We start from the raw sequence: 110,542 nt of genomic DNA on the forward strand, positions 1-110,542 counted from the left end.
CAGGTATTCTGATGCAGCACTCAATCACTCTCCTTCTTGGAGGTATGGGAGCCTGACGAGCCGGCTGAGACGTGGAAGCCTGACGAGCCGGCTGAGGCATAGGAAGCCTGCCGAGCCAGCTGGGGCATCCCCAGTTGCTTCGGCAGCGGCACTTGTACCCAACATCACCAGTAAAAATGTAAAATACCTGTTGCTTCCCCTTGGTGAGGCATTATTCTATAACGTGTATGCTGGGAGTTGGGAAGCAAGTACAGAGAAAGCAAATTAAATAAATAGAACAAAACATGAAAAGCATAGACATGAAACAGAGTCAATAACACCTGAAGAAAGAACCAAGGGGAGTGACAGATATAGGGAAGGAAATCAGGAAGGTGATGGAGTCCAGGTGAGTCTCATAAAGTGCATGTGTGCGTAACGATCGTAATAGGTGTGCGTAATGATGAGTAAACTTGCGACAACGAGCGCCAGAGAGGAGGAGCGGGAGTAGACATGACATGAGCTAAGAGCAAACCAAATGGGATGGTGTATCGCTACAGAATAATGTGGTAGCCATGCTGGTGCCTTGAATTCTAAATAAATCACAGACAATGTCACCAGCAAAGCACCCCCACACCTCCTTCTCCATTCTTCACGGTGGGAACCACACACAGAACATCCGTTCACTTACTCTGCGTCTCACAAAGACACAGCAGTTGGACTCATCAGACCAAAGGACAGATTTTCACCAGTCTAATGTCCATTGCTTGTGTTTCTTGACCCAAGCAAGTCTCTTCTTATTATTGGTGTCCTCTAGTAGTGGTTTCTTTGCAGCAATTCAACCATGAAGGCCTGATTCATGCAGTCTCCTCTGAACAGTTGATGTTGAGATGTGTCTTACTTGAACTCTGTGAAGCATTTATTTGGGCTGCAATTTCTGAGGCTGGTAATTCTAATGAACTTATCCTCTGCAGCAGAGGTAACTCTGGGTCTTCCTTTCCTGTGACGGTCCTCATGAGAGCCAGGTAACTCTAATGAATTTATCCTCTGCAGCAGAGGTAACTCTGGGTCTTCCTTTCCTGTGGTGGTCCTCATGAGAGCCCGTTTCATCATAGAGCTTGATGGTTTTTGCAACTGCACTTCAAGAAACTTTCAAAGTTCTTGTCTTAAAGTAATGATGGACTGTTGTTTCTCTTTGCTTATTTGAGCTGTTCTTGCCATAATATGGACTTGGTCTTTTATCAAATAGGGATATCTTCTGTATACCACTCCTACCTTGTCACAACACAACTGATTGGCTCAAACGCATTAAGAAGGAAAGAAATTCCACAAATGAACTATTGACAAGGCACACCTGTTAATTGAAATGCATTCTAGGTGACTACCTCATGAAGCTTTTTATTTTTTATTTATTTAACCTTTATTTAACTAGGTAAGCCAGTTAAGAACCATTTCTTATTTTACAATGATGGCCTATCCCGGCCAAACCCTCCCCTAACCCTATGGGACTCCTGATCACGGCCGGTTGTGATACAGCCTGGGATCGAAAAAGGGTCTGCAGTGGCGCCTCTAGCACTGAGATGCAGTGACTTAGACCGCTGTGCCACTTGGGAGAGAGAATGCCAAGTGTGCAAAGCTGTCATCAAGGAAAAGGGTGGCCTCTTTGAAGAATCTCAAATCTAGTTTGATTTGTTTAACACTTTTTTGGTTACTACATGATTCCACATGTGTTATTTCATAGTTTTGATGTCTTCAGTATTATTTTACAATGTAGAAAACAGTAAAAATAAAGAAAAACACTTGAATAAGTAGGTGTGTCCAAACTTTTAACTGGTACTGTATATAACATTAAAATAAAGTATGACATATACAGGTAATCCACTCAGAAAATATAGGCAATTTAGAATGGACAGAAACTTCATCAGTGATGGTGGGGGTTTTGCCAAATGGAATCTCATGGGAGCTTGAGCCTTGAACAACACTAAATGATTGGAGTAAACTGACTATAAATATAATTCTATAGGTTTTCGAGTGTCTATGTAAAATATTTACAGATATTATTAGATGAGGACAGCCAGAGCAACATATAGCAGGGAGTTCCAATATGATCTGAAAACTACAGACAGATATATAGACAGCTGAAAATAGGGATCTCAAGTTTTCAAGTAGGATCTCAGGGATCCTACTTAAAAACGTCACAAGGGAAGCAATTTCCAGATTTGCTCATCACTAAACAGTCAACTGAAATGAAAACTGTGTAGAACATCACTAAAAACTTCATAAGAACAACCCAAATGTTAAAAATGGTGGAGTTGCCTTTTAACATAAAGCCAGCCAAAACCCCCAAAGAGCAAGATGCAGATGCAGAAGCAAAGTGGCTAAGAAAAACTCCCCAGAAGGCAGGAACCTGGGAAGAAACTTATAGAGGAACCAGGCTCCAAGAGATGGCCAGTCCTCTTCTGGATGTACTGGATGGAGATTTAAAGAGTACATGCGGACAAGACATTCAAACGTTCATAGATTACCAGCATGGTCTAGCAATAACCACTATGGCTATAGAGGGTGCAACAGTTCAACACCCCAGTAGAACTGGATCAGCAGCACAAACGAATGGACTGGGGATTGGGACAGCCAGGAATCGTCAGGCCAGGTAGCCCTGAAACATGGTCCTAGGGCTCGGGTGCCCTGGGAGGGGAGGCGAGAAAGAGGGCAATTAGAGAGAGCATGCCTAAGATCACACAGTACACCAGACAAGATACTGCCCACTGGACACAGACGTCAATTCATCGTTCTTAAATGGAATAAGTTTGGAACCACTAAGACTCTCCCTAGAGTTGGCCCCCCGACCAAACTGAGCAATCGGGGGAGAAGGGCCTTGGTCAGGGAGGTGTCAAAGAACCCGATAGTCACTCTGAAAGATCTACAGAGTTACTCTGTGGAGATGGGAGAATCTGAAGGGCAACCATCTCTGCAGCACTCCACAAATCAGACCTTTATGGTAGAGCGGCCAGACGGAAGCGACTTCTCAGTAAAAGGTAAATGACAGCCCGCTTGGAGTTTGCCGAAAGGCTCCTAAAAGACTGTCAGACAATGAGAAAAAAGATTCTCTGGTCTGAAGAAACCAAGATTGAACTCTTTGATCCTTGATGAAAACGTGCTGCAGAGTGCTCAGGACCTCAGACTGGGGCGAATGTTCACCTTCCAACAGGACAACCACCCTAAGCACACAGCCAAGACAATGCAGGAGTAGTTTTGGGGCAAGTCTCTAAATGTCCTTGAGTGGCCGAGCCAGAGCCCGGACTTGAAACCGATCAAACATCTCTGGAGAGACCTGAAAATAGCTGTGCAGCTACGCTCCCCTCCAACATAACAGAGCTTGAGAGGATCTGCAGAGAAGAATGGGAGAAACTCCCCAAATACAGGTTGTGCCAAGCTTGTAGTATCATACCCAAGAAGAGTTGAGGCTGTAATCAATGCCAAAGGCGCTTCAACAAAGTACTGAGTAAAGGGTTTGAATACTTATGTAAATGTGATATTTTCCGTTTTTTTTGTTGTTGCATAAAATAAAATATGAACTGTTTTTCCTTTGTCATTATGGGGTATTGTGTGTAGATTAATCAGCAAAAAAACAAACAAATTCAAACCATTTTAGAATAACGCTGTAACGTAACAAAATGTGGAAAAAGCCAAGGTGTCTGAATACTGTAAATAATGCACAGTAAATATTGCTCCAAGCATTGATCAAAGCTCAGAACGCTTATATTCTTGATCTGACTGAGTTCTAATGGCACATGCCTCTTTGCAAATGAGTGGATTAATGAATAGTAGTCTGTTGGTCATGTTTGCCTAAATCCCCTGGATTTGCCATTTTAGCAGCACATTCACCGCTCTCTCAAACATCTAACTCTGTCATCTCGCGGCACAGGAATATATGTTTCCTGTTAAGTAATGTAAAGATCTCACATTAGCTGGTATAACTGATTCAATTAAATGAATCATAGAGGTCTTATAATTCATGCCTCTTTATATTCAGATTTGTCTTTACATTTGAGTTGCCCTGGTTGTGTCAGTTTACAGTATCTTTAAACAAACGAATGACATGTTGCACTAACTTACCACCTTGCAGATGTACCAAGGAGGAGGACAGATGCCAACAGCAGTCCAGTGGAGCACTTAGAACACAAGCAGCCAGGGGCAAATGGTAGGTAAGAGGATGATTTAGGTGACCCAGACACATAACCAAAATAAGTTAAGCTACCCTAATATCCCGTTGACCGTTTTGGATTGCAGAAGACACACACAAGACAAGACACAATCCGAGAAACGTCCCTGGAGCTTCTTGCGCCACTTGAGGATGAAACTAAAATCTCTCTTTCTCTCGATATCTCATTCTCTCTCACACTCTGTCTTTCTTGCTTTCTTTCCTAAATCTGGGATCTCTGAGCTGCAAGTGCAAATACTTAAAGATTTAGGCGCAAGCATGCATGCCCTAGCCCACGATGGTCTGGTCAGGCCCAATTTAGGCCCAATGAATGACCCCGGAATCCCCCTACTCGACAGATGTGAGTCCGTGACTGGTGATCACACACACCCGTGGAACACCTTATCTGGCCCAGACCCACTTGTCCAGAGACGGCAGGGCAATACTGAGCCAAGACATAATGAGGGGAACTAAGAATGCCTCTCAATAGTCTGGAATGGCTTCCTCTCCTGGTCTTGTGCATTTTTTAAAAGCAGGCAAGTCAGTTAAGAACAAATTCTTATTTTCAATGACAGCCTAGGAACAGTGGGTTAACTGACTTGTTCAGGGGCAGAACGACATATTTTTACCTTGTCAGCTTGGGGATTTGATCTAACAACCTTTCAGTTACTGGCCCAACACTCTAACTAGGTGACCTGCCGCCCCAGGTAGCATTGTTTCAGCGTGCGTGTGTCTGTGTGTGATGCAACAGTATAGGGTGGTTACAGTGGCCTTGTGGGGTTGCCAGTGGGTCTGGTGTTGAACTGAATGGTGTTTGCTGTCTCCAGAAGCTCCGTGTGTCAGATCAACAGCACAGAGGTTATTCACCCGAGAGTACATACAAACGCAGACATGCACAATCACACACACAATACTCATGTCTTTACACGTGCCCATACCCATATCAAATCAAATCAAATTGTACCTTATTTGTCACATGCGCCAAATACAATATAACAGGTGTCCCGAGAAATCTAAATTCCCCAGCTGGCTGGTTCACCTTACAGTGAAATGCTTACTTACAAGCCCTTAAACAACAACGAAGTTTTAAGAAAAATAAGTGTTAATAAGTAAAAAAAATAGATAAGTAAAAAATAACAAATAACAAATAATTAAAGAGCAGCAGTAAAATAATGGTAGCGAGGCCATATACTGGGGGTATCGGTACAGAGTCAATGTGCGGGGGCACCGGTTTGTCGAGAGGTAATTGAGGTAATACGTATGTGTAGGTAGAGTTAAAGTGACAATGCATAGATAATAAACAGAGGGTCGCAGCATCGTAAAAGTGTGGGGGAGGATGGACAATGCAAATAGTCTGAGAAGCCATTTGATTAGTGTGTTCAGGATTCTTATCGCTTGGGGTAGAAGCTGTTAAGAAGCCTTTTGGACCTAGACTTGGCGATCCGGTACCGCTTGCTGTGCGGCAGCAGAGGGAACAGACTAAGACTGGGGTGGCTGGAGTCTTTGACAATATTTAGGGCCTTCCTCTGACACCGCCTGGTACAGAGGTCCTGGATGGCATGAAGCTTGGCCCCAGTGATGTACTGGGCCCTACGCAGTACCCTCTGTAGTGCCTTGCGGTCGGAGGCCGAGCAGTTGCCATTCCAGGTCATGATGCAACCTGTCAGGATGCTCTCAATGATGCTCTCGACTTTTTGAGGATCTAAGAACCCATGCCAAATCTTTTCAGTCTCCTGAGGGGGAATAGGCTTTGTCGTGCCCTTCATGGCTGTCTTGGTGTGTTTGGACCATGATAGTTTGCAACCTGTGATGTGGACATCAAGGTACTTGAAGCTCTCAACCTGCTCCAATACAGCCCTGTTGATGAGAATGGGGGCGTGCTTGGTCCTCCTTTTCCTGTAGTCCAACATCATCTCCTTTGTCTTAATCATGTTGAGGGAGAGGTTGTTATCCTGGCACCACATGGCCAGGTCTCTGACCTCCTCCCTATAGGCTGTCTCATCGTTGTCGGTGATCAGGCCTACCACTGTTCTGTCGTCGGAAACCTTAATGATGGTGTTGAAGTCGTGCCTGGCCATGCAGTCATGAGTGAACAGGGAGTACAGGAGGGGACTGAGCATGCACCTCTGAGGGGCCCCCGTGTTGAGGATCAGTGTGGCAGATGTGTTGCTACCTACCCTTACCACCTGGGGGTGGCCCGTCTGGAAGTCCAGGATCCAGTTGCAGAGGGAGGTGTTAGCTAAGCTTAGTGATGAGCTTTGAGGGCACTATGGTGTTGAACGCTGAGCTGTCGTCAATGAATAGCATTCTCACGTATGTGTTCCTTTTGTCCAGGTGGGAAAAGGCAGTGTGGAGTGCAAAAGAGATTGTATCATCTGTGGATCTGTTGGGATAGTATGCAAATTGGAGTGGGTCTAGGGTTTCTGGGATAATGGTGTGATTTGAGCCAAGACCAGCCTTTCAAAAACACTTTATGGCTACAGACGTGAGTGCTATGTGTCGGTGTCAATTAGGCAGGTTACCTTAGTGTTCTTGGGCACAGCGACAATGGTGGTCTGCTTGAAACATGTTGGTATTACAGACTCAGGGACATGTTGAAAATGTTAGTGAAGACACTTGCTAGTTGGTCAGTGCATTCTTGGAGTACACGTCCTGGTAATCCATCTGGCCATGTGGCCTGGTGACTGTGGACCTGTTTGAAGGTCTTACTCACATCGGCTACAGAGCGCGTGATCACACACATCGTCTGGAACAGCTGATGCTCTCATGCATGCGTCAGTGTTGCTTGCCTCGAAGCCAGCATAGAAGTGATTTAGCTTGTCTGGTAGGCTCGTGTCACTGGGCAGCTCGTGGCTGGCTTCCCTTTGTAGTCTGTAAAAGTTTGCAAGCCCTGCCACATCTGACGAGTGTCGGAGCCGGTGTAGTACGAGTCAATCTTAGTCCTCTATTGACGCTTTGCCTGTTTGATGATTCGTCTGACGGCATAGCAGGATTTCTTATAAGTGTCTGGGTTAGAGTCCCGCTCCTTTAAAGAGGTAGCTCTACCCTTTAGCTCAGTGCGGACGTTGCCTGTAATCCATGGCTTCTGGTTGGGGTATGTACATACTGTGGAGATGATGTCAGCAATGCACTTATTGATGAAGCCAGTGACGGATGTGGTGTACTCCTCAATGCCATTGGAAGAATCCCGGAACATAATCCAGTCTGTGCTAGCAAAACAGTCCTGTAGCTTAGCATTTGTGTCATCTGACCAATTCTTTACTGACCGAGTCACTGGTGCTTCCTGCTTTAGTTTTTGTTTGTAAGCCAGAATCAGGAGGATAGAATTATAGCCAGATTTGCCAAATGGAGGGCGAGGGAGAGCTTTGTATGCATCTCTGTGTGTGGAGTAAAGGTGGTCTAGAGTTTCCCTCTGGTTGCACATTTAACATGCTGGTAGAAATTAGGTAAAATGGATTTAAGTTTCCCTGCATTGAAGTCCCCGGCCACTAGGAGCGCCGCCTCTGGATGAGAATTGTCCTGTTTTCTTATGGCCTTATAAAGCTCATTGAGTGCGATCTTAGTGACAGCATCGGTTTGTGGAGGTAAATAGACAGCTACAAAAAATATAGATGAAAACTCTCTTTATAAATAGTTTGGTCTACAGCTTATCATGAGATACTCTACCTCAGGCGAGCAAAACCTTGAGACTTCCTTAATATTAGATTTCGTGCACCAGGTGTTGTTTAAAAATATACACAGACCACCACCCCTTGTCTCACCGGAGGCGCCTTTTCTATTTTGCCAAAGCAGCTTATACCCCACCAGCTGTTTGTTATTCATGTCGTTGTTTAGCCACGACTCTTTGAAACACACAATATTATTGTTTTTAATGTCTCGTTGGTAGGATATTCTTGATCGTAGCTCATCTATTTTGTTATCCAATGATTGTACGTTGGCTTGTAGGACTGATGGTAGATGCAGATTACCCACTCGCCGTCGGATCCTTACAAGGCACCCCGACGTACGCCCCCGATATCTCTGTCTCTTTGTCATGCAAATCACGGGGATTTGGCCCTTGTCAGGTGTCTGAAGTAAATCCTTCCAGTACGAAATGAGTAATATTTGTCCTGATATCTAGAAGCTCCTTTAGGTCATCAGAGACTGTGGCAGAAACATTATGTACAAACATTACACTGTTGATTTTATGTGCATTTAAAGGGAAAATGATTAGACCAAATTATTAGACCAAAGGTGAATACACAACACCTGACACAAGACTGAATCCAAACATTACACTGTTGATTTTACAGTGCCTTGCAAAAGTATTCACTCCCCTTTTCCTATTTTGTTGCATTCCAACCTGTAATTTAAATGGATTGTTATTTGTATTTTATGTAATGGACATACACAAAATAGTCCAAATTGGTGAAGGGAAATGAAAAAAATAACTTGTTTCAAAAAATTCAAAAAATAAAATACAAAAATGGAAAACTGGTGTGTGCATATGTATTCACCCCTTTGTTATGAAGCCCTTAAATAAGATCAGGTGCATGCAACCAAGGTCAGGGTTGGTTATAAAAATAACCAGAGACTTTGAACATCCCACAGGGCACCAGAATATGGCACCACAACAAACCTGCCAAAGATAACTTGTTTTATTTTTGACAATTTTAATTGAAAACAACCACAATAAGGTACTTACGTTTTACCCAGAAATGATTTGATGTTGTGATAAAAACGGCTGCATTGGACCTGTAACCCTTTACACTCGTACCTGTATATGTGTTAAAAATGGTGCCATAATTTGGAACGTAGTGGCGGTTCAGTAACACCTGCTATTTCTAACTCTGAATGCTCGGCTATGAATAGCCAAGCATTCAGAGTTAGATATAGCAGGTGTTACGAATTGATTGTTTTCAATTAAAATTGTCAAAAATAAAACAAGTTATCTTTTTATTTAAAAAAAAACATTTTTAGTGGGTAGATCAGCTTTAATTTTGCAGATAGACTGTAGCTTCCATCAATGTAATTGTCTATATAATTTCCAATCCCCATATATTTTTGAGGTAAATATATATATATAATATATACTGTACTGATGGCGCAAAAGCCAGGGAGACATAGTGGAGTGGTAACTAGCGTGCAAGCAGTTTCTCCCGACGCCACTTGTGTACCCTGCAGCATCCACCAGGAGGCTCTTTCTGCCAAGGGAATGCCTGACAGCTTGAAAGACATTTTGGACACTACAGTGAAAATGGTTAACTTTGTTATAGCAAGATCACTGAACTCTTGTGTATTTTCTGCACTATGCAATGATATGGGCAGCGACCATGTAATGCTTTTACAACATGCAGAAGTGTGCTGGTTATCAAGGGGAAAAGTACTGACACACTTTTTATTTATTGAGAGACGAGCTTAAAGTTTTTACTGACCATCATTTTCACTTGTTTGACCGCTTGATGATGACGAGTTTCTCACACGACTGGCCAATGTTTTCTCTCGTCGAATGATCTGAATTTAAGATTACAGCGACTCTTTGCAACTATATTCAATGTGCGGGACAAAATTGAGGCTATCATTAAGAAGTTGGAGCTGTTCTCTGTCTGCATTAACAAGGACACACAGGTCTTTCCATCATTGTATGATTTTTTTTGTGTGCAAATGAACTCAAGCTTACATACAATGTCAAATGTGATATAGCAAAACACTTGAGTGAGTTGGGTGCGCAATTACACAGGTACTTTCCCGAAATGGATGACACAAACAATTGGATTCGTTATCCATTTCATGCCCTGCCTCCAGTCCACTTACCAATATCTGAACTCATCGAAATTGCAACAAGCGGTTCTGTGAAAATGTAATTTAATCAAATCCAGATTTCTGGATCGGGCTGCGCTCAGAGTATCCTGCCTTGGCAAATCGTGCTGTTAAGACACTGATGCCCTTTCCAACCACAGTACCTATGTGAGAGTGGATTCTCGACCCTCACTACCATGAAAACTAAATACAGGCACAGACCGTGTGTCGAACATGATTTAAGACTGGGACTCTCTCCAATACAACCCAACATTGCAGTTATGTGCATCATTTCCAGCAGACCTTCTCATTAACCTGTGGTGAATTATTCACCATTTTCAATTAAGAAAAAGTTTTACATGTCAGATGGCTAAATTATGTGCAAAATTATTGATTATTATTATATTATTATTTGTGCCCTGGTCTTATAAGAGCTCTTTGTCACTTCCCACGAGCCAAGTTGTGACAAAGACTCACACTCATTCTTATGTTTAATAAATGTAGCATATAATGTGTGTGACAGGCTTACAATGATGGCAAAAAAAAAAACATTTGAGAGTGTGCTGACCCTGGTGCTAGAGGGGGTACGCAGCTGGAGGTTGAATGTTTGAAGGGGTACGGGACTATAAAAAGTTTGGGAACCACTGCTATATACATTTTACAGACACAATTTATTTTACAATAGTTCTATTTTGTTTGCTTTAAGTCCTGGCCTCCACCTCTAACCTCCACCAACTAGTTCTGATGTCCATCCAGTTTGATTTCATTTTGCCATATATTTTTAACTGTGCTATTTCACAAAAGTTCTGAACCTATATTAATAGCTTCTTAGCTAAGAGCAATTTCTCAAGCAAGAATTGTGCTAGGATTTCTTGGGAGTGGTCTAAGTAAGGAGGGGGAAAATTACAACCAGCTGTTATTAGCAGAGAGGTTTGGAACTCTTTCTTATTGGTGTATTAACTCATGGCACCAGGAGGCCAAAGCTCTTTCAAACAGCTCTTACGCTAAAAGGGCATTATAATCATTTTCAAAATATTATTCCAACCTCACAGTGTGGAAATAAACACAGGATAATCTAGTTTTTGACTGCACTCGGCATTTAACATAATCAGGCAAGTAACATGGTAGCAATCCAGTACAACAGTGTTAGAGGTCTGGAGAGAGGATGATGAGGATGATCAGTGGCACTGCTCTGACTAACCTGGGATGGGTCCCATCGGAAGTGTGTGTGTGTTCTTGCAGATTATGATAAAATTAGAATTATTATGTGTGTGTGTGTGAGTGACTAACCAATGTTGCAATACCAAGACTGACTCCTGTCTACCTTTCACTCTAAAAGATGTGCTCCGGAAACTTGGCAACTAAATATTTTTGAATCCTCCCACTTTGGACTAGATATGTCAATGTGTAGTTCATATATGCATAGTCTATGGAAAGAAATACCTCAATTAGCCATTAAATCCCTAGTTTGAAAGCAACTTTTCTGGAAGCTGTGTTGTGCCATTTCCCCCCCACATGGGCCAGCCCCCTAGCAATTTGAGGTCAACCAATGAACTTCGGCCCCTCGCCATATGAGTGACAGCTAGCAAGATGTACATGATGCACACACAACAGAGCGAGAGAAAGAGCAATGAAGTGGTGCACATATGTAATTTAGGCAATTTTTGGGGACCACTCTTGGCTCGTGAGTGTTGCTTTCAGAACTACTGGCTAAAAAGTATACAAAAGTACCAGAGAATTCCAATCTCTATAGAGCAGTGTCAAAACCCTTTAGAGCACCAGAAAACTGCTATGTGCAATTTTCTAGTAGTATGTGAATTACGTGCTGTAAAATAAAATCATTACTTTTCCATGTCACAGTGTATTCAGACCCTTTGACTTTCTCCACATTACAGCCTTATTCTAAAATTGATTTTTTTATGTTGTTTTCCTTCATCAATCTACACACAATAATGACAAAGCAAAAACAGGTTAAGATTTTACATAAGTATTCAGACCCTTTACTAAGTACTTTGTTGAAGCACCTTTGGCAGCGATTACAGCCTCGAGTCTTTTTGGGTATGACGCTACAAGCTTGGCACATCTGTATTTGGGGAGTTTCTCCCATTCTTCTCTGCAGATCCTCTCAAGCTCTGTCAGGTTGGATGGGGAGCATCACTGCACAGCTATTTTCAGGTCTCGCCATATATTTTAGATCGGGTTCAAGTCCATGCTCTGGCTGGGCCACTCAAGGACATTCAGAGACTTGTCCCGGAGCCACTCCTGCGTTGCCTTGGCTGTGTGCTTAAGGTCGTTGTCCTGTTGAAAGGTGACCATTTGCCATAGTCGGAGGTCCTGAGCGCTCTGGAGCAGGTTTTCATCAAGGATCTCTCTGTACTTTGCTCTGTTCATCTTTGCCTCGATCCTGACTAGTCTCCCAGTCTCTGATGCTGAAAAACATCCACAAAGCATGATAATTCCGCCAGGTGGCGCAGTGGTCTATGGCACTGCAGTGCTTGCTGTGCCACCAGAGATTCTGGGTTCAAGCCCAGCCTCTGTCGTAGCCAGCTGCTCCATTTTTCCATTTAAGAATGATTGAGGCCTTCAATTGCTGCAGATATTTTTTGGTACCCTTCCCCAGATCTGTGCCTCGACACAATCCTGTCTCAGCGCTCTACGGCCAATTCCTTCAACCTCATGGCTTGGTTTTTGCTCTGACATGCACTGTCAACTGTGGGACCTTATTATGACAGGTGTGTGCCTTTCCAAATCATGTCCAATCAATTTAATTTACCACAGATGGACTAAAATCAAGTTGTAGAAACATCTCAAGGATGATCAATGGAAACAGGATGCACATGAGCTCAATGTTAAGTCTCACAGCAAAGGGTCTGATCAAGTTGACATTACTGTGTATTGAGTGTAAATTGATGAGGGGGAAAAAAATTGTTAATTCATTTTCGAACAAGGCTGTGAAGTAACAGAATGTGAAAAGGGTCTGAATACTTTCCAAATGCACTGTAAATTGTGACTTTCCAAAAGATAATGGAGTCAGCCTGCAGGTTTTAAAAAACATTTATTGTTATTTTTTTTCACGTTAATAGTTTATAGAGGCATGTACTTCATTCACAAAATAGGAACAGGAAAAATTAAAATGAGACAAGAAAAATAGATAGGCTGACACCTTTTTTTTTTTTTTTACATTATCAATATATATATATATATATATTACACACAGTACACTTTGTAAAACATGACATTGAAAAAAATTATAGGTCAAAGCTTGCAATAAGCAGAGTACAAATACATCTGCACTGTACATGCAGAAGACACATGGGTGTGGGTTAGTCAAATCAACCCCCCTAAAATATGACAAGAATGATCCGAATCTTCTTCCGTTTTGACAGGAGTCACTATTGTGGATTCAGGTATAATGGTGGGAACAGTTGATGGAGTCTTGTAGGGTCAAACTAAATGGATCTAGTTGTATAAATAATATGGCTGTTTTAACACCACAACCTCCCATCTATCCCCATAAACACATTTCCAGCTGAGCTCCATGCTGATGAGCATTAGCCGCATGTTATTTACACAGAATTTGATCAAAATCTAATGTAAAGGCCACGTATGTTTAATGAAGTGTATCCTCCCAGAATTAAAACAGAGCACTCCAATTAATGTCAAACAACGAGTTCTTAGTCTCTGGGTCAAGTAGTTCAGAGTGTAGCTGTAAGTAAATCTATTAGGTAGAAAAAATAGTGGCCATATGAAAAGAAACAGCATTTTAATTATGGGTTCTCGAACACAAAGTGTAGAACACAGGGATAACTATTCAGAGTTCCAGCAGAGTGAATTTATAAACCTTGTCCGGTAGCAACCTTACCTCAGTATAACCAAGGTCACCATTCTGAGTGAAATAATCCTGTCTCGGGTTCATTGGCTTATGAGGGAGGAGCTAAACAAACAATGACCATCGCCGGGGTCAGGTGTTCAAATTAGAATGAAAGAACAACTAGAGGTTCAAAAGGCCACACACTCAAAGGCCTCATTCCAAATTGGATCCCTTGCCACTCAACCAAGAGCACTTGTCGAGATGCAAAGGACTGGATAGGTATAAGCAATATGGTGGTAGCTTTTCACCATATTGCTTATACCTATCCAATCGTTCCAGAATTACACAAGAACCTAGAGGTAGGGGTTCCATAACTGTATGAAATATCATCATTATCCCTCCTTATTACATTCAGAACTTAAACAACAATACGCAATGACACACACCTCTATGCCTACAACTAACTTACCCCACACCTCTGGTCTGTAAACTTGTACATTGCTATGGCCAGGAGTAATCTACGGGAAATGTCCTATATCACTACCTTTATAACGGTTGTCTTCATTTTTGACTTCAACTGAGGATAAATTGTAAAGTTTTGAAACGCTTTTCCATTTATCTAAAACCAGTTGAGGAAAATATGCCTGCCCCCCCCCCCCGCAGATTATGTCCACCCGTCACTGACACCTTCCAATCACAGCTGTTTTGACACATGGACACACTACACCACCACCTCACAGTTCACGCAAACTGAGCCCCGAACACTTTCACATCACAGGGAATCTTACTGCATATAATACATACTGGTCCACTTTAGACCTAAACTGTGAGGCACCTCGTTTTGGAGGAACAACAAGTACTGTACAACAGAAGGTCGCTAGACAGCTGAGAGGTGTCACCACCTGCTGGCCAGCATCAGTACCGCAGGGTGGCCAAGCCTCAACAGGTAGGCACTGGGCACATATGGGTAAACCTTAAAAACATTAAGTCACAACGATAAGCAGTTTAATTTGGTTTCCATGACACAGGCCAATGACGTGAGAGCAGAGATGTATCAAGCATAGAACTAGAATGACTAGAATACTAAAATGGACATTCCCATTCAATGGTCTATGATTCTAATTCTATGGCATCTGGTGTTGTAAACACTCCCAGTTCAGAGGTCAGAGCAGCTGATTGGTCAGCCCTTTATTTGGCAATGAATGGTGACCTCGGGCTGATCTCAAATCACAGCCTATTCCCCATATAACAAACAAGTTTAACCACAAACCCTACATAGCTCTGGTCAAAAATACACTATATGGAGAAATAGGGTGTAATTTCAGACACAGCCTTCGTAAAAAGTGATGTTCAAGGTTGTAGTCTCTGATGCGTTAAAAATAATCATTGATCAACGTGTAATAACTTGACCATGAGCTAGAACTGGTTGAGGAGCTTGAGGCTATACTGTATTCTCTCACATAAGACTTCCTTCAGCAGCTTGGGAATGAATGTAAACCAAACTATCAATCCATCCATCAACTAACATCAGAAGCTGATCCTTCTAGGCTGTTAGTTACAGCGAGCACCTGCCTGCACGCACACACACACACTCTCTCTCTGTCCTAACAAATCTGCCTACATACACACTCATGCACACTCCCTCTCTTCACAAATATGACTACACACACACCCACTCAAGGACACACCTTTCTTAATCTGTTTTTGGACATGAAGAATGCAGAACATGATGGATAATAAAACGTCATCTTGAGAGTGCAAATGCGCCATGTTGTGTGATGACATGATCAAAACCCGGTTGGAGACCCCCCATTTCACTTTAAAATTGGTTTAGTCCAGCATCCCCTCCAATGGGTCTTCTTTGTATAGTCCAGGTTGTCTTTTAGGCACCCTTTGTAACGTCTATCGATAGTACAAACCAAACACCCCTAAATTATTTGTGAACAAAATTAGGTTTCTTGGTGATATCTTCCAGCTTCATAACATCCATTTTATAAACGTTGGGTGAAAAATCTGTACAAAATTATTATGTCCCAGTACCTCCCAGCTCAGATTTAGTCTTCTCCCAGTCCAGGTCCTTCCTCAGCCCTGGTCCATTTAATAACCAGTCTGTCAGCTTTTGGCACAGGCATTCTCCACTCTGAAGTGTGAAGACTGATTACTATTCCTGCCATCATCAAGTGGTGCTGAGATCCATTAACAGTCCTGGGTGGACAATCGGGTCACAGTCAACTAAAATAAAAATATGCTTACAGTAGGCTGTGCGTTGTTCTTCTGTGCAACTGCATAAATAGTTGTGTGTGTAACTTTCTGATGATTAAAAGACAAGGCTATATCTATGGTGATGCGTGAAAGGAGTCTGTTTCCATGGTTATGCTGAGTGTGACATTTTCGGAACTACAGGGACGCGTTGGGAGACTGTTTCCATGGTGGCAAAAAAAAGAAAAAATGGTGGTATACTTAAGGCATCATATTAGATGGCTGGTTTCTTCTCCTGAGAAGAGACAGAGATACATTTAGTTGATTAAATCTAGCCTCATAGTAGACAGATGTAGTCAGGGGTAGAACTCGTGTTGGCTCACCTTGTTATGACTCCCTCTCCATGATGATTGTGATGGTCTCACTCCCAGCTGTAACACAGAGGTCAGATGTCTTTATGACCAAAACTATCCATTAGCTACCATCAATACCATTCAGAGCAGAACCTACAGATCAATTGTGAGCAGATACCTACTGTCATTCTCCAGGTGTTCTGTGACGTTGTTGGCATGCTGCTCGTTGCCAAGGAGATGGTTCTGAGACTCGCTGAGAGGACTGGCCGGGACGTCTTCAATACTGGGAAGAAAATAATCTATTTAAAAACATCTGATTGATAACTCATTACTGAACATGTTTAGATCATATTTGATGATATGTCAAATAGAAGTTCTCAGGTTTCAGCTTAATCTTAAATCTGACAGCCGTTTGTTGGTATTGATTGACCTATTGATCATATTTTATTACCTTTTATTGGCCTCTGGCTGCAAGCTGACTGTGGGCTGTTCTGGGTCAATGTTGACAAGCCGTGATGGGAACGTCAGTCCATCACCCTGACTGTATCACATCACATGACTCAGTATCACACCACACCGTATCACACCACACCGTATCACACCACACAATCACACCACACCATATCACACCACACCATATCACACCACACCATATCACACCACACAATATCACACAACACAATACCACGCCACACAATACCACGCCACACAATACCACGCCACACAATATCACACCACACCGTATCACACCACACCGTATCACACCACATCACACCACACCGTATCACACCACACCGTATCACACCACACCGTATCACACCACACCGTATCACACCACACCGTATCACACCACACAATACCACGTCACACCGTATCACGTCACACCGTATCACGCCACACCGTATCACGCCACACCGTATCACGCCACACCGTATCACGCCACACCGTATCACGCCACACCGTATCACGCCACACCGTGAGAGAGGAGAAAGAAGATAAGAGAAACTCTGGGTTAGAGACTGGAACTCTGGGTTAGAAACATCCCTCACACTAACCTGGTGAAGATGGGTAGCAGCCAGAACTTCCTCTCGTCTCCAAACACCTGGGCGATGTTCTTCCCAAAGCCCAGAGAGAAACCGTTCTTATCAGAACCTGTTCTGAACACTGGAGCCCTGAATGCCTCTGAGGGAGAGAGGGAGGGGGGGTGTAGAGAGAGGTAGAGGGGGATAGATGGGGAGTGAGAGAAAGAGAGAGGGGGTAGAGGGTGAGGGAGTGAGTGTCTGAGGAGCGAATGAGTGTGTGTGTGTGTGTGGTGTTGAGGGACTGTGCATGAGTTATTTATATTTTAACCTCTAAGCAAGTAAAGTTAAGAACAAATGACAAATGATGATTTACGACGGCCTACCCCAGCCAAACAGGGACGACGCAAGACCAATTGTGTGCCGCCCTATGGGACTTCCAATCACGTGATACAGCCTGGAATCGAACCAGGGTCTGTAGTGACGCCTCTAGCATTGAGATGCAGTGCCTTAGACCGCTGCGCCACTTGGGAGCCCTTAACAAAAAGAGTGCGTGTGGGACTGTGTGTGGTACCTATGGTGGACCGGTTCTTCCCTACGAGCCACAGGTGGTAGCTGAAGAGGGAGAGAATGCTGATGCAGAACATGGCCGCCACAAAAAAGAGAAACAAGACATGGAATTTGGCGTGAGTGTCTGGCAGCTCATTCTGGGGAGGAGAGGAGGAGAAGAGAAAAAGAGAGAGAGGGAGAGTCAATGTCAAAAACCACATGGAAGGAGGGGTGGGGGTGAGAGGGAGAGAGGCGGGGCGCCTTGATAACCATGTCAACACAACAAAACACAGCAAACACACAACGCCATCACACAACATCCACAGGTGCACTTCATGCCCTGCAACAGCTACACTAAGGCTCTGGAGGCTGGGTTACCTTGGGGCAGTTCTCTGCCGATTTCCTCCGGCAAAGCTTTAGTACAAACAGAGACAAGACTGTTAGACACCAGGAGAGGTCAGACGGAGGGAGAGAAAGGTAGAGATTGAGGGGGAGGTGGTGAAGTGTTGGAAAATGGTTCAGGGATCATATAGGAGTCACCTGGAGTGAAATTAAACAAGGTGGAAGAAAGAGAGAAGGTGTATTAAAAGAGGACGGAGGAGCAGGCAGAGTCAGGGCTGGTGAGATGGCATGGACAGGAGGACATGGTAGAAATTAACAGAGAGAGAGGAGTGGGGTAGACAGAACAATAATAATGTATGTGAGGAAAAGAGGGGGGTCAGAGGGAAAGCAAAATGTGAAAAGCTGGGAGGGAGGCCAAGAACTAAGAGAACAAGGAGCTGAGGGGGGGGGGAACAAAAGAAAGAAAGAGAAAGAGGGAGCTGCATAACAGTGAAGCAGTACAGCTGTGAGGCCACAGTGTTAAGCAGCAGGATGTGGGACAATCCAAGTGGTTACAACAAACACAAATAGTAGCATTTAACACACACACACACACACTGTAGCATTTCATACACTATCTTATATGTGGGGAAAAGCACGCACACACACCCACATCTGCAGCATTGAATGTATGGGTGGGTGGGGAATAACAAGACTAAAGCAGTGGATGCCAGAACAGATGCAGGCTGCAGTGAATGTGAGACCATTACTCACTGTCCAGAACTTGATGAAATACTGCAGTACGGTGGCTGCAATGAACAAACAGTACACCAGAGAGTAGCACAGGAACAGAATAAAGAATTTGTAATTGGAGAATCCCACACAGTTGTTCACCCTGAGCGAGAGAGAGAGAGGAGAGACAAAAAGTAAGTTGAGTTATGATCATGCTTCCTCTGAACATTAGAATACTTTGATCTACTGTGGACGTGAGGAAACAGACAACATACCAGGGGCAGTGATGGTCCATCTTCAGCACACACCTAATACATGGAAGAAGAGAAAGAAGAATTAAAAAACCCATTCGGAATCAGGCCATTCAACAGGAAAAGCAAGACTGGAAGAGAGAGGAGACAGGAAATAGCAGACTCACATGTCGCAGGCAGAACAGTGGTGGCAGCGGTCTGGTTTAATCACCTGACACCGGTCACAGTAGCGGATCGCTGTACACAACACATTAATCCAACTGATAAGCTACACACTCAACGGGCCAGGGCTGGATCAATCAACTGGGAGAGAGACAGACAGACACACACACAAACATAGATAGACAAGACAGATAGAGACAGACCTCCAGCCCCGGTGCGTGTGTAGAGGGGCAGGTTAGCGGCAGCCCTCCACAGGATTTCCTGCTGCGACTCTGGTCTCTCCTCCTTCACATACTGCTCCTTCTCTGCCTTAGGCAAGCAGAACTAACAGAAGAGAAAGATGTCAGAGAGAGAGAGAGGGGAGAGAAACAAAACAGACACAGGAAAAAAACTTCAATTATGGTTAGTCCCTTAGCAACATTGTCCATCCACCTGTGTTATTGGAATAAATCTACTCATAGACATCTATCCAGTGAAGCTGTGAGCTACAGCCTTGTGGATGTTTCAGGGCAGGTATCTAAAAAGGCAGAGTACCTCTTTGGAGGGGTTGGCTGGTCTGGTGAAGATGGTCTTCCAGTAGGACCACACAAACATGACGAAGGACAGATGGAAGAACACCATGTAGATGACTGTAAGAGACACAGACAGAGTCAGAGACACATTCTCACCTGGCTTCAACATAGCAGATATTCATATTTTCACTATCTGCACATGCATAGGTCAAGTGTAAGTGTGCAATTTAGTAGTGTCTACAGTGTGTATGTGTGTTTACGTGTGTCCAAATTGAGCCCAGTCCAGCCAGAGTAAATAAAAACTAACTTCAGCCATGGCCCTTGAGCAACAATCCCAATGAGCGGGCAAATGGGCCCATGTCAGTAAAAGCCAATCAACCAGTAGAAATCAATCCCATCCAATAGCCACTACTTACTCTTTTCTGCTATGCTGGGGATGGTGACTGCAGGGGGGAAGGAGATAAAATAATGTTACGTTTGCATCTGGTGTATGTTGTGGGTGTCAGACATACTGTATGCAGCTAGCAACAACAAGACACATTCCTGTGGACATTCAACATTATTTTTCTGGCATTCCTGGCAGCTTTCACCTGTCCAGTTCTTGGACATCAATGCAGAGGAAAGCCACGCCCACTTGAAACAAATAATAAGCATTCTTTATCTTTGCTTCTTCGTCTTTTACTTTAGGTACATTGTTGCAGGTAGAAAATAATGTGAACAGTTCTCTACATCTGGCAAGATGTCGACAGAATAACAGATAACTGAGGTTGGTAGGCTATCGTTGTACCAATGTATGATAGCTTTTAATGAAGTGCTAAAATTGAACAGTTTAATTCGCTAGCTAGCTAACGGGTAGCTACAGAAACAGATTATTTGGCTAGCTATAGCACTACATTGGCAGGACTAGCTAACTAGCCAAGCCTTTGTTATCTAGCAGCAGCCGCTCCATTCACTTCCTGTGGCCAGCTAACGTTAGCTAGCACAAATATCAACCATAACACAACGACACTCGCAGTGAAAAGCATTTTTTTATACTTACAAATGCAGAGCTCTACGACGTACGCATAGTAAGACCAACATACGACTAGGGCGATAAAAATCACAGGTATCCAAGCTAAGCCCCGTTGACAGCATCTCAATACGTGGGTGGGCGCCATCTTTACTCTTCCACCAAACCGAAGGGAGTGTTTGCGTGACGTCACGTATCAAACTCCCATTTGCAATTCCCTTCGTCTCCCGGTAGAGTGCGCAAGTGTCCCACACTTGCAACTGCAGTCCAAACAGAAAAACTGGCCTGGACAGCCAACTAGTTGTTTTCCCGCCACTAAAGTGGGGCTGTAGTGGAGCAGGTTGAGAGCTTCAAGTTCCTTGGTGTCCACATCAAAAACAAGCTATCGTGGTCCAAACACACTAAGACAGTCATGAAGAGGGCACGTCAAAGCCTATTCCCCCTCAGGAGACTGAAAAGATTTGGCATGGGTCCCCAGACCCTCAAAAAGTTATACAGCTGCACCATCGAGAGCATCCTGACTAGTTGCATCACTGCCTGGTATGGCAACTGCTCGGCCTCCGACCTCAAGGCACTACAGAGGGTAGTGCGTATGGCCCAGTTCCTCACTGGGGCTAAGTTTCCTGCCATCCAGGACCTCTATACCAGGCAGTGTCAGAGGAAGGTCCTAAAAATTGTCAAGGACTCAAGCCACCACAGCCATAGACTGTTCTCTCTGCTACAGCACGGCAAGTGATACCGGAGTGCCAAGTCTAGGTCCAAAAGGCTTCTTAACAGCTTCTACCCCAAGCGATAAGAATCCTGAACACACTAATCAAATTGCTACCCAGACTTTTTGTATTGTTCACCCTCCCCCTCACACTCTCTTACGATGCTGCTACTCTCTGTTAACTATTTATGCAGAGTCACTTTAACTCTATCTACATGTACATATTACCTCAATTACCTTGACTAACCGGTGCCCCCACACATTTACTCTGTACCGGTACTCCTGTATATAGCCTCGCTATTGTTATTTTACTGCTGCTCTTTAATTATTTGTTACTTTTAGTTTTTACTCAACACTTATTTTTTCTAAAAACTGCATTGTTGGTTAAGGGCTTGTAAGTAAGCATTTCACTGTAAGGTCTACTACACCTGTTGTATTCAGCACATGTGACAAATAACAATTGATTTGATTTCAAAGGGCGACAAATGTTTATTTTATTGTAGGCTATATCATTCGATTAAATAGCTTCTTATGGTAGTTGTATCGATATCTCAGTGACTACAGAAGTGTGTGTGTGCCTGTATGTGTGTTTTACAGGCAAGAACATTACTGAACCTGCCATGAGTACCACCTTTTCTTTTCAGATTCACTCACTGTAATACACTTTGGATTACAGTTAAATTATATGACAATATCCCTTTTATTGCAAAAAGTAAACACTTTCTCCATGTAGCCTACCTACAGTTGAAGTTGGACGTTTACATACACCTTAGCCAAATGGGACTGAACCTCTCCCTCTACAACTGGATCCTGGACTTCCTAATGGGCCAGTCCCAGGTGGTAAGGGTAGGCAACAACACCTCTGGCTCGCTGAACCTCAACACACGGGCCCCTCAGGGGTGTGTGCTTAGCCCCCTCCTGTACTCCCTGTTCATCCACGACTGCATGGCCATGCACAACTCCAACACCATCATCAAGTTTGCTGACAACACAACGATGGTAGGCCTGTTTACAGACGGCAATGAGACAGCCTATATGGAAGTGGTCAGAGACTTAGCAATGGGGTGCCAGTACAACAACCTCACCGTCAAATCAGTAAGACCAAGGAGCTGATCGTGAGCTATAGGAGAAAGAGGGGAGAGCACGCCCCCATCCACATCGACAGGGCTGTAGTGGAGCGGGTCGAGAGCTTCAAGTTCCTTGGAATCCACATCACTTAGGTGTCATGACTGGCCTATGAGGATCAGGTTACAGTGGATCCGCTCTACAGAGATATCTCTCCTGCAGAGGGGAGAGAGTTGAAGGTGGCGTTTTTATGGTGCCTAGTTTGGGTGTCTGGAATGTCTTTGTCTGGAATGTCTTTGAAGAGTTTACAACCCTGAAGTAAAACATCAAATAAATGGACTCTGGGACAATATATTTCATATCTGAATGGGTGGGAATAATGATGGATGGAATATGAAAATTAATGCTTATTTTACAATGTTATTAAAAGTTAAATGAAGACTTTATAACGAAAACATTGTAACTTGATGAGTTTTCATAATGTGTATATGAGGTTTAGAAAATATTCAGATTAAAGAGAATGTTTTTGTGACGGTTTTTGTGGTGCTCAGTGGTCGTCGTCACCGGCCTACTCGCAGCCACCGATCCCTTTTTCTTTTCGGTTAGTTTTGTCTCATTAGTTACACCTGTTCCTATTTTGTGTGTGCTTTATTTGCTTTTCTATTTAGCGTGTGGAACCCGCCCCTTTATTGTGCGGGATTATTTCGATCTTCACGTTTGTGTCGTTGGTGCTTTGGACCGTGTTACCCGTTGTTTTGGGTTGGTCAGTAGGTTGCGCTGTGCGTGTTTGGGCATTTACTTTTGGTGCCACATTAAAGTGCATCTTTCCCCTGGACCTCTTTGCGCCTGATTCCTATCTACACACCTAGTCAGCCGTAACACGTCTACCATGAAGGGGGGCTGAATGAGAGGGGAATGAGTCAGAGGTCTGCCAGCAGTCACGCACTGGTCACGCGCATTTCACATGAGAGGTAGCTCCCGTTCCTGTGCTTTTCTGAAGACAAAGGAATTCTCTGGTTGGAATATTATTGAAGATTTACGTTAACAATCAATGCTACGGTTGAGTAGCTGTCTTAAGTACTGTATCTAAGACGGTGAATTCAAGCAGGACCACACGGTTATTCTCTTCAAGTCATCATTTGTGTACACTGCCCTCATTCCACTGGCATCATCTACACGGCTGATTAGCAGTCCGGAGAAGACCACTCTTACAGAACGAGTGCAAGGAAACAGACAACTAAAGAGAAAGGACATTGTGACATCTTGTGGACAATCAGAGACTTACACCTGAGGACGAAAGAGCAGGCCATCCGAAGATATCCAGCAGAGACCTTCTACACCTATAAATACATGCATTACACTTCTTACCCATAAAAGCGGCAGTTCGGGGCAAGGTACTAGGGCTAAACTAAGCATAGTTTACAAATGTATACAAGTGTTGCTTTTCTCTCTTGCTTTCTCTCTCTTTATTTAAATCTCCTTGTGTAACACGTCATATTGTGTTGGTCCGCTAAGGACCTGTTGTCATTGTATTAAGTTCTAATCAATAACCTAGACTGTGTATCTTATGTTATCATTTAGCTTGTGAGTAAATAAATAATCAACTCAATTTGTGTGGTACGGAATGATTAGTGAGACCCGGGTTTGTGCAGATTTAAAGGATTATGCGATGTTCAGAATGACACTGATATGAGGAAATGATTGACTGCTATGGTATCGAGATTCTGATATATTTTTGAGTTCATTTGGGAAACGGTAACTCATTAAACAAACTTTTCCTGTGGTGCCTAAAGTTACTAATGAGTTAGTTGTTACGTGATTAATTTAGTCATGTAATAATTAAACAGTTCATTATTTGATAAATAGCATGTCATAACAATGGTAGTCATGTCACGACAAAGCACTTAACATGGTCCACACACACCCGCACAGTCGTGAAAAAGGCACGGCAGCACCTCTTCCCCCTCAGGAGGCAGAAAAGATTTGGCATGGGCCCTCGGATCCTCAAAGTTCGAAAGCTGCATTTTCAAGAGCATCTTGACTGTCTGCACCACCACTTGGTATGGCAAATTCACCGCCCTTGACAGCCAGTACATTACTGGGGCCGAGCTCCCTGCCATCCAGGACCTCTTTATCAGGCGGTTTCATAGGAAGGCCTGAAATTGCCAAAGAATCCCGGCACCCAAACCATAGACTGTTCACTCTTCTACCATTTAACAAACGGTACCGGAGCATCGGCTCTCGGACCAACAGACTCCGAGACAGTTTCTACCCCCAAGCCATAAGACTGCTAAATAGCCAGACAGTCTGGGTACCATTCATTGACTAATTAACTATCTACCCTGACCCTGCGCGCGCACACACACTATACCAACACCCCCACATTAGTAGTTATTGTAGGGTTGCTTATGTCAAACAATCTTTTGCACCTCGTTGATTTATGAGGGGGGGCGGACTTTATTTATTCTATTTATTTGTTATTTTACCAGGAAAATTGACTGAGAACACATTCTCATTTGCAGCAATGACCTGGGGAATAGTTACAGGGAGAGTGGGATGAATGAGCCAATTGTAAACTGGGGATTATTTGGTGATCGTGATGGTTTGAGGGACAGATTGGGAATTTAGCCAGGACACCGGGGTTAACACTCCTACGATAAGTGCCATGGGATCTTTAATGACCTCAAAGTCAAGACATCCGTTTAACGTCCCATCTGAAAGACAGCACCCTACACAGGGCAGTGTCCCCTGGGGTATTGGAATATTTTTTTTAGACCAGAGGAAAGAGTGCCTCCCACTGGCCCTCCAACACCACTTCCAGCAGCATCTGGTCTCCCATGCAGGGACTGACCAGGACCAACCCTGCTGAGTTTCAGAAGCAAGCCTGCAGTGGTATGCAGGGTGGTATGCTGCTGGCATAAATTCAAACGAGGACGTGAAAACCACACCCATGTGACTTCACACCAGGGTGTAAATATCACACCCACCGTTCTGAGTGAAAATTGTCAAAGACTCCAGCCACCCCAGTCATGGACTGTTCTCCCTTCTACTACACGGCAAGCGGTACCGGAGCGCCACGTCTAGGTCCAAGAGGCTTCTGAACAGCTTCTACCCCCAAGCCATAAGACTCCTGAACCTCTAGTCAAATGGCTGCCCAGACTATTCGCATTGCCCCCCCCCCTCTCTCCACACCATTCTCTGTTGTCATCTATGCATAGGCACTTTAATTAACTCTACCTACATGTACATACTACCTCAACTAACCTGTGCCCCCGCACATTGACTCTTACCGGCACCCCCCTGTATACATTGTTATTTTTACTGCTGTTCTTTAATTACTTGTTATCTCTTATTCTTATCCATATTTTTTAAAACTGCACTGTTGGTTTGGGGCTTGTAAGTAAGCATTTCACTGCAAGGTCTACCTACACCTGTTGTATTCGGCCCATGTGACTAATACAATTTTATTTTATTTGAGTGGCCGGGTCTTCACACTATGCTTTGATACAGTATGCATGTACTTACCAGTTCAAACCATGGCTGTCCAAGACTCACAGTTGGAGACACCTAAGGCTTGTTGCTCCTGGGTCTATACGGGAGCAGCGATAGGACAAGACTGTAACTACCAATTGGATATCATGAAAAAGGGATAAAAAATGCTGAATATGAATACTATATGGCACTGTTGGAACGTAGTGAACTAAATATATTTCAACTCGTAAGTGAACTACATTTTGCAGTAGCTTGGTGATAGTTGAACTAAATTCAAACGTGTAGTGTTTTCAGTAGTTCATGACTTGTTTGCCATGTAGCTTACTACTGGAGCTACAAACAACTTTTTTTGGCTAAATTTAAATATGGGTGAAGTAGGCAAGAATTCATTTTCTTTTTCAGGCATCCGACCTGCCAAATTCTCACTTGAAACATCGCTTTGTGTTAAATAGGATAAATTAAGAATTCTGTTAACCTCTGACTACAGTGATCTGTTCTTGCAATTAGTATTGTATGACATTTGGGATTATATTATAATTTTCCACAAAAAAAGTTGAGTCAACACTTTTTTTACAAGTAGCTTTAGTTAAGTAAACTGTTTATTCACCTTTAGCATAGATTCACTTAAAGGCAAATTGGTTATTTATTGGTCCTTGGTTTACTTACACCTGTTGTATCAACTATACGTAACAAATAGGTCTAAACTTTGATTAGAGTGTGGGAATGTGTGTCTGCTCTCTAGCGTTGACACAGCTGTCACCTGATGATGGTCCCATTGAAGAACCTCACCATCCATAGCGGCGGGCGCATGTGACCCGAACTCCCACACCTCTATAAGATCTTTAACCACCGCCGCCCAGGGTTCTGCTTTGAGAATAACGGCTCGTCAGAAATGGGATTCGATGTCACCATCCTAGCGGGAGATGAGAAACGCCATCACATGGCAATAAGGCAGAACCCCAGAGTATACAGGATCAGACAGGAGGTAGAGATAGCCATTCTGGAGTGGCCAGATGAAAAGAGAAACTGGGCTCTGGACGGAACTATACAAGTTCAGAGAAATGTGTCTACCATCAGAGCTCCCCAAGCTCCATCTTCTGTAAGTCTCTCTGCTACATCCTGAAGCCCAACAGGAGGCTCACCTACATGGGCCAGACTCATCACCACCCAGTTCCCCTCAGAAGAAGGACAGAACGTAACTAAAACCACCAGATACCAGATGACATACTAAAGGAGAAGTTTGGAAATGTGCTGTAATCTCCACTTATCCCAAAAGAAGAAGCTATCACACCACCTCCATTATGTAAAAACTTTTTAATGTACAATTTTATGACAATCAACAGGACACAAACAGGAGGCAAATTGTCAGTTTGATTTCATAAATACACTAAGATGCACAATGGTCACTGCATTAATTCAAGTCTTTTACATTTCAGACGACCGAGTGCGTCCAAGGTATTTACACATGTACATTTCTCAGGTTGCACTGAACCAAAGCAAGGCATGAACACCACAGAGAAGGAGATGGAGGACACGACTACTCTGGGATAGGGTTAGGGGGCGGGACAGAGCTGGCTCCCCTCGCCTTGCGTTCATAGTTGACAAGCCGCTGGCCAACCAGGTACCTGCAGGAAAGGCAGAGAGGGAACAGGGGAGAAAAGAGTCATGTCAATCACAATACTAGAGCACTTACAAAGTTGGTGTGTCAGCAGCTGATCAAGACCTTGAATAGTTCAATCGGGTGTGGTAGTGCTTGGCCGAAACAAAACCCCACATACGCTGAAGCTCCCCAGGACCAGGGTTGTACTAACACTGAATGAACAGGCCAGATATGGAGATAAGGGTGGGTGGTTACTTGTCGTTCTTGATGTGTTCGTAAAGGCGTTTGAACTGTCGTATCTGGAAGGAGAGGATGCCGATGATGGACACCACCATCAGGAGGAACGGGTAGATCCTCCTCTGTATCAGAATCTGCATCTCTGGAGTCACACCTGATACACCAGGAGGGGTCCAGTGTTATTAGCACGCACGAACGCACGCACGCACACGCACACACACGCAAACACGACTGACCTACGGTAGGTACGACCCCGGCTGCTATGACGTAGGGGACACACAGGGACAGCAGCAGCACTGAGATGACAGGGGCAGCCAGCTTACGGATAATGAAATGGAGGTCGATGTTCCTGATGCCGTTAGCATACACCTGACAGGAGGAGAGGTGGCAACGTTACCCCTCACTGGTCACTTTACACAGTATCAAAAGGTTAAAGGCTATATTGATCATGTAGAGGGAGTGGACATGTCTCATTGGTTTCCACAGGTTCAATTACAGTCACAATGTAAGCTGGGTAAACAGTGTGAGATTGAGAATTCTAATTCTATTTGGTTAAGGCAGTGTTGTCTTTTTTAGGAACTCAGTCTGGCTTTCAGATTACTCTTAAATTGTAAATGGTAGAATGTCATTTTTAAATTGGGTTGTGCATCAGTTTTCCTCATCAGTCAACCTTAGAGCTATTTACAACTTGTCAGAAATGCCCAGATCAACGAGATCATGTCAGCTAATGGTTTTTAGCCCATAGATTTTGTTCTAATGTTTGAGTCACTCAAATATCATATGAATAGACATTAGACATGTCAAAATGTATATAACTGGAAGAAAATTAGCTTTAAAAACAGCAAAATGTTCTCTGCACCCCATGACAAACTGTTTAGAATTGCAGAAAATAAGCTTTTTCTCTCTGCCAACAAGAGCGGTGTGAACAGTTGAGTCATGAACAGTGCTTGTGCCCATAGAAATAGATGTGGCACGGGATGTTCCCCAATGCTGGAAGGAACGCCAGGGTTAAGGAATAATGATGTGGTGTAAGGTAACACACCTGTTCTATGACAGACTTCAGCCACCACTGGGGACCCATGAGGGTGATGGCAGCGATGATTTTGGCATGGAGCACCCCCAGAGCCCAGTCCTACACACACACACACAAGGTACAATGAGTTTTACGGTTTAAAATACAATGATCACTACTATTACATTCTAGCTCTCTAACACACTCAGTACCTGCCAGGGGTAGAAGAGAGGTGTCTGGTCCAGAGGAACGCGTAGCGGAGCAACGATGACCAGCTCAAACAGCAGGCCCAGAAGTAGAGGAATAACACCTGCCACCAGCAATGCTACTACCAGGGTCTTCAGAATCTACACAAACCCACACACAAAATTAAAGGCACGAGATGATCGGATGTTGAAATATTACATAAAGTATCTTAGCATGGACATCTCGGCCTTGGACACACAGCCACATAAAGGTATCCATCCAGCCACCTTCATAACGAGCACAGCCTACCATATCTTTGTCCACATACAGTTTCAGCAGAGAGTAGGTCTTACCATGAGAGTCCACTCCTGGACTTTGACCATGATGATGGTGCGTCCCTGGGGCATCCAGGCCAACAGAACGGTGGCACCGCGGATGGACAGCCAGCACACGTACAGACCACACGCTGCTGTATACAGCTCATGGATCTTAGAGCTACCCGTCCAGAACGACATCAGCCAACGGCCCGCAAAAACTACAGTACACAGATAGGCTTCAGATACTTATGAAATAGATATACAGTGCATTTGGAAATTATTCAGACCCCTTGACTTTTCACATTTTGTTACATTACAGCCCTATTCTAAAATGGTATAAATGTTTTTTTTCCCCCTCATCAATCTACACACAATACTCAGTACTTTGTTGAAGTACCTTTGGCAGTGATTACAGCCTCGAGTCTTCTTGGGTATGATGCTACAAGCTTGGTACACCTGTATTTGAGGAGTTTCTCCCATTCTTCTCTGCAGATCCTCTCAAGCTGTCAGGTTGGATGGGGAATGTCGCTGCACAGCTATTTTCAGGTCTCTCCAGAGATGTTCCATCGGGTTCAAGTCCGGGCTCTGGCTGAGCCAATCAAGGACATTCAGAGACTTGTCCCAAAGCCACTCCTGCGTTGTCTTGGCTGTGTGCTTAGGGTCGTTGTCCTGTTGGAAAGTGAACCTTCGCCCCAGTGAGGTCCTGAGCACTCTGGAGCAGGTTTTCATCAAGGATCTCTCTGTACTTTGCTCCGTTCATCTTTGTCTTGATCTAGTCTTCCAGTCTCCGCCGCTGAAAAACACCTCCACAGCACGAAGCTGCCACCACCATGCTTCACCGTAGGGATGGTGCCAGGTTTCCTCCAGAGGTGACATTTCAAGAACAGCTTTTTTCCATCTACATAACATTGCAAAAATCAGAAACTTTCTTTCCAAAAATGATGCAGAAAAATTAATCCATGCTTTTGTCACTTCTAGGTTAGACTACTGCAATGCTCTACTTTCCGGCTACCCGGATAAAGCACTAAATAAACTTCAGTTAGTGCTAAATACGGCTGCTAGAATCCTGACTAGAACCAAAAAAATTGATCATATTACTCCAGTGCTAGCCTCCCTACACTGGCTTCCTGTCAAAGCAAGGGCTGATTTCAAGGTTTTACTGCTAACCTACAAAGCATTACATGGGCTTGCTCCTACCCATCTCTCTGATTTGGTCCTGCCGTACATACCTACACGTACGCTACGGTCACAAGACGCAGGCCTCCTAATTGTCCCTAGAATTTCTAAGCAAACAGCTGGAGGCAGGGCTTTCTCCTACAGAGCTCCATTTTTATGGAACGGTCTGCCTACCCATGTCAGAGACGCAAACTCGGTCTCAACCTTTAAGTCTTTACTGAAGACTCATCTATTCAGTGGGTCATATGATTGAGTGTAGTCTGGCCCAGGAGTGGGAAGGTGAACGGAAAGGCCCTTGAGCAACGAACCGCCCTTGCTGTCTCTGCCTGGCCGGTTCCCGTCTTTCCACTGGGATTCTCTGCCTCTAACCCTATTACAGGGGCTGAGTCACTGGCTTACTGGGGCTCTCTCATACCGTCCCTGGAAGGGGCGCGTCACCGGAGTGGGTTGATTCACTGATGTGGTCATGCTGTCTGGGTTGGCGCCCCCCCCCCCCTTGGGTTGTGCCGTGGCGGAGATCTTTGTGGGCTATACTCAGCCTTGTCTCAGGATGGTAAGTTGGTGGTTGAAGATATCCCTCTAGTGGTGTGGGGTCTGTGCTTTGGCAAAGTGGGTGGGGTTATATCCTTCCTGTTTGGCCCTGTCCGGGGGTGTCATTGGATGGGGCCACAGTGTCTCCTAACCCCTCCTGTCTCAGCCTCCAGTATTTATGCTGCAGTAGTTTATGTGTCGGGGGGCTAGGGTCAGTTTGTTATATCTGGAGTACTTCTCCTGTCCTATTCGGTGTCCTGTGTGAATTTAAGTGTGCTCTCTCTAATTCTCTCTTTCGGAGGACCTGAGTCCTAGGACCATGCCCCAGGACTACCTGACATGATGACTCCTTGCCTTCCCCAGTCCACCTGGCCGTGCTGCTGCTCTAGTTTCAACTGTTCTGCCTTATTATTATTCAACCATGCTGGTCATTTATGAACATTTGAACAGCTTGGCCATGTTCTGTTATAATCTCCACCCGGCACAGCCAGAAGAGGACTGGCCACCCCACATAGCCTGGTTCCTCTCTAGGTTTCTTCCTAGGTTTTGGCTTTTCGAGGGAGTTTTTCCTAGCCACCGTGCTTCTACACCTGCATTGCTTGCTGTTTGGGGTTTTAGGCTGGGTTTCTGTACAGCACTTTGAGATATCAGCTGATGTACGAAGTGCTATATAAATACATTTGATTTGATTTGATTTTGGCTTTCAGGCCAAACAGTTCAGTCTTGGTTTCATCAGACCAGAGAAACTTGTTTCTCATGGTCTGAGAATCTTTAGGTGGTTTTTGGCAAACTCCAAGCGGGCTGTCATGTGCCTTTTACTGAGGAGTGGCTTCTGTCTGGCCACTCTCCCATAAATGCCTGATTGGTGCAGTGCTGCAGAGATTGTTGTCCTCCTGGAAAGTTCTCCCATCTCCACAGAGGAACTCTAGAGCTCTGTCAGAGTGACCATTGGGTTCTTGGTCACCTCCCTGACCAAGACCCTTCTCCCTCGATTGCTCAGATTGGCCGGGCAGCCAGCTCTACGAAGTCTTGGTGTTCTTGGGGATCTTCAATGCTGCAGAAATGTTTTGGTACCCTTCCCCAGATCTGTGCCTCGACACAATCCTGTCTTGGAGCTCTACGGACAATTCCTTCGACCTTATAGCTTGGTTTTTGCTCTGACATGCACTGTCAACTGTGGGACCTTATATAGACAGGTGTGTGCTTTTCCAAATCATGTCCAATCAATTTAAATTTACCACAGGTGGACTACAATCAAGTTGTAGAAACATCTCAAGGATGATCCATGGAAACAGGATGCACCTAAGCTCAAAGGGTCTGAATACTTATGTAAATAAGGTATCTGTTTTTCATTTGTAATACAATTGCTAACATTTCTAAAAAACTGTTTTTGCTTTCACATTATGGGGGTAGTGTGTGTGGATTGATGGGGAAGAAAATGTATTTAATACATTTTAGAATAAGGCTGTAATGTAACAATATGTTCTCGACATTTAGGGTAGAAAAAGGGCATACAATACATTTCCTTGCTCGAGATGAATCAATTATACTAATTTTATTTAAATTAAGAAACATGTCAAGTGTGGCAGCTAGCCTAGTGGTTAGGAGCATTGGGCCAGTAACCGAATGGTTGCTGGTTTGAATCCCCGAGCTGACTAGGTGAATAATATGTCTATGTGCCCCTGTGCAAGGCACTTATCCCTAATTGCTCCTGTACGTCGCTTTGGATAAGAGCTTCTGCTAAAAATGCTAAAAATGAATCAATAAATAATGAAGTGTATCCATGACCCACCTGGTAGCGTCAGACACACCAGGCTGGCCACCAGCAGAGTGACACACATAAAGCCTATCAGCAAGACGATCTACAGACAGGAGGAAAGAGACTGATTATAGAGGGGGACTTTTCCTGAAGTGGTAGGGCTGGAAGCCTCTAGGTCCACCTGCTGTAATGTGTAGTGTAACTCACCCTAAAGGGGAAGCGTAGAGGGCGTTGGTAGGGTTGGAAGCCTATAGGTCCACCCTGCTGTAATATGGCCTGATGGGCTGCATGAAGCCCTTCCCCCACAACATGGGCGGGGTTGTTGTTATGGTGACCGGGAGCAGGGTTGTTGTTGTTGTTGACAGGCTGGTTGGCCTCATTGTCTTCCTGTTCACCCAGCAGGTAAGAGTGGAGGTCTCTTGAAGGGGGGGTGGGGGAGGAGGACAAGAGAGGGAAATGAGGAGAGGGGGGAGGTAGATAGTTAATAAATATATACTATACTGTTTGGGAGTGTGTGAATATGCAGTGCAGGGATCATCAACTAGATTCAGCCGCTGGCCGATTCTTTCTTGAGCGGATGGTCAGGGTGCCAGAACATGTAGACTGCAAATTGACCACAAGACGCCCAAACAGACAAAATATTTTACTAAAATTTCCTAAAATAAAATTTCAAACCTAACATTTAAATACGGTCACGGTGCCTTCGGAAAGTATTCAGACCCATTGACTTTTCCCACATTTTGTTACAGCCATATTCTAAAATGTATTATTATATGTCCGCATCAATCTACACACGATACCCCATAATGACAAAGCAAAAACGGGTTTAGGCATTTTTGCTAATTAGTCAAATAAAAAAAGGGAAATATCACATTAACATAAGTATTCAGACCCTTTACACAGTACTTTATTGAAGCACCTTTGGCAGCAATTTGTTTTCATACATACAAACCATCGGCAGGCCAACAAGTTCAATCTTGATTTTATCAGACCAGAGAATCTTGTTTCTCATGTTCTGAGAATCTTTAGGTGCCTTTTGGCAAACTCCAAGCATGCTGTGATGTGCCTTTTACTGAGGTGTGGCTTCAGTCTGGCCACTCTACCATAAAGGTCTGATTGGTGGAGAGATGGTTGTCCTTGAAGGTTCTCCCATCTCCACAGAGGAACCCTAGAGATCTGTCAGAGTGACCATCGGGCAGTGGTGGAAAAAGTACACAATTGTCATACTTGAGTAAAAGTAAAGATACCTTAATAGAAAGTAACCCAGTAAAATACTACTAAAGTAAAATTAAGTAAAATTCTAAAAGTATTTGGTTTTAAATATACTTAGGTATCAAAAGTAAAAGTATGAATAATTTCTTAAATTCCTTATATTAAGCAAACCAGTAGGCACAATCTTTTATTTACAGATAGCCAGAGGCACACTCCAACACTCAGACATAATTTACAAACAAAGCACGTGTTTAGTGTGTCAGATCAGAGGCAGTAGGGATGACCAGGAATGTTCTCTTGATAAGTGTGTGAATTGGACCATGTTCTGTCCTGCTGAGCATTAAAAATGTAACGAGTACTTTTGGGTATCAGGGAAAATGTAACAACAAAAAAGTACATAATTTTCACTAGGAATGTAGAAGAGTAAAAGTTGTCCAAAATATTAATATTAAAGTAAAGTACAGATATACCAAAAAACTACTTAAGTAGTACTTTATTTGTTACTGAAGTACTTTACACCACTTGCCATCGGGTTCTTGGTCACCTCCCTAGACCAAGGCCCTTCTCCCCAGATTGCTCAGTTTGGCCGAAGCGGTCAGCTCTAGGAAGAGTCTTGGTGGTTCCCAACTTCTTCCACTTAAGAATGATGGAAGCCACTGTGTTCTTGGGGACCTTCAATGCTGCAGAAATGTTTTGGTACACTTCCCCAGATCTGTGCCTCGACACAATCCTGTCTCGGAGCTCTACGGACAATTCCTTCTACCTCATTTGCTCTGACATGCACTGTCAACTGTGTGACATCACATAGACAGGCGTGTGCCTTTCCAAATCATGTCCAATCAATTAAACTTACCACAGGTGGACTACAATCAAGTTCTAGAAACATCTCTCAAGGATGATCAATGGAAACAGGATGCACCTGAGCTCAATTGAGTCTCATAGCAAAGAGTCTGAATACTTAAGTGAATAATATATTTTTTATTTTGGAAAATCTGTTTTCGCTTTGTCATTATGAGGTATTGTGTTTAGATTGTTTAGGATTAAAAACAGGTCATCCAGAATAAGGCTGTAACGTAACAAAACGTGGAAAAAGTCAAGGGGTCTGAATACTTTCCGAAGGCACTGTATATCTCTCTATTACGTGTGGGAATACTTTGGAATCAATGTCCTGGTATTTTACAGTCTTCAATGTCCAACAATATATTTTTGCAATTATATAAAATCACTGCCAGTTGGGATACCCTGAAGTAGTGTCTAAGTGTGTATAGAAGTATGTATAGAATTACAGTAGGTACCCTGAAGTAGTGTCTAAGTGTGTATAGAAGTATGTATAGACTTACAGTAGGTATCCAGCACTAACAGTCCAAGTCCTGACCAGACCTTTGAGCCACTGCCGTGTGTGACCCTGCTCTAGGAGAGCTGGCAGAACCACCTGCAGCAGCAACAGCTCGAGAGAGAGTTCACTGACTGGGGCATCACTGGAGAGAGAGAGAGAGAGAGAGGACAGAGGAGGGGGGAGAGAAAGGAGAGAAGGATAGAGGAAGGAAACGGGAGGGTGTTAGGAAACACTCACATCCAAATACAACACTTATACACACTGCAGCTCTCCAGGACCAGGGGTGGCAACCACTACTGGCCACAGTTGAGCCATGTAGGTGTACCTGTAGAGGAGGACGTTGTAGGGGAGGAAGGCGTGTACCTGTAGAGGAGGACGTTGTAGGGGAGGAAGGAGTGTACCTGTAGAGGAGGAAGGCGTGTACCTGTAGAGGAGGATGTTGTAGGGGAGGAAGGCGTGTACCTGTAGAGGAGGAAGGCGTGTACCTGTAGAGGAGGAAGGCATGTACCTGTAGAGGAGGACGTTGTAGGGGAGGAAGGCGTGTACCTGTAGGGGAGGAAGGCATGTACCTGTAGAGGAGGACGTTGTAGGGGAGGAAGGAGTGTACCTGTAGAGGAGGAAGGCATGTACCTGTAGAAGAGGAAGGCGTGTACCTGTAGAGGAGGACGTTGTAGGGGAGGAAGGCGTGTACCTGTAGAGGAGGAAGGCGTGTACCTGTAGAGGAGGACGTTGTAGGGGAGGAAGGAGTGTACCTGTAGGGGAGGAAGGCATGTACCTGTAGAGGAGGACGTTGTAGGGGAGGAAGGAGTGTACCTGTAGAGGAGGAAGGCATGTACCTGTAGAGGAGGACGTTGTAGGGGAGGAAGGCGTGTACCTGTAGAGGAGGACGTTGTAGGGGAGGAAGGAGTGTACCTGTAGAGGAGGAAGGCATGTACCTGTAGAGGAGGACGTTGTAGGGGAGGAAGGCGTGTACCTGTAGAGGAGGACGTTGTAGGGGAGGAAGGCGTGTACCTGTAGAGGAGGACGTTGTAGGGGAGGAAGGCGTGTACCTGTAGGGAGGACGTTGTAGGGGAGGAAGGCGTGTACCTGTAGAGGAGGAAGGCGTGTACCTGTAGAGGAGGACGTTGTAGAGGAGGAAGGCGTGTACCTGTAGGGGAGGACGTTGTAGGGGAGGAAGGAGTGTACCTGTAGGGGAGGACGTTGTACCTGGAAGGAGGACGTTGTAGGGGAGGAAGGCATGTACCTGTAGGGGAGGAGGAAGGCGTGTAGGGGAGGAAGGAGTGTACCTGTAGGGGAGGAAGGCGTGTACCTGTAGAGGAGGACGTTGTAGAGGAGGAAGGCGTGTACCTGTAGAGGAGGACGTTGTAGGGGAGGAAGGCGTGTACCTGTAGAGGAGGACGTTGTAGGGGAGGAAGGAGTGTACCTGTAGGGGAGGAAGGCATGTACCTGTAGAGGAGGAAGGCGTGTACCTGTAGAGGAGGACGTTGTAGGGGAGGAAGGAGTGTACCTGTAGGGGAGGAAGGAGTGCACCTGTAGAGGAGGAAGGCGTGTACCTGTAGAGAAGGAAGGCGTGTACCTGTAGAGGAGGAAGGCGTGTACCTGTAGAGGAGGACGTTGTAGGGGAGGAAGGCGTGTACCTGTAGGGGAGGAAGGAAGGCGTGCACCTGTAGGGGAGGAAGGCGTGTACCTGTAGAGGAGGACGTTGTAGGGGAGGAAGGAGTGTACCTGTAGAGGAGGAAGGCATGTACCTGTAGAGGAGGACGTTGTAGGGGAGGAAGGCGTGTACCTGTAGGGGAGGAAGGCATGTACCTGTAGAGGAGGACGTTGTAGGGGAGGAAGGCGTGTACCTGTAGAGGAGGAAGGAGTGTACCTGTAGGGGAGGAAGGCGTGTACCTGTAGAGGAGGACGTTGTAGGGGAGGAAGGCGTGTACCTGTAGGGAGGAGGCGTTGTAGGGGAGAAGGAGGTACCTGTAGGGGAGGAAGGAGTGTACCTGTAGGGGAGGAAGGCATGTACCTGTAGAGGAGGACGTTGTAGGGGAGGAAGGCGTGTACCTGTAGGGGAGGAAGGAGTGTACCTGTAGGGGAGGAACGTGTACCTGTAGGGGAGGAGGAGTGTACGTTGTAGGGGAGGAAGGAGTGTACCTGTAGGGGAGGAAGGCGTACCTGTAGAGGAGGAAGGAGTGTACCTGTAGGGGAGGAAGGAGTGTACCTGTAGAGGAGGAAGGACGTACCTGTAGGGGAGGAAGGAGTGTACCTGTAGGGGAGGAAGGAGTGTACCTGTAGGGGAGGAAGGAGTGTACCTGTAGAGGAGGACGTTGTAGGGGAGGAAGGCGTGTACCTGTAGAGGAGGACGTTGTAGGGGAGGAAGGAGTGTACCTGTAGGGGAGGAAGGCGTGTACCTGTAGAGGAGGACGTTGTAGGGGAGGAAGGAGTGTACCTGTAGAGGAGGACGTTGTAGAGGAGGAAGGCGTGTACCTGTAGGGGAGGAAGGTGTGTACCTGTAGGGGAGGAAGGTGTGTACCTGTAGAGGAGGAAGGAGTGTACCTGTAGAGAAGGAAGGCGTGTACCTGTAGAGGAGGAAGGAGTGTACCTGTAGAGGAGGACGTTGTAGGGGAGGAAGGCGTGTACCTGTAGAGGAGGACGTTGTAGGGGAGGAAGGCGTGTACCTGTAGAGGAGGACGTTGTAGGGGAGGAAGGCGTGTACCTGTAGGGGAGGAAGGTGTGTACCTGTAGAGGAGGACGTTGTAGGGGAGGAAGGAGTGTACCTGTAGAGGAGGACGTTGTAGAGGAGGAAGGCGTGTACCTGTAGGGGAGGAAGGTGTGTACCTGTAGGGGAGGAAGGTGTGTACCTGTAGAGGAGGACGTTGTAGGGGAGGAAGGCGTGTACCTGTAGAGGAGGACGTTGTAGGGGAGGAAGGCGTGTACCTGTAGAGGAGGACGTTGTAGGGGAGGAAGGAGTGTACCTGTAGAGGAGGACGTTGTAGGGGAGGAAGGCGTGTACCTGTAGAGGAGGACGTTGTAGGGGAGGAAGGCGTGTACCTGTAGGGGAGGAAGGCGTGTACCTGTAGAGGAGGACGTTGTAGGGGAGGAAGGAGTGTACCTGTAGAGGAGGAAGGCGTGTACCTGTAGAGGAGGAAGGAGTGTACCTGTAGAGAAGGAAGGCGTGTACCTGTAGAGGAGGAAGGAGTGTACCTGTAGAGGAGGACGTTGTAGGGGAGGAAGGCGTGTACCTGTAGAGGAGGACGTTGTAGGGGAGGAAGGCGTGTACCTGTAGGGGAGGAAGGAGTGTACCTGTAGAGGAGGAAGGCGTGTACCTGTAGAGGAGGAAGGCGTGTACCTGTAGAGGAGGAAGGCGTGTACCTGTAGAGGAGGACGTTGTAGGGGAGGAAGGCGTGTACCTGTAGAGGAGGAAGGCGTGTACCTGTAGAGGAGGACGTTGTAGGGGAGGAAGGCATGTACCTGTAGAGGAGGACGTTGTAGGGGAGGAAGGCAGGGAGGAAGACCTTTATCATCCTGATGGGCAGCCACAGCATCAGGAGGACGATAGAACCAAACACCACCTAGGGGGACAAGAGGAGAGATTAAACACACCTTTAATGATCGGCACATAATCAGAGCTGGCATGGAACTACTCGTTAGGAACAATGTAGGTCTGAAATGTAGTGTTCACCAAGTGCTGATCTCTATGTATTGTACCACAGACAGGATGAACCTGCGGATGTGTCTGTAGATGTACGTACCACAGGCAGGATGAACTTGCGGATGTGTCTGTAGATGTACGTACCACAGGCAGGATGAACCTGCGGATGTGTCTGTAGATGTACGTACCACAGACAGGATGAACCTGCGGATGTGTCTGTAGATGTACGTACCACAGACAGGACGAACCTGCGGATGTGTCTGTAGATGTACGTACCACAGACAGGACGAACCTGCGGATGTGTCTGTAGATGTACGTACCACAGACAGGATGAACCTGCGGATGTGTCTGTAGATGTACGTACCACAGACAGGACGAACCTGCGGATGTGTCTGTAGATGTACGTACCAGACAGGATGAACCTGCGGATGTGTCTGTAGATGTACGTACCACAGACAGGATGAACCTGCGGATGTGTCTGTAGATGTACGTACCACAGACAGGACGAACCTGCGGATGTGTCTGTAGATGTACGTACCACAGACAGGACGAACCTGCGGATGTGTCTGTAGATGTACGTACCACAGACAGGACGAACCTGCGGATGTGTCTGTAGATGTACGTACCACAGACAGGACGAACCTGCGGATGTGTCTGTAGATGTACGTACCACAGACAGGACGAACCTGCGGATGTGTCTGTAGATGTACGTACCACAGACAGGACGAACCTGCGGATGTGTCTGTAGATGTACGTACCACAGACAGGACGAACCTGCGGATGTGTCTGTAGATGTACGTACCACAGACAGGACGAACCTGCGGATGTGTCTGTAGATGTACGTACCACAGACAGGACGAACCTGCGGATGTGTCTGTAGATGTACGTACCACAGACAGGATGAACCTGCGGATGTGTCTGTAGATGTACGTACCACAGACAGGATGAACCTGCGGATGTGTCTGTAGATGTACGTACCACAGACAGGATGAACCTGCGGATGTGTCTGTAGATGTACGTACCACAGACAGGATGAACCTGCGGATGTGTCTGTAGATGTACGTACCACAGGCAGGATGAACCTGCGGATGTGTCTGTAGATGTACGTACCACAGACAGGATGAACCTGCGGATGTGTCTGTAGATGGGCAGGTGGATCATCTCCTGGACTGGGTTGAAGTCTGGATCGTTCAGGTTTCTCAGAAACCACAGGACCCCAGGCCTCAGCACCTGACCCAACACAGCAACTCATCAACACACTAACAATGCAGTCAATGAGAAGGTCTCCAATGTCACCCTATATAGTGCACTACTTTATTTTTATAATAGTACATGTTTTAAGGGGTTTTATGTATTTTATTAAGATAGGATAGTGACGAGGAGACAGGAAAGTTAGGAGAGTTTGCGAGTCAGAAGTGCAAGATTCGGATTCTAACCAAAGCCCAAATCTGTGTGTCTGTAGATGTACGGTCCACAGAAGGATAACACTGCGGATGGGCCCTGGTCAAAAGTACCACACTATAAAAGGGAAAAAGGTGTCATTTGGGTCTCAGCAGACAGGATGAGCCCTGTCGGATGTGTCTCTCAGTAGGAGGATGAAGGATGAACGAAGCGGATGTGTCTGTAGACCATTCCCACCAGCCAGTGGAGGAACATGGTGGTGCCTGGAGCAGATTTAAAACTCAGCTCTCTGTCCTTTAGCGACGCATCAAACATCTCCTGCAGAACAGATGGAAGAGAAACGTGTTTTTATTTAAGAAAGCAGGGAGGAGAGATAGAGAGCAATGTTTGATGATAAAAAGGGAAAGAGGTGGGCAGAGTGGATCAGGGGAGGACTGGGTTGAAGTCTGGAGAGACAGGTAGAGTTTCTCAGAAGACAGGGGGAGAGAGAGGTAGAGAGAGACAGGGGGGAGCAACTAGATCAGAGACAGGGGGGAGAGAGTCAATGAGAAGGTAGAGAGAGACAGATAGTGAGAGACAGAGAGAGGTAGAGAGAGACAGGGGCACTACTTTATTTTTATAATAGATGAGAAGGTTTTATGTATTTTATTAAGATAGGTAGAGAGAGACAGGAAAGTTAGGAGAGGCAGAGAGAGAGACAGTGCAAGATTCGGATTCTAACCAAAGCCCAAATCTGTTAGCACTAGGCTGTACGGTCCACAGAACTAACACTATGGGCCCTGGTCAAAAGTACCACACTATAAAAGGGAAAAAGGTGTCATTTGGGTCTCAGCATAAGTGTGAGCCCTGTCCCCTACCTCTCTCAGTAGGAGGATGAAGGATGCGAAGTAGAAGACGTAGACCATTCCCACCAGCCAGTGGAGGAACATGGTGGTGCCTGGAGCAGATTTAAGACAGCTCTCTGTCCTTTAGCGACGCATCAAACATCTCCAGCAGAACAGATGGAAGAGAAAGTGTTTTTATTTAAGAAAGCAGGGGGAGAGAGGAGGAGAGACAGGGGGAGGTAGAGAGAGACAGGGGGAGAGACAGGGGGGGAGGTAGAGAGAGACAGGGGGGAGAGAGGTAGAGGAGACAGGGGGGAGAGAGGTAGAGAGAGACAGGGGGGGAGAGAGGTAGAGAGAGACAGGGGGGGGGAGGTAGAGAGAGACAGGGGGGAGAGAGAGGAGAGAGAGACAGGGGGGAGAGAGAGGTAGAGAGAGACAGGGGGGGAGAGAGAGGTAGAGAGAGACAGGGGGGAGAGAGGTAGAGAGAGAGAGACAGAGGGGAGAGAGGGGGGAGAGGTAGAGAGAGACAGGGGGAGAGAGGTAGAGAGAGACAGGGGGGGGAGAGAGAGAGTAGAGAGAGACAGGGGGGGGAGAGAGAGAGACAGAGAGAGTAGAGAGAGGGGGGGAGAGAGAGGTAGAGAGAGACAGGGGGAGAGAGAGAGAGACAGAGAGAGACAGGGGGGGAGAGAGAGAGGTAGAGAGAGACAGGGGAGGAGAGAGGTAGAGAGAGACAGGGGAGAGAGAGGTAGAGAGAGACAGGGGAGAGAGAGGTAGAGAGAGACAGGGGAGAGAGAGGTAGAGAGAGACAGGGGGGGGGGAGAGAGAGGTAGAGAGAGACAGGGGGGAGAGAGGTAGAGAGAGACAGGGGGGGGGGGAGAGAGAGGTAGAGAGAGACAGGGGGGAGAGAGGTAGAGAGACAGGGGGAGAGAGAGGCAGGAGAGAGAGAGGTAGAGAGAGACAGGGGGGAGAGAGGTAGAGAGACAGGGAGAGAGGAGAGAGAGGTAGAGAGAGACAGGGGGGAGAGAGGTAGAGAGAGACAGAGGCAGGGGGAGAGAGGTAGAGAGAGACAGGGGGAGAGAGAGGTAGAGAGAGACAGGGGGGGAGAGAGGTAGAGAGAGAGGGGGGAGACAGGCAGAGAGGGAGAGAGAGGGAGAGAGAGACAGGGGGGAGAGAGAGGTAGAGAGAGACAGGGGGAGAGAGGTAGAGAGAGACAGGGGGAGGAGGTAGAGAGAGACAGAGAGGTAGAGAGAGACAGGGGGGGAGAGAGAGGTAGAGAGAGAGACAGGGGGGGGAGAGAGAGGTAGAGAGAGACAGGGGGGAGAGAGAGAGGTAGAGAGAGACAGGGGGGAGAGAGAGGTAGAGAGAGACAGGGGGGGGGGTAGAGAGAGACAGGGGGAGAGAGGTAGAGAGAGACAGGGGGGGGGGAGAGAGGTAGAGAGAGACAGGGGGGGGAGGGGAGAGGAGGTAGGCAGAGAGAGACAGGGGAGAGAGAGGTAGAGAGAGACAGGGGGAGAGAGAGGTAGAGAGAGACAGGGGGGAGAGAGGAGAGAGAGGGGGAGAGAGAGGTAGAGAGAGACAGGGGGGGAGAGAGAGGTAGAGAGAGACAGGGGGAGAGAGAGGTAGAGAGAGACAGGGGGAGAGAGAGGTAGAGAGAGACAGGGGGGAGAGAGAGGTAGAGAGAGACAGGGGGGGAGAGAGAGGCAGAGAGAGACAGGGGGGAGAGAGAGGCAGAGAGAGACAGGGGGGAGAGAGAGGCAGAGAGAGACAGAGAGAGACAGGGGGGGAGAGAGAGGTAGAGAGAGACAGGGGGGAGAGGGGGAGACAGAGAGAGGTAGAGAGAGACAGGGGGAGAGAGAGGGCAGAGAGAGACAGGGGGGGGAGAGAGGCAGAGAGAGAGAGGGGGGGGAGAGAGGCAGAGAGAGACAGGGGGGAGAGAGCAGAGAGAGACAGGGGGGAGAGAGGAGAGAGAGACAGGGGGGGGAGAGAGGTAGAGAGAGACAGGGGGGAGAGAGGTAGAGAGAGACAGGGGGGGAGAGAGGTAGAGAGAGACAGGGGGAGAGAGGTAGAGAGAGACAGGGGGAGAGAGGTAGAGAGAGAGGGGGGACAGGGAGAGAGACAGGGGGGAGAGAGAGAGAGAGAGACAGGGGGGAGAGAGGTAGAGAGAGACAGGGGGGGAGGAGACAGGGGGAGACAGGTAGAGAGAGACAGGGGGAGAGAGGTAGAGAGAGAGAGAGAGGTAGAGAGAGACAGGGAGAGAGAGGGGGGGTAGAGAGAGACAGGGGGAGAGAGAGGTAGAGAGAGACAGGGGGGGAGAGGTAGAGAGAGACAGGGGGAGAGAGGTAGAGAGAGACAGGGGGAGAGAGAGGACAGAGAGAGACAGGGGGGAGAGAGGTAGAGAGAGACAGGGGGAGAGAGAGGTAGAGAGAGACAGGGGGAGAGAGAGGCAGAGAGAGACAGGGGGAGAGAGGGGGAGGCAGAGAGAGACAGGGGGAGAGAGAGGCAGAGAGAGACAGGGGGGAGAGAGAGAGGCAGAGAGAGAGAGACAGGGGGAGAGAGGAGAGAGGCAGAGAGAGAGGCAGAGAGAGACAGGGGGGAGAGAGGTAGAGAGAGACAGGGGGGGGGGAGAGAGAGGCAGAGAGAGAGAGAGACAGGGGGGAGAGAGGCAGAGAGAGACAGGGGGGAGAGAGGCAGAGAGAGACAGGGGGAGAGAGGCAGAGAGAGACAGGGGGGAGAGAGGCAGAGAGAGACAGGGGGAGAGAGGCAGAGAGAGACAGGGGGGAGAGAGGCAGAGAGAGACAGGGGGGAGAGAGAGGTAGAGAGAGACAGGGGGGGAGAGAGGTAGAGAGAGACAGGGGGGGAGAGAGGTAGAGAGAGACAGGGGGGAGAGAGGTAGAGAGAGACAGGGGAGAGAGAGGTAGAGAGAGACAGGGGAGAGAGAGGTAGAGAGAGACAGGGGGAGAGAGAGGCAGAGAGAGACAGGGGGGAGAGAGGTAGAGAGAGACAGGGAGGAGAGGTAGAGAGAGACAGGTAGGGGAGGAGAGGTAGAGAGAGACAGGGGAGGAGAGGTAGAGAGAGACAGGGGAGGAGAGGTAGAGAGAGACAGGGGAGGAGAGGTAGAGAGAGACAGAGGGGGAGAGAGAGGTAGAGAGAGACAGGGGGGGAGAGAGGTAGAGAGAGACAGGGGGGGAGAGAGGTAGAGAGAGACAGGGGGGGGGAGGAGAGGTAGAGAGAGACAGGGGGAGAGAGAGGTAGAGAGAGACAGGGGGAGAGAGGTAGAGAGAGACAGGGGGAGAGAGGTAGAGAGAGACAGGGGGGGAGAGGTAGAGAGAGACAGGGGAGGAGAGGTAGAGAGAGACAGGGGAGGAGAGGTAGAGAGAGACAGGGGGGGAGAGAGAGGTAGAGAGAGACAGGGGGGGAGAGAGAGGTAGAGAGAGCAAGAAGAGAGACGGATTAGGAAGAAAGATGAGGTATGTCTGTACTAAAGAGCAGATGTCGAGCCACCAGCCACAGATGAGGGGGAAAACGCCTATCTCCACGACGACCAGCAAAGAGACCTGGAACACACACACACACCATGTTAAACACACACATGACAACAGGGACTATGCAGGAAAACACAGACAATTCATAGATCATTCATTGATGTCAAAGGAAGATTTACATTCAAAGAAGTTGCGCAACAACCTTCATTTAGTTTTCCTCTTAACAAAATATTAAGGACACCTTCCTAATATTGCCTTGCACCCCTTTTTGCCCTCAAAAACAGCCTCAATTTGTTGGGGCATGAACTCTACAATGTGTTGAAAGCATTCCACAGGGATGCTGGCCCAGTTGACTCCAATGTTGTGACACAGTTGTGTCAAGTTGGCTGGTGGACCGTTCTTTGGGGCGGCAGCGTAGCCTAGTGGTTAGAGCGTTGGACTAGTTAGTTTTATTTTATTTTTATTTTACCTTTATTTAACCAGGCAAGTCAGTTAAGAACAAATTCTTATTTTCAATGACGGCCTAGGAACAGTGGGTTAACTGCCTGTTCAGGGGTTGAACGACAGATTTGTACCTTGTCAGCTCGGGGGTTTGAACTTGCAACCTTCCGGTTACTAGTCCAACGCTCTAACCACTAGGCTACCTTGCAACCGTTAGGTTGCAAGATCGAATCTCGAGCTGACAAGGTACAAATGTGTAGTTCTGCCCCTGAACAAGGTAGTTAACCCACTGTTCCTAGGCCGTCATTGAAAATAAGAATCTGTTCTTAACTGACTTGCCTAGTTAAATAAAGGTAAAAGGTTCTTGATAAACATGGGAAAGTGTTGAGTGGGGAATAAAACAGCAGTGTTGCTGTTCTTGACAATAGGTGGTGCGCCTGGCACCTACTACCATACCCCTTTCAAAAGGCACTTCAATCTTTTCACGCTCTGAATGGTAAACATACACAATCAATGTCTCAACATTCTTCTTTTACCCATCTCATCCCCCTCATCTTGAAGTGGATTTAACAGGTGACATCAATAAGGAATCATAGTCTGTGTCATGGAAAGAGAAAGTGCGTTCCTAATGTTTTGTACGCTCAGTGTTTAATTTATTTTTAGATTTACAGTAATAGAGTTAAAGCCTAGATTTAAAACCAAAATGTTACCTTGACAACAATATAGCAGACCCCTAGTAGACGGCGGGACCTCTGGAACCTGACCAGAGCCGCAAACCCCTGAGAGACACCAGTTAAGAACAAACACAGGTTGACACGAGAACAAGAGTGAAATTCTAGAGTCAAGTTCAGGACAGGATCAACAGTCCACAGGAACAGGCAGTACAGTAATTATTTTCAGTGGAGTTATTTTGGGTTATAAGCATTATAGAAGGAAATATCGTTTTGAATGGGTTTTTTTCTTCCCATCCCTGCTCCTCCTCCCAACATTATGACACCTTATTCAGTCTTCAAATCACTATTTAAAACGTTATAATAGGGCTTTGTCATCTGGACAGGCAAGGAAAAGTAGATGGCTAACAATTCTCTCTTTCATTTCTTGAACACTGCGCACCCAGGTCTCCATGGTAACACTGCATGGTCACAGGAAGTGATCCCCATCAGTAGGCGGAAGGATACGTGACAGAGGATGAGCGTCATGGCCAGCAGGATGTACCCCACGATGGTCGTGATCAGGCCCTCGAAATGGGAAGCTTGAACCTAGAGAAGACACACATATTCAATATCATTCTGTGGTGGCAGAATTTGGGGTGAGCTGTTGTAACTTCTCCGGGGACATGTTCTGTGTTGGACTGTGATGTCATGCCTTTCATAGACACCTGGTATGTCTGCACCCTAACACAAGGCCATTGCGCTCTGGGAATGGTTGCTTGTACAAAGAACTGTTGTGTAAACAATATGATAGTATTATTACCTCCCACTAAATAAGGGACATGGAACCATTTACTCTTCCAGTTCTTCCCTGTGAAAATAGAGATAGATCTCCCCTGCAGCTGATTGATTAAAGATTGTTCTTTTACATAATTAAAATAGTCACTGTCTTAATCTTTGGATCAAATTTTCCACAAAAATTCCATATCATTATACCTCTAAGTTTTGCTCAGAAAGGCAGGAGAGGTATGACACAAACGGCTCCTTACATATTCCTCAAAACCAAGTCCCACGACAGAGAAGTGACCAATGTGGTATGGACAGAACGCTGGAAGAGAGAACAAGATATATCAAAGCTCCCAGGCTTATACTGAGCCCTACCACCGTACCAGGCTAGTTGGTTTTAAGAAGGCTATTACACTAGAGAGAGTTTGTGTTTGTGTACTTACCGAACACCAGGATGAAGAGAGTGTTCAGAGACACAACCCAGAACACATGCTCCTGGAAGACGAGACAATGCAAAATGTCACGTCACTACTTTCTTGTGCTACTGCTTAGAAAACAAGACAACCCCTTCCTTCACTGCAATAACATCCCATATTACGTCTGCTAATCATTCCCTATACCCGGTGTGTTAATTATACCCTATACCCGGTGTGTAAATATTACTCTATACCCGGTGTGTTAATCATACCCTATACCCGGTGTGTAAATATTACTCTATACCAGGTGTGTAAATATTACTCTATACCCGGTGTGTAAATATTACTCTATACCCGGTGTGTAAATATTACTCTATACCCGGTGTGTAAATATTACTCTATACCACGGTGTGTAAATATTACCCAGGTGTGTAAATATTAAATATTACTCTATACCAGGTGTGTAAATATTACTCTATACCTGGTGTGTAAATATTACTCTATACCTGGTGTGTAAATATTACTCTATACCCGGTGTGTAAATATTACTCTATACCAGGTGTGTAAATATTACTCTATACCAGGTGTGTAAATAATACTCTATACCAGGTGTGTAAAATACTTACTAAGAACACCAAGGAGCCATCCAGTCCAAGCATCTGAGAGGTAGAGAGAGACATTACGAGGTGATCGATGTAGTCATGGATAGTGTTGTGTTATGAAGTTGAGTCATGACAGATGTGTTGGAGATTGCTGAAACTAAACCAGTCTTACCCTCTCCCAGGTGAGCTCCTCTGCTGCTCTGTCCCATTCTAGAGCATTCCAGTTCATATCATCTACACATAGACAGAGAGACAGAAACAGAGAGATGTAGAAAGGGAGAAAGTGAGAGACATAAAGATAGAGATTGATAGAGCGAGAAAGAGATGGAGAGAAAGACATATTATATAACTTAGTATTGCCGTTGTCCTATGTTACCCGTCAGCTGAAGGCTGGCCCTAGTCTCCTACCTTGAGCTCCATTGTTGGCGTCAGCATCTTCAGCCGCCGCCCCCTCTTCCTCATTGTTTAGTTCTGGCTCCTCCCCCTGTTCTGGGAGGCCGTCTGGGGGCTCTGGTTCTGCCTCGTTGTGAGCTGGAGGGGCAGCGGGGGCTGCAGGGGGATCATCAGCTGCTCCCTGACCTGCACCTGCAGCCTGGGGGAGGAATGTGGATGGAGGGGCTGTAAGTGTGTGTGAGATCTTGTGTGCGCATGTATGTGTTACTTTGTGTGCGTGTGTTACCTCGTTGGGCTGTTGTCCGGCTGCGTTGGGCTGGGGCTGCTGGTGGTGCTCCAGCCACAGTGGGGGACCACCATGGACAATCTGCTCTCTTAACCACACCAGGCTGATGAAAGCACACAGCGAACACGTCACCACGAAACAGCCCTGTAGACAGTCCGCCAGCAGGTTCTCTCTACCAGGAGGGGAAGGAGAGAAAGACAGATGAATGTTCTCCAACACTGTGATTCAAAAAGGCATTCACATCTGAGTTCTTGTTGTAGGTTGGTAGGAATAATGCAACAATATCAAAAAGCTCTGAGAGCTTAAACAAGTGATGCCAGCAAGAGCAGTGTGAGGGTTTCTCTTTTTTATGATTACCTACAGTACTGGAAATGGAGAAAACATCTCTTATGAGGAGGGGGTGAGGAGTTAGAGTCTGATTGGCGAATGAGGTGGATACGGCATCAGAACTCACGTGGAAAGCATGTCCAATGGCAGCGTAAGGAGCGAGCTCACGGAGCCGGTAAACAGACACTTGTAGATTCGACCTGAACAGAAGAGGGAGACCGAGAGGAGCTATGGGCATCATCTCACCATTGGAGGAAACACTGAAGAGAGATGTATATGAAGTACCACAATCCAGTCTTGGTTAGGAGCACAGCTCCCTCTTAGAATCAATTGAACACCTAAAAGATTAACTGACAACTGAAGCCAAATGTGTTTAGGTGGGGGCAGCCTAAGTAATTGTATGAGAAACCCTTATATTGTTGTTAAGATATTTTATCAAGGTTTAAGATAAATGATTAAATAAATTCCACCCAGAAACTTAACCATTAGGGGTTAGAGGTTATGTAGCATGAACAAGGAGTAATTACAGTGCCTTGCGAAAGTATTCGGCCCCCTTGAACTTTGCGACCTTTTGCCACATTTCAGGCTTCAAACAAAAAGACATAAAACTGTATTTTTTTGTGAAGAATCAACAACAAGTGGGACACAATCATGAAGTAGAACGACATTTATTGGATATTTCAAACTTTTTTAACAAATCAAAAACTGAAAAATTGGGTGTGCAAAATTATTCAGCCCCTTTACTTTCAGTGCAGCAAACTCTCTCCAGAAGTTCAGTGAGGATCTCTGAATGATCCAATGTTGACCTAAATGACTAATGATGATAAATACAATCCACCTGTGTGTAATCAAGTCTCCGTATAAATGCACCTGCACTGTGATAGTCTCAGAGGTCCGTTAAAAGTGATTTAAATTGAATTGGTTAATGAACACATATAGGAATTGTTAAATTCCTTTAACAATTGTAATCCTGAATGTTTTCCTCACAGTCCTAATAGAGTGGATAGTGTACAAACTACAGTAAGATGGCGCCGACAGATATGGTCGCCTCGCTTCCTTAGGAAACTACGCAGTATTTAGTTTTTTTTAATGTATTATTTCTTCCATTGTTACCCCAGGAAATTTTAGGTCTAATTACATACAGCCGGGAAGAACTATTGGATATAAGAGTGACGTCAACTTACCAACATTACGACCAGAAATACGACTTTCCCAAAGTGGTTCCTCTGTTTGAACCACCACCCAGGACAATGGATCTAAATCTCAGAAGCCAACCCAAAACAATGTCGCCGCACAAGGGGCAGACAGAGCGGCCTCCTGGTCAGGCTCTGTAGACATGCACATCGCCCACAGCTCCCGAGTATACTACTCGCCAATGTCCAGTTTCTTGACAACAAGATAGATAAAATTCGAGCAAGGGTTGCCTTCCAGAGAAACATCAGAGATTGCAACATTCTCTGTTTCACAGAAACATGGCTCTCTCAGCATATATTGTCAGAATCGGTTCAGCCACCGGGCTTCTCCATGCATCGTGCTGACAGATATTAACTCCTCTCTGGGAAGACGAAGGGCGGGGGTGTATGCTTCATGATGGTGTAATCATATCATCATACAGGAACTCAAGTCCTTTTGCTCACCCGACCTAGAATTCCTTACAAATCAAATGCCGGCCATATTATCTCCCAAGATAATCTTGTGAGTTACCGGCACCAAGACAGCCCTCAAGGAACTTCGCTGGTCTCTATGTAAACCATATATCCTGAGGATACATTTATTGTAGCTGGGGATTTTAACAAAGCAAATTTAAGAAAAAGGCTACAATGTACCTAAATTCTAAAAGCATATTGGATTGCACTACGCGCGGGTGTAATATACTCGATCACTGCTACTCTAACTTCCGCGCGATGCATACAAAGCCCTCCCCCGCACTCCCTTCAGCTAATCCGACCACGACGCCATCTTGGTCCTGCCGTCTTATAGGCAGAAACTCAAACAGGATGTACCAGTGACTAGAACCATTCAACGCTGGTCTGACCAATCGGAATCAACACTTCAAGATTGTTTTTATCACGCGGGACTGGGATATGTACCGGTCAGCCTCAGATAACAACATCGATCTGTATGCTGACTCGGTGAGTGAGTGTATAAAGAAGTGCATTGGAGAAGTTGTACCCACTGTGACTATTAAAACCTACCCTAACCAGAAACCATGGATGGACGGCAGCATTCACGCAAACCACCAAACCACCACATTTAAACATGGAAAGAGATCTGGGAATATGGCTGAATATAAACAGTGTAGTAATGCCCTCCACAAGGCAATCAAACAAGTGAAATTCCGGGACAGGGAACGAAGTGGAGTCGTAATTCAACGGCTCAGACACTAGACGTATGTGGCATAGTCTACAGGAAATCACGGACTACAAAAAGAAAAGAAGCCACGTCACGGACACCAATGTCACGCTTCCAGACAAACTAAACACCTTCTTTGCCCGCTTTGAGGATAATACAGTGCCATCAAGTTTCCAGACAACACAACAGTAGTGGGCTTGATTACCAACAACGAGACCGCGTACAAGGAGGAGGAGAGGGCCCTCGGAGTGTGGTGTCAGGAAAATAACCTCTCACACAACATTAAAAAAACAAAGGAGATGATCGTGGACTTCAGGAAACAGCAGAGGGAGCACCCCCCTATCCACATCGAACAGGCAGCAGTGGAGAAAGTGCAAAGTTTTAAGTTCCTCGGCGTACACGTCACAGACAAACAGAAATGGTCCACCCACACAGACAGTGTGGTGAAGAAGGAGCAACAGCAATGTTACAGTCTCTGGTGTCTCTCTGGAAGGAGATCCTCGCCCTGAGCTTGTCTACTTTATTGTCCAGAGACTGAACATTAGCGAGTAATATACTCTGCCGGCAGCATCTTGGAGCAGGCTCTGGAAAAAGTTCAATTGCCCTGGGGGGTACGAACAAAGAATCCAATTCCGGAAAGTCGTATTCCTGGTGGTAATGCTGGTGCTTTACTAGCAGTAGTTACCGCTCATATATCCAAAAGTTATTTCTGGCTGTATGTAATAACACAAAAAACATCCTGGGCTAATAATGTAAGTAATAACACACAACAACAACAAGAAATAACACAAAAATACTGCAAAGTAGCTTAGGAGCTAGAAGCAGAGCTGCCATGTCTGTCGGCCCATCTTTTTAACAATGGCGTGCTTTATGACCATGCAGACGCCTCAGTGGTTGAGTAGGCTGTTTGGAGTGTTTATCCAACCGGATTGAAAAAATAAAAATGGTGCTGCCCTCCCCCCAAATGTGGCTTGGAAGGACTTAAGCAAGGACTTAAACCCGATCTAACATCTCTGGACAGACCTGAAAATAGCTATGCAGCGACGCACCCTATTCAACCTGATAGAGCTTGAGAGGATCTGCAGTGAAGAATGGGAGAAACTCCCCAAATACAGGTGTGCCAAGTTTGTAGCGTCATACCCAAGAAGGCTGTAATCGCTGCCAATCTTAAATGAGGAAAATAAGAAAAATCTAAAATTTACTTTTGATACTATTGCAAAGCTAACTGAAAAGCAGCATTCCCCAAGAGAGGATGGCTTTCACTTCAGCAGTGATAAATTCATGAACTTCTTTGACGAAAAGATCATGGTCATTAGAAAGCAAATTACAGACTCCTCTTTAAATCTGCGTATTCCTCCAAAGCTCAGTTGTCCTGAGTCTGCAAAACACTGCCAGGACCTAGGATCAAGGGAGACACTCAAGTTTTTTAATATGATATCTCTTGACACATTGATGAAAATAATCATGGCCTCTAAACCGTCAAGCTGCATACTTGACCCTATTCCAACTAAACTACTGAAAGAGCTGTTTCCTGTGCTTGGCCCTCCGATGTTGAACATAATAACGGCGTTCTATCCACCGGATGTGTACCAAACTTACTAAAAGTGGCAGTAATAAAGCCTCTTGAAAAAGCCAAACCTTGATCCAGAAAATATAAAAAACTATCGGCCTATATCGAATCTCCCATTCCTATCAAAAAATGTTGAAAAAGCTGTTGCGCAGCAACTCACTGCCTTCCTGAAGACAATATGCAGTCACTGACGTGGTCTTCCTGTCTGGGTTGGCACCCCCCTTGGGTTGTGCCGTGGCGGAGATCTTTGTGGGCTATACTCGGCCTTGTCTCAGGATAGTAGGTTGGTGGTTGAAGATATCCTCTAGTGGTGTGGGGGCTGTGCTTTGGCAAAGTGGGTGCGGTTAAATCCTGCCTGTTTGGCCCTGTCCGGGGGTATCATCGGATGGGGCCATGGTGTCTCCTGACCCCTCCTGTCTCAGCCTCCAATATTTATGCTGCAGTAGTTTATGTGCTGGGGTCTGTCTATTATATCTGGAGTATTTCTACTGTCTTATCCGGTGTCCTGTGTGAATTTAAGTATGCTCTCTCTAATTCTCTTTCCTTCCTTCTCTCTTTCTCAGAGGACCTGAAACCTAGGACCATGCCTCAGGACTACCTGGCATGATGACTCCTTGTTGTCCCCAGTCCACTTGGCCATGCTGCTGCTCCAGTTTCAACTGTTCTGCCTGCGGCTATGGATCCCTGACCTGTTTACTGTAATTACTATTATTTGACCATGCTGGTCATTTATGAACATTTGAACATCTTGGCCATGTTCTGTTATAATCTCCACCTGGCACAGCCAGAAGAGGACTGGCCACCCCTCATAGCCTGGTTCCTCTAGGTTTCTTCCTAGGTTTTGGCCGTTCTAGGGAGTTTTTCCTAGCCACCGTGCTTCTACACCTGCATTACTTGCTGTTTGGGGTTTTAGGCTGGGTTTCTGTACAGCACTTTGAGATATCAGCTGATGTAAGAAGGGCTATATAAATTGATTTGATAGTCTGGCCCAGGAGTGTGAAGGTGAACGGAAAGGCACTGGAGCAACGACCCGGCCTTGCCGGTTCCCCTCTCTCCACTGGGATTCTCTGCCTCAACATCTATTACAGGGGCTGAGTCATGGGCTTACTGGTGCTCTCCCATGCAGTGCCTGGGAGGGGTGCGTCACTTGAGTGGGTTGAGTCACTAACGTGATCTTCCTGTCCGGGTTGGCGCCCCCCCTTGGGTGCGTGCCGTGGGGGAGATCTTCGTGGGATATACTTGGCCTTGTCTCAGGATAGTAAGTTGGTGATTGAAGATATCCCTCTAGTGGTGTGGGGGCTGTGCTTTGGCAAAGTGGGTGGGGTTATATCCTACCTATTTGGCCCTGTCGGGCGGTATTGTCAGACAGGGCCACACCGTTTCCCGACCCCTCCTGTCTCAGCCTCCAGTATTTATGCTGCAATAGTTTGTGTCGGGGGGCGAGGGTCAGTCCGTTATATCTGGAGTATTTCTCCTCTCTTATCCGGTGTGGATTTAAGTTCTCTCTCCCTCCATCCCCTTCCCTACCCCTCAGGACTACCTGACCTGATGACTCCTCGCTGTCCCCAGTCCACCTGGTCGTGCTGCTGCTCCAGTTTCAAATGTTCTGCCTGCTACTATGGAACCCTGACCTGTTCACCGGACGTGCTACCTGTCCCAGACCTGCTGTTTTCAACTATCTAGAGACATCAGAAGCGGTAGAGATACTCTGAATGATCAGCTATTAAAAGCCAACTGACATTTACTCCTGAGGTGCTGACCTGTTGCACCCTGTACAATCACTGTGATTATTATTATTTGACCATGCTGGTCATCTATGAACATTTGAACACCGTGGCCATGTACTGTTATAATCTCCACCCGGCACTGCTACCCCTCATAGCCTGGTTCCTCTCTAGGTTTCTTCCTAGGTTCCGGCCTTTCTAGGGAGTTTTTCCTAACCACCGTGCTTCTACACCTGCATTGCTTGCTGATTGGGGTTTTATGCTGGGTTTCTGTACAGCACTGTGTGACATCAGCTCATGTAAGAAGGGCTTTATAAATAAATTTGATTGATTGCGATAAGTAAAAAATTCAAATAGAAGTAACAAATAATTAAAGAGCAGCAGTAAATGAACAGTAGAGGCTAAATATACAGGGGGTACCGGTACAGAGTCAATCAATGTGTGGGGGCACCGGTTAGTCAAGGTATTGAGGTATGCACATGTAGGTAGAGTTAAATAGAGAGTAGCAGCAGCGTAAAGGAGGGGAGGGGTTGCAATGCAAATAGTCATGGTAGCCATTTGATTAGCTGTTCAGGTGTCTTATGGCTTGGGGTAGAAGCTGTTTAGAAGCATTTTTAGACCTAAACTTGGCACTCCATTACCGCTTGCTGTGCGGTAGCAGAGAGAACAGTCTATGACTAGGGTGGCTGGAGTCTTTGACAATTTTTAGGGCCTTCCTCTGACACCACCTGGTATATAGGTCCTGGATGACAGGAAGCTTGGCCCCAGTGATGTACTGGGCTGTAAGCACTACTCTCTGTAGTGCCTTGCGGTCGGGCCAAGCAGTTGCCGTACCAGGCAGTGATGCAACCAGTCAGGATGCTCTCCACGGTACAGCTGTAGAACTTTGAGGATCTGAGGACCCATGCCAAATCTTTTAAGTCTCCTGGGGGGGTAATAGGTTTTGTTGTGGCCTCTTCACGACTGCCTTGGTGTGCTTGGACCATGATAGTTTGTCGGTGATGTGGACAACAAGGAATTCGATGCTCTCAACCTGCTCCACTACAGCCCCGTCGATGAGAATGGGGGTGTGCTTGGTCCTCCTTTTCCTGTAGTCCACAATCAACTCCTTTGTCATGATCACGTTGAGGGAGAGGTTGTTATACTGGCACCACACGGCACCAAATATAAGCAAATCAGCCATTCTATGCAGTGTTCTATTATATACTGAACAGTGGTCAGTTAAATTCCCTTTGAATAACCCTCAGTGTTCTATTATATACTGAACAGTGGTCAGTTAAATCCCTTTGAATAACCCTTTGAATAACCCTCAGTGTTCTATTATATACTGAACAGTGGTCAGTTAAATTCCCTTTGAATAACCCTCAGTGTTCTATTATATATGAAAGTGGTCCCTTTGAATAACCCTCAGTGTTCTATTATATACTGAACAGTGGTCAGTTAAATTCCCTTTGAATAACCCTCAGTGTTCTTTGAATAACCCTTTGAATAACCCTCAGTGTTCTATTATATACTGAACAGTGGTCAGTTAAATTCCCTTTGAATAACCCTTTGAATAACCCTCAGTGTTCTATTATATACTGAACAGTGGTCAGTTAAATTCCCTTTGAATAACCCTTTGAATAACCCTCAGTGTTCTATTATATACTGAACAGTGGTCAGTTAAATTCCCTTTGAATAACCCTCAGTGTTCTATTATATACTGAACAGTGGTCAGTTAAATTCAATGTGTTTTATTGAGTAGAGGTGTGCATTTCAATTACAGGTTTTTGGAGAACATTTAGAAAACTTGAACAAGCGTCCTATGGACAGAGCAAACAGAATGCTAGACCACTGATTTGTTTTACCACCGTGGTATCGTTATTCTCCACGGAATCGTGATACTTGGCCTGGTATCGTATCGTTTGTAAAATGTTAGCATCGTGACAAGCCAAGTACAAATAATGAAACACACCAGTGGGATTTACCGAACTGGGAAATGACAGACTGTAATACAACGCTGGTCCACTTTTAATTCTCCTGATCCTGTCAAACCATAACACACTGAAACTTTACTTAGTGTGTGTGTGTGTGTGTGTACAGGTTCTTATGTGAGTGATACAGTACTTAAGAGTAAAGTTTTGACACATTGGTGTGTGTATGTGTCCGCGTATGTCTGTCTACTCACATGCAGTGAGGGGGACCACCCCCAGCCATGCGAAGGCCACCAGTGTGTAGTGAAACCAGTATCGTATGGCCGTGCCCACACTGGTCAGCAGGCCAGCACAGATGTCCTGGATGGGCAGGCGGGGGGGCATGTCTGGGGAGTAAACTGGAGCACAGACAGCAGGGACAGAGAGAGAGGGATGAGACACTCCATTTTCAAAGTTACAAACTTAGTCAATAACTTAGACAGAATAATAAGGTTGAGAAATGACTTAAAAATAACAGAAAGTGTGTAGAACCTAAAAGTTTTTTGGGGTCTGTCCCAATATGATAACCCTTTGAATAACCCTTTTGGGTACCAATTAGAAAACAGGTTTCTAAGACTGTATTCAATGGCAGAGCTTCCCAGTCTGAAGTCATCCCCTTGTAACAGAGCACGTTTTTAAACTGACAGGTCAATGCCACGGACTGGTACTTACTTGGTGTGAAAGCAAATCTGTGCTTGCATAATTCACAGTACTCCTTCCGGCTGTGCTTCAGCCACTGGACCAAACTGTAAACAACAACAATAGTAAAAAGAGGTGTGTTGTAGGGGAGGAACTAACATGTGCAAGTGCAGGCATGGAATACTGGCTTCCTCACTCAAGCAGGGCAATTCAGTTCAACTCACATGGGGCGATGTGTGGGTGGTATGTGGGGTGTGGTGCGTGTGAACGCGAGTGAGACAGAACAGCCCACACTGAACCGCCCACAAGACTCTTTCATACATACACCTCAGTCCATTCATTCATAAGCCCACCATCCTATAATGCCTTCTATAACACTGACTATAACACTTGCTACTGTAACCCTGAGCTGTCTAGTATTAGTGATTCTGTGGTACTAATTTGCGCTGTAATGTGAATAAAATATTACGACACACACAAACAGCTAGTGCCCAGTTAGGCCTACATGTTAATAACACCATGAATTCTAAGTGTAACTAACTAAGCCTAGGTAACATGGTATCTATATGTCCAGCTTAATGAATAGTGTGTGAGTGACCTGTATTCTGACGCAACAGGGGCTATTAGAGATCAGTGACATAATAACAGAGGAGATATTGTGGCGGCAGGTAGCCTAGTAGTAAGAGCATTGGACTGGTAACCGAAAGGTTGCAAGATCGAATCCCCAAGCTGAAAAGGTAAAAATCTGTCGTTCTGTCCCTGACCAAGGCAGTTAACCTACTGTTCCTAGGCTGTCATTGAAAATAGGAATTTGTTCTTAACTTTATTTAACTAAAGTTAAAGTATTCTCAGAAAGGGGATGATGTCAATGACACAGTACTTCTATACCCAGAGAAGCAGAGTGTGTTTGTGACATCACCTGCAGTAACCCAGGCTGATCACATTTCAAAACCTGGGCCGTAGTCCAGGAGGGTTCGACCGATTAATTGGCCAATTTTTTTTTTTTATGTATTTGTAATAATGACAATTACAAAATACTGAATGAACACTTATTTTAACTTAATATAATACATCAATAAAATCAATTTAGCCTCAAGTAAATAATGAAACATGTTCCATTTGGTTTAAATAATGCAAAAACAAAGTGTTGAAGAAGAAAGTAAAAGTGCAATATGTGCTATGTAAGAAAGCTAACGTTTCAGTTCCTTGCTCAGAACATGAGAACATATGAAAGCTGGTGGTTCCTTTTAACATGAATCTTCAATATTCCCAGGTAAGAAGTTTTAGGTTGTAGTTATTATAGGAATTATAGGACGATTTCTCTCTATACCATTTGTATTTCATTAACCGTTGACTATTGGATGTTCTTATAGTCACTTTAGCATTGCCAGTGTAACAGTATAGCTTCCGTCCCTCTCCTTGCTCCTCCCTGGGCTCGAACCAGCAACACAATGACAACAGCCACCACATCGAAGCAGCGTTACCCATGCAGAGCAAGGGAACAACCACCACAAGGCTCAGAGCGAGTAGTGCGCGCTAACTAGCCAGCCATTTCACTTCGGTTACACCAGCCTCATCTCGGGAGTTGATAGGCTTGAAGTCATAAACAGCGCAATGCTTGACGCACAACAAAGAGCTGCTGGCAAAACACACGAGAGTGCTGTTTGAATTAATGTTTACACGCCTGCTTCTGCCTACCACCGCTCAGTCAGATACTTAGATACTTGTATACTCAGTCAGATTATATGCAACGCAGGACACGCCAGATAATATCTAGTAATATCATCAACTAGTGATTATGATTGATTGATTGTTTTTTATAAGATAAGTTTAATGCGAGCTAGCAACTTACCTTGGCTTACTGCATTTGCGTAACAGGCAGTCTCCTTGTGGAGTGCAACGAGAGAAAGGCAGGTCGTTGCATTGGACTAGTTAACTGTAAGGTTGCAAGATTGGATCCCCCGAGCTGACTATGTGAAAATCTGTCATTCTGCCCCTGAACGAGGCAGTTAACCCACCGTTCCTAGGTAGTCATTGAAAATAAGAATGTGTTCTTAACTGACTTGCCAAGTTAAATAAAGGTGTTAAAAAAATAATAATTTAAAAGGCAAATCGGAATCAAAAATACCGATTTCCGATTGTTATGAAAACTTGAAATCTGCCCTAATTAAATCGGCCATTCCGATTAATCAGCCGACCTCTACTGCTTATCATCAATAATCTGTAGCTAATAGCCTAAATGACAAATCAGCAACTTTCCTCAGTACCCCAGGTTCTAATTTTAATAACAAAGTATGCTATTTTAGAAGCAACTAATTGTCATCCAAAAAGTGTAGCTAGGCCTGAATGTTTTTCTAATCTCCAGTGTGCTCCTCTGTTATGCCACTCTTGGTTGGAAAGTGAGATAGTGACAGTATTGTTATTCCTCTACTTCTGTATCCCAAAACAGCACACACTACCCAATAAATGTACCAGCAGCATGGCATTAACTACCCAGCTCAGAACAATTAACTACTGGGTTATGTAAGTCAATGATTGTGCCCTAGCTGTTGCCACACTGTGTGTGTGTGTAATGTAGAGTTACACTTGCAGGCCTTGAGGCTAAGCCTATCATTCTCACTCAATGGAAAAACACATTGTTATTTTAGACTGCAGTCTAAAATAGTCTCAATTATTTGGCTGCTATCCTTTGCGTTATTTCAGCACATCCAGCTAATTGTTTTTCCTTTGTTAGACCCACACTGCAGAGAAACCAGCTGGGAAAGCAGACAAATGTAGGGTGGTAACTTGGACGTAGGCCAAAACCATCACCTCAGGACAGTCTTAGGTAAAAGCTAGGACCTATGCTATAGCTGTATATCAACATTAATGTTAGTCCCTCCTACTGACTCCTACTGAAATGTTATTCTATGTCCATTATGTCTCTATTGCTAATACTTGGGGCTGGTGTGTGTGTATGTGGTGGTCCCATCTTGAGGTCCCAATTCAATGACATTCTTTGTAATTGCTCCTGACGACTGCATACTCACAGTGTGATCAAGTCAGACAAATAGCCACTCACCATTCCTGATGAATGAACTTGATACTGCCGGTGCATACACAGGGGTGGTACAGGGGCTTGTCTGGGGTCCCCTCCGAACGACACACACGACATATATCTGCTACAAACAGACAAAGGAGGAAGATATTAGTTAATTTGTTCAGAGAAACACCTTATTTTATTATCGATGGCTCATGTCACTGTTTGGGTGTCTGCCGAAGAAAAATGTGTTTGCAGCTGACGTTGGTAAGGTAAACTAACGTTACCCAGTCTCAAACATGTGGTCTCTAATAGTAGTGTAAATCAGCTGACGTTACAAGTAACGTTAGACTGACTGTAAAATGACATTTACCTTCATCTGCCGTTTCCATTTTACTGGATGACGCGCTCCCCTCTCGGTAGCAGTAGTTTGCTATCGCAAACCCATTCACAACGCGAAGGCCAGTGTTTTTAGCCGATTTGAAATAGACTAGCTAGCTAGCTATCCTTGATAAAATGGTGTCCACTTTGATGGACACTAGAATCACAGTCTTGACTTGTTTCGTGACACGCGCAGTCAGAACACGATCGAGGTTCCTTTTCACTGCAAGCCGATGTATGTTGGACCGGTAGCGGTTGTCAAACGGAGATCAATAGCAAGCATAGCTAGCTACCATTTACTTTTAAATTCAACACGATCAAGGCGACGATTAGGTACCTAGCTGGATCTCTTTGACCCGTCACAACATTGATGCCTTGCGACAGTGTGCGCCGCTTTCTGGCCGCGGTGGCAGCTTTTGGATTTGGTCACGTAATGTTACTTGGGGCTTGTGTTTTCTGACACGTGTAGATAGTGACACCCTGAGGTATTTAGCTGTTACTACATCATACCAATATGTGACTGAATACCATTTTCCTTTAGATTGATGTTTGATCCACCACTTTACACCGTTCTGGTCTTTACAGTTCATACCGGAATGTAATGTGGTAACTGCACACAGTAAACCTTACAAATCCTCACATTTCCAAAAGTCAAGTATGAGTAACTTATGTCATACCAATTACATCACTGGCGCTGTGGCTTAGTTGGTTAAAGCGCCTGTCTAGTAAACAGGAGATCCTGAGTTCGAATCTCAGCAGTGCCTTTTTGAGATGTAAATTAATACATTTCGGAAGTGTCCCAGTTGAAACAGATTGAGGCGACTTGAATGATCATTACACGTTTGTATTTTCTACACTCAAAAAGCGCTTTTTAAATCGTTCCTTTTTTTAAATGAACTTCAGACTGGGTAAGAACGAATGTCACTCACGCTATTTGAACAGGGCGTTCCTTGCGGTCAGCAGGTGACCAGGATTCACATGATTATCTTCAGCCTCAGAAGAAAAACTAAACTGAACTCTAAGCGGGAAGGGAAAAAAAATACATTTCATTCTGCAAAGTCCCCGTTTCAGAGTATGAGTTTTAGCCAGAGATAACAATAAAGTGGCCAAATAAGTGTTACATTAAATAAATAGTAACACTCAAATCCCAATTTTAGCCATTGCCTAAGCCCTTCAAATAAAATATTTAAAAAATGTATTCAGGTGAGAAGTTGTGGGTGGGGGAAATTGCTAATAGACGGGTGAAAGTCAACAGTACGGTCTGGTACCGCATCACCGCAAAATAAATAGTGGGGGAACTGCACCAGTAAAGCATGAGCCTATCACAATAACAAAATGTCAAGCAAACTAGGCTATTACACCACTTAAAAAAAAAAATATCCACATGTCAGAGGGATGAAAATGGAGCGAATGGACTTGAATACGGATGGTATAGCCTACCTATACTAAATGCGATGTGGTTCCACGAAAACACTGACATTTTGCCAATGCAGAGACGTGTGACCGATTTCACAGACGAGTGCTGACAGCACTGGTCTCATAATTTCGGGCCTAATGACAATCGCCAAATGCCATTATGCTATTTTGTGTAACAGATGTCTCTTTCCATGCACCACTGTTTGGAGGATGGAAATATGTTGCAGTTGGATGAACGTGCACGGTCACTTTAGAAAAGCATTGAGGTTGAGTACAACTATTACCCAGTGGTGTAAAGTACTTAAGTAAAAATACTTTCAAGTACTACTTAAGTCTTTTTGGGGGGTGTATGTACTTTACTTGACTATTTGTATTTTTGACTTTTACTTCACTACATTCCTAAAGAAAATAATGTACTTTTTACTCCATACATTAGGCCTCCATTGTAAATAATAATTTATTCTTTACTGACGTGCCTCGTTAAATTTAGGTTAAATAATCATTTACTGGTTGAAATCTGGTAGGGACCACTTATAACCAGTCATAAATATAAATTTTGGGGGTAGGTAAACGCAGTGGTGGAAAAAGTTCCTAGTTGTCATACTTGAGTGAAAGTAAAGATACCTTAATAGAAAATGACTCAAGTAAAAGTGAAAGTAATCCAGTAAAATTCTACTTGAGTAAAAGTCTAAAAGTTTTTGGTTTTAAATATACAGAAGTATCAAAAGTAAATGTAATTGCTAAAATATACTTAAGTATCAAAAGTAAAAGAACAAATAATAAAAAATATCCTTGTATTAAGCAAACCAAACGTCACAAGTGTCTCGTCTTTTAAATGTATGGATTGCCCGGGGCACACTCCAACACTCAGACATCATTTACAAAAGCATTTGAGTCTACCAGATCAGACGCAGTAGGGATGACGAGGAATGTTCTCTCGATAAGTGTGTGAATTTAACAGTTTTCTCTCCCGCTAAGCATTCAAAATGTAACGAGTACTTTTGGGTGTCAGGAAAAATGTATGTAGTAAAAAGTACATTATTTTCTTTAGGAATGTAGTTAAGTTAAAAGTTGTCAAAAATATAAATAGTAAAGTACAGATACCCCCCAAAACGACTCAAGTAGAACTTTAAAGTATTCATACTTAAAAGTACTTTACACCATTGGGTAAACCTAGTTGTACCTGATCCCAACGCTTTCTCACTAAATCATACTTACCAGAAGTCCACTGGCACTCGCAAAAAAATATGGTTCTGTACAGTTTGTTCATATTGGTAAGGCGCCGAGTTACGGATAACTATTGCTACTTGCAGTGTAAATTCGAATGCCCATGTCGCGCAAAAAAACGCAGAAATGTAAATTCTCATTCCTTGAAAATGAAGATTAGTGGCTCAATTAAATCCAACCCGCATTGAAGTAGTTACGCAGTTTGTATTTTTCCAATAGTCAAATTAACTCATGGATTGGGCTTGGGTACAGTATAAAAACCAACAACTACTATCAGGGCGACCCCTCTCACAGGCATGATTTCACTTTCAGAATTAGAATTGTGTGGACACGGGATGAATATTGAAAATAAAGGAATTGAAGAAAATCTGCTCCATTAGCCAGAAGAGGACAGGCCACCCCTCTGAGCCTGGTTCCTCTCTAGGTTTCTTCCTATGTTCCAGCCTTTCTAAGGAGTTTTTCCTAGCCACCCTGCTTCTACATCTGCATTGCTTGCTCTCTGGGGTTTTAGGCTTGGTTTCTTATAAGCACGTTGTGACAACTGCTGATGTAAAAAGGGCCTTTATAAAAGTGTTTGATTGATTGATTATAACTCACAAACATTGAACAATGAGTCAACTGTTTTAACAGACTGCACCACCAATCAGTCAAAGAGGTTTGAAAAACAATAGGAGTTGACCATTGTCACATATTTCATGTTACAATGGCTGTAGCTATGAATAGAAATGTATAATCCTCAAAGCCTACATGATTTTCTCCTTCGTAACAGCAAGTAAAAGGGAAAGATGAATGGATCAAAGTACAGAGAGATCCTTAATGAAAACCTTCTGCAGAATGCTTAGGACCTCAGACTGGGGTGAAGGTTCACCTTCCAACAGGACAACGACCCTAAGCACAAAGCCAAGACAAAGCAGAAGTAGCTTTGAGACAAGACTCTGAATGCACTTGAGTGGCCCAGCCAGAGCCTGGACTTGAACCCGATCTCACATCTCTGGAGAGACCTGAAAATAGCTGTGCAGCGACGCTCCCTATCCAACCTGACAGAGCTTGAGAGTATCTGCAGAGAAGAACGGGAGAAACTCCCCAAATACAGGTCTGCCAAGCTTGTAGCGTCATACCCAAGAAGACTCAAATCAAATCAAAGTTTATTGTCACATGCTCCAAATATAACAGGTGTAGACTGTACAGTGAAATGCTTACTAACAAGCCCTAACCAACAGCACAATTTTTAAGTAAATATTAGGTAAACAATAGATAAGTAAAGAAATAAAAACAAAACAGTAAAATGACAGTGAAAATAACAGTAACGAGGCTATATACAGGTGGTACCAGTACAGAGTCAATATGAGGGGGCTCTGGTTAGTTGGGCTAATTCAGGTAATATGTACATGTAGTTAAAGTGACTATGCATAGGTGATAAACAGAGAGTAGCAGCAGAGTAAAAGAGGGGGTTGGCAGGTGGGGAGTTTTGGGACACTATGCAAATAGTCTGGGTAGCCAATATGTGTGGGCACTGGTTAGTCGCGCTAATTGAGGTAATATGTACATGAATGTATAGTTAAAGTGACTGTGCATAGACGATAAACAGAGAGTAGCAGCAGAGTAAAAGAGGGGGTTGGCGGTTGGGGGGTGGAGGGACACAATGCAAATAGTCCTGGTAGCCAATGTGCTGGGGCATCGGATAGTTGGGCTAATTGAGGTAATATGTACATGAATGTATAGTTAAAGTGACTGCATAGATGATAAACAGAGAGTAGCAGCAGCGTAAAAGAGGGGTTGGCGGGACACAATGCAAATAGTCCTGGTAGCCAATGTGCTGGGGCATCGGATAGTCGGGCTAATTGAGGTAATATGTACATGAATGTATAGTTAAAGTGACTATGCATAGATGATAAACAGAGAGTAGCAGCAGCGTAAAAGAGGGGTTGGCGGGACACAATGCAAATAGTCCGGGTAGCCATTCGATGACCTGTTCAGGAGTCTTATGGACACCAAGGAACTTGAAGCTTTCAACCTGCAACACTACAGCCCTGTTGATGAGAATGGGGGTGTGCTCGGTTCTCCTTTTCCTGTAGTCCACAATCATCTCCTTTGTCTTGATTACATTGAGGTTAATTACATAGGTTGTTATTCTGGCACCACCTGGCCAGGTCTCTGACCTCCTCCCTATAGGCTGTCTCGTCATTGTTGGGGATCAGGCCTACCACTGTTGTGTCGTCTGCAAACTTAACGATAGTGTTGGAGTCGTGCCTGGCCAAGTAGTCTTGGGTGAACAGGGAGTACAGGAGGGGACTGAGCAAGTACCCCTGAGGGGCTCCAGTGTTGAGGATCAACGTGGCAGATGTGTTGTTACCTACCCTCACCACCTGGAGGTGGCCCGTCAGGAAGTCCAGGATCCAGTTGCAGAGGGAGAGGTTTAATCCCAGGATGCTTAGCTTAGTAATGAGCTTTGAGGGCACTGTGGTATTGAACGCTGAGCTGTAGTCAACGAAAATCATTCTCATGTAGGTGTTAATTTTGTCCAGGTGGGAAAGGGCCGTGTGGAGTGCAATAGAGATTGCATCATCTGTGGATCTGTTTGGGCGGTATGCAAATTGGAGTGGGTCTAGGGTTTCTGGGATAATAGTGTTAATGAGACTTTCAAGTTTAGCAAAGTAACCATCCAGAAAACATTGATCCCTGCCCCGGCAGTCCTGCTTAATACTCCAATTTAAAAGTAGAGAAGCATTCATTACTAGTGATACACTACTTTAATGTCGTCTTCTGGAATAGTCAGTGTATGAACAGTCAATAGTTGATCTTCCTATACTTATTTGAAATAAATATCAGGCTGGAATGTTCGTCTTTCAAAATGTTGAATGCTGCAGTCATCCAGCAGTGTTTTTGATCTCCTGTGCTCACAGACAGACCAAAGGTGGCCTTCTATACTGCTTTGATGAATGGAAGATACGTGGGTCCCTACTGAAACCAGCCTAGTCCACAACAACATCGGCACAGCCTTCAATCCATCTACAGTTATTACCTTTGTGGAAGTTAATAATTGTAAACTCAGCAAAAAAGTTCCTGGACATGTGTAAATATTTGTATGAACATAACAAGATTCAACAACTGAGACATAAACTGAACAAGTTCCACAGACATGGAATAATGTGTCCCTGAACAAAAGGGGGGTTAAAATCAAAAGTAACAGTCTGTGTGGCCACCAGCTGCATTAAGTACTGCAGTGCATCTCCTCCTCATGGACTACACCAGAGTTGCCAGTCCTTGCTGTGAGATGTTACCCCCACTCTTCCACCAAGGCACCTGCAAGTTCCCGGATATTTCTAGGGGGAATGGCCCTAGCCCTCACCCTCCGATCCAACAGGTCCCAGACGTGCTCAATGAGATTGAGATCCGGGCTCTTCGCTGGCCATGGCAGAACACTGACATTCCTGTATTGCAGGAAATCACACACAGAACGAGCAGTATGGCTGTTGGCATTGTCATGCTAGAGGGTCAGGTCAGGATGAGCCTGCAGGAAGGGTAGCACACGAGGAAGGAGGATGTCGTCCCTGTAACACACAACGTTGAGACTACCTGCAATGACAACAAGCTCAGTCCGATGATCCTGTGCCACACCATGATGGACCCTCCACCTTCAAATCGATCCAGAGTACAGGCCTCGGTGTAACGCTCATTTCTTCGACAATAAACGCGATTCTGACCATCACCCCTGGTGAGACCAAACCGTGACTGTCTGGTCCAGCGACGGTAGGTTTGTGCCCATAGGCGACGTTGTTGCCGGTGATGTCTGGTGATGACCTGCCTTACAACAGGCCTACAAGTCCTCAGTCTAGACTCTCTCAGCCTATTGCGGACAGTCTGAGCACTGATGGAGGGATTGTGCGTTCCTGGTGTAACTCGGCCAGTTGTTGTTGCCATCCTGTACCTGTCCCACAGGTGTGATGTTCAGATGTACCAATCCTGTGCAGGTGTTGTTACACGTGGTCGGTCTGGCACTGCGATCAGCTGTCCATACTGTCATTATATTACGTACTGTCAGGGGTTGATTTACACATTGATCACCCGGGGCAAGCCAGGAGAGCCCTCATAATACTGGGCTGGTCCTTCATTAATATATCAAACGTATGGGCGAGCCAATGTTCCCATTTCTAATGATAATAGGGGTGACATAGACGCATCCTGATAAAAGTTGAGCTAACAGCACATTGCTAGGTCTTATCAAACCTGTTGTAACCAGGGGCTGTATAGCTCTACTGGTGTTGAAGATTTTGAAGCTATCCAGATGACCCTTAACATCTGGACTGAGCTGAGAGACATGGCAGTGGAACAGAGTGGAGCTGGCTGTCACCAAGTCTGAACTGCAATGCCAAAAAAAAAAAACAGACCGTGTTGACCACAAGAGGGAGCCACTGGCAATAAACTCACTCGTCTCCTATCAATGATGAATGATCTTTATTTGTACATCCAAACAAACAACTCAACAATGGCGTCGAGCATAGATGTCAGTCTCACCTTCAAAACTAGTGTTCTTCTCGTAACGAGTTACTAATCCAAACTGATTAAATAATCCATTACGGAAATTGTAGCCTATGAATTTGGATTAATAACTTGTTTTATGAAATACAGACGAAAAAAAAAAGAGTAAGTCACAGCTCAATTCCTGGTACAGTGGGTGAGACAGGACAGTAAACACACTGATCAGCAACACGCTATGGAGGGGACATCAGCTAGCAGTGTACGCTTACATAGCAAACCTGTTGGAGACAAGCAAAACAGTGCAGCGAAATGAACGGCCATCTTTTAGTGTCAGTGTGTCCAATTATCACGTCATGACAATGTATATGACATTTTAGTTTCCAACCCCAGTGCCGTGCCTTGTCAAGTCTCTGGTAAAAGAGGTTCTCAAGCTCAGGAGATCACTTGGATAAATGAAGGTTCAATCATTTAGAGAGTGAAAGGAGGTTGTTGTTACTGTAAGGATGTCCACATGATTGACAGGGGGCCTGGGCCAATGGCATCAGGGCAGAGAGGAAAGAGCTGGAGTCAGTGTCCAATCACTGTTCATTGTTACAGTTTAGTTCTGTGTTTAGAGTGGTAACCATAGAGAATCCCCAAGGCGGGTTAGGCAAGTTCCACTTCCTCTATTGAAAACATCTTCTGCCACGTCCCAATCACATTAAATGGCTTCCTTTCCTTTAGTAAGGACCACCGAAAAGTCAATGGGTAAGATTCCACCACATTGTTTTCATCTGTCGTACCATATTACTCCAATTCTGTTCCTTCCCATTCATTCCGTTTCTTCCTCTTCCCCTGAAGTGTACACACTTCAAGGAGAGAGGGGAGAATCGGAACTGGGGTCTTGTCTAATTTCAGCTTCAGTGGTTTAGAAGGAAAGTAGGTAAGGAAAGGGAGCTTTTCAAGACTGTTGGGACGCGGACCAGCACTGAGGGCTCAGTGTGCTGCGGCTGCCTAAGTAAACCCAACAATTCATATTATTGGCTCAGGGCAGAGTTTTGAGAGAAGTTGGGGAGGGACTACTGGACAATAGTAGGGTGAAAGATCAGTTCACAGATTAGAAGTTTGGAAAAAGAGTAGCAGTTTGTCCACTGATGACCACTGATCGTCTGCTAGCCCTCCTACTCTTTACCCCCCTCTTCTGGTTGGGATGAAGACTCTGACGGGGCCTGGCTCTTTTCAGCATCCTCTCCTTCACCTAAGAGAAAGAGAGAGGGGAAGGCAATTCATGCATTAATAATGACTCTAAATGACATCATTACATCTGACGTCAGTGAGAGAGAGAAAGAGAGAGAGAGCAGAAGGGTGTTTGAGTTGAGTCATCCGCTAAAGCGACTATAAGACAAATTGACTATGATGTCACCATGTAAATATGGACAGCAGGACAACACTATTGGAGAATCTTAATTGCATACTCCTTCCGTCCTCTCTCCTTGCCTCCTTCTCAAAACCCACTGGAGGAGAAGGTCAGAGGGGAGGGTGAGGAATATGCAATTGAGATTCTCCCTATGAGTTATCAAGGGAAACACATGGCTCGTCTGGCCGCCTGTCGGTTTCAACTTCCTGCGTTGGCCAAATTGGCATTATCTTGGCATTGTCACACTTTCTCCCATATGTCATGTAAAACCACACATCACCCCGCTACAGAAAGAGATGAAGAGATAATATAGCCCAATTTATAAAACACAGGTCCTGGCAAGTCTGGATTTTGTCTCAAGTTGAAACACCAAATGCATCTTTCATCAGCTTCCTGACCAACAGGTGAATTATGCTAGCCAGGTTTTGAAACAGAGTGTTGGTCCAATGCTCTCACCGGATTTGTTGATGTTGAGCTGAGCCAGGTCGTGTGATAGGTCGCTGGGTCCCTGTGCCTCAGGGGATTGTGGGATGTCGTGTACGGCGTTCCGTCGGCCGGTCCGCTGCGAAGCGATGAAGTCTTCATATGTCGCCTCCACATCAGTCATAGCTGATACACCTCAACATAGCAGGGCCTGGGAGACAGGGGAACACACACAATGTAAACACACTTGCAGTCTCCCAGGGCAGTGGAGGGATTACCCTGTGCCATAAACCAGCCATCTGCTGAGCAGAGCCAGAGGGAAAGCCTTGCTGTTTTTTTTAGTTAGCACCCAGTGCACCCAGTCCCTACAACATAAGTGATATTGCCATGGGGGTTAGGGGGACATGTAATTTATTTAAAATGAAAAAAATTGCAGGAAATTAGCTTTAAAGTAGCTGTCCAGTGTTTACAGATTTCTATACATTTGACCTATAATTAATTACAATAAGTGAAATAATTACTTAGTTTTGTTATTATGTTAAAATGCAGCTTTTCTGTGTTGGAAAGGTGTGGGCATGCCCCAACAACAGAAGGGTGTGGGCATGCCCCAACAACAGAATGGTGTGGGCATGCCCCAACAACAGAAGGGTGTGGGCATGCCCCAACAACAGAAGGGTGTGGGCATGCCCCAACAACAGAATGGTGTGGGCATACCCCAACAACAGAAGGGTGTGGGCATACCCCAACAACAGAAGGGTGTGGGCATACCCCAACAACAGAAGGGTGTTGGCATACCCCAACAACAGAAGGGTGTTGGCATACCCCAACAACAGAAGGGTGTTGGCATACCCCAACAACAGAAGGGTGTTGGCATACCCCAACAACAGAAGGGTATGGGCATACCCCAACAACAGAATGGTGTGGGCATACAGTGCCTTGCGAAAGTATTTGGCCCCCTTGAACTTTGCGACCTTTTGCCACATTTCAGGCTTCAAACATAAAGATATAAAACTGTATTTTTTTTGTGAAGAATCAACAACAAGTGGGACACAATCATGAAGTGGAACGACATTTATTGGATATTTCAAACTTTTTTGACAAATCAAAAACTGAAAAATTGGGCGTGCAGAATAATTCAGCCCCTTTACTTTCAGTGCAGCAAACTCTCTCCAGAAGTTCAGTGAGGATCTCTGAATGATCCAATGTTGACCTAAATGACTAATGATGATAAATACAATCCACCTGTGTGTAATCAAGTCTCCGTATAAATGCACCTGCACTGTGATAGTCTCAGAGGTCCGTTAAAAGCGCAGAGAGCATCATGAAGAACAAGAAACACACCAGGCAGGTCCGAGATACTGTTGTGAAGAAGTTTAAAGCCGGATTTGAATACAAAAAGATTTCCCAAGCTTTAAACATCCCAAGGAGCACTGTTCAAGCGATAATATTGAAATGGAAGGAGTATCAGACCACTGCAAATCTACCAAGACCTGGCCGTCCCTCAAACTTTCAGCTCATACAAGGAGAAGACTGATCAGAGATGCAGCCAAGAGGCCCATGATCACTCTGGATGAACTGCAGAGATCTACAGCTGAGGTGGGAGACTCTGTCCATAGGACAACAATCAGTCGTATATTGCACAAATCTGGCCTTTATGGAAGAGTGGCAAGAAGAAAGCCATTGCTTAAAGATATCCATAAAAAGTGTCATTTAAAGTTTGCCACAAGCCAACTGGGAGACACACCAAACATGTGGAAGAAGGTGTTCTGGTCAGATGAAACCAAAATTGAACTTTTTGGCAACAATGCAAAACGTTATGTTTGGCGTAAAAGCAACACAGCTCATCACCTTGAACACACCATACCCACTTTCAAACATGGTGGTGGCAGCATCATGGTTTGGGCCTGCTTTTCTTCAGCAGGGACAGGGAAGATGGTTAAAATTGATGGGAAGATGGATGGAGCCAAATACAGGACCATTCTGGAAGAAAACCTGATGGAGTCTGCAAAAGACCTGAGACTGGGACGGAGATTTGTCTTCCAACAAGACAATGATCCAAAACATAAAGCAAAATCTACAATGGAATGGTTCAAAAATAAACATATCCAGGTGTTAGAATGGCCAAGTCAAAGTCCAGACCTGAATCCAATCGAGAATCTGTGGAAAGAACTGAAAACTGCTGTTCACAAATGCTCTCCATCCAACCTCACTGAGCTCGAGCTGTTTTGCAAGGAGGAATGGGAAAACATTTCAGTCTCTCGATGTGCAAAACTGATAGAGACATACCCCAAGCGACTTACAGCTGTAATCGCAGCAAAAGGTGGCGCTACAAAGTATTAACTTAAGGGGGCTGAATAATTTTGCACGCCCAATTTTTCAGTTTTTGATTTGTTAAAAAAGTTTGAAATATCCAATAAATGTCGTTCCACTTCATGATTGTGTCCCACTTGTTGTTGATTCTTCACAAAAAAATACAGTTTTATATCTTTATGTTTGAAGCCTGAAATGTGGCAAAAGGTCGCAAAGTTCAAGGGGGCCGAATACTTTCGCAAGGCACTGTACCTCTTACTACAGAAGGGTGTGGGAATACCCCAACAACAGAAGGGTGTGGGCATGCCCCAACAACAGAAGGGTGTGGGCATGCCCCAACAACAGAAGGGTGTGGGCATGCCCCAACAACAGAAGGGTGTGGGCATGCCCCAACAACCGAAGGGTGTGGGCATGCCCCAACAACCGAAGGGTGTGGGCATGCCCCAACAACAGAAGGGTGTGGGCATGCCCCAACAACAGAAGGGTGTGGGCATGCCCCAACAACAGAAGGGTGTGGGCATGCCCCAACAACAGAAGGGTGTGGGCATGCCCCAACAACAGAAGGGTGTGGGCATGCCCCAACAACAGAAGGGTGTGGGCATGCCCCAACAACAGAAGGGTGTGGTCATACCCCAACAACAGAATGGTGTGGGCATACCCCAACAACAGAATGGTGTGGGCATACCCCAACAACAGAATGGTGTGGGCATACCCCAACAACAGAATGGTGTGGGCATACCCCAACAACAGAATGGTGTGGGCATACCCCAACAACAGAATGGTGTGGGCATACCCCAACAACAGAAGGGTGTGGGCATACCCCAACAACAGAAGGGTGTGGGCATACCCCAACAACAGAAGGGTGTGGGCATGCCCCAACAACAGAATGGTGTGGGCATGCCCCAACAACAGAATGGTGTGGGCATGCCCCAACAACAGAATGGTGTGGGCATGCCCCAACAACAGAATGGTGTGGGCATGCCCCAACAACAGAATGGTGTGGGCATACCCCAACAACAGAATGGTGTGGGCATACCCCAACAACAGAAGGGTGTGGGCATACCCCAACAACAGAAGGGTGTGGGCATGCCCCAACAACAGAATGGTGTGGGCATGCCCCAACAACAGAATGGTGTGGGCATGCCCCAACAACAGAATGGTGTGGGCATGCCCCAACAACAGAATGGTGTGGGCATACCCCAACAACAGAATGGTGTGGGCATACCCCAACAACAGAATGGTGTGGGCATACCCCAACAACAGAATGGTGTGGGCATGCCCCAACAACAGAATGGTGTGGGCATGCCCCAACAACAGAATGGTGTGGGCATACCCCAACAACAGAATGGTGTGGGCATACCCCAACAACAGAATGGTGTGGGCATACCCCAACAACAGAATGGTGTGGGCATACCCCAACAACAGAATGGTGTGGGCGTATACCGTTCATTAAAATAATATTCATGCGAGTAGACTGCTGTTTGGGAATCTCATCCTCCTCAGGAGGCATCATCCTCTATATTGTGTTTTCAAAATACCCCTCAATAGAGGCATAAAAAGTCATGTCAAACGACACAGAATTGCAGGAAATGCATTTTATAAAGTCAATATTTTCACCAATTTCACCCTTGCACTACAAACACACACTTAGTCAGTGGCATTGCCATCACTGACATTACCTTACATTTACATTTACATTTAAGTCATTTAGCAGACGCTCTTATCCAGAGCGACTTACAAATTGGTGAATTCACCTTCTGACATCAGTGGTACAGCCACTTTACAATAGTGCATCTAAATCATTTAAGGGGGGGGGGGGGGTGAGAAGGATTGCTTTATCCTAAAACCTTCCCTTATGAACAGTTTAACACCTCTGAATTCAAAAGCAACTCTATTTCTCAATATTCTACAATTCTTTGCCCAATGAAGGAAGCATTATTGTTTAGTATTAGCATGCATTGGACAAAATCCAAATCCTTAAACAACATGATTTCATATACAGTAACCATTGCCAGGGAGATTGAGGTTAAGCCCCACTGCTGACATGATAACACCCTATTAGAGAGAGGTTATACCCAGAATGCAGTGCCAAACCGTGACCGCCGGGTGCTATTTTAGGCCTCTATTCTCCTCTCAGCTGCTTGGCACTCAGCTGTGATGCTCAAAATGGTGTCACCGCGGCAGCGATGGTGAACAGCTGTTGGACTAGTAAACACTGGGTCACTCACTACTAATGAGGAACCCAGTCACCCCACACTGGTCATACACTGGGGTTCCTTTGGATTGGTTGTTATATCAACAATACTTATTTGAGAATAAGGTTAACTTGCAGGGGAAATAAACAATTGATACTAAAATAAGACTATTTGCATCAAGTATTTATTTGAGTGTTTAAGGTATAAAGACAGCATCTTATTGATATGTCTTAATGTCCTTGTGATCCTGGTCTTGCATATTTGTGTCAGAAGTACAAGATCAGGAATTGGAGGGAGACTGAGAAGGACGACTGATATTCAGTACCTACTACTGTAACTGGGATAGTTGGCATTATCAATACTCATCAACGCTGGTGTGGAAAACACTTTATGCTAAGATTTGTGGTGTGAAGTACAGTATCTTAGAGTCATACTGTACATTCCTTTGCTGTGAGAGTTCAATGTGGCGTGTAGGCTACAGGACTGGTTTTAGTGGTGGGACTGGTGTACCTGGCAATCTGCACTCTGAAATATTCATGTTTTACATAATTTACACACAACAATACACCCGAGGAGCTAAGATCAGCATAGACTATGAGCTCGGTGTGTGTGTGTTTTCCCTGTTCACTGATTGACAAAAGTGTAGTCATTACCAAGGAACATGCCATTTGCAAGATGCCAGAGCATGTCCTTGTAGCATTAAGGGCAACAGCCTTCCTAAAATAGCCTTCAGACAAACTGCCTTCAGCTGAATAATTCAACAAGTGAAATGTGTACAGACAGCCACACACATCCTTCAGTATTCATATCTTAATGACCATAACTGATGAACACAGGCTATTTACCATGCAGCATTGAATCTGGTTTTTCATAGGTCTGACGCAATCTGAAGGAACAAATTGGATCCATGGCATTAAAGAAAGTATTTACGGCCAAATCTAGCTAAATAGAAATGTAAGGCTTGGAAATCTCTCCTCTGTAAAAACCCCTCCCCTCTCGCTCACATTTCATTTACATATGATGACTGACCTGTAGTTGTGTACTCCAGACTGAAGGATGCTCCAAGATGCAATAGGCCTACATATAGTCCAGTCATCTCTGACAAAACCATCCATTCTCAGTATTAATTATAAGGCTTTGGGGAATCATTGCATGGTCATTATGATATGTATCTAGCTTATGTTAATTCATTTCAAACGAATGTACATTAAAGAGCGCGACAGTGCGTGCAATTTGTTGTTACAATGTGTCAACCCTGTAATAGCAAACATCCGGCTGTTTGGCAACACTGTAATCAATTGTGTGGCGATGTTGCATTTGCACAACAATGAGACGGGTTCCAACCAGGCTAAATCAAAACAGCAGAAAATGTCGCTGAGCTATTGACAAAGACTTCTCTAAAAGCTGTAGCTTGACAACCTGTGAGGCAGAGCGAAAGCGGCACCATTTAAACAGGTAACACAAACCGAAATCGAAGCTTGAAATCTCATTAATATCTTACCTGTGTGTGCTGAGGACTTCCAAACAGAAGCTACTATGCACGGTCAATCACACAGCGACATGAGGAAGTCGACTGTCGTCTGTGATTTACGTCGCGACTCGCGTCTACAGATGCAACCCGACCTTTCTTGCTGCACGGCGGGCGCAGTGGCCGCACGTAGGGCATGACGTTTGAGCGCTGGGCACAATGGTTCGGTGGTTGGTCACTGCTCGTGCACTGGCTCGTCTGTGCAATTAGGCTATTGTAGTGCAAGATGTAGACCCATTTCCATTGTATAACGCTATTCGTATTATTTCTTAGGCCTAACAAAATCAATTATTACACTAACTCAATAATATAATTCAATATATACTGAACAAAAATATAAACACAACATGCAAAAATGTCAGCGATTTTACTGAGTTTCTGTTCGTTTAAGGAAATCACTAAATTGAAATACATAAATTAGGCTATATTCTAGGAATTTCCATGATTGGGCAGGGGCGTAGCCATGGGTGGGCCTGGGAGGGCATAGGCCCACCCTCTGGGGAGCCAGGCCCAACCAATCAGACTGAGTTTTCCCCCACAAAAGGGCTTTATTACACACAGAAATGCTCAGTTTCATCAGCTGTCTGGGTTGCTGTTCTCAGGCGATCTCAAAGGTGAAGAAGCCTGGGCTTCAGTGTTTACACCTGATCTGCGGTTGTGACGCCAGTTGGATGTACTGCCAAATTCTCTAAAATTACGTTGGAGGTTGGCTTATCGTAGAGAAATGAACATTCAATTCTCTGGCAACAGCTCTGGTGGACATTCCTGCTGTCAGCATGACAATTGCACGCTCCTTCAAAACTTGAGACATCTGTGGCATTGTGTTGTGTAACAAAACTGCACATTTTAAAGTGGCCTTTTATTGTCCCCAGGACAAGGTGCACCTGTGTAATGATCAGGCTGTTTAATCAGCTTCTTGAAATGCAACACCGGTTAGGTGGATGGATTATCTTGGCAAGGAGAAATGCTCACTAACAGGAATGTACACAAATGTGTGCACAACATCGGAGAGAAATAGGCTTTTGTGCATATGGAACATTTCTGGGATCTTTTCTTTCACCTCATGAAACCAACACTTGTTGCGTTTTATATTTTTATTTCAGTATATCTACTGGGTGAAATACCACAGTGTGCCATCACAGCAGCAACATTTGTGACCTGTTGCCACAAGAAATCAGGCAACCAGTGAAGAACAAACACCATTGTAAATAGCACTCATATTTATGTTTATTTATTTTCCCTTTTGTACTTGAACTTTTTACACATCGTTACAACACTGTACATAGCCATAATATGACATTTGAAACGCCTCTATTCCTTTGAAACCTTTGTGAGTGTAATGTTTACTGTTCACTTTTTATAGTTATTTAACTTTTGTTTATTATGTATTTCACATATAAACATATGTTTACCATTCCAATAAAGCACTTTAAATGTAATTGAATTGCGAGTGTAGAGAGAGAGAGAGAGAGAGAGAGAGAGAGAGAGAGAAAGCGAGAGAGAGCTAGAGAGAGAGTACTGAGCAGTCAGTGTGTGAGATACTGACCCGCACAGCCAAGAAGAAAAACATATTGAGGCCTAAGAATGTGGTTTATTGTGGCAGCGTGTGAAAGATCACATTCAAACTCAACATATGTGTCCAATACAGAAGTCTGGCTGCTCAAGTTTATTGACATAAAGGCCTAATTCAAGGCTAAATGATTATACTGCAGTTTTACCAACACTCAGGTGACTTGTTAGTTTTATTTGTTTAAATTATAGGCCATGCTATCTTTGCCCTGACAAAATATTACATTATGCTATGTTCTTATGTTCTTACATTTACATTTACATTTAAGTCATTTGGCAGACGCTCTTATCCAGAGCGATAGGCTAAAACAGTAAACCCCCAAAAGATATGTGCTGATGTTAGCAAATTAAAAATAAAACTTGTCCAAGTAGGCCTATGGAATGAAATGTCTTCCCATTGTGGGAATTTTACTCATTGTACTTGTGCACGTGACATTAAAACGGGAAACAGAGACAGAGACAGAGACAGAGACAGAGAGAGACAGAGACAGAGACAGAGACAGAGACAGAGGCAGAGGCAGAGACTGAGACTGAGACTGAGACTGAGACTGAGACTGAGACTGAGGGAAAGGGTCGCCTCCCACGCCCCACCTGCCGTTCAAAATAAACAATGCACCCGTTCCTGTCTTGCTAACAGCAAAGGAATGGCCAATGATATCCTCGGATGTTGGGATGTGGTGCCGTCTCCTAGACAAGTTAGTTGCTACAGCAGCATCAGCGAACGACACAGACAAGAGAGATGGAGGACTTTGAAGGTAAGACGTTAAGTAAATAATACATTGAGGAGATAAACAGTTATCTATTTTACTGTTTAATAAATCCTAGGTTTTCAATGCGACTTCTTATTTTGTTGTGTTGATTTTCGGGGATTTTTCAGTGCCGCAGAACTGCACTATTTTCGTTTACCGACCTCTTTCTTTGCGGTGTCTGGCCAAAACAGGGCGGAGTATGACGCTATGGTTAGGGCGTTATCCCAGTATTGTTGGCACTGGTTGTTCGTAATGCATGCTTTTACCTTGTTTTTAATAGTTGAATAGCTGATTACTCTTTGATAGCTCTAAAGCTATTTGATAGCCTTTCATAGGCCACAACGCTTGAAGAAAGGACATGTTGTTTGCTTTGAATGGCAGACTCGGCAGCCTCATGCTAACCGGTTAGCTAATATTGATAGAATAGCCAAGATCAATATTTATTTTATCTCATAGCCTAAACAATAGCCTAAAAATGGGTCTGGCACAACCTAGCTATCAACATCTAAAATGCTTCTCAGACAGTAAAGCCACTGAAACCATCACCAACAGCCTTGATGCATTGCTAGAATGAAGCACTTATATTACTTAGCCATTCTGACTAATTGTCTAACGCTACTATTTTATGCAATTATTGATGCTATTTTGAACCAGTGCATAATAGTGTTTGTTACTTGAATACATTTTGAAACTTTAAACCTGGCACCTCTCGCTTCATATTTATGTCAAATGCTGTTATGTTTAGGCTGCCTGGGTGCCTACCTGATCATTTAAAATAAAATAGAATTTGGCAAAATACTGTCACGACCCTGGGTTTATAATCGCGGAAATCCACTCTGCCGCACTAGCATGCTTTTGCGACACAGTCGATAGCGCGCCGGACCTCGGGCTCGAAGGTCAACGGTTCGAGACCTGCTCCCTGCTGTTTCATTACAATACATTTCACACAAACAAACAAATGGCGTTGCTATATTCCTGCTTGCCATATATTCTGTTACCCATTAGGCCTAAGCATTTTTCTGTCAAGTACTCTTATGCCCCTGGTGGTGTATCCAAGCAAAGGCTACTGTATGACAGCTCTTCATCTTCTCTGCATCCATTCACTTCTGTACAGATGTGGAAGAGGCTCCGCCCTCCAACGAAGAGCTGATCCCCTGTAAAATTTGTGGAAGGAGCTTCTTCACTAAAGTCCTGGTAAGACACACACACACACACACACTATAGCATGTACATGTATTTTGAGGTTTAAACCTCCTTGTCCCTTTCCTTCTCGCCCTGTAGAAGAAACATACCCCAATCTGTCAGAAAGCAGCAGCTAAGAAGAGGAAGGTGTTTGACTCTGGCAGGCAGAGAGCTGAGGGAACAGAGATCTCCACTATCAAACCTATCAAATCTAAGGTGAGACAACATAACAACACACACACACACACACACACACACACACACACACACACACACACACACACACACACACACACACACACACACACACACACACACACACACACACACACACACACACACACACACACACAGCTCCAATAACTGTTAGGCCACAGACATGCCAAAACATGCCTCAGACCACAGTGAAAGAGGCTGTTGAAGGGACCTAGTGATGGGTTTAAGACAAGGATCCACTCTACTGTGAAACAAGTCCACATTTGTTAGCTCGCTGTGACCTTCAAACTTTCTGTTTCCTGATCATTTGTTATACACTTTAAACCACTTATGTATTTCAGTCACACACTTCTACCACCACTGCTAAGACTGTGAAAGTAAGTTGAATAGTCTTTATTTTACGTTTGTGTGTTGTTGTAACACAACATTGCTGTGTGTATAAGGTATTCAAAAATGTATTGATCCTTTTGCGCTGTAACTTGCTCTATTTTGTCAGAAGCTCTATTTGAAACAGTAGGCTGGTCAGTAGTCTGGTCAGAATATCGACCAATCCAATACTGTCATCTAACAACTGCATGCACTAATCCCCTTCCACTCTTTCCCTATTCTTTAATAGACAGTTTTTAAATTATCTTTTTTTCATACAATTCATTTTCTAAACTAGAAAGGTAATAAATACTAAAAGCTCTCCTGCATTCAGAACTAAGCTGTATGTGCTTGGGCCATCCAAACCAGAGCTATACACTCCTAGACTGGTTGCTTATCTGTCTGTATGTGCTTTAGCTCAATGCTATTGAGCTCTAGCTCTTATTGCTGGTTGTGTAGTCTAAGTCTAGGTGATAACAGTAGTCTGATTTAAGAGGAGTAGATAGATGCGTAGGCTACATCCTATACTCTACTGCTTCTGACAAGCTAACCACGCTGCCTGACATGCATTTTAATGGGAACGAAAAAGGAAAACAACACTGTATTATGTCCTGAACAGCTGTTCCCCCCTGCTGGCTACCAGAATAATAATTGGTGATGGTGTGTCCTAAATGGTACTCTATTTCCTATATAGTGCACTACTTTTGGGAGGGAACTAGGTGTGTTCTCCAGTAGTGTCGTTTTCATGGGATAAACCAAATCCCAGGTCTATACTGTGGTTAGTTTGGTACGTACTTTATAACATTCATTTCTATTTAGGATTCTAATAGACACTAATGGCACTATTCTCCAGGGCTTGAAAATATGTACTCTTTTGGCACTTAAACATCATGGTAAATGCAATGGCTTGGGACTGTCCTAAATTACTGCACTAAACCAGAGCATGCAGATATCTGGAGGATAAATAATCCCTTTGAATTGGGACTGGTGAATTGCACTGCACTTAAATGGAGATTACACGTATTGGACGTGCACTTGCAGTGTACTCTGTATAAAACACAGTTTAATCACAGGTGAGGGAAACAAGCATCTGATCTAAGCTGTAACCAGATAGGGCTGATATGAGGTCACTGGGATTGTCATGTGACCAACCGTGAAGTGGTATGATGCTGAACCACTTCTGTCACTAGTGGTCAGTCTCAGATCCCGTGAAGACCTAAAGCACCGGTATAGAGGGCTTTACATTAGGGCCTGGATGATACCAGTATCACGATACTCGTTAGTATCGTGGCAAGGAAACAAAACACAAAGCTTATTTAACTTCTGTAGGAAAACAGCCCTAAACATTATGTTGTCATTCAAAGTCACGTTTATTTATTTTCCAAGCTATAGCAAACAATATTCTACATACAGCACATTTTTTAAATGACCAAAGAGTTTGGTCTGCTTGGATTCTGGTATTTCACCAGCTTTGGCACGCATTAAGTAATGAAAATTCTGTTGTCCGACATCAAACTTATCCTTGTCAATCACAAAGCTTCACAGAAGTGCTTGTAATGCATTAATTCTCCCCATTTAAATCATGTTGCTCTGAGCTGTACTTGTCTATTGTCACACATGCTTTGACATTCAGCCCGGGGAACACGCAGCATATGCCATTTCATCCTTTTACTTGACTTTGACAGGTAAATGTTTAAACGCCCTTATATTTAGCTCATAAGTTATGGGTTAAAAATATGCATATCTTTATAACTAACTACAAATCACTAGTAGGCAATCTGTCTTCAGACAAAATAGCCTAATAGGTGGGGAGTTTGAAAGGAGAGAAAGCATGTGATGGTGTGATCACATTGGCTGGTGATGATATATTTACTGCAGTATTAGGCCTAATATTTAGCCAATGAATGATGGGTTAATATGAATAAGCTTCTTCAGCTACACATAGCCTTTCTTTTCCAGATGAGCCCTTTCGCAATTACACAAGCCTCTCCTCTATTCCTTTTCTCCTGGGTCTTCTCCCAGTTTTTCAAAAGTAATCTGCTAGGATTTCCCCAATTAGATAGGATTACATGTTAGAATTGTGTTTATCATAACGGAAAAATTAGATTCTGATCTTATGGCTAGGGATAAGGATTTGGTAATCCAACCTCACCTTTTAATCAGGATTAAATGTTGTTTTTGCGTTTTTCTTCAATTAAAGGGTAGTGATTAGGACAGAAGGCATCTTGAGAAAGACACCAATGATGATGCCTATAGAAATCTTGTAAAGCAGGAAACAGAGAGGTCAGACAAGCTGACCTTTCTTGCTGAAGAACAGATCAAGTTGATAGTGCTCCAACAAAAAGAGACAACTGTGCATTTCTTATTTCAAGCACGCTTGAAAGATGCTGGGGTTGCGTTTTCAGATGATGAAGACTTCTGGTGAGTTGGCAAATTTAGTTGAAAAATATTGGAACTTTTTAAAAGTGTTATATTAAAAGTTATGCAAATAAATTAGCTTACAAGTGACATGTAAGCTATTTTGTCTTGGCTATCGTCATGTAGTTCATCATGTGGCAGTTTTTTTAAAGGTATCTTATTGGTTTTTGGCAAATCGGATAGGATTAAATGTTAGCATTAAAGTTTTTCAAAACTGGAACATTTGTTTCTGACCTTCCTCATAGGGTTAAGGATTTAGTAATCCAATTTGACCTTTTGTGTGTGGTTTTTGCGTTTTTCAAATCTCAAAGGTAGTGATTAGGATCGTTTTTTTTTAATCCCCAAAATCTGGATGAGCTTTATCCCACTGGAAGGGTGGATTCAGGGTGTGTTTAGAAAGGTGAAAGGCTCTACAACCAAGAAAGGTGAGAAAGTAAAAATGTTTTTCTTACATCTGAAAACCAAAAGTTCATTATGTTAAATAGACTGCAGTATAGGTATGTAGTCAGATGTCATATTGAGAACTGTCAAATAAATTCATCTACTTACTTATAAGTGATATGCAGGCTCTATAATTTTTAATCAAGGTACCTTTTATTCATGTAGTTTACTCATGTTTCCCTATGACAGTGGATAAGTAGTACCTCAACCTGTCCAGTAGATGGTGAGGTGTAGGCCTGTTCAATGCACTGAAAATTTGTATTCTTTTTTCTTGATATTGTGGTATCTGATACAAATGATTTATATCCGATAATTTTCCGAAAAAACGGCACAAACAGTCAGATCGATTTGATCCTGGATAGAAAAAAAGAGGATTACAGAATCCGGCTCATTCTGATCCCCCAATTGATTTATTTTTAACCGTCCCTGGAGTCACAAAAGCTATAGGCTGCAATATCTTGTTGGACATTTACGTTGAGCATGTTTTGCTACAATTAATCCTGTTTAGATAACTGTCTGCTGCTACTATAAACAAAATCAGTTGGCAGGGATGTTTGCTAGCAGGCAATGTGCATGATATCTAACAAAGGGGAGTGAAGGTAGGAAACGTGGAACAAAATGTTCATCAAGGTCAGCTGTTGTATTTCTTGCTGAAAGAGCAGATTTGAAGGTTTCTAAAGCACATACAAACTCAAATAAAATGGGGGCATATCCCTTGTTTGTTATATGACAGCAGTTCCACATATTCCAGTGACACAAGTTATTATTAGTTATAGTCTTACTACACTGAACAAAAATATAAATGCAACGTGCAACAATTTCTACGATTTTACTGAGTTACAGTTCATATAAGGAAATCAGTCAATTGTTGGTCACAGATACCTTGGCGTGGCTCAGAAAACCAGTCCGTATCTAGTTTGACCACCATTTGCCTCATGCAACGTGACGTATCTCCTTCGTATAGAGTTGATTGTGGTCTGTGGAATGTTGTCCCACTCCTCTTCAATGGCTGTGTGAAGTTGCTGGATATTGTTGGGAACTGGAACGTGCTGTCACACATGTCAATCCAGAGCGTCCCACACATGCTCAATGGGTGACATGTCTGGTGAGTATTCAGGTCATGGAAGAACTGGGACATTTTCAACTTTCAAGAATTGTGTTATCATGCTGAAACATGAGGTGATGGCGGATGAATGGCACGACAATTGTCCACAGGATCTCATCACAGTATCTCTGTGCATTCAAATGACCATCGGTAAAATGCAATTGTGTTTGCCCACACAACGCCGTACACGCTGTCTGCCATCTGCCCGGTACAGTTGAAACCGAGATTCATCCGAGAAGAGCACACTTCTCCAGTGTGCCAGTGGCTGGTCTCAGACGATCCCGCAGGTGAAGAAGCCGGATGTGGAGGGCTGGCGTGGTCACACGTGGTCTGCGGTTGTTAGGCCGGTTGGATGTACTGCCAAATTCTCTAAAATACATTGGATGTGGTTTATGGTTGAGAAATTAACATTCTTGGGCAACCGCTCTGGTGGATAGTCATGCAGTCAGCATGCCAATTGCACACTCCCTCAACTTGAGACATCTGTGGCATTGTGTTGTTTAACAAAACTGCACATTTTACAGTGGCCTTTTTATTGTCCCCCAGCACAAGGTGCACCTGTGTAATGATCATGCTGTTTAATCAGCTTCTTGATACACCACACCTGTCAGGTGGATGGATTATCTTGGCAATAGAGAAATCTCCCTAACAGGAATGTAAACAAATTTGTGCACAAAATTTGAAAGTCGTACACTTTTTTTGTGTGTGTGGAACATTTCTGAGATCTTCTATTTCAGCTCGAAACATGGGACCAACACTTTACATGTTGTTTTTTTTATAGTTTTGTTCAGTATATAAAATATGTGTGTTGACTGTGGTCAGGGCTGGGAATGTATGTGTTTCTTGTCTGTTTTAATGAACAAAATCATGAACTATTGATATAATTTGCATGGCACAGCCATGTAGCAGCCTATGGACAGTACAGACCAGTAACATAATTAAACTCAAAATATGCCATTCTATTAGTCACTTAGGACCTGCCTAAACAAATAAATAATGCATTTCTTTGTGATGGTTTATTTTCAATGGACCAGCCACACTCCCACACCCCTACTCCCACTTGTCACAGGTGTCTGCATGCGCACAGGAGGTATAAAAGACTAATGCCAGCAATAATGTGGTAAAAATGGGACTGTTTGAAAGGGTAGCATATAAGCATTGTAAAAAAACAAACGGGTAACATACCGTAAATCCTGTGTGAATAAGGTATTAGAAGCAAGTGAGAGATGTTGCTGTGAGGTTTCTTTCTCTATTCTAAAGTCATTAAAAGGCACCACTTTGGATCCAGTTTCCCTTCATCATTCCAGGCGGATGGGTTACTGAAGTGTGTGTGTGTGTGTGTGTGTTCGTGTTCGTTCCAGCCGGAGCCTCCTAAGAAGCAGTCTAACTGGCGCAGGAAACACGAGGACTTCATTGCCACCATCAGAGCTGCCAAGGGCATCACTCAGGTCATGAAGGATGGGGGACCCTTACCCCCTCCTCCACCACCCTCCTACGACCCAGGTAACAACACCCTCACCCCCTCCTCCACCCCCCTCTTACAACCCGGGTAGCAAAATCCATACCCCGTCCTACGACCCAGGTAACAATATCCTTACCCCCTCCTCTAGCCCCCTCCTATGACCCAGGTAACAACACCCTTACCCAGGTAACAAAACACCCTTACTCCCTCCTCAGTACGACCCAGGTAACGACACCCTTACCCAGGTAACAAAACACCCTTACTCCCCCATCAATACGACCCAGGTAACAACACCCTTACCCAGGTAACAAAACACCCTTACTCCTCCCTCAGTATGTCCCAGGTAACAATATCCTTACCCCCTCCTATGACCCAGGTAACAACACCCTTACCCAGGTAACAAAACACCCTTACTCCCCCCTCAGTACGACCCAGGTAACAACACCCTTACTCCCCCCTTAGTACGACCCAGGTAACAACACCCTTACCCAGGTAACAAAACACCCTTACTCCCCCCTCAATATGACCCAGATAACAACAACTTTACGCAGGTAATTTTTTGTTTAGAGATTACCTGTCTGAAACATAAAATTGGAGGTTGAGGTCACTGAACAACATATATATATATATATATATATTTTTTTTCTTTACCTTTATTTAACCAGGAAGGGCTCATTGAGTTGTAAAATCTCTTTTTCAAGAGCATCCTGGCCAAGATAGGCATCACCAAGTCATTACAAAAATTACAGACAAACAACATGAAACTACAAGTAATCTAGTAAAAACCATAGAATTCACAAGAGTATAACAAAATCAAAAACAGCTAATTAAAAACATTGACAGGTCAGGGAATCAGTCTCAAGATCATTCATCAGTGATTTAAAATTACCAATCGGGACAAGTTCTTCCAGTTTAAAAGTATTTTGTAAGGCATCCCAAGACGATGACGCAGAGTACATAAAAGCCCTTTTTTTTAACCAAATTCAGTTCGGAAATTTAGAACAGTTAGCAGAATAAAGTCCAGCGAACGAAGCGAGTCCCCACCACATTTCTGAAAAATAAAAATGCCCAAATAAAAATGTAGTAAACTCAAACTCAAAATGGCTTTGTAAATAAAAGTATACCAGTACCAGAGCCTACGAGTGACTTGAGAAGGCCAGCCAACCCTGGTATACAAAGTGTAGTGGTGCCTAAGGTTCTTGAAGTTAAAAATAAATCTCAAAGTGCCATGGTAAAGAGTGTCAATTGATCTCAAACACTGAGCGGAAGCATTCAAAAATAAAATATCCCCATCGTCTAGTAAAGGCATACAGTGCCTTGCGAAAGTATTCGGCCCTTTGAACGTTGCGAACTTTTGCCACATTCCAGGCTTCAAACATAAAGATATAAAACTGTATTTTTTTGTGAAGAATCAACAACAAGTGGGACACAATCATGAAGTGGAACGACATTTATTGGATATTTCAAACTTTTTTAACAAATCAAAAACTGAAAAATTGGGCGTGCAAAATTATTCAGCCCCTTTACTTTCAGTGCAGCAAACTCTCTCCAGAAGTTCAGTGAGGATCTCTGAATGATCCAATGTTGACCTAAATGACTAATGATGATAAATACAATCCACCTGTGTGTAATCAAGTCTCCGTATAAATGCACCTGCATTGTGATAGTCTCAGAGGTCCGTTAAATGCGCAGAGAGCATCATGAAGAACAAGGAACACACCAGGCAGGTCCGAGATACTGTTGTGAAGAAGTTTAAAGCCGGATTTGGATACAAAAATATTTCCCAAGCTTTAAACATCCCAAGGAGCACTGTGCAAGCGATAATATTGAAATGGAAGGAGTATCAGACCACTGCAAATCTACCAAGACCTGGCCGTCCCTCTAAACTTTCAGCTCATACAAGGAGAAGACTGATCAGAGATGCAGCCAAGAGGCCCATGATCACTCTGGATGAACTGCAGAGATCTACAGCTGAGGTGGGAGACTCTTTGTCCATAGGACAACAATCAGTCATATATTACACAAATCTGGCCTTTATGGAAGAGTGGCAAGAAGAAAGCCATTTCTTAAAGATATCAATAAAAGTGTTGTTTAAAGTTTGCCACACGCCACCTGGGAGACACACCAAACATGTGGAAGAAGGTGCTCTGGTCAGATGAAACCAAAATTGAACTCTTTGGCAACAATGCAAAATGTTATGTTTGGCGTAAAAGCAACACAGCTCATCACCCTGAACACTACATACCCACTGTCAAACATGGTGGTGGCAGCATCATGGTTTGGGCCTGCTTTTTTCAGCAGGGACAGGGAAGATGGTTAAAATTGATGGGAAGATGGATGGAGCCAAATACAGGACCATTCTGGAAGAAAACCTGATGGAGTCTGCAAAAGACCTGAGACTGGGACGGAGATTTGTCTTCCAACAAGACAATGATCCAAAACATAAAGCAAAATCTACAATGGAATGGTTCAAAAATAAACATATCCAGGTGTTAGAATGGCCAAGTCAAAGTCCAGACCTGAATCCAATCGAGAATCTGTGGAAAGAACTGAAAACTGCTGTTCACAAATGCTCTCCATCCAACCTCACTGAGCTCGAGCTGTTTTGCAAGGAGGAATGGGGAAAAATTTCAGTCTCTCGATGTGCAAAACTGATAGAGACATACCCCAAGCGACTTACAGCTGTAATCGCAGCAAAAGGTGGCGCTACAAAGTATTAACTTAAGGGGGCTGAATAATTTTGCATGCCAAATTTTTCAGTTTTTGATTTGTTAAAAAAGTTTGAAATATCCAATAAATGTCGTTCCACTTCATGATTGTGTCCCACTTGTTGTTGATTCTTCACAAAAAAATACAGTTTTATATCTTTATGTTTGAAGCCTGAAATGTGGCAAAAGGTCGCAAAGTTCAAGGGGGCCGAATACTTTCTCAAGGCACTGTACCACCTGCACTGAGAATGGCAAAAAGCTCAAAGTTTGACCAGCTCTCACTGGTTCATCCACACAGGGTTGTACAGAGACAGAGGACACTGAATCAAACAGCCTACCAGATGATACAAAGTGCTCATTGAAACAATTCAGCATTTCAGTTTTGTCATATATAGCAACAGTCTTTCAAAACACATGACGGTAATTCATTAACATTACTGTTACCAGACATAGACTTAATAGCCTTCCAAAACATTCTAGGGTCATTCAGGTTATCAGTGGTAACAGACATAAAATATTCAGACTTGGCCTTCCTGAGAAGAAAAGAACACTTGTTTCGTAACTGTCTAAAAATAAGCCAATCAGCATCAGAACATGATTTCCTTGCTTTAGCCCAGGCTAGATTACGGTTGTGAATAATACAAGACATGAACATGAAAGAATTTCCAGGCAGTTTCCACGTCAGGTATCAGCTCAATCTGCTCCAGTCAAAATTTAACAAATCATGAAAGAAAGCCTGCTCATTAAAACACTTCAAATTTCTCTTACGAATAAAACGTGGGTTTGTCTTTGGAACCTTAGTATTTCTAACAGCAACAACAGCACAATGGTCACTTAAATCATTACAAAAAACACCAACCTCAGAATATTTATGTGGAACATTTGTCAATATCAAATCAATCAGGGTAGATTTATCTGGGCATTTAAGATTTGGGCGAGTGTGGGTGAGTTAATCAACTGGGTAAGATTCATAGAATTACAAAACATTTTTAAATCATCAGACACCGGCTTTAACCAACACCAGTTGAGATCACCAATCAAGATCATTTCACTTTAAAGAAGTTTAAACATAAGGTACGTGAAATATATATATTTTTTAAAGTTTTTACATATATAGCCACACCCCCACCTTTCCTAACTTGATCAGTGCGGTAAACATTGTAACCACTTATACAAATATCCTTATCAAAAACAGACTTCCTGAGCCAGGTTTCAGAAAACACAATTACATCAGCATCAGTTGATTTAGCCCAAATCCTAACCACATCAATTTGTGACAACAGGCTGCGTACAATTAAATGGAAAATACCAAAACCAGATCTTGATTTAAATTCAGAGGGGGTTTGGAGACATTGCATATCAGGGCCAGGGTTAGGTTGCACGTTACCTGATATCAACAAAAAAAAATAACTAGGCACCTCTGTTTAATAACCTTCCATGACTTCTCTTTCTTAAGAGACCTACTGCAAGTGAATTCTACAAGTGAGTTTCCAGACAGTACAAAACCATTAGACTTTGGTAGTGACACATTCGTACTATTCACACCATGCCTCGTTCAAATTCATATCTTCATGTGTTTCCAGATTATATCCGGTGACTGTGTTATTGTGTTTGTTCCAGATTATATCCGGTGACTGTGTTATTGTGTTTGTTCCAGATTATATCCAATGATTGTGTTGTTCCAGATTGTATCCTGTGGTTGTGTTGTTCCAGATTGTATCCTGTGGTTGTGTTGTTCCAGATTGTATCCGGTTATTGTGTTCCAGATTATATCCAGTGTCCATTCTGCGAGCGGCGGTTCAGTGAGAATGCAGCAGACAGACACATGAAATTCTGTAAGGAGCAGCACGCTCGCATGCAGAATAAGGCCAAGGTACCTGGGGTTGTGGACACCAAGAAAACACCTGCACGCACACAGGTAGGACAGCACTGATGTGTGTGTTTCTTTAATGTTTCTTTAAGTGTGTGAGCCATACACTGACAGTAAATTGCGCAGTGAGGGTTGCATAGCATAAAACAAAGTGTGTGTGTGTGTGTGTGTGTGTGTGTGTGTGTGCGCTCCACAGTTCAAGCCTCCTGCTCCTGTGAAGAAGGCTAACTCTCCTGCTGTGTCCGCTGTGCCCTCTTCCTCCCGTTTACCCCAGAGATCTGTCCTGGGCCAGCCCTCCGGTAACTCACACACGGTGTCTCAAGTCAGATGATGGTGCAGATATTGGTGTAACCCAGGGGTTATTTCACATGTTTGTCTCTTTCTGCTCAGTCTCTTTAAGAACACTGTCCCTCTGTCTTACAGAGGACAACTCCAAGTAGACCCTGTCTCTTCTGTGCTAGGCCACACTGACTGAAGCTGAATCAACAAAACCTCTTGGGCTGGGCACATCGGCCATTCAGATACAATGTCACTGAATTTAAGCCATTTTGCTGGAGAGATAGGACTGAGATGTTTTTAAGTTTACACCCTGTGTTCCTCTCCTCTCCTCTTGTCCCTATAGGGATTTCATCCAGTAAGGTTCCCTCTGCAGGATCAGTGAGGAGCGCTCCGTCTGGTTACTCTCCTAACCGCAGCGCCACTTCTGGCCTCACTAGTCCACCTTCAGGGTTAGTACACAGACACACCATGCTCACACTTCTAAAACGGTTTGAATGATGTCTGTGAATATAACAGAACTCATATGGCAGGCAAAAACCTGAGAAAAATCCAACCAGGAAGTGGGAGATCTGAGGTTTGTAGTTTTTCAAAGCTTGGCCTACCGAATACACAGTGTCTATGGAGTCAAGTTGCACTTGACTCCATTGAGTCAGTGGTCTGGCAGAGTGTCTCAGGCTTGGGACACACACTCCCGACAGAGTTAGCTCTCGTTCCAGTGCTTTTCTTCAGACAATGAAATTCTCTGGTTGGAACCTTATTCATGATTTATGTTAAAAACATCCTAAAGATTGATTCCATACATCATTTGACTTGTTTCTACGACCTGTAATGGAACTTTTCGAGTTTTTGTCTGGACGAAGTGCTTGCGCCTCATGAACTTGCACAATTGGTGGCTGACTAAATACTTTTTTGCCCCACTGTACGTTTAAGACCACCAGTAAAAACTCTTCCCTTATTTCTCCTCTTCTTCTTCCTCCTCTCCTTCTCTCAGTGTTGGAGGTAAGCCCCGTCCAGTAGGTTCCTATGGCTCTGTGAAAATCTCTCAGACAGCAGGGGGACTCAACAACAGGAAAGCCTACAACACAGACAAATACAACTCCAGGTAGGAAAAGGCCTGTATGAGTGTGACTGGGAGATTGTATGTGATGGTTTACTTGTAGTGGAAGTGTTAGACAAAATAGAAGTCCAGACAATAAACACTGTCCTCTTGTGGTTGGTGTTGGTATCGCTCAAAGGACCCTCCCCTCTGACCTTCTCCTCCAGTGGGTTTTGAGAAGGAGGCAAGGAGAGAGGACTGAAGGAGTATGCAATTAAGATTCACCAATAGTGTTGTCCTGCTGTCCATATTTACATGGTGACATCGGTCAATATGTCTTATAGTCGCTTTAGCGGATGACTCAACTCAAACACCCTTCTGCTCTCTCTCTCTTTCTCTCTCTCACTGACGTCAGATGTAATGATGTCATTATTAATGCATTAAGTTCCTATCTTGCTCTTTCCCCACTCTCTCTTTCTCTCACCCCCTCTTTCTTTGTGTGTGTGTGTGTGTGTGTGTGTTTATATCTCACTCTACTTTTTTCCCCTTCCCTGTCTTTCTCCACTTCAGGAGCGATGGCAAAAGTGAAAACGTGGATAATGGGGGAATGATGACAAAGTTCTGCCACGAGTGTGGAACACAGTACCCTGTAGACTGGGCCAAGTTCTGCTGTGAGTGTGGGGTCCGTAGGATGTGTATTTAAAGGAGGAGAGTGAGGGATAGAGGTGAGGGATAGAGGAGTAGAAGAGAGAGAAAGGAGTAGGAGGATAGAGAAAAGGGGGAAAGATAAGTGGAGAGGAGGGAAATAGGAAATTAAATTAAAGAAGGGTTGGAACCCTGGGCCATGATGCTGTTATGACACTTACCTAGTTAAAATAGTGCACGGCAAGCAGGAGTTCTCTCCCCCCCCTCATAATTTCGTAAAGTCAGTTTGATATCAGCCCTCATAACTGTTAATGTCATTATTATGACAGTGTTATGTAGGCTTTACTACAGAAGAGTCGAGCACATAATTACCCCAAATGTCCACCCTAACCCATTCTTATCCCAACCACTGCCTATGTACCATGATCTACAAGCCCTCTCCAGTATAACCCGAGGTAGAAACACACTCATCCCATCTACTCCCTCCCACCCATTTCTCTCCTGACTCACATATTCAATGTATTATTATTGAAGTGCAATATGATTGACTACTGATTTAAAAAGGAGTTTAATTCTTGAAGATGAATGGAATGTGTGACGTGGCAAAGTGGACTCATTATTTTCATTGAGTCATGAGTAGAATTAATGTTAAGTATTTGGAAAATAATACACATGGGTTTTACAGGGACCAGTGTAAGAGCAGGTTGCCCTTTTATTGTTATGAATCTTGTCCTGGAGGCAGAACTGAGGTTGTGTCTACACTTGACAATTTCATGCGACTTCTGCTGTCAGAATACGAAGATCGCATTGAAAAGACGGGTCTAGACGCACAAAAGGCGCTTTGTGGTCTAATTGTGTTCACATCTGAAGTGGTCAGGGATGCATTGTGTGTGGATTTCTCCTCAGTCTGGACGCAATCAGGCTACAGAAAGCGCAAACAGTGGGCAACATCATCAGCACTCCTCCACCAAATCTCCAGAAAACGTGTGTTTTGGGACAGAGAGGCACCTTTTCATTATAACGTTGTAGTGAAAACGTTCTTAGTGTGAGAGGAATGTGTTTTCTGGCTTCAAATGGTAGCCAAATAGCTAATATTTAGAAAACCAGTTTTGTTTGGCGAGCGTTATCCCGTTTGCAGTCTCTTTAGTGTTGCTCACTATCTTGCTGGCTAGCTACAGAGGTTAGCTAGCTAGTGAGCTACAGAGGTTAGCTAGCTAGTGAGCTACAGAGGTTAGCTAGCTAGTGAGCTACAGAGGTTAGCTAGCATGTGAGCTACAGTAGTTATTCTCATATTTTGCCTATACCACTGCTTGTAGAATGCACACTGTCATTTGAATATGGTGTGAAAAAAAGGAATCCGGACACACTGTGGACACGGTAGACACATTTAAATGTAGGTGTAGACACATGAGCTGATCAGAATGCAAAAGCTGCATGAACTGTCAAGTCTAGACACAGCCTGAGTGATTTCCCCTGAGGACAGATGCAATGTCAAAATTGTCTATATTGTAAGAATTCATGAAAACAAAAATGAGCTTTTTGGTCTTCATTTAGGGTTAGGCATTAGGTTTAGCGGTGTGGTTATGGTGAGGGAAAGGGTTACATTTCAAATCAGATTTTATGACTCTGCAGAGCTGCCTCCAGAACAAAATGTATGAAGAAAAAACACTCCACTAACATGCAGCATAAGAGGCCATTGCAGTTTAAATAGTTGTGGTTCAGGTCAGGTTTTTAAAATGATTTTAAAGGCAGCAGTTTCAATACACAGTATAACATTTCCGATACAATTATACGATACAAGGTGTTAAAATTGACCATCATTCATATACTGCTATTTCCACATACTGTATACAAGGAAATGGGTTCATTTATTTCATCGCTCTGTGTTTGTTTTAACTAAGAAATCAAAATGTATTTTTTTCATGGTTTTGTGAAAGATGTTTTCTGTATCTACCTACATGTGTTTTGTGTTTCCTTCAGTGAGTACGATTACGTGCATACAGTAATACGACAATTGTGGATAGTCAGATTATCTGATGGCACTCTGATAAATGTAGAAAATCGCCAATCAAAATATCTATGTTCTATCACAGTGACCATGTTAGTTTTGGGAAGCATATTTGATTCTGAGTTCAGACATATAACGTTTGTATGTGAAAACCACTTCTCAAACTCACTTCACTCACATTAAAGTGGGAGGCTCGCTTAGCTGGTGCCCAACACGTGCTGATCAAATACACGGCTGGAACACAGATTAAGGTGTTTACATGTCCTAATAATTTGAAAGATTACTCAGAAAACCGTATGCTTACTTAGATTTTGACCGTACGCCGATTTAACATCAGAATAAGGTGTTTTACATTACTACTGCATAGTCTGCCAACTGCAATAGTCTGTTTTAGTATCGTTCTTACTGTGCATGTAAACGTACTCTGTGTTAATTTTGAATCACTATTGAATGGGATAATCTGGGATTTATGGTACAGGCCGGTACATGCACGGACCAGTCCTCACCAACACTGTCCCTGCAGGTCACATTCATCCAGTTGCCCAGACCACATCAATGATCTTCAATCATGGTCCTGGACCCCACAGGCTGCGCAGGCTTTTGACCTAGCCCGGCACTAACACACCTATTTCTACTGTTCTTGATGAGGCTCATGGTGGTTCATTTAGCTGAATCAGTGTGTTAGTGTTGGGCAGGAACAAAGGCCTGCACACACTGCTGCCCACCAGTAAGACTGTAAAGACATCTACCCAACTCATGATATGGGTAAATAATAATTTTACACTATAAGGAACTCATCTAATTTCATACATATCATTAATGTTATTGTAGTCATCTTTATATTGAGCTGTATCGAAACATCTTAATTTGTGTCATTTTAAAGAACTTGCAATGACTGTAAATGCACCCTGATGCAAGCATTATTTAGATGATATGCAATGCTTACCTGACTGGATAGGACATTCCTATGCTGGAAATTGACTGTCGGACTTCCGTCCTGAACATTTAACAATAAACATTTCTAAAGAATCTTCTGTGTATTAGTCATTCAACGTGTGTGTGTGTGTGTTATCTTTAGCTAGGGAAAAACAGCTGACTGGTTGTAGGTGTCCCTTAAGTTGCGGGTTAGTTGGTCTTTAAAGAAGGAATACACCATAAAAGGTATTTGCAGTTGAATATAAAATATATTTGCAGTTGAATATAAAAATATTTGCAGTTGAATATAAAAATATATTTGCAGTCCTTGGTAGAGTATAATACATAGCATACAGTACATGGATAACACAATCAGCCTGATATGTTTGTTCTCTCTTTGTTTTCCATGTCATACACCATTTGGTGGCCAGCCCAAATGGGCTTATTATTAGTTCTATAGTCTCCATAGCGCCCCAGTAGCAACCTAAGCAGAGAGATCCTGTAAATATGAACATATTTCATCATTTGTAAGTGTTTTAAATATATATTTTTATCAGCTGTTTTTTATAGCATTGAGTTTTATTGCATATCCATGCGGGGTTTTAACCCACAGATTTGAAGATGGACTGGCAGGTCCACTCTTTGGCTTGGCTAGCTAGTTAGCTGGCACATTATTTTTGTTTGAATGATGCATCTAGACATTGTACCAGCTTCTTTGTTTCACCTAGCTGCTGGTTCCTGATCTTTGGAGTTTGAAAACATCAATTGAAGAGGCACCTCACACTTGAGAGGAATTGGAGTGCTGAGGCAAAGGGCTCATAATGAGGACGACTGATGCCTAGACCTGCCGGGGGTTCACCCAAGTGGGTGCCATAGATTGTGAGGGAGAAGTCCAGTAGCTACATGACTTAGGCTGTTTCCCAGAGAAGCCCTCTACATGATCGTCACCAGACTCTTCGTCAACCAACTCCCTGACCACCTGATCAAGCCATGAACTGCCCCTCTCCATCTTTGGAGGACACATGCACTCAAAGACTTGACCTCTATTGGTTGACCTTTACTATAGCTAAGCTACTCATTTGTATTGGTTGTTTTGTTTTTTATTTTGAAGCTCTTTATATAAGACCTCATAAATTCGTACATAGGACTATACAACTGGGAAAAATCCCCTGGAATGCCCTTCCAACTCGCAATTACTAGTGGGAAACTCGTCTATGATCCCTGAGCTACCACTTCTCCCACATGCTGAATTCACCTATTCAACAGTTAAATGCAACAAGAAACATTATTTATGAAAAGAAATCTATTCGTATTGTTTTTGAAGACTATCATTCGTTTAAGCATGATAGCTATACTTTCAGTTTCTGGTTTGACGCAGCATTCTCAACGAGTTCAAAGCATGTGAATGCATCCAACTCAATATGACTTCACAACAGGTAATTACCACCTTCCCACTTGGTTATGAATGCAACATAAGACACTATTCACCAAATACTTGAGCAACAAAACACTAAACAAAATAAAATGTTACAATATAAACGCATAATTAATCATGCTAGCATGTACAACTACCACTTTGTCACATTATAAGGATCAGAGTAATTCATGCACATATTCTCCTTCTTCTCCAGGCTTTGAAAGTGCTATATGGCAACAGCAGAACCAGACTGGCACCCAGGCAAAACCACAATGGCAGTTTAAACTCTATTAATGTAGAGTTATAGTGGCCTAAGGATCACATCAACATCAAAACTTCTTATTTTGCTCTGACACATGCAGGGGATAATTTAAGTGCTACACAATAAAAGGATTACAGGGGTAAAGTTAACACTTGAGTCAATATGATTTCAGAATAGAAATAAATAGTACTAAAACCAATGCTACAGTTACAATAAGACAACATAGGATATCATGGTGCCTTATGCTTGGACAACTACTCTACAAAGCTTGAAATCAGGTCAAGATGAATTTCATTCATCAAATAAGGGCTTGTGCGAAAGGCGTTGGTTGAATTTCACAGGGAGCTTTTGGGGAAGGTTTTTAGTAGCCCTATGTGGATTTCAGTTAAGACACCGACTTGAAAGCAAACATCCTTGGCGTAATAGGCTTTCAAACTGTCATTCTATAATAAAGCAACGCTGTCACACACCTGAGGCCAGGCTCACTGCCCAATACCACTCACTGCAGCAGAAAGAGGGACATCATGAGCTACAAGTCTCTACTCAAAAGTGCACTTCATTTGTACACAAGCAATCAATCATCTTTGTTTGTTAGCTTTAGCATAATTGCACTGTGCCACAGACTTATCATTACGACACTAGTTTCATCATCGCAACAGAACACCTCACACTTTGTTAGGTACCACAGAGATTTTCGCCTTTGTCTATTATAATAAGATGAATATTTAGCAGACACTTTTATTCTAAGTAAATGTCTGGCAAGACGATACTACTTTACAGGACGTATGGTATCATTGTTTTCTTTACAGTAACTATACACTTTACAGTAAGTTTGTTGGTTCTTGGTGCGGTTAGCTCCGGGCCACGTCTCTCCTCTCATGTCAGGCCTCCATATCTTTCAGCCAGGGACATGTAGCACCCGTTCAAGCTGTCCACAAACACCTTCTGTCCACACCGTCTCCTCCTCCGCTCCATCGCCTCTGTGCTCCTCCTTCCCTCCCCTTTATCTCGTCTCTGCTGTTTCCCACTGTCCACCCTCTCCCCTCCTTCCTCTGTGGTCCCTCTGTTCTCCTCACTTTTCTTGTTTTCCTCCTCCCTTTCTCCTTCTGACTTCTTTCTATTCTGATGGTGTGCGCTCTGTCCTTGTGAACTCCTCTGCATGTTGAGAAAAGGGAACATTGACAACTCAATGATAATAATATGGTCAATCAATATCTATGGGCAGTAATAATACAGCGATTAGATATAAAAAGAGTATCTCAACATTTGTAAGAAAGACGTACTGTACATGTAGTGTAGTTGGCTAACTACTAATGAATGGATCTCACCTGTTTTCTAGGACAGTGACGGCCCAGTGAGCACAGGATGTCTCTCTTGAGCCTCTCTAGCTTGTAGAGCCTGATGAGTCTGGTATGGCTACACAGCATGTTGTGGATGAACTGTCTCTCCTACAAAACAATGATCAGAGTCATCTGGAGAATTAGATGGACTACAGTGGACATTCCCATTCAAGTCAACGTTCTGTGTTGGTTGTCTACTCTGGTGATGCAGTTCCTAATCTAAAATAGCAGGGCCATTGCCCTGGGGTTGATCTTTGGACAGGTGAGAGATGAGAAAGGGAGTGAGGGATGAAAAGATGGAAGGAAGCAGTGGTGGGAAAATGAAGATACTTTAATAGAAAATGACTCCAGTAAAAGTGAAAGTCACCCAGTAAAAGTCTACAAGTATTTGGTTTAAAACATACTTAAATATCAGAAGTAAATTTAATTGCTAAAATATACTTAAGCACCAAAAGTATAAATAATTTAAAAATTTCTTATATTAAGCAAACCAGACGCACCAATTTCTTTGTCATGTGTGCTCCCTCTCCGGCCTCAAGGTCACCAGGCTGCTCGTTATGTCGCACACCTGTCACCATCGTTACACGCATCTGCGCATAATGACACTCACCTGGACTCCATAACCTCCTTGATTACCTGCCCTTTATAAGTCACTCCCTTTGGCTTCTTTCCCAGTTGTCAATGTTTCTGTTCCTGGGTCTGTTGTTTGTGTTACGTGTTTGTTTAATTTATTTATTGAAGCACTCCCTGAACTTGCTTCCCGACTCTCAGCGTACATCATTACATTCTTGTTTTTTAAATTTATGGATAGTCAGGGGCACACGCCAACATTCAGACATAATTTACAAAGGATGCATGTGTATTTAGTAAGTCCACCAGATCAGAGGCAGTAGGGATGACCAGGAATGTTCTGTTGATAAGTGCGTGAATTGGACAATTTTCCTGTCCTGCTAAGCATTCAAAATGTGTCTAGTACTTTTGGGTGTCAAGGAAAATGTATGGAGTAAAAATTACAATATTTTCTTAAAGAATATAGTAAAATAGAAGTAGTCCAAAATAGAAATAGTAACGTACAGGTACTCCAGAAATCTACTTAAGTAGTGCTTTAAAGTATTTTTATTTTAGTACTTTACACCACTGGAAAGAAGTTTGTTGATAATATTGTAAATACTCACTTTATCCTTCTCACATTCAGTGATTTCCTTCTCCGTGCAGGTTTTATTAACCACTTTTAATGATTCCGTGATGTTGTTCTCCTATGAGTGAAAGCAGAGAGCTCCATTTTAAAGTCAATTTTGAGATCTCCATGGCAACAGGAAAACCCCTTGACCGTCATGGTACTTACAAGGTTCTGAAGAAGCGGGTAGATGACAGTCTCGTAGTCCTCAGCGATCTCTCTCATAGTCCTGTTGCTGTCACAAGACAACACCAGAGGTAGCAGCATGAGAGAAAAGACAGAGATGCCAAGAATATTCTGTGTGTGTGAGAGAAAGACAGACAGAGAGAGGGAAAGAGAGAGGTGTAAGTATACAACAGTCTTAGCATTATCCACAGTAGTTACAGACTCATGGCTCATGCTAAATATTATTTTGATTTATCTTGATCTACTCATACTTTACCGATCCAGGTGAGTGCCTTTACGAGACATATCGGACCTCTGGTCTGGCAGTAGTCAACAGCGAAACTACAGACCGATTATACCCTGTTCAGGACCGGATTAAGAAATCATAGGCCCTGGGCTTAGTTTTAAATATATATACATATTATTCTCTCTTGTGTATTTTGAACATTGCGAGTTGGCTCCTGTGGTTAGATTTTTTTTAAATGAAAAACTATTGGGCCCCTATGGGTTTGAGCCCAGCCACTGACTCACACAATTGGCCAGTTACATTTATTTATTATGCAGTTTAATTTATTATTAATCAGTTATCCAAACAAAGCAGGGCCCCCCAGTTACCCACATGGGGGAGGAGAGGAGGTAGGGGGCCCATCTGACGATTGGCAGAGTGGCAGCAGGCTGTCTACACTCACTGAGCACGGGCTCCTGAATCCTTCTAAAAAAAAAAACATTTTATATACAATACCAGTCAAATGTTTGGACACACCAACTCATTCCATGATTTTTGTTTATTTTTACTTTTTTCCACTAATATTCTACAATAGTGAAGACATCAAAACTATGAAATAACACATGGAATAATACCACATACCACACCTTTTGCCTTGATGACAGCTTTGCACACTCTTGGCATTCTCTCAACCAGCTTCATGAGGTCACCTGGAATGCATTTCAATTAACAGGTGTGCCTTGTTAAAAGTTAATTTATGGAATTTCTTTCCTTCTTAATCCATTTGAGCCAATCAGTTGCGTTGTGACAAGGTAGGGTTGGTATACAGAAGATAGCCCTATTTGGTAAAAGACAAAGTCTATATTATGGCAAGAACAGCTCAAATAAGCAAAGAGAAATGACAGTCCATTACTTTAAGACATGAAGGTTAGTCAATCCTGAACATTTCAAGAACTTTGAAAGTTTCCTCAAGTGCAGTCACAAAAACCATCAAGCGCTATGATGAAACTGGCTCTCATGAGGTCCGTCACAGGAATGGAAGAGCCAGGGTTACCTCTAATGCAAAGGATACGTTCTTTAGAGTTACCAGTCTCAGAAATTGGCAATTAACTGCACCTCAGCTTACAGCCCAAATAAATGCTTCACAGAGTTCAAGTAACAGATACATCTCAATATCAACTGTTCAGAGGAGACTGCATGATCAGGCCTTCATGGTTGAATTACTGCAAAGAGATCACTACTAAAGGAATCCAATAATATGAAGAGACTTGCTTTGGCCAAGAAACACAAGAAATCAGTGGAAATCTGTCCTGTTGTCCGATGAGTCCAAATTTGATATTTTTGGTTCGAACCGGCGTGTCTTTGTGAGACGCAGAGTAGGTGAACGGATGATCTCCGCATGTGTGTTTCCCGCCGTGAAGCATGGAGGAGGAGGTGTGATGTGTGGGGGTGCTTTGCTGGAGACACTGTTGGTGATTTAGGCACACTTAACGAGCATGGCTACCACAGCATTCTGCAGAAATATGCCACCCCATCTGGTTTGCACTTAGTGGAACTGTTATTTGTTTTTCAACAAGACAACGACCCAAAACACACCTCCAGGCTGTGTAAGGGCTATTTGACCAAGAAAGAGAGTGATGGAGTGCTGCATCAGATGACCTGTCCTCCACAATCACCCGATCTTAACCCAATTGAGATGGTTTGGGATGAGTTGGACCACAGAATGAAGGAAATGCAGCCGGCAAGTGCTCAGCATATGTATAAATAACTTCAAGACTGTTGGAAAAGCATTCCAGGTGACTACATCATGAAGGAGAATGCCAAGAGAATGCCAAGTGTGCAAAGCTGTCATCAAGTGGCTACGTTGAAGAATCTCAAATATAATATATATTTTGATTTGTTTAACACTTTTTTGGTTACTACATGACTCCATGTGTTATTTCAAAGTTTTGATGCATTCACTATTATCCTACAATGTAGAAAATGGTAAAATGAAGGGGAAAAAATGTAATGAGTAAGTGTTTCCAAACTTTTGTATTGTATAATATATATATATATACACATATATATATTTTTTTCTTCTTACTCCTCAATTTCGTGATTATAATCTTGTCTCATCGCTGCAACTCCCCAACGGGCTCGGGAGAGGCGAAGGTTGAGTCATGCATCCTCCGAAACATGACCCGCCAAGCGGTGCTTCTTAACACCTGCTCGATTAACCGGGAAGCTGCACCAATGTGACGGAGGTTACACGTTCAACTGATGACTGAAGTCAGCCTGGAGGCGCCCGGTCCGCCACAAGGATTCGCTAGAGCATGATGAGCCAAGTAAAGCCCCCCTGCAACCCTCCCCTAACCCGGATGACGCTGGGACAATTGTGCACCGCCTTATGGGACTCCCAGCCACAGCCGGTAATCACACAGCCTGGGATCAAACCCCAGGCTGTAGTGACACCGCAACACTAAACCACTCGAGAGGCCTCCTTGAGTATTTTTTTAATGAGACATCTTTACTTTTACTCAAGTATGACAATTGGGTACTTTTTCCACCACTGACAGTGTGCCACTGCATGCACAAACACACCCTCAAAAAGGTAAAATGATCTTGGACAGAGAAGAGAGCCCACAGACACCCACACTGCTGATTTTAAACAGTGTGTCACGGTCACACTGATGATCTCACCAAAAACCCAGTTCAGACCTGCAATAAGATGTTCCAACCTGGGGGAAACTGACACTAGTCACAGAGGGAATGGAGAGGGGAAAGTGGATGGCAAACCATTTTCATTGAAGTTTAGGGTCAAAATCATGTCATTTCATAATGATAAATGAGGATAAAACAGAAATGTTGTAAAAAAAACCTCCACAGTTCCAAAGTCTTTTGTTTTCTAATGGGAAGGTGATGAATTCCGAGAGGCAATTATTCCTGAGAAGCTATTGTAACCAAGGACTGGATGGAGAGAACATTCTATTCTGCCCTGGCACACAGCCATGGTCAACACACAGCTAGTGTATTCAAGAGGATCAGACACCGAGAGAGGGGGGGAATGGCAAATAAATTAACTTCATAAGAAAGACTACAGACTCATTTTCTGTCTCCTTCACTTGGCTCATTTGGTACGTAAGAGAGTATTACACTATCAAATTTCAAAGACAAATGTTTATAACATTTATAAAAATTCAGAAATATTTGACTCTTCTGATTACATGAGCCATCGTTCTAATAATTACATTTTTGATTTGGAACCATTCGAGGCATACAGACAGATGAGAGCCAAACGTGCAAACACACACAGCTGCTTATATTGACTTAATATATTTGACAGCGTGGCTTCAGAGGCAGTTATGTCCTTCAACTGTGCAATTGCACATTATTAATTGATTCATGCGATTCTGTTCATTAAATCCGATTTCTTACTCATTCTGATGGCCATTAAACCAATATGGTTTCAAAGACTGCTAAAATGTTTCAGTAGCTTATCAAGTCCTTGCTTCTAAAAATATCACAGAAATTGAAATCATTTACATGAAGCAATTGAATTAGGTTTTATATATAAAATATGTGAACATACAGTGAATTCGGAAAGTATTCAGACCCCTGGACTTGTTCCACATCTTGTTATGTTACATCCTTATTCTAAAATGGATTAAATGGAAACATATTCCAATCAATCTACACACAATACTCCATAATGACAAAGCAAAAAAAAAAATTTTTTTTTTTAGAAGATATATTAATTATTTCAAACAGAAAAAACTCATTTACATCAGTATTCAGACCCTTTGCTGAGACTCAAAATTGAGCTCATTCTGTTTCCATTGATCATCCTTGAGATGTTTCTACAACTTGATTGAAGTACACCTGTGGTAAATTCAATTGATTGGACATGATTTGGAAAGACACACACCTGTCTATATCAAATCTCACAGCTGACAGTGCATGTCAGAGCAGAATCCAAACCATGAGGTTGAAGGAATTGTCTGTAGAGCTCCGAGACAGGATTGTGTCGAGGTACATATCTGGGGAAGAGTACCAAAACATTTCTGCAGCATTGAAGGTCCCCGAGAACACAGTGGCCTCCATCATTCTTAAATGGAACAAGTTTGGAACTACCAAGACTCTTCCTAGAGCTGGCCACCCGGCCAAACTGAGCAATCGGGGGAGAAGGGACTTGGTCAGGGAGGTGACCCAATGGTCACACTGACAAAGCTCTAGAGTTCCTCTGTGGAGACGGGAGAACCTTCCAGAAGGACAACCATCTCTGCAGCACTCCACAAATCAGGCCTTTTACTCCTCAGTAAAAGGCATATGACAGCTTGCTTAGAGTTTGCCAAAAGGCACCTAAAGGCTCTCAGAACATGAGAAAAAAGGTTATTTGGTCTGATGGAACCAATATTGAACTCTTTGGCATGAATGCCAAGCGTTACATCTGGAGGAAACCTGGCACCATCCCTATGATGAAGCATGGTGGTGGTAGCATCATGCTGTGGGGATGTTTTTCAGCTGCAGAGACTGGGAGACTAGTCAGGATCGAGGGAAAGATGAACGGAGCAAAGCAGAGAGATCCTTGATGAAAACCTGCTCCAGAGTGCTCAGGACCTCAGACTGGGGCAACGGTTCACCTTCCAAAAGGACAACAACCGCAAGCACACAGCCAAGACTATGCAGGAGTGGCTTTGGGACAAGTATCTGAATGTCCTTGAGTGGCCCAGCCAGAGCCTGGACTTGAACCCGATAAGAACATCTTTGGAGAGACCTGAAAATAGCTGTGCAGTGACGCTCCCCATCCAACCTGACAGAGCTTGAGAGGATCTGCAGAGAAGAATATCAGAAACTCCCTAAATACAGGTCTGTCAAGCTTTTAGCGTCATACCCAAGAAGACTCAAGGCTTTAATCACTGCCAAAGGTGCTTCAACAAAGTACTGAGTAAAGGGTCTGAGTACTGTAAATGTGATATTTCAGTTTATTTCATACATTTGCAAAAATGTCTCCATACCTGTTTTTGCTTTGTCGTCATGGGGTATTGTGTGTAGATTGACGAGGGGAAAAAACAATTGTGTCAATTTTAGAATAAAACTAACGTAACAAAATGTGGAAAAAGTCAATGGGTCTGAATATTTTCAGAATACATTGTACGTGTAAACACAGGATATGAACCTAAATCTCCTACAGGAGCAACCAACATCCTAGACTGTTAGACCAATAGGTAATTCCCTTTTGGATGAAGGTAGACACTGGTTTTGAAGTTCGCAGGCGGGGCTACCTCATCACATGATCATGACCGACTCAAGTCCGCTCCATTCTGTAGATGTGTGTGTGTGTCACACCATGATGTCATTAAAATTAGATTAAGTTTTAAAGAAATAATCGGTAATTTCCAGAGTCCATTTCAATATCCAATCAGCCTGGTGTCTTGATTTTGAGAAGTGTATTTTGCTTGCCAACATTGCGCTCAGAAGTCCTGTACATATAAATGTCTGCTTTGATTGATGGCTCCAATTCACACCCCCGTAATTTCTAATATTAAACTCTGACTAATGCATACAATTCAGTTAGCAGCAACACACACACACACACTTACACCTACACACATACACCAAATGACCCGAAAGTATGTGGGCACCTGCTCGTCGAACATCTCATTACAAAATCATGGGCATTAATAAGGAGTTGGTCCCCCCTTTTCTGCTATAAAAGCCTCCTCTCTTCTGGGAAGACTTTCCACTAGATGTTGGAACATTGCTGTGAGGACTTGCTTCCATTCAGTCACAAGAGCATTAGTGAGGTCGGGCACTGATGTTGGGCGATTAGGCCTGGCTCGCAGTCGGTGTTCCAATTCATCCCAAAGGTGTTCGATGGGGTTGAGGTCAGGGCTCTGTGCAGGCCAGTCAAGTTCTTCCACACTGATCTCAACAAACCATTTCTGTATGGATCTCGCTTTGAGCACCAGGGCATTGTCATGCTGAAAGATGAAAGGACCTTCCCCAACATGTTGCCACAAAGTTGGAAGCACAGAATCTTCTACAATGTCATTGTATGCTGTAACGTTAAGATTACCCTTCACTGGAACTAAGGGGCCTAGCCTGAACCATGAAACACAGCCCCAGACCATTATTACTCCTTCACCAAACCTTACAGTTGGCACTATGCATTTGGGCAGGTAGCATTCTCATGGCATCTTACTTTATCTTTCTAGCTGGCTAAGTAATACTAGACAGAGCCCTTTAACGTTTCTGCAATAGTTAGGAAATAAATAAATAAATAAATAGATATGTTTCAATATGAACAACCCACATGGCCTATCTTCCCTATAGGCCTACATTAACATGCTATCAACATACAAACAATACAGTTTAAAAATGTCATACGTTTAAGTTTCGTCGCTGATGCTACATGTCAGAGTTAATAATGTTTTATAATTCCGTCCTTTCAGGTGTATAACATTACAATTGTATAGCTAATAGGCTATGTGTTTGTAGTTCCACTGAGGTGAATGAACCTACAGCAGTGTTTTTGTTGTTGTATAGAAATGCAGTAAATGAGCTTCAACTTTCCTGACCTCACTAAAACTCAAACCCTGGTAATGGCCCTGCACACACTGCATTGGGCCCTCAGTTGCTGAAGGCCCCAACATTTTTATTAGTTAACTCTAGTGCTATATTTGACCCATTTACAGGTATACTTTTCAAAAGCATCCTATCCAGGTGAAATGGAGATAGAAAACCACAATGTGAAGTGACTGATTCCCCTCATCCATGTTACATTAATGATATTTACAGTTCACCTCTTCCCAGATTTTATAGGCATATTTCTTGTGATAGGAAGGTATTAAAAAAGTTAGAACTTTCTATTTGTGCTACAGATCTACAGGCGTGCGGTGTTAACCACTTTGAAAGATTCAGTGATTCCTTTACCTCTCTTATGAAAGGGATTTTGCTACAAGTGATTTTAGCTCTGTAGGTTATGCGAGTAGGTTGCGTTCGAGAGAACGATCATAGTTCTATTTATATTTTTTGGAATTCTCATTTTTGCAATTCATGAAAAATAAACATAACATTTAAAAATGTAATTGTTGTGTGGAAAAAACAAAGGTGGCTTGAGATCAATATTATTTAACTGCAGCAAAAAATTGAACTTTTAAGACGGTCCCTTAGCTGCGTGTGCATAATATGCCCCAATCTAAAGTCACTTTTTGAAAACGGAACGGACAAAACAAAGGCTGTACCTTACTCTATTATCATCAGATTCGAGGCAAATCACTAACCATCCAAGGACATTAACAAGCAAACTCCGAATATCAAACCAATGTTCAAACTGAAAACAAATTGATGGTGGTAGGTTAACTTTGATATTTCCATATCTGAAATATGTGTTTTACTTCGTTGAATTGAAGTCAGTTCCCAGTGAGTTATGGTATTTAAAATTCTGTGAGTCAACTGAACTTCGGCTAGACTATACAGTAGCCTATTATGTTACCTACCATTTGTATGTAGGCTACCATTCTTGGTTCATATTCACAAAAAGGTGCAACTCCCACCACTCTGGCTGCGTTGTTGCGTTTTCCATACAGCAGTAAAATGTTCATGCGTTGTAGTGTTTCTTACTGAAATAAATCCCTTTATTTTCTAGCTATAATAAGCCTATAATAACTAGCCGGGCTTGTTTATCTATCAATCTCCCTGCTTGGCCAGCATGACAATATACTTAACTTCCGTCACTGACTCCAATAGCTTTCACTTTCCAGTCCCGTCTATTACAGAAAGCGCTGTAGTAGCCTAATGGACTCGCTACCTAGGGTCTATGTCCGAAGTATGTCATTCCTCTCAATGTGTGCACTTGTTCACTGATTTGAAAGGAAATGACTGGTATAGGAATTATGGTGGAAACTGCTACTCGCCTCCACCATTCCAATGCTTTTAGATTTGTGGAAAGTAGGTTAGTGAACGAGGTTAGGCCTACACTTCAGGGTAAATGAGATATTATTGGGACATACTGTGTGCTCCCGCATCACCTCTCCGGTCAAATAAGGGGTGCATTCCTCTGCCCAGGCGTTTCTGACACCTGCCAGACCTTACAGCGCCTGAATAGGTATTTTAAGAATCAGCTAACCACATATATAACAATCTCTCAGTTGATGCCAGAGTCCATGACATGACACACAACCATTGGTTGATGGTAACGTCTTAGCAAGAGAGCGCAACCAAGTCCAAGTTACCTGCAGGCCTTGCCCCCAAGTATACCTCACTGCAGAGCGGCAGCAGTGGACAGGGCTAATGCCTCCATCATACCTACAGTGTCATTGCGCAAAATGGGACGCAACATCATCTGGATGTGTGCAACAAAAGTTCAACATTCACCTTTTGCTGCCATTTCTGTAAAGCCTTCTACACATACTGTTTGACGGATACGTTGGATAAAGCCAACGTCTGGACTACTCAGAATGCACTGCAACACAATGTAAGGCATACGCAGCCTTCCATTGGAAAGACGGTTGAACAGCTTCTATTACCAGGCCATCAGACTGTTGAACAGCCACCACTTCACGTCTGTCTACCAGGTGATGAACACTCACTGACATAGATCATTTTAATATTTCTACTACTACATGTTGTATTTCACACCGTTGAGACACCACATATCTATATACTGGATTCTTGACTTTGCTCACTAATATCTACTGCTGTACATATCATTCCTGGTTTATCTTGTGTAAATTTATCTGGTGTAGATACTTAGATTGCATTTGGATTACTGTTAAAGTGATATTTGGGATAATTGGATTTCTGCCATTTTTTTGATTTCTTGACAGGTGTATTTTTCTTTACATTTAAATCGTTTTGATATTTGACTGCATCGTTAGGGGCTAGTAACATAAGCATTTTGCTGCACCGCTATAACATCTGCTAAACTGTGTACATGACCAATACTCTGATTTGACATAGGTATCTCTTTTCTCAAATTACATAGCATTCACATTTGTATTCCTAGGCATTACTAATCAAGCATCGAACAAACAGACATCAATGGAGCACACTGTCACATTCGTCATAATGATTGGACCAAGGCGCAGTGTGCATAGAGTTCCACATATTTTAATTAATCGAAACAAACCAAACAAGCGCAAACAAATTGTGCCGCTACTGGTGTGCACACAAGCAACTATCCGTAGACAAGATCCCACAAAGCACAATGAGGAAATGGCTGCCTAAATATGATCCCCAATCAGAGACAATGATAAACAGCTGTCTATGATTGGGAACCAAACCAGGCAAACATAAATCAAATCAAATCAAATTTATTTATATAGCCCTTCGTACATCAGCTGATATCTCAAAGTGCTGTACAGAAACCCAGCCTAAAACCCCAAACAGCAAGCAATGCAGGTGTAGAAGCACGGTGGCTAGGAAAAACTCTCTAGAAAGGCCAAAACCTAGGAATAAACCTAGAGAGGAACAAGGCTATGTGGGGTGGCCAGTCCTCTTCTGGCTGTGCCGGGTGGAGATTATAACAGAACATGGCCAAGATGTTCAAATGTTCATAAATAACCAGCATGGTCGAATAACAATAAGGCAGAACAGTTGAAACTGGAGCAGCAGCACGGTCAGGTGGACTGGGGACAGCAAGGAGTCATCATGTCAGGTAGTCCTGGGGCATGGTCATAGGGCTCAGGTCAGTTGAAACTGGAGCAGCAGCACGGCCAGGTGGACTGGGGACAGCAAGGAGTCATCATGTCAGGTAGTCCTGGGGCATGGTCCTAGGGCTCAGGTCCTCCGAGAGAGAGAAAGAGAGAGAGAAGGAGAGAATTAGAGAACATACACTTAGATTCACACAGGACACCGAATAGGACAGGAGAAGTACTCCCGATATAAAAAACTGACCCTAGCACCCACGACACATAAACCATTAATCACCTAGATGACCCACCCTAGTCCCTATCACGCCCCAACCAACAGAGAATAAACAGCTCTCTATGGTCAGGGCGTGACACACACAGATGGTCATATTATTACATTCACATGATTTATTAAAATATTACTTACAATTCTGCATTCATATCCATGATGTATTGGTAAAAAAAAAAGTGGGCAATGGATAAATTATAAACTCCAATGAGCGATCGAGATAAGAGAAACGACAGATATTAAAGGAGACGTATGACATTTTAAAACTGTATTGTTTGCATGTTGATAGCATTTTAATGTAGGCCTATAGGGAAGATGGGCCATGTGGAGATTGTTATATTAAAACATATATTCTTTCTCAGGGGACCAACATGGGGCCCGACCTCAAGTTTGGGAACCACTGTACTAACCACTATCTCTGCTTGCTTTCTCTCTCTCCCTGTCTTGTCTGCTTCCTACTGCATGTATTGCAGCCTGCCTCAGCCTCACCACTGAGGGCCATATCACTGTCTGTCTCAGTAGCATGCTCTCCGTAAAGCAAAGTTATGAGAACTTAGTAGTGTATATTTTACTCCTGCTGAGGTAGGCTCCATTTAACATTAGCTTCTTATTTCATCCTTATAGCTGGCTAATAAATAAGCCCTTCAACGTTACTGCAATAGAAGTCTCTGCCGGCAGCTAGCCACCTGACTGACATATAAGAGACTACCAGTTATGCACTCATTCTCAGATAATCCTTTTTTCTTTGTTTGGGGTATGTCTGTAGACACGGCAGGAGTCACGGGACGCTTTTAAAATAGCCTTTTTTTCCAGCATCTCGCAAGCACACTGTTACTCATTCTGATGGCCATTAAACCAATATGGTTTCACAGACTGCTTAAATGTTTCAGAGGCTCATCAAGTACTTGTGTGTAAAAAATAATTTACATGAAGCAATTGAATTAAGTTTTATATGTCAAATATGTGAGTATGTGTATGTGTGGGGTATTCGGAAAGTATTCAGACCCCTGGACCTTTTCCACATCTTGTTATGTTACAGCCTTATTCTAAAATTGATTAAACGCAAACAAATCCTTATCAATCTCCACACAATACCCCATAATGACAAAGTGAAAACAGATTTTTTTTTTACATTTTGGAAATGCATTGAACATTTCAAACAGAAAAAACTTATTTACATAAGTATTCAGAAACTTTTCTATAAGACTTGAAATTGAGCTCATCCTGTTACCATTGATCATCCTTCAGATGTTTCTACAACTTGATTGGAGTCCACCTGTGGTAAATTCAATTGATTGGACATGATTTGGAAAGGCACACATTTGTCTATAGAAAGTCCCACAGTTGGCAGTGCATGTCAGTGTCACACCCTGATCTGTTTCACCTGTCCTTGTGATTGTCTCCACCCCCCTCCAGGTGTTGCCCATCTTCCCTATTATCCCCTGTGTATTTATACCTGTGTTCTCTTTTTGTCCATTGCCAGCTTGTCTTGTTTATCAAGTCAACCAGCGTGAAGAAGACTCGAGGCTGTAATCGCTGCCAAAGGTGCTTCAACAAAGTACTGAGTAAAGGGTCTGAGTACTGTAAATGTGATATAATGTAATGTAACAGAATGTGGAAAAAGTCAATGGGTCAGAATATTTTCTGAATGCATTGTATGTGTAACACGCAGGATATGAACCTAGATCTCCCACAGGAGCAACCAACATCCTAGACTGT

At 43.8% G+C, this 110,542-nt stretch overlaps 4 protein-coding genes, 1 non-coding gene and 2 pseudogenes across 8 annotated transcripts; 3 read left to right on the forward strand and 4 right to left on the reverse strand.

Annotated features, from left to right (window-relative positions):
• Positions 1-12,991: 12,991 nt before the first annotated feature.
• On the reverse strand, positions 12,992-21,030 carry zdhhc20b (zinc finger DHHC-type palmitoyltransferase 20b). The gene is made up of 14 exons (XM_064949267.1): positions 20,904-21,030; positions 20,281-20,307; positions 19,887-19,981; positions 19,556-19,676; positions 19,358-19,427; positions 19,215-19,247; positions 18,982-19,102; positions 18,265-18,300; positions 17,912-18,044; positions 17,374-17,500; positions 16,770-16,859; positions 16,501-16,601; positions 16,349-16,396; positions 12,992-16,260 (listed from the first exon to the last, which is right to left on the reverse strand). Exons 1-13 carry the CDS (start codon positions 21,019-21,021, stop codon positions 16,353-16,355), a joined length of 1,116 nt encoding a protein of 371 aa, XP_064805339.1. The 5' UTR covers positions 21,022-21,030; the 3' UTR covers positions 12,992-16,260; positions 16,349-16,352.
• A 1,329-nt stretch (positions 21,031-22,359) lies between these two features.
• LOC135521657 (uncharacterized) lies at positions 22,360-27,513 on the forward strand (annotated as a pseudogene).
• On the reverse strand, positions 27,435-60,789 carry LOC135522731 (E3 ubiquitin-protein ligase MARCHF6-like; annotated as a pseudogene).
• A 291-nt stretch (positions 60,790-61,080) lies between these two features.
• On the forward strand, positions 61,081-61,154 carry trnat-agu (transfer RNA threonine (anticodon AGU)). Its single transcript has one exon. It is a non-coding gene; the product is annotated as a tRNA-Thr (tRNA).
• A 6,319-nt stretch (positions 61,155-67,473) lies between these two features.
• pkia (cAMP-dependent protein kinase inhibitor alpha) lies at positions 67,474-75,480 on the reverse strand. The gene is made up of 3 exons (XM_064949905.1): positions 75,338-75,480; positions 69,365-69,542; positions 67,474-68,749 (listed from the first exon to the last, which is right to left on the reverse strand). The coding sequence occupies exons 2-3, from the start codon at positions 69,513-69,515 to the stop codon at positions 68,673-68,675; spliced, it is 228 nt and encodes a 75-aa protein (XP_064805977.1). The 5' UTR covers positions 69,516-69,542; positions 75,338-75,480; the 3' UTR covers positions 67,474-68,672.
• A 2,111-nt stretch (positions 75,481-77,591) lies between these two features.
• Positions 77,592-94,447, forward strand: zc2hc1a (zinc finger, C2HC-type containing 1A). 3 transcript variants are annotated; one of them, XM_064949268.1, is made up of 11 exons: positions 77,592-77,688; positions 78,797-78,876; positions 78,964-79,080; positions 79,422-79,457; positions 84,772-84,913; positions 89,347-89,498; positions 89,647-89,749; positions 90,073-90,178; positions 90,721-90,831; positions 91,336-91,436; positions 93,942-94,447. In XM_064949268.1, exons 1-11 carry the CDS (start codon positions 77,673-77,675, stop codon positions 94,025-94,027), a joined length of 1,050 nt encoding a protein of 349 aa, XP_064805340.1. In that variant the 5' UTR covers positions 77,592-77,672; the 3' UTR covers positions 94,028-94,447. The 3 variants fall into 3 exon arrangements, with proteins under 3 accessions (XP_064805340.1, XP_064805342.1, XP_064805341.1); XM_064949270.1 differs by having other exon boundaries at positions 91,336-94,447; XM_064949269.1 differs by lacking the exon at positions 79,422-79,457.
• A 187-nt stretch (positions 94,448-94,634) lies between these two features.
• LOC135522734 (uncharacterized) lies at positions 94,635-106,622 on the reverse strand. Of its 2 annotated transcripts, none has more exons than XM_064949271.1 (5): positions 106,402-106,622; positions 98,698-98,826; positions 98,528-98,608; positions 97,341-97,460; positions 94,635-97,167 (listed from the first exon to the last, which is right to left on the reverse strand). In XM_064949271.1, the coding sequence occupies exons 1-5, from the start codon at positions 106,504-106,506 to the stop codon at positions 96,889-96,891; spliced, it is 714 nt and encodes a 237-aa protein (XP_064805343.1). In that variant the 5' UTR covers positions 106,507-106,622; the 3' UTR covers positions 94,635-96,888. The 2 variants fall into 2 exon arrangements, with proteins under 2 accessions (XP_064805343.1, XP_064805344.1); XM_064949272.1 differs by having other exon boundaries at positions 98,698-99,630.
• Positions 106,623-110,542: the final 3,920 nt, after the last annotated feature.

This window comes from Oncorhynchus masou, chromosome 30 (genome assembly GCF_036934945.1).
Source record: "Oncorhynchus masou masou isolate Uvic2021 chromosome 30, UVic_Omas_1.1, whole genome shotgun sequence".
Taxonomy (NCBI): domain Eukaryota; kingdom Metazoa; phylum Chordata; class Actinopteri; order Salmoniformes; family Salmonidae; genus Oncorhynchus; species Oncorhynchus masou.

What these genes read in the sequence shown, in the direction of transcription:
- zdhhc20b (XM_064949267.1), bottom strand. Translation starts at nt 21,021, where the DNA reads ATGGCGCCCACCCACGTATTGAGATGCTGTCAACGGGGCTTAGCTTGG. An exon ending in ATGGACCATCACTGCCCCTG is followed by an intron (nt 19,103 to 19,214) that starts GTATGTTGTCTG and finishes TCTCTCGCTCAG; the next exon opens with GGTGAACAACTGTGTGGGAT. An exon ending in CAGCCAGAGGCCAATAAAAG is followed by an intron (nt 16,602 to 16,769) that starts GTAATAAAATAT and finishes TTTTCTTCCCAG; the next exon opens with TATTGAAGACGTCCCGGCCA.
- pkia (XM_064949905.1), bottom strand. Translation starts at nt 69,515, where the DNA reads ATGACTGATGTGGAGGCGACATATGAAGACTTCATCGCTTCGCAGCGG. An exon ending in GCTCAACATCAACAAATCCG is followed by an intron (nt 68,750 to 69,364) that starts GTGAGAGCATTG and finishes TCTTTCTCTTAG; the next exon opens with GTGAAGGAGAGGATGCTGAA.
- zc2hc1a (XM_064949268.1), top strand. An exon ending in GCTTCTTCACTAAAGTCCTG is followed by an intron (nt 78,877 to 78,963) that starts GTAAGACACACA and finishes CTCGCCCTGTAG; the next exon opens with AAGAAACATACCCCAATCTG. An exon ending in AGACTGGGCCAAGTTCTGCT is followed by an intron (nt 91,437 to 93,941) that starts GTGAGTGTGGGG and finishes CTGTCCCTGCAG; the next exon opens with GTCACATTCATCCAGTTGCC.
- LOC135522734 (XM_064949271.1), bottom strand. Translation starts at nt 106,506, where the DNA reads ATGAACATTTTACTGCTGTATGGAAAACGCAACAACGCAGCCAGAGTG. An exon ending in TGGTAGCCTACATACAAATG is followed by an intron (nt 98,827 to 106,401) that starts GTAGGTAACATA and finishes TCACACACACAG; the next exon opens with AATATTCTTGGCATCTCTGT. An exon ending in ACCCGCTTCTTCAGAACCTT is followed by an intron (nt 98,609 to 98,697) that starts GTAAGTACCATG and finishes TTTCACTCATAG; the next exon opens with GAGAACAACATCACGGAATC.